At 42.1% G+C, this 122,890-nt stretch overlaps 1 protein-coding gene, 1 long non-coding RNA gene and 1 other non-coding gene across 5 annotated transcripts; 1 reads left to right on the forward strand and 2 right to left on the reverse strand.

Moving 5' to 3' along the window:
• Positions 1-40,585: 40,585 nt before the first annotated feature.
• On the reverse strand, positions 40,586-44,459 carry HEY1 (hes related family bHLH transcription factor with YRPW motif 1). Of its 3 annotated transcripts, none has more exons than XM_008000947.3 (5): positions 44,160-44,459; positions 43,809-43,884; positions 43,589-43,684; positions 43,244-43,325; positions 40,586-42,360 (listed from the first exon to the last, which is right to left on the reverse strand). In XM_008000947.3, the coding sequence occupies exons 1-5, from the start codon at positions 44,246-44,248 to the stop codon at positions 41,777-41,779; spliced, it is 927 nt and encodes a 308-aa protein (XP_007999138.1). In that variant the 5' UTR covers positions 44,249-44,459; the 3' UTR covers positions 40,586-41,776. The 3 variants fall into 3 exon arrangements, with proteins under 3 accessions (XP_007999138.1, XP_007999139.1, XP_007999140.1); XM_008000948.3 differs by having other exon boundaries at positions 43,601-43,684; positions 44,160-44,455; XM_008000949.3 differs by lacking the exons at positions 43,244-43,325; positions 43,589-43,684; positions 43,809-43,884; positions 44,160-44,459 and adding an exon at positions 42,797-43,237.
• Positions 44,460-44,708: 249 nt separating this feature from the next.
• On the forward strand, positions 44,709-76,567 carry LOC140712319 (uncharacterized). The gene is made up of 4 exons (XR_012093850.1): positions 44,709-44,785; positions 52,721-52,785; positions 55,386-55,512; positions 76,212-76,567. It is a non-coding gene; the product is annotated as an uncharacterized lncRNA (long non-coding RNA).
• On the reverse strand, positions 73,865-73,928 carry LOC119624952 (U7 small nuclear RNA). The gene has a single exon (XR_005241112.1). It is a non-coding gene; the product is annotated as a U7 small nuclear RNA (small nuclear RNA).
• Positions 76,568-122,890: the final 46,323 nt, after the last annotated feature.

The following is a 122,890-nucleotide window of genomic DNA, read 5'->3' on the forward strand; positions in this document are numbered from 1 at the left end:
TGAGCACGGATGCAATAGTCCAAGAGGTGGTGGCTGGTGCTCTTTTATCCTTGACCCGTGATCTAGAATATTTGGCTTACAGCATAGAGAGGAGATTCCCAGCACAATAAAATAGCCCGGGAGGGAACATTATTATAGGTTCCCTTTTCAACTCAAATACTTTAGGATTGACTGACAACCTAAGAAATATTCACCACTTTTTCATTTTCAGATCAAACATAACTGTCTTCAGAGTGTAAATCCTCTGAAGCCTGCCCTTCTTCCATCCAGTCCCTTGGGTGGCAGGTATTAAGTGACTACTCCATGTTCTCCATAGGGAGGCAGGATGCCTCGGCAGCAGAGCACACTATTGTCAGTACCCAGAGGCTCCAGGAAGCCACCCTCATCTTAAAATAAAAGAATCGAGATTGAGCTTGGAAAGACAAAATGTAAAATCAGTGCCTGGAAAAATAGGTCAAGTCACCTTAAGAGTCAGAATACCTCCATGAATATGTCAGTCATCTGCAGTGTTGAGTGGGGACGTAGCACAGCCCGTCAACCAGCCACAAGACTATGGTAATGACCTTCCAGCACATGAAGGGGAAAGGGTGACTGCACTGAGCACTTGGCTCCTGTGGTTCCAACAGCATGCAGACCTATGAGGCAATAGGTGCATCCAGCTGATTATAGTTCAAGGGCATAAAACATGCAGATTATTTAACTTACCAAGCAACCGCTAATGATAATTGGGACCTCCTGTAGGCCCCCAGAGGGAGCGTGCACCAGCCAAGAGCCAAGAGCACTGCTTGAGTTTCCTCAGTGGTTCTGGATCTTAAAAATGGGCTTGGTTGCTCAGTTTACAAATGAGCTCAGTTACTGTAAGTCTGCCCTTCAGAGACTAAACCTGCTGAGAGAACAAATGAATAAAATTAAGCCTCTGAGCCCGCAAGATTGAGGGTTTGACTCTGAGCCATGGAAAGTCCCTCTAGGCAATGCCTTTCTGTAAGCAGCTGGAGAGATATCCTACAGATCTTTCCTGAACTCTGAGCCACCCTGCCATGGCTCTTTGGTGAAACCTGCTCCTACTCTTTCTGACATAGACTAACACAAATGAAACCAGCTTTTTGAATTGGGGGGAAAAACTTCCATACTTCAGAGAATAATACAAAACAATAAATAACTGCTAAACTGCAAGGTTCGTGGGGAGGACAGCAGGAGCAGCTGAGAAAGGGTTGATGGAAGCGATGGCTTGAGTGGGCCTTGTAGGTCTACATGGGTGGACAACTGATTCAGCACACTCCAGATAGGGATGGAACAGGGAGACCCAGAAAGAAGGTGAGACGACTTCACAGAGACCGTTCAGGTTTTGATGTGCTGGAACACGATATCGGAGATTAAAGGACTGAGCAGATCTTGCAGTATCTGAAATGCCAGCCTGTTGCAAGTTCATGAAGCAGAAATGGATCTCAGAACACTGACCTGGTAATAGCGCATGGGCTGCTAAGACAGGAGAGGGACTAGAATGGGGGGAACCACTAATAATCAATGCAGGTGTGTGACAAAAAGGACTATTGCATTTATATTAAATTTCCTGAGGCCTGTCAAATTCTTCTCTTATTATGCTTCCAATATAAGTTCTTGGAATAGTGAGGGCAGTATATTCAGTGTGAGAAATACAGCTATAGGGGTTGGGGACATTGATGCTAGGTCCAGGGAGCATTAAACAGTAGAAGAGTGTTGCTGTTACACAAATAATCACCAACCTTGCACTCTAGTGTGAGAGCTCAGCTTGTCCAGAGAACGAAGTTTTATCTTTAGATTTGCAGAATGGAGATTTCTGTAATGTTTTTAAAGGCCATCCCGCGGAGTTATCTGGCTTCCCTAGAACCACAAGAAAAAGACTGTCACTGGTAAAGTGGACTCTTCTGCACACTTTGTTTTATTCCTAAATGGGCCAGTCAAGTCCAGGGTTGAGGCAGCCTTAGAAACTTTTCGGGGTCAGCATTCAGGCATCAACAAAGTCGTTCTGATTTAGAGAACTGATGAGATAAGAATCAGCTACATTCATGATTTCCCAAACTTGGCCAATTTAGAGTAAATACATGCAAACAGTCTTGTAATCGTGATTCCAAATTTTCTGATTATGCCAGGAATAAAAATCTGCAGAATTTCAAAGACTTACCGTTTCTGACACTTTCGAAATAATGTAAGATCTTTTTCAACTTAAACTAACTTTGGACAACCATTGTCAGACACTTCTGCATTTAGGTAAACAATGCCAGTTCACCTCTAAGTAAAACAGTGACCTATTTTTAGAGACCAAGGGTTTCAGTGTTTTACCATTCCGGAAATAAACATCATCATCATTCCTTCTATTTCAATGAGCACAGCTGTCTGGGTGGGGATGTAAACATCCCCTGGCCATGTTGTGAATCCAAACACAACAATGTCAGGCTGGTGTGTGAGAACCAGGAAATGAAGCTGACTACAAATTGCACAAGCTCCCATCTATTCTCATTATCTCATCTAAATGAAGCAAGACCTACAAGATAGACAACATGCTTAGGTCTTTTTGCGAAGTTAGCCCTTTTCACTCCTGGTTGTTAAATGTTCATTTTTAAAAGAAAACAATTATTTAAAGAAAGAAGTTAGCCCTTTAACTAATTCCTACTTCTATTGGAAGTGCAAAATCCCTGATGGAACTCTATATTAATCATATTTTTTTTTGAGACAGAGTCTTGCTCTGTGGCCCAGGCTGGAATGCAGTGGTTCAGTCTTGGCTAACTGCAACCTCCATCTCCTAGGTTCAAGCAATTCTCCTGCCTCAGCCTCTCAAGTAGCTGAGGTTACAGGCATGTACCACCAGGCCCAGGTAGTTTTTGTATTTTTAGTAGAGACGGGGTTTTGCCATGTTGGCCAGGCTGTTCTCGAACTCCTGGCCTCAAGTGACCTGCCCACCTCGGCCTCCCAAAGTGCTAGGATTACAGGTGTGAGCCACTGTACCTGGCCAATATTTTTTATTTTCTATATTTTATAATATTTTCACATTTTGGAGGGTCCAGTTGGTCAGGGAGAGACTGCCCTCCCATGACCAACTTATTTCCAAGATAATAAACTAGCCTTACTATACACCCTTCATATGCAAACAGTGTCCTGAGTCCATACCCCACAGCCACCTCCTTTATTTACCCAACAACCACCTCCTTGACCTCACATATCAAGTCAATATTTCCTCTGCCCAAAATCCACCCAAAGCCAGGTACCGGACAACTAAGGATAGCCCCATTCCTAAAACCCACTGGAGTATCAGAAGTAGCCAATCCTGAACTGTTTCTCCCAGCTGCCCTACCTTTCCTGCAGAAAACACAATAGAGGCTCTGGCTTGTGCTTCACCCTCACTCCTTTCTGTCTCCTGACCAACACTCCTGTGTCTGAGTCCACCTGGACTACGTGACACAAATACCACAGGTTGGGTGGAATAAACAACAAACACGCATTTCTGACAGTTCTGGAGGCTGGGAAATTCAAGGTCAAGATGCAGATCTACTGTCTGGGGAGGACCCACTCCCTAGTTTGCAGATGGACATCTTCCTGCTGTATCTTCACACAGTAGAGAAAGAGGGGGAAAAAAAGAGAAAAGAAGCAAGCTCTCTCTTGTCTCTTGTTATAAGGGCACTAAACCCACCATGAGGGCTCTACTCTCAGGACCAGATTATCTCCCAAAGGCCAAATACCTTTCCAAATACCTTCACCTTGGAGATCAGAGTTTCACCATATGAATTTGGGGGAAGACACAGACATTCAGCCCGTAGCATCATGTGGCTCTGCATGGTATGGTGTGCCCCTTCCTTGAACCCCTTCTTTAGGAAATGTAAGTAATGAAAATCTTTCAATGTTAGCCTCTGATGAGTATCATCACTCAATCACCTCTATTATAAATTTAAATCCCGCAGGTACAATCACTGATGCAAACTCCCATTCACTGGTGCTTCTGAACATGATACTAAATACGAATGTGCAAAGTCTCCATTCTTTCCATGTCCATCCTCCAGTGAGCCTGGACCGGGCTGTGAACAATTGGGTTGACATGACATCTGACAGGGGAAAAAAGATTTTCTCAGTTATACAAGGGTGTCAGAAAAGCCTTATCTCACAAGGAACCAATATAATTATGCCTGGCTTTCCTTTTGTGCTAAGAAAAAAAGGGAGGTTCCTCACATACGGCAGAGCTCTCCTAACTTCTCACACCCAGGATGTAGGCCCAGGCCCTCCTTACCCCCTGCCTGGGCCACTATGGTGGCCTCTGAACTGACCTCCCTGACCCTCACATAGGGACAATCATTGATGGTCTGCAGGCCAAGTCCAGTCCACAAATGTCTCTTATTTGGCCATCTTAGTATGGGTTGTTTGTTTGTTTTATACGAAGCTAACTTTATTGATGGAAATGTTATGTGTTCCAACAAAAAGCTCCCATAACCTGGACTCTGTAATCTCCTGTAGAACAAACATAAAAAGTTTAAGGTACATTGGTTGGGTTGGACAACGCCACCCAAAAAATAAAAGAGGAAAAAGAATCCTTTGCTTCTCTGCTATGGAAAGAGATAGTGAGACCAGATGTCCAAAACCAGATGTCCAACACCAGATGTCTTCTGCACTGGATCAGAAGAAAGGGAAAGCCAGAGGAGTAAAGCAGGGGTGAGGGGGTTACTTGAATGAAGAGTAGGGTATTACCATAGTCCCTGATATGGTTTGGATCTGTGTCCCCCTCCCCACCAAATCTCATGTCGAATTGTAATACAATGTTGGAGGTGGGGCGTGGTGGGAGGTGATTGAATCATGGGAACAGATTTCCCTTTTTGGTACTCTTCTTGTGATAGAATTCTCACAAGATCTGATTGTTTAAAAAGCACGTGGCACCTCCCACCTCACTCTCTTCCCCCTGCTCTGGCCATGTAAAACATGGCTGCTTCCAGAAGGCTTTGCCTTCCACCATGATTGTAAGTTTCCTGAGGCCTCCTGAGAAGCAGAAGCCTGTGCAGCCTGCACAACCATGAGTCAGTTAAACCTCTTTTCTTTATAAATTACCCAGTTTCAGGTATTTCTTCATAGCAGTGAGAGAATGGACCAATACAGTCCCAAACTGGAAAAATGCTGAAGGCTATGTCTAAGGGGGTTATAGTTTCTAATTTGAGATAAAAATTTTAAGAGAATTTTCTGAATCACACCACTCCCTCACACTGTATAGTATAATAATGGTACCTTAAAATTATAATTATACAGTGTGCTAATATAAAACTACTCCTAATATTCATCTTCAGCTGTTCAAAGAAATCAAGCATCAGTCATTCCTTATAAGCAATGTAATGTTACGGTTCTTATCACTTTGTCTAACTGAAATCCTAATGCACAAAAGGCAGCTAAAGCCAAATTAAAGAAAGAAAAGGAGAATTGGCAATGAATTGGAGGGAGGCATAGGAATCAATCACAACTCATGACAACACTTAATTACTTCCCACGAATGGTACCTTATATAACATCATTATGTTTAAACTCATTTAAACCACCATTTAACAATCAAGAGATTTCACATGAAAATCTAGGTTTCCAGCTTCTTTTAAAATTTGAAATTTTTGGTGACAGTGGCCTGTTTTCCTACATGGCAGCCACCAGCTAGAGCTGAGGCAAGGTTGCCTCTCAGCTAGGGCATAACTTCTCCAGCCTCCCATGAGCCCTCCACTGAGGTTCTGGACACTGAGGGCAAATGTCAGTGGCCTTTTAAACTTGTGCTTGCTCAGTTGATTAGCTTGTAATCTAGGCACTTTTTCTACCCTCAATTGCGTCATGCAATGGTGAAGAACAAAGGGCTCTGGAGCCAGGCACTCCCTGGATTCAAACCCTCGGCTACCATTCTGATCACAGGTTTGACCTCAGCCAGCTTCACTCATCTCCCTGTGCCTCAAAACCTCATTGTTAAAGGACAATACCAAGCTTGTGGAATGGTTGTGAGGAAAAAAGATTTAGAAGCACTTAGAATAGTGTCTGGCACAAAGTAAGGGTACAATTATTGTTAACTTCTAAAATCCATGTCTTTATTCAAAACAGGGTGAGGGGATGGATTGAGAGGGCCATGTGTTTTAAGAAAACTGAGACAGAGAGAGAATGTTTCTTTGTAGAATAAAGAAAATTCACTCACACATGTTTAATAAGCAAACCACCAGCGAGCTTCAGTCAGTCACTGCCTGTCTGGAAGCTCCAGACAAGCCTATATGATGGAGTACAGCTCTAGGCTCTCCCATCCCTGGTCTAATATGGGAATGCCTTTCAGGTTAACTTTTCTAGAGCAAAGCTCCACTTATTTCCCTCAAAACCTTTAAAGGGACCAGCCTCCTTAGCATCAAGGTACTTTATAATCAGTATTTACTTTATACTTCTTACGTTCTTACCAAATAAACTACCAAACACCTCCCCAGATGAACCACTAAACCTCCCCCAAAGAACCACAAAACACCTCCCTAGAGGAACCAGCAAACCTCCCCAAAGAACCACCTCCCAGAGGAACCACCAAACACTTGCCCAGAGGAACCACCAAACACCTCCCCAGAGGAACCACCAAACATCCCCCAAGGAACCACCAAACACCGGCCTAGAGGAACCACCGAACCTCCCCAAGGAACCACCAAACTTCCCCCAAGGAACCACCAAACATCTCCCCAGAAGAACCACCAAACACATCCCCAGAGGAACCACCAAACCTCCCCAAAGGAACCACCAAACACTTTGAAGAGGACCTAACCCCCAGAGGGACTACCAAACACCGCCCCCCTGAGGAACCACCAAGCCTCCCCCAAGGAACCACCAAACACTTCCTCAGGGAAACCACCAAACACCTGCAAGAGGATCCACTAAACCTCCCCAGGGAACCACCAAATACCTCTCCAGAGTAACCACCAGACGCTTCTTCAGAGGAACCACCAAAACCTCTCCAGGGGAATCACCAGACACTTCTCCAGAGGAATCACCAGACACCTCTCCAGAGGAAACACTAAATACCTCTCCAGAGGAACCACCAGACACCTCTCCAGAGGACCCACCAAACCTCCACAAGGAACCACCAAACAGTTTCCCAGAAGAATCACCCAAGACTTCCAAGAGGACCCACTAAACCTCCCCAAGAAACCACAAAAAACCTCCCCAGAGGAACCACCAAACATCTCCCAGAGGAACCACCAAACACCTTTCCAGAGGAGCCACCAAACACCTTTCAAGAGGAACCACCAAACACCTCTCCAGAAAAACCACCAAACACCTCCCCAGAGGAACCATCAAACCTCTCCAGAGAAACCACCAAACACCTACCCAAAGAGCCACCAAACACTCCCCCAGAGGAACAATCAAATATCTCCCACACCTACAGCACTCACTGCTACCTCTGGACCCAGTACCTGCTATTATTTCTTGGCATGCCCTTCCTGCCCCATGCACAGCTTTGTCATATCCAATCCATCATTTGAGGTTTAGCACAAATGACAATTCTTATGAAAACTTAATCTCTACAGTTGAAAATAAGCTCTCCCTTGAAATTCCCCTAATGTATTAGGTCATTCTTGCATTTCTATGAGACTGGGTAATTTATAAGAAAAGAGGTTTAATTGGCTCACAGTTCTGCAGACTGTACAGGAAACATGGTGCTGGCATCTGCTTCTGGGGAGGCCTCAAAAGCTTACAATCATGGCAGATGGTGAAGCAGGGGACAGCATCTCATATGGGACAGTGGGAGCCAGATCTCGTGAGAACTCACTATCATGAAGACAGCACTAAGCCATGAGGGATCCACCCCCATGACCAAAACATCTCCCACCAGGCCCCACCTCCAGCATTGGGGATTACAATTCAATATGAGATTTGGACAAGGACAAATATCCAAACTATATCATTCTGCCCCTGGCACTTAGCAAATCTTATATCCTTCTCACATTGCAAAATACAATCATGCCTTCCCAACAGTTGCCCAAAGTCTTAACTCATTATAACATTAACTCAAAAATCCAAACTCTCATCTGAGACAGGTTTCTTCTACCTGCAACCCTGTAAAATCAAAAACAAGTTAGTTATTTCCAAGATACAATGGAGGTACAGGCATTGGGTAAATATTCCTGTTTCAAAAGGGAGAAATCAGCCAGAAGATAGGGGTTACAGGCCCCATGAAAGTTCAAAACCTGGTAGAGTAGCCATTACATCTTAAAACTCCAAAATAATCTCCTCTGACTCCATATCCTGCATCCAGTGCACACTGGTGCAAGGGTGAGTTCCCAGGGCCTTGGGCCATACCACCCATTTGGCTTTGCAGGGTGCAGCCCCCACAGCTGCTCTCATGTGTTGGAGTTGAGTGCCTGTGGCTTTTCCAGGCACAGCCAGCAAGCTGCCAGTAGATCTACCATTCTGGGGTCTGGAAGACAGTGGCCCCCTTCCCACAGCTCCACTAGGCAATGCCCCAATGGAGACCCTGTGTGTGGGCTCCAACTCTACATACCCCTCAGCACTGCCCTAGTAGAGGTTCTCTGTAAGGGCTCTGCCCCCGCAGCAGGCTTCTGCTTCAACATCCGGGCTTTCTCACACATCCTCTGAAATCTTGTGGAGGCTGACAACCCTTCACTCTTGTGCTCTATGCACCAACAGGTTTAACATCATGTGGAAGCTGCCAAACTGTATGGCTTATGTTCTCCAAAGTGGCAGCTCAAGCTGTACCTGGCCCCCATTGAGCCCCAGCTGGAGCTGGAGTGGCTGGGATGTGGGAGTCAGTGTCCCAAGGATGCATAGGGCAGTGGATCACTGGGCCTGGCCCATGAAACTATTCTTCCCTCCCAGGCCTCTGGGGCTACAATGGGAGGGACTGCTGAGAATATTTCTGAAACACCTTCGAGGCCTTTTGGGACATTGTCTTGGATATTAACATTTGGCTCCCTTTTAGTTATGCACATTTCTAGCAAGTGGTTGCTCCTTAGCCTGCTTAAATTCCTTTCCTGAAGAAGCTTTGTTTTTCTCTGTCACATGCCCATCCTGAAATTTTTCAAACTTTTATGTTCTGCATCCCTTGTGAGTATAAATTCCAACTATAAGTCATTTCTTTGCTCCTACTTTGAACATAGGCTGTTAGAAGCAGCCAGGTCACATCTTGAATGCTTTGATGCTTAGAACTTTCTTCTGCCAGATACCCTAAATCATCACCCTTTAGTTCAAACTTCCATAGATCCTTAGGGCATGGACACAATGCAGCCACACTCTTTGCTAAGGCATAAGATGTGGCCACATCTTACATCTTACCTTTGCTCTGGCTCCCAATAAGTTCCTCATTTCCATCAGAGACCTTGGTAGCCTGGACTTCACTGTCCATATCACTATCAGCATTTTGGTCACAATCATTTAACCAGTCTCTAAGAAGTTCCAAACTTCTTAGAGAAGTTTAGATAAGTTCCTTATCTTCATGTCTTCTTCTGAGCCCTCCAAACTTTTCCAGTCTCTGCCCATTACTCAGTTCCAAAGCTGCTTCCACATTTTCAGATATCTTTATGGCAATGCCTCACTCTTTGGTACCAATTTTCTGTGTTAGGCCATTCTTGCACTGCTATAAAGAAGTGTCTGAAAATAGGTAATTTATAAGAAAAGAGGGTTAATTGGTTCATAGTTCTGCAAGCTGCACAGGAAGCATGGTACTGGCATCTACTTCTGAAGAGGCCTCAGGAAGCTTACATTCATGGCAGAAGTCAAAGAGGGAGCCAGGATCTCATATGGTAGAGCAAAAGCAAGAGAGAGAGTGGGGCGGGGGAGGTGCCACACACTTTTAAACAACCAGATCTCATGAGAACTCACTATCATGAAGATAGCACCAAGCCATAAGGGATCCCATGACCCAAATACCTCTCACCAAGCCCCATCTCTAGCATTGGGGATTACAATTCAACATGAGATATGGAGTTGGGCACAGTGGCTCATGCCTGTAATTCCAGCACTTTGGGATGCCAAGGTGCACGGACCACCTGAACTCAGGAGTTCAAGACAAGCCAGGGTAACATGGCAAAACCCCATCTCCACAAAAAAAAAAAAAAAAATTAGCCAGGCACTATGGCATGTGCCTATAGTTCCAGTTATTCAGGAGGCTGAAGCAGGAGGATGGCTTGAGCCTGGGAGATGGATGTTGCAGTAAGCCAAGATCACAATCACTGCACTCTAGCCTGGGAGACAGAGTGAAACCTTGTCTCAAAAAAAAAAATAAAAAAAATCAACATGAGATTTGGGCAAGGACGAATATCCAAACTATATCACCTAGCATCTTCTCTTATAGCATATCACACTTTCTTCATTGAATTACACTTATGTGTGTATGTATCTTCTTTTTTCAGTAAACTGTAAAATTCTTAAGAAGACTAATTTTTTAAATTTCCCTATGTATTAATCACAGTAAAATGCATTTAACCTAGATAAATTAAGAGAATAGAGAAATACCACTTTTCTTTCCTTTTTAAAGTATCTTTTCAAGATATATTCTGGGTTTTGGTAAAGCACAGAATCAAGTTAACAGTTAGAGACAGTTTCTCCCAACTTCCCAGAAAAGTAGCAGGAGGTGAGTCATGGGGGTGGAGGTGAAGAAGCCAGTGGAGGGTAGGGAAGAAAGGAAAGCATAGCATATTGAAGATGGGGGCCACATGCAAGTGACCGCCAGAATAGGGAGGCATTTTCAAGTTCTTCAAGACCAGTGGAACTGGATGTAGAAACATGTTCCCTGGCCCACAAATGCAAAACCACTTAAAACAGAATAAACCTGCCCATCTGAAAGAAGGTAGGAAGATTTCAATCCCTCCTGCTCTCTAACATCAGGTCATAAATGCAAGTCTGAGAAAATAGCACTGCCATTATGAGATATCTTTTAAACAGAATACTATGTACACCTCTATACGAGATAATTTTGAAGTCTCTATAAAATTAGTGTTTGTCCAGGAAAATTTAATTACTGATATTAACACAGGAAAAGTAACAACATAAAAAGAATGGAACGATAACTGTGGAATAAATTAAGAAAGCTCTCCATAAAATAATGCCATCCTCTTAAAAGCAAGTGCAATGCAAATATAGCAAAAAGTTGAGATTTTCAAGATTATGAATTTCCCCCTCTTGTGCTGATTTGTATTTCCTAATTTTTCTAGGACTGCTTTTGTAATAATATAAAAGTAAATACTATTATTAATTTTAAGGTTTTAAAATACAAAATAAAATGATATGAGATATCATTTTGTCCATTAGAATGGCAGAATACATCTTTTTACTACCAATAATTCTTCTTTTTTTTTCTTAAGTCAGAGTCTCGCTCTGTTGCCAGGCTGGACTGCAGTGGCGTGATCTCGGCTCATCGCAACCTCCGCCTCCTGGGTTCAGGCAATTCTCCTGCCTCAGCGTCCAGAGTGGCTGGGACTACAGGCACACGCCACCACACCCAGCTAATTTTTGTATTTTTAGTAGAGACAGGGTTTCACTATGTTGGCCAGGATGGTCTCGATTCCTTGACCTCGTGATCCACCCGCCTCGGCCTCCCAAAGTGCTGGGATTACCACCGCACCCAGCCTACTACCAATATACCTAATATAAAGTCTTACTATATAGCGAATAATGTGCTAAGTTATTTATCATTGCCTCATTTAGTCCTGTCAACTCGTTTACAGCTGAGAAACTGAGGTTCACAATTAAATAACTTGCTTCGGTTCTACAGCTACGAGATGGTAGAGGCCGTCCCACTCATACGTCTCAGGTTCCATTGCTCCAACTGTGACCATTAGGTATACTGTCTCCTCTCCTGCAGATGGTGCTAGGAGACATTATCACATGCAGTGGCTGGAAGAGTAAACTAGTACAATCTTTTTAAAAAGCAATTGTGCAAGACATGTCAAGGGTTTTAAAAATATTCACATTATTTGCAAATAATATCTCTAAGAATATATGCTGAGAAAATAACCTGAGATGTACTCCAAAATGTATGAACAGGATGTTCACAGCATCATTATATATTCTAGTTAGAAAAGTGAAAAATCAAGTCAAAGAAGGAAAATGGTTAAATAAATTATACTGTTTCTATTTAAAATGGTTTTCAATGACATGGCAAAATCTTACGTAAAATAAGTATGATATGAAAGTATATTTCATATGGCTGGGGGCAGTGACTCATGCCTATAATTCCAGCACTTTGGGAGGCCAAGATGGGTGGATCACTTGAGGTCAGGAGTTTGAGACTAGCCTGGGCAACTTGACATGAAACGCCATCTCTACTGAAAATACAAAAATTAGCTGGGTGTGGTGGCACGCACCCTGTAGTATCAGCTACTCAGAAGGCTGAGGCATGAAAATCACTTGAGCCCAGGAGGCAGAGGTTGCAGTGAGCTGAGATCATACCACTGCACTCCAGCCTGTGTGACAAAGCGAGACTCTATCTCAAAAAAAAAAAGTATATTTCATATAAATCTGTTTTATAAAAATATAAAAACCTGTTTACAACACATGCATAGTAAAAGCACTGGGAGAAATAAACACACAGTTGTTACTCAGTGTTATTTATTGTGATGAGATTACAGATCTTTTAAAAAATTACTTCAATGCTTTTCATATTTATTATGAACACATTATTTTCATCATCTTAAAAAATACATTTACTTATACATGATTCATTCTTCAAAAGCCTGATTTCTACTCAGCTTTCTAGATTGCACCTGTTGCATCAAAAACACCTTTATTTATTTTAGTTTAGTTTAGTTTAGTTTAGCTTATTTATTTGTCTTGAGACGGAGTCTCGCTGTGTCACCCAGGCTGGAGTGCAGTGGTGTGATCTGGGCTCACTGTAGCCTCTGCCTCCCAGGTTCAAGCGATTCTCCTGCCTCAGTCTCCTGAGTAGCTGGGATTACAGGAGACTGCCACCATGCCTGGCTAATTTTTTGTAATTTTTTTTTTTTTTTTTTGGTAGAGACCTGGTTTCACCATGTTGGCCAGAAAAACACCTTTATTTAAAAGGAGTGTTTTCACATTTTTAGTTTAATTGCTAGAACATATAAGTAAATTTTAAAATGTTTCTATGAACAATCTTAATGTTAGTAATGTAACATAATAAATTTAACTCGCACAGAGCCCAAACAGTTAAAACGTAATTAGTATTAGGAATAATATTAGAAATTGTTTTATTTGCAGCAAACATCTGTTTATCTTGAATCCAACCCACTGGAAAACTAAGATAAACATAATTATTCCATGCTGCACAATTGAAGGGTAATTACTGTTCATAATGAGGACTCTAAGGCATTGCAAGACCCTGAAATGCCTTCTAAGCCACCAAAGAAAGATTGCATTCCATTTAGCATAGCTTCCTTGCTAAGATTGTTTTATTGTGCTGAATTCTCTGGAAATTGGCTAACCTACATTTGGCAGGTATAGTTAGTTTCAGTATGCTAAAATTGTCTATTAATCAGGATGCGCTATTCCCTGATGCTTTTGAGTTAACTATATAGTCATCAGAATTGTTCAGAAAGTGGGGGGTATAAAACGCCTCTAGGCTTCCTCGCTCTGAGCTTACCCTTTCAATGTGGGGGCTGGGAGTTACAGAACAGAATTCATGAGACTGGTAAGAAGAGAAAGAAATCCTGCAAGACTGGGAGCGATGGCTCACACCTATAATTCCAGCAGGGAAGGAGGTGGAGGCGGGCAGATCAATGAGCCCAGAAGTTCCAGACCAGCCTGGGTTATGTGGCAAAACTCCATCTCCACTAAATATACAAAAAAAAAAAGAAAGAAAGAAAGAAAAGAAATTAGCTGGGCCTGGTGGCGCGCACCTGTAGTCCCAGCTACTTGGGAAGCTGAGGTGGGAAGATCGCTTGAGCCCATGAGGCAGAGGTTGCAATGAGCCGAAATCACACCACTGCACTCCAGCCTGAGCGACAGAGTGGGACCCTGTCTCAAAAAAAAAGAAAAGAAATCCGGCAGACTGCTCAAGAGTACCTGAGAAAGGCCCAGTCTACAGATAAGTCAGGTTGGGTCTTTCCATGAGCGAAGAATATGAAGGGAAACCAGCACACCTGCTGCTGAAGAAAGGTTGGAAGTCAGAAGAATGTTGGTAAGCCCTAAGTGCAGCGGGAGTCCTGCCGTGGGAGCTGCAGGATGCTCTCTGCAGAGGTCAATGGCAGCAGGAACTATTCTTGGTGGAAATGCAAGGCACCCTCACCCTGAGAAACAAAAGACAGGACCACAGGGGTTTCAGGTTTCAGGTCAGCACCCTGTGCAGGGATCACTCACGTTGTCCTTCTTAAGAGTTCCTTTGGGTTTCCTGAAATCACATGGTTGCTACTTGGGAGGGGATTCAGAAGAAAGAGTTGAGCTGACCAACACACAGAGAAGCTGCAAGCAGGTGGGTGTTCACCTCTGTCTGAAGTCCAAGAGCCATAAGGGGAAAAGGCAAGGTAGTCAGCATTGCAACTGGCTTGTGCATTTCTAGATCTACCCATGGGCAGACTATGACTGAGCTGTTAGGCCAGTACTTATCCTGGGAGATAACTGTTGGACTAAGAAATCTGAGACTAAAGACAATGTATCCATTTGTGCTGTGCTGTCCACTAGAGGAGCCACTAGCCACGTGTGGCTATTCAAATTTAAAATAATTAAAATCAAAACTCAGTTCCTCAGTTACTCCAGCAACATTTCAAGTGCTCCATAGTCACATGTAGCTAGTGGCTACATATCAGACAGTGCAAATATGGAACATTTCCATCATTGCAGGAAGCTTTATTGAACTTGTATTCAAGTCAACATTGATATATGATAGAGCGGAATACCAGAGCCTCATTAATTTTAAGAGAAGAGACAAAACTCAAAGAACTTTGTGCTTATACCTGGCTGCTTTGAGCCAAGTGTACCTCACAGTGTACCAGTTTATCCTCCTCTTGCTGGGGGTGCCTCAGCAGGAAGTTCAAGAAGCATTACGTTTATGTTTATGGGTTAGCACCCGGACCATGGTAGCAGGCATCTCCCTTGTAGCCTGCTTATCACTTTCATGAACCAGAGAAGTAAGATTTTGAGCTAAAGACTATTCTCGTGGGTTCCTTCTTTTTTATATAATTTTATTTTTTGGTTTTTATTTGTATGGGTACATTTTAGGTGTATATATTTATGGAGCATGTGAGATATTCTGATACAGGCATACAATGCATAATGATCACATCAGGGTAAATATGAGGTATCCATCACCTCAAATATTTATTATTTATTTGTGTTATAAACATTCCAGTTATACTTTTAGTTATTTTTAAATGTACAGTAAGTTATTGTTGACTGTAGTCACCCTATGGTGCTAGCAAATACTAGATCTTATTCATTCTGTCCAACTATATTTTTATATCCATTAGCCATTTCCACCATCCCCACCCCTTTCCACCCTTCCCTGACTCTGGTAACATCCTTCTAACTCTAGTCTCAATGAGTTCAATTGTTTTCATGTTTAGGTCCCACAAATGAGTGAGAATATGCAAAGTTTGTCTTTCTGTGCCTGTTATTTCACTTGACATAATGTCCTCCAGTTCCATCCATGTCGTTACAAATGACAGGATCTCATTCTTTTTCATGACTGAATAGTGCTCCATTGTGTATATGTACCACATTTTCTTTATCCATTCATCTGTTGATGGACACTTAGGTTGTTTCCTAATCTTGGCTATTGTGAACAGTGCAGCAACAAACGTGGGAGTGCAGAATACCTCAACATAGGGATTTCATTTCCTTTGGATAAATATCCAGGAGTGGAATTGCTGGTTGGGCTCTTTCTGTTTCTAAGCAACTTCTTGCCCACAGGTAATACTCAGCTACTCTCAGAAGGAGAAAAGTAAGTGAAATTTTTTTTCTACCCCAGGTCTTCAAGACCCATTTGTCTCAAATCTCCCCATTCTTTGGCTGGGCCAAACCAAAAGGCAGAGAATCATAGGCAGCCTTACCCAGTTCCCCCCAGTTTGAAGCTATGTCAACTCTACTCAGAAAGGGGCAAATGTTTGTGACTCATAGAGCTCTTTCCAGAGTAATTTTAGCATTTATTAGTCATTGTGTGCTCTAGAATACACGAGTGTCTCTAAGGACCTCCTGCTTCCTGCAGCCGCTGCTTTAACCTCCACCCCACCTTGGTGAGGTTCATGCTGCTCGGGAAGAATGCTCTCTAACCCAACAATTGACTATATCTCAAGCACAATAAGTTGATCTTTAAAAAAAAAAATAGGGCTGAAAGTCAAACCTTGTACAATAATTCAGACATTTTATAGTGTTGTTCTGATTACATACAATTCCCACAAGAAGGGAAGTACCTTTAAAATAAGGACTATTCAATACTAGTACAGGATTTCCTCTTGTTGTTGATAATTTCCTCCCAACAGAAGACACAACGCAGTCCAAAGCAAATTCAAAGGAGTTATCCAGAGACAACGCGGCATCTACGTTCTGCAGGGAACATTGTTCAATCTAATTGATGTTTTCCTTGCAAAGCAATAGAGTGAGTAGGACTATTTTTATCCAGAACAGAATAGGTTCCCCCTAAACTTTTGATTCCCCCACCCCCAATAGTCAGAATCACAGCTTGTGCCTTTCCAAAGTCAAAGTTTCCATGAAATAAGTCATAAACAATAGGACAACTTAAATGCCAAACTATGTTCTCACTCAGCAGGCAAACCGTTACTAGCTATCACGTTTTGAATTGTGGAAATTCTGGAGCAATCATTACATTTTCAATGGATTCTATCTTATCAGCAGAGATGGTACATAGAAAAGAATTCTCAGCTTTCATGAAGTTAAAATAAGTTCCTCTTTGCTAGAACGGTGATGCAATATTCACTAATCAGTATAAGTTACCTGTACAGGCAGATGATTTTCAGTTATATATGACTGAGTTCTCCAAGCGGACAATAAACCTTGACTCTTATATATACAACGGCAGTTACTCAGTAAGCACGTTTTGGCAGAACATTTTTTCAATTTCCTCCTTTCAGTCAGAGAGGCGCAATTCAACCTTTACAATTTGGCCTGCTTTTCTGGACATAAACTAAGGTTACCCTTGTTCCAATTGCTTAAGCATACCCAATGAAGAAGGTGGTTTCTACTTGGGAATGAATTGGGCAAAAGCTATGATTATGCAAAATAAAAATGCCTAGAAGGGAGAAAATGTAACAAATTCATAATAGGAAACATCTAAGAGCTCAGCTATCACATGGATTTTTTAGAATTTTAACATGAGAACTCCTTAAAGTGGAAGGATAGCCCAGAGCTTCCACCAGTCAGCATAGGCCACAGCTCAGTTACAGACATTCAGTAAACGTTTTTGAATGAATGGATGTATGATCACATTAGTTTTTACAGTAATATTATATGTTTTCCAGGTCATACCAGCAGTCTTGTGGTGAAAATAAATTTGCAATAAGAGGAACAAAACACTATTTCTTTGGCTTCATTTGCTCCCACTACCATGTAAATAGCAGTTAAGAAGGTGGGCTGAAGATTGAGACATACAGGTTAGAATTCCAGCTCCAGTACTTACTAGGTGTGTGCTAGTTCTAGGCAACTTACTTGCTTTCTCTGGTTTCCTCATTTGTAGACCAGCTACAGTAACAGAACCTACCTCATTGTTCAGGGAAGGTTAAAGGAGATGAGGGATACAGCGAGCTAACCCAATGCCTGGCCCGTGGCAATCATATACTGTTATGAACGATTACATTATGATACGGTATAGATTATTAAACTGTCATCATCACGATGTTGTTGTGCCAGTTGTGGTCGTTACATTCAAGCCTGATTTTTCTGGGTCAGTTTCTTTTAGTGGCCCAGGGATGGCTCACGTGTTCCTCTAGCCTCAAGATGATGTTTTTCTTCCCTCCTGCTTAGCAGCTGCTACCGAGCTGCTTGTGTCACCTCAAAGCTCCAGAGACACCACAGGGGTGTCTTGTCCTCCCTGAATCCTTTCCAGATCCTCTGTGCTCAAAAGACTCCATTCTCAGGATCTAGGCTATTCCATTCTCCACCCAGCTCTGAGAGTGACCTGTGGAGAAAATACCTTTCCTCTCAGATCACATTAGGTTGTGGTTCAGCCTGGGGTTTGCAGCGCCATACGGTCCTAGTAAAATGCCTTTTACATTTTCTGGGCCTTCTTTGTTGGAGGCCCTGGCATGCATCCCTGGGGACTGAGCTGGAAGAGAATCCAAACAACAGGCACTGGTTGTATTCTAAACAACGCCTCATTTTCCAAGGCTGCTTGTCCTTGTTTTTCTCAGTTCCCTCTCCTCTTGAGTGCTTTCCGGAAGGTGCCTGAGTCCTTTCCATAAATCGGCTACTTCCCCTGCCTGCATGCTTGGGCAGAGCCAGCTGGGGTTATCTGACTGAGGTCTCTTGTCCCCACCCGACCCTGCAGCAGAAATGAAGAGCAATTCCTCAAGCCGGAAACTTTGGGTTAACGTATTATTAAAATACTATGTGATAAAATGCCAAAAAGCTAGCCTAGATCCCTGCACAAGATTTAGAGGGTTTTAGCAGGTGAAAGATCCAAGCCTCCATCCATTACCACGTTTATCCAAGGGGACCTCTCCCCCAAATTCACCCGAGTTCCCCACGTAACAGTTCTTCAAACTTCTCATTCCCCAATTTTTTGTCCCAGGGTACCTTGCCAGATGGGACTTCCAGCCTTGACTACATACTGTGTATATGTCATTATAATTCCTGTACCCTAAGAATGGAAGGGATTTTTCAGTAAAAAAAAAAAAAAAAGCTTTTTGTGGAAGTTTGAACAAAGCCCACTCAGGATAGATCCAGGTTTTCTAGGCCTTGAAATTTGGGGGTCCATATAAAATGCAGAAAAATGATTTTTTTCTTGATTTTTTTTTTTTTTTTTTTTTTTTTTTTTTTTTTTAGCCTCTCTCTGTTGCCAGGCTGGAGTGCAGTGGCTCGACCTCAGCTCACTGCAATATCCCCCTCCCGGGTTCAAGTGATTCCTCTGCCTCACCCTGCCAAGTAGCTGGGACTACAGGCACACACCACCACGCCTGGCTAATTTTTTGTATTTTAGTAGAAACAGGGTTTCACCATGTTAGCCAGGATGGTGTCAATCTCCTGACCTCGTGATGCACCTGCCTCAGCCTCCCAAAGTTCTGGGATTATAGACGTGAGCCACCATTTTATTTTAAGTTCCGGGATACATGTGCAGGATGTGCAGGTTTGTTACATAGGTAAACATGTGCCATGGTGGTGTGTTTGCTGCACCTATCAACCCATCACCTATGTATTAAGCCCCATATACTTTAGCTGTTTATCCTGATGCTTTTCTCCCCCAAACTGCCAAGAAGAAATAATTTATTTTTACAAATTGTACAAAAATATATGACCAGTGGGCACATTGCCAGGGCCCTCCCAGGCTTCAGAAGGGGTCTGTGCAAGTGGGGGGCCCTGGAGCCCCACTGTACACCTGCTTCTGATTTTACCCGTGTTCCTGATGGCCACATTCCCCTGATGCATTACATACTTGCAGCAAGCACAGTGTAAATACAAACAGAAATGACTCAGAACTTCAGTTGATTGTTTTAAAGCTGCAGATAGCCTGTAACTAGCGGGGAAATGCACCACTTAAGCTTCATTAACCCTGATGACAGTATGGGAGGCTGACCACAAACACACAAAGGTAAAATGTGTCCTTTAAACTTGATTTAGCCCAATGTTCTTAATTGTCTGGTAGTCTGGGGCTTTTCTTTGTGTTTGTTAGTTTTAAATTTAGTTTCTTTGCTGTTACATATGGTGAGAAACGACCTTTTTTATCTTGTTGCGTTGAGCATTTTTGGAGGTTCCCCCCACCCTGGAGGGGAGGAGTTGAGTATTGTTTCGTTTTGTTTTGTTTTGTTCCTAAACTCCACAAATAATAGAAGAAATAATATTGTTTGTATTGGGTGCACCTGCTTCCCTAAACCAGAGTGAGGTGTTTTGTGTGTGTGTGTGTGTGTGTGTGTGTGTGTGTGTGTTTTCTCTCCTCCCCCACTCTCCTTTTATCTTGGCTGCCTGAGCTTTGTTGTTTGGTGGGAATTTAAGTGGCTCCTGCTTTCTTAGGGAACTTCCTATCCCAGGGAATTCAGAAATTCTCCCCAGGGGCCCCCAGAAACGGTATTGTTTTATTGCCTCCACCCCACCCCCTTTCCACATAAACCACATAAACATGCACCCAAACACACGAGATGTTTTTAAAGGAGCAAAAGAAATGTAATCTTGCAAAGGTTTCCTGGGAATATGTGCATTTATGAGTGTGCATTTGTAATTGGAGGTGCTTTGACACCCATATGTGCATGTTACTTCAGGAGAAATGGAAGTCTGTGTGGTTTTCTGTAAGCATTTTCTTTAGTCTTGAATACAACAAAAGTAAATGCTATAATTTCTTCTCTTGCTCCTTTTGCTTTTCTCCAACTTACAAGACAGCCCCAGGTGATTGGCTCCTGGACCCTCCTTCTTTGACCCACACCCATCTTCCCCCAGAGTGAGGCCGTAGGCCCTGGTTTGGGGTCACTGGACAGAACCACCATAAAGCCCACCACAGAGACTGCGCTGGGTGCATAATGCAGGGAGAAAGGCGGTCAGCCCGTCCAGCCCCATTTAGTGAGTCTGGGTAGCCAGATTCATGCCCTGCTTCATCTTTGTGAAGATGAGGCTTGTGGGACAGAGCCTCACACATAGGGCATGCTCAACAAATATTTGTAGCAGGAATGTTGAATGATGGGACTTTGAGCAAGTCACTTTGTGGCTCTGCCTCTGATTTTCTTCCCAATAAATGAAACAGATGATCTCCTGAATTCTTTCTAACACTACCATGATTGCTGTGTCCAAAATGGATTTTCATTTACCCTTTTATGTTGGTTATCAGTAGCAACATGTAACAAGTAGAAACATGTAACAGGCACAGTCGTTCACGCCTGTAATCCCAGCACTTTGGGAGGCGGAGACAGAAGGATCACTTGAGTCCAGGAGTTCAAGACCAGTCTGGACAACAAAGGGAGATCCTGTCTCTAAAAGAAAAAAAAAAAGAAGAAGGAAAAGAAGGAGGGAGATGGGGAGGAGGAGGAGAAGGAGAGGAGGAGGAGAAGAGGAAGCAGAGAAAAGAAGAAGGAGCAGAAGAAGAAGAAGGAGGAAGAGGAGGGGAATAGTATCTTAAACAAGATGAAATTCCTTCTCATGTAAAAGAAGTCCAAAGGCAGGCTATTTTGGGGGGGCTCCAAGGTGTCATCGGGGACATGGGAGGCCACCTTTCAGCAATGCCATCCTCAGGCCATGATAGATGCAATCCACCATGCCAGCCACAATGTTCTCCTAGATTAGCAGAGAAAGCAAGCCTGGGAAGACAAGCAGGTCCCCTTTGCAGCTGAGCTCAATTAAGTGCTGTCCTAGAAGTCCTACTTAATATGTTGCTTATATCTCATTGACCGGAATTTAGTCACTTGGCCAGACCTACCTGCAGGAAAGTATACATATTCTTTTAACTGGGCATATTGCCCCAAATAAAAGCCAGGGTCCTTTTACTAAGGAAGAAAAGGAGAAAAGATATTGGTGTCAAATAGCAATCTTGCCACACTTGTTCATCATTGTTTGGCCTAGTTTGCAATTTGAGGCAACTGTTCTAGCACTTTCCCCTCCTTTGCAATCTTAAATAAAGGTTTCTCAAATCCTGATGGCATTCACACTAGTCCCTGCAAAAATGAGAGAAGAAGAAATACAAAGATAATGCAGTGTATTTAAAATGCTAACCTTACAACTTATGGCTTGAAGAACTGCTCTTTGTAATAATTATATCATTTTCTCTCTCTCTCTCGTGAAAATTTACTTTTTTGTAAAAATTATGTTCATGGCAAGTTGCACTTTATTAATTTCCCTACTTTGAAAAATAAGGCTGTAAACTCTACATCAATAGAGTCACCTGAAAAAAAATTAAATTAAATTAAATTAAAAACCTAGTCCTTTAATTCAAAAGTCTAGGAGCATCACCTTGGATCATTTCCTTAGTTCTCTTCCCAGCCTTCATCTCCTGAGAAAGGAAGGTTGAGGAGGGGAGACTTTAAAATCTTTTGGCAGGCGTGTCTGTGCCCTATCAATAATAACAGAGAAATAGAAAACAGAGGTGTGGTTAATTTAGGAAGAAAATATATCTTCTTAGCTTTTGATATCAAGGGCACAACTTAAAGAGTGGTATCTTCAAGATACCAGAAATGAGGGTCAGATTCCTGAACTCTGCCTGCCTACATTCAAATACCACCCCAGAATGTATCAGCTGAGGGATCTTGAACAAGTGACTTAACGTCTTTAAGCCTAATGTTTAAAATCTATAAAATGGGACTAATAATAGAATATCTCTTAAAAGATTAGTGGATTAAATTAGAAAATATATATAAAGAGCTTTTCTATATACATATAGAAAATATATATAAAGAGTCATGGTGCCTGACACATAGAATCTAGTAAATAATATCACCAATTATAGGATTTGATTCAGCTAGAATAACTAAAAAGCCAAAATGATTCAATGGCTTAAACACATAAATGTTTCTTTTTCTCTTGTGCAATAAAACGCCAGAGGCAATCAGTCCAGACTAGAGCAGTGCTGGGGACGTCAGATATCCAGATATTTCTCTCTCGGCTCCACCATCCTTAGCTCATTGCCTCATGATCCAGCGTAGTTCTGGAGCTTCAGTCAACACACCCACATGCAAGAAGCAGAAAGGGCATTAAAGCGCCCCTCTGCCTCCAATTTCAAAAACCCTGCACAGCACTTCTGATGACAGCTAACCAGGTAGAATTTAGTTCCATAATCATACCTAAAATGAAGCGGAGGTTTCAAAGACAGGGTGCATTGCTGCCCTATATAAAATATTGAGTTTCTCTCACTTAAAAAGGAGAGAATGAGCATTATAGTAGGCATACAATGATCTTTGCTACAGATGTCATTGTTGTTGATATTGTTATTATTACAGAATATGGGAGTCTAGAAAAGGAGAGCGGATCAGAGCCAAAGAGTCTGAAGGTCACCAATGTAGCAGGTGACAATTAAAATTATGTAAGCAATAAGTCCTAGTGATATATTATGCAACATGATGCCTATGGTTAACAACATTTTCTAAGAGGGTAGAATTTATGTTAGGTGTTCTTGTCATAAAATAAAGAGGGCAGGAGAAAACATTTGGAGGTAACAGCTATGCTTTTGGCAAGGAAGGGAAGAAGAAAGAGAAGAAATGAAAAGAGTACAAAATACTTATCAGTAAATAGATTTCATCGACTTTGGAGGTCTTACAAACCCCAAGTCCTCAGAAAATTAATTTTTCAGTCTAGTGATAAAACAAAGCATACACACTTGAAGTGGTTGATTAGCCAAGTCACACATCCCTGTTTCCAGCTAATTGACTGTATTAGTCTGTTCTCACACTGCTAATGAAGACATACCTGAGACTGGATAATTATAAAGGAAAGATGTTTAATTGACTCACAGTTCCACATGGCTAGAGAGACCTCACAGTCATGGTGGAAGGCAAGGGGTAGCAAGTTACATCCTACATGGTGGCAGGGAAGACAGAATTTGTGCAGGGGAGCTCCTCTTTGTAAATCCATCAGATCTCGTGAGACTTACTCACTATCACAAGAACAGCATGGGAAAGACCTGCTCCATGATTCAATTAGCTCCCACCGGGTCCCTCCCATGACACGTGGGAATTGTGGGAGGTACAATTCAAGATGAGATTTGGGTGGGGACACAGCCAAACCATATCAGTGACCAAGAGAATTATCCAGAACATAAGGGAGACAAGAACACAAAACAGAGAGAAGTTACTGGGCTGGAGGAGACAAGAAACGAGGTAAGGCTTCTAGGCTGGATTTTGCAGAACCCAGGCAGCTGCAAAATTATTAGGCATTGGACTAATCCCATATGACTCTTTCTTTAGCCATTTTACTAGTTAACCAAGCTCTCATTCTAATGGCCTTTCTCTCCAGCAAGTGCTCAGTTGCACACAGCCAGCTTCACCCCTGTGTTTCCTTCACAGCTGTGAACCACCCTTCCCTGGGAAGATGTCTAGAAATGCCTAGAGATGGGCAAGAGGACAGTGTCCCAGCTGACTGAGTCGGTGACCAGATTTCATTGTCTTTGGAAAGGAGTCAAGCTGCAACTCCACAGAAAAATAACAGGGAGGTCAACTCAGAGGAAATAACAGTGAAAATCAGTGAGGACCAGAGTTTATCTCCTACCCATTCTCTTTAATTGCTGGACAGAATCTGCTGCTTTTAATATAAGCTTCCTGGGGAAAGAAGGAAAGGGCCAAAGGCCCTGCTTGGCTGTACTCAGGATCAGCATGAAAACAAACCTCATTTTCAGCAACCGGCTTCTCCCTGGTTGCATGAACACTTTGTTCGACACTACTCTCCTTCTTTCATTTTCCTAAAGCAGCAGTTGCCAACCTTGGCTGCACATTAAAAAATCACCTGGGAGATTTTTAACAATACTGATGCCACTTCCAGAGCTTTATATTTAATGGGCCTGCTGTGTGAACTGGCCCTCGAGATTATCCAAATTTCCCTAGGTGATTCTAATATGCAGCCAGTTGAGAGCTACTGTCCTGAAGCATTATTAACAGGACATTTTTGTATAGTTAGGGTTACAACGGTATAATTATGGCAGAAGGTGAAAAACAACTTCAAAATCAATTTTAAATATTTGTGCCCTTAAAAAAATCCCTCTGGGCATAGTAGCTCACACCTATAATCCCAGCAGTTTGGGAGGCCAAGATGGGACGATCACTTGAGCCCAGGAGTTCAAGACCAGCCTGGGCAACATAATGAGACCTCTGTCGCTAAAACAATTTAAAAATGATAATATAAATAAATAAATAGAAATCCTGTAGTCTGTCCTCTCCTTTGAGAAAGTCTTCCTAAAGAGAGATTAACAGCAACTGCAGCTTAATTTTGTCCCCATAGGCTGTTCTCCTCCCCTCAAGGTCATTTTCCTCCCCTCTCTGTCCTCCTGCCCCCATCTCTGGTATTTCTAGTATATAGAATTCTGTCATAATATGGTAAGTGATGCCCCAAAAACTGCAGGAGCAAATTATTGTGAGGTCAATGAAATGACCCACATGAACGTCTGTAGTTGGCCAGCCAGGAACCTGAAAAGCATTCCATCTGGTGGTAGTTTCACTGTCCAGCTAAAACATCAATAGGAACATTCTGGATGCTCTGGCCTGCTAGGAATTCCAGTACTACAGCAGGGATTCCAGGGTCTCTGGGTCGGTGGTAACCCTTCCTTCCACCAGCTCTGGAGAGAGTGGACAGGAGAGCACAGGGAACCCTCTGCCTCCCAATATCCCACAATGAGGAGCCTCCATTCCCTGACCTTTTGTCCGTGCTCCAGTTCCCTACTCCCCTACTTCCCTACCCACCACTTTACCCCGCCCACTTGCAGAAGAGAGTTTTTGGTAAGCCTAAGCAAAACTGAGAGGCAAGCCTGCATACCTTAAACACATTATCCCTATTTAACTTCACAAACACTCCATGAAGAAGGCTCTGTTCGGATCCTATTTCTCAAAATACTTAAGTATATTGAGGCTTAAAAAACTTAAGTAACATGCCCAGTGTTTTAGCTGGTAACCTGGAATTAAACCAAATTTAATCCCAGACACTTCTTCATAATAAAAGGGTTTCAGGCTTATGGCCATCTAGATCAGGGACACTAAAGCTTTTGGATGGCATATTCCATAGGGCAATTTGGAAAAACTATCTCTACATTGTAAGAACCATTTGACAAAATGTAATATTCACTCATGATAAAAAAAAAAAACCTCTCAACAAAAAAGTGTAGAAGGAACTTAACATAATATAGACAATATATGAAAAGCCCACATCTAACATCATAATCAATGAGGAAAAACTGATAGATTTTCCACTAGGATGTGGTATAAGGATACCCACTCTTCCCACTTTTGTTTTCTTTTTTTTTCATTCCCACAAATGTTCATAGCAGCTTTGGTGGTAATAGCCAAAAATTAGAAGCAATGTAAATGTCCATCAATATGTGGCATGTTAATACAATGGCATTACTCAGCAATACAAAGGAACAAACTACTTGTATACTCAAGTGGATGAATGAATCTCAAAACCAAAGAAGCTAGATGTTGTGTGTGTGTGTACACACGCATCAGATGATAATTCTATTTATATGAAATTCTAGAACAGACAAAACTTACACTATCATGACAAAGTGAAAGCTGATGAAGTCAGTGGCTGTCTGGGGCTAAAGGTGGGAAAGTGTTGCCGCGAAAAGTCATGAGGAAACTGCTTGGGGGTGATGCAAATATTCTAGATCTGGACTGTGATAGCAGTTATTTTTCTGGGTGTAGGGATTTGTCAGAACTCATTGATACGTATATTTTAAATGGGTGTAATTTATTGTATGGAAATTATACTCAATAAAATTTATTTGAAAGAAGAAACAATAAATAGATCTTATAAACAATGAGATCAGCCGGTGCGGTGGCTCACGCCTGCAATCCCAGCACTTTGGGAGGCCGAGGCAGGTGGATTGCCTGAAGTCCGGAGTTCGAGACCAGCCTGGCCCAACATGGTGAAACCCCATCTCTACTAAAAATACAAAAATTAGCCAAGCATGATAGCTGGCGCCTGTAATCCCATCTACTCAGGAAGCTGAGGCAGGAGAATTGCTTGAACCTGGGAGGCAGAGGTTGCAGTGAGACAAGATCATGCCATTGCACTCCAGCCTGGACAACAAGAGCTAAACTCCATCTCAAAATAGATAAATAAATAAATAAGATATATTTTCCATACTAAAGTAAACTAATGTGTTTCTTGTATTTCTTTTAAAAATACTTTTTATCATGTTATTCTACACTAGTCTTGGCTGAGGTTTTTTTTTAATTAGTATTTTGCATTACATAGCACAGAGCTATGAGAAAAGTAGGATGTTCTCCTGAATGATATTAATTTATTGGCATTAAAGAGATCCTTTTTCTTATGATTCTTTTTATGTGGGGCATTGTTTTTTGTTTTTTGGTTTTAGACAGGGTCTCACTCGATCACCCAGGCTGGAGTGCAGTAGCTCAATCTCCTTCACTTCAGCCTCAGCCCCTTGGGCTCAAGCGATCCTCCCACCTCAGCTTCCCAAGTAGGTGGGACTACAGGTGTGCACCACCACGCCCAGCTAATTTTTGTATTTTTTGTAGAGATGGGGTTTGCTATATTGCCCAGGCTGGTCTCAAACTTCTAGACTCAAGTGATACTCCCACCTTGGCCTCCCAAAGCACTGGGATTACAGGCATGAGCAGGAGGATCACTTTAATGCCAGGAGTTCAAGGCTAGCCTGAGCAGCATAGTGAGACCCTAGTCTCTACAAAATAATGACAATAAAAATAAAGCCTGCAACAAAGCTTAAGTCCTCAGACTTTATTGGGAAAGTCAATGCCAGGGTTGCAAAAGTGAAGGAAAAATAAATGTGTCCTTGAAGGAAAAAAGGTGGCACATTGCCCAGAAGGCCATAGTTTCAGAAGAAAGCATTACATATTGTTCACAGTCAATAAGGAGGTCTTCCAAGCAGATCATAAGAAACGCTTGCTGCTCAACACAGTATGACGTAGATGGAAATGAATGGAATTTATCTGTGGTTCTTTCCATTTTCCTGACTCTCATTACTCTAAGTGTGTCTGTGGAGCATTAAACTCCCATGTTTTTAGTTGTGTTATTAGGTGCTGGGAAAGCCCTATCTCAATTCCCACGGCACAATACTTTGTGAGTCTAGACATGACAAGAAGAACTACAGCCATTGTGGGTCCCATCAAGTCAGGCTTGGGCCCCTGAGCTGCTGAAGTTCCTTTGGTACTTTTACCACTTCTATTCAACATAGTACTAAAAGAATGAACTAGAGCAATTAGGCATGAAAAAGAAATTAAAGACATCCACATTGGAAAGGAAGAAGTAAAATTATCTCTTTGCGGAAGATGTGATCATATATGTAGAAAACCCTAAAGATTCAACCAAAAAACTGTTAGAACTAATAAATTCAGTGAAGTTGCAGGATACAAAATCAACATAAAAAAATACACAAAATTGTGTTTATATACACAAACAATGAGCTATCCAAAAAGGTAATTAAGAAAGCAATCTTGTTTACAGTGCAACCAAAACAAGTAAAAAGTAAAATGCTTATGAATAAACTTAACTAAAGAAGTAAAAGACCTGCATACTGAAAATTAAAATCAATTGATGAGGAAATTAAAGAAGATACAGATAAATGGAAAGACATTGCATGTTCCCATGGATTAGAAGAATTAATTTTTGGCTAAGCATGGTGGCACACACCTGTAATCCCAGCACTTTGGGAGGCGAAGGCAGGCGAATGGCTTAAGTCCCGGAGTTCAAGACCAACCTGGGCAACATGGTGACTCCTCATCTCTACGAAAAATACAAAAATTAGCCAGGCATGGTGACATGTGTCTGTAGTCCCAGCTACTCAGGAAGCTGAGGTGGGAGGATTGTTTGAGACTAGGAGATCAAGGCTGCAGTGAGTCAAAATTGTGCCACTGCACTCCAGCCTAGGTGATAGTGTGAGACCCTCTTTCCAAAGAAAAATGAAAAAATAATATTGTTAAAATATCCATATTACCCAAAGTGATCTACAGATTCAGTGTAATCTCTATCAAAATCCCAATGGCATTCTTTACAGAAAAAACAATCCTAAAATTCATATGGAACCACCAAAGATTACAAATAGCTAAAACAATCTTGAGCAAGAAGAACAAAGCTGGAGACATCAGATTTCCTGATTTCAAAATATATTACAAAGGTACAGTAGTTAAAACAGGATGGTACTAGCAAAAAAAGAAGACAGAAGAAGAAGCAGCAGGAGGAGCAGGAGGAAGAAGAAGAAGAGGAGGAAGAAAAGAAGAAGAAGAAGAAGAAGAAGAAGAAGAAGAAGAAGAAGAAGAAGAAGAAGAAGAAGAAGAAGAAGAAGAAGAAGAAGAAGGAGAAGAAGAAAAAGGAAAAGAAGAAGCATCAGCTGCCAGACATATAAACAAATGGAACATATAGAGTCCAGGAATATAGAGTCCAGGAATAAATCCATGCATCTCCAGCCAACTATTCTTCATCATGGCTGCCAAGAACACACAATGGAGAAAGAATAGTCTCTTCAACAAATTATAGTGAGAAAACTGGATATCCACATGCACAAGAATGAAATTGGGCTCTTATTTCACACCATCCACAGAAATAAACTCAAAATGGATCAAAAAGTTATATGTGAAACCTGAAATTATAAAGTTCTAGAAAAAACATAGGGGAAAAGCTTCTTGACACTGGTGTGGGCAATGATTTAATATGACACCAAAGTGCAGGCAACAAAAGCAAAAATAGTCAAGTTGGATTGAATCAAACTAAAAAACCTTCTGCTCAGCAAAGGAAACAATCAAAACAATGAAGGAGCCACCTACTAAATGGGAGAAAGTATTTGCAAACTATACATCTGACAAGGAGTTAATACCCAAAATACATAAGGAACTCAAGCAACTCTGTAGCAAGAAAACAACCTGGTTTTAAAATGACCAAAGGTCTTGAAAAGACATTTCTCAAAAGAAGACATACAAATGGCTGACAGGTATATGGAAAAAAAGCTCATTATCACCAATCATCAGGGAAATATAAATTAAAACTATAATGCGTTAGCTCCTCACACCTGTTAAGATGGATATTATAAAATATACAAAAAATAACAAATGTTGGTGAGGTTGTGAAGAAAACAGAACCCTTGCACAATGTTGGTGGGGATATAAATTAGTACAGCCATTATGGAGAACAATACGGAGGTTCCTCAAAAAATTAAAAATAAAAACTACCATACCATCCAACAATCTCACTACCAGGTATATATCCAAAGGAAATAAAATCAGAATCTCAAAGAGATGTCTGCAATCCATGTTCACTGCAACATTACTCACAATAGCCAAGATATGGAATCAACCTAAGTGTTCATCAATGGCTGAATGGATTATATATATATACATATATATATATAAATATGAATATCATTCAGCCTTTTTAAAAAAAGAAGATTTTGTCATTTGCAACACATGAATGAATCTGCAGGACATCATACTAAGTGAAATACACCAAACACAGACAGACAAACACTGCATGATCTCACTTATATGTGGAATCTAAAATAGTCTAACTTACAGAAACAGAGTAGGATAGTGGTTTTCAGGGGTTGAGGAAGTGGGAGAAATGGGGAGATATTGATCAATGGGTACAAAGTTTCAGTTATGCAGGATGAATAAGTTTTGGAGACCTAATGCACAGCATCATGGCTGTAGTTAATAATACTCCATTATATGTTTGAAATTCACTAAGACGGTAGATTTTAAGTGTTCTCAGCACACACACACACACAAAGGTAACCATGTGAGGTGACGGACATGTTTATTAGGTTGATAGTGATAATCATTTCACAATGTATACATACATTGAAAACATCAGGTTATATACCTTAAATATATACAGTTTCTGTTTGTCAGTTATACCCTGATAAAGCTAAAAATAAAACAAAATAAAATTGACATTTAAAATATTTTCCAAAGTTTAAATAGTGGCCAAAAATGCAATTTTTAGGGTTTAATGTTGACATCTAATAAAATGTTAAAGGCATCCAGTGAAAACTAAATATCATAATGATTTGATAACAGCCATTATTCTTTTTGAAAGTACAAACACAGGTTCCTCTTGAAATGTTACATCATTTTTTTCTCTTTGAATTCCTACTGCCATTTCATGTTCCTACTAAGTTTTATCCTATTAACACATTTTTATGCTTGAAAATATTTTCTTGATCACAAATTATAGTTCTCTCTGATACAGATTTGTATATAAATTCAATTTTTTAGTTTTTATTTCTTGAGACCATAAAGTTCTAAGTGATTGATGGAAGGAAGGAAAGGAAGGAAGGAAAGAAGGAAGGAAGGAAGGAAGGTTGGTTCTGGATTGAGTTATTACAACTATTATTATACAATTAATAAAATAATATTTTGAGAACTTTATTATTGAGAGTAAAATGTTATTGAGTGTGCATCTCTTCTTATTAAAGTGAATAGGCTCCCTCTCGAGTAGTTCATGTATAAATAAATAAATATTTCCAATAGTCATGTTTAGGTGATCCATAATCAAAATTATTAGTAATGTTCTAGTAGCTGACAATTTAGGATGATCTTCATTGTGACAAAGGCAAAGAATTGGAAGCTACCTAATTTTCAAAAATATTTGTTACACAGTCACTAGTCAGTTTCTTTCTCAATTTCTGGGAAATAATGTTAAAAAATTTTTTTTACCAAGTCTTATTAAAGGAACTCTTAGTTATACCACTTTCTCTTCTACCTAGAAGACCTAAAGAATGAGTGTTGAGATTAACTGAAAAGAATTGCTTCAGTTTACCTACATAGAAGGAGAAAAAATAATTCATTTAGGCATTCATAATTCTTTTTTCTTTTCACTTTAATTTTTATTTTAAGTTCTGGGGTACATGTGCAGGATGCACAGGTTTGTTACATAGGTAAACGTGTGCCATGGTGGTTTGCTGCACCTATCAACCCATCACATAGGTAAGACCTGCATGCATTAGCTATTTTTCCTTATGTTCTTCCTCCCGCAATGCCACACCCAACAGACCCCAGTGTGTGTTGTTCCCCTCTGGCATTCGCATTTCTGACTGAGGCTGTCTTTGCTTTGTTCTTACTGACTCTAGAAAAGGATAGAGTCTTGGACATTTTGAAAATAGAAGAGATGAGGTTATTAAATGATCATCGCTATCATTCCCACCACCCCCTCTTCGATATTTCTAAATTTAGAACATTTGAATACCTTGTTTTCTAACCCATGTTTCATCCATAACAAAAATATGTGTAAAACGGGCATAAACAGGAAGCCAATGGTGAGATTATAGTTTCTCAATGATCATTAAGGAAGATTTTCCTGAAACCAAGTTTTAGAATTGTCCCTTTGGCATCCTGTAAGTTTCTGAGTCTGCAGATTTGGGATGGGGGAAGGGTATGGCTTCCCACCACTTTTATAATTAAGGGGAAAGGTTGCTTGCAAGCATAGCAGTGGAGAGGCTGAACTGGCAAGTCAAGAACTGCATACATGTGGTAATTCAACATCTGGAGATTGATACCTTTAAAACATCTGTATCTGTATATACATCACCCTTGGAAAGCCTTAGTTAGAAACTCTAGTGAAGCCCATTCACAACATTCAGGGTGGACCAAACTCTGCTTCAATATCCTGTATCTCAGGGAACTCATCTTCTCGCCAAGAAGTTTGTTTCACTTTCAGGCTACTGTAATCATTGGAAAATATCACAGGAGCCTCTTACCAAGTGAAAAATCAATCAAATGATAAGTTAAACTTGAGTGTTAAATTTTTTTAAAGTGCGGACTTTATATTTGCCATTAAATTCTAGCTTTGCTTCATAACTGTTGGAAGATTTTGGATGAATGTCATCATCTTGCATAATCTCAGTTTATTCATCTGTAAACAGAAATGATAACACTGACCTTTCAGAGTAACCATTCTTAAAGATTACAGATAATGTGTGAAAAGCCCCCAGCACAATGCGGGACGTGATGCAAACACTAAATAAAGAATTATTGTCACTTAACTAATTCCTGAGCCTTCTAACTGTCCCATCATGCAGCTCACATTTCTAGTACTGTTCCAGGAAATGGTAAAACGCTTAGTCAAACGCCTCACAGCAGTGCAGATACACTATTCTGCAGTATCCTCCGATAGTCCAGCACAGTAAGCCTTCTCCAAAGGAATGGAGTTTGTAAGGCATGGCTTGTTCTTTGTGAACTCTTGTTAGCTGCTAGTTTTCATAACTTTTATTTATTATTTATTTGTTTGTTTGTTTTTGAGATAGGGTTTTGCTCTGTCACCCAGGCTGGAGTACAGTGGCGTGGTCATAACTCACTGCAGCCTTGAACCCTTGGGCTCAAGGGATCCTCCTGTTTCGGCCTCCCCAGTAACTGGGACTACAGGTGCATGCCACCATATCCAGCTACTAGTTTTTTTGTTTTTTGTTTTTTATTGTGGGGGTTGGTAGAGACAGGGTCTCACTATGTTGCCCAGGCTAATCTGAAACTCCTGAGCTCAAGCAATCCTGCCACCTTGGCGTCCCAAAGTATTTGGATTACAGGCATGAGCCATCATGCCTGGGCATCACTTTTTTTTAATACATGCTCCAGGTGACCATGTTTATAATTCATCTTAAAACTTTGCCCTGTATTAACATTAAACTCATTGGTTAATAGTATAAAAAATTCACCTTCTCTTTCAAAAATTCATTCTTCCATTCATTCCAAATTCATCCCTTCCATGTTTCACTATTCCCCAAAATTATCAACATGGATATGACAATCCTGTGCACAAGCTTCTTCCATTTGCTTGGGTGTCATTTATTGGACTAAACATGTGCTTCTCCACTGAGTGAGGAATGAGAAATAGTGGGACTTTTGAGGGTTGTTTTATTTTTACAATAACTGCTTTCAACCATATTCTGACAAATCTCCCTTTGCTTTCTCTTAATCATGCCTTGGACAGACCAAAGAATTTCCTTGTCATTTTCCACAAACAAAATTCAGTCTATTTAAAAATGTCAATCTCCTCTCTCATTTAAAACTTTCCCCATCTTGTCATCAGCTAAAATGTGGGAGGAGGACTTGGGGGTCGGGGGCAGTGGGAAGGGACATTGTCTACCCTTCAGCTCCTCTTCCTCCTCCTCCAGCACCTTGGAGGGTCTGGGTGGGGATTCATGTTCCAGGCCAGTTCTGAGTCTAGTATTCCTCCACGCCTTCCCTTCCCAATGTTAACTACGCTGGCATTGAGGATGGGAGAAGAGAGAAGAGGGAAGGAAACATCTTCCCACATAAGTTGGGGGAGGCTGCCAGGAACCCGCGTTCTCACTTTGGCTCTGTTCTTCATCTGCTGCAGGAGGCCTCTGCTGATGTGATGCTTTTAAAGTGGGTGATGTGCGTGGTATTTTAGGGGAGATGTTCAGTTTCATCCTAATCCCCTGCATTTCCAAGAACCACACCCTGCGAAGAGAAGGAGGTAGCTGTTTCCCTTCAGCTCTGACAGCAGCTCAAGCTTCAAATCCACTTTCTATAAATCCTGGAGCCTCATGCAGCCACTGCAATCCCTCATAAAACTTTCAACTCACCTACTCCGTGCAGGCAGGGGAGAAGCTAGGCCACTCCTCATCATGACCATGATCTCCTTTCTCATCCCTTTCCCCATCTTCTTATGTGAGCTGGGATGAGGTTCAGCTATGGGGGCTATTGTTGAACATGGAAAGGATAGTTTAGGCTCCTATTAAAACACCCTGTCAGAAATATTGGGTCCCAAGTGGATTTGGGTTCCTTAGAATGTGAGGTACTTACCGCTTCTGTGCACTCAGCTTATTACCGGACAACAGAAAAAGCTGTACTCAAAATCCTGTTACAAACCCATGGCTGCTTGATGGCCAGAACCACGGTCAGAATTACAGGCCCCTCCCCATCTCAACCCCACGGGTCTCTGCCCTGTGTGAGGATGTGGGTCTCCACCTGAGAACCTCTGGCCTCTGTTTTCATAAGACCCTCTCTTTACATACGGAAACGAATAATTTTCTAGTCGCCCTTCGGCCTCCAACTTACCACAGACTGTATGTTAGTTTCTTTAATTTCTTCACGTTTAGTCTAAACGCTTCATCTGTGTTGCTGTCCTATAAACCCTGAGTGGTATGTACTCTGTTGTTGTAATAGAACTTCTGTCTTCTCTCCATTTTTATGAATACAGTTCACTGGGTGAGATGGCTCACGCCTGTAATTCCAGCACTTTGGGAGGCCGGGGCAGGTGGATCACCTGAGGTCAGGAGTTCAAGACTAGCCTGGCCAACATGACAAAACCCCGTCTCTACTAAAAATACAAAAATTAGCTGAGCGTGGTGGCACATGCCTGTAATCCCAGCTACTCAGGAAGCTGCAGCAGGAGAATTGTTTGAATCTGGGAGGCGGAAGTTCCAGTGAGCTGAGATCGTGCCATTGCACTCCAGCCTGGGCAACAGAACAACTGTCTCAAAAAATAAAATAAATAAAAATAAATAAAATAAATAAAAATACAGTTGCTGTGCTCCCCCACCCCCATCTCAAAGGTTGTACTAAAATGGGGGAAGATCAAAAACACAGACACCCTAACTGGAGAGAATGTGGAAATGAAGATAAGTTGAAAGCCTGTGTCGTCAGAGAGTGGGGGCTTTTGTGGGGAATATAAGAAAGGTGGTTGGATGCAGTGACTCACACCTGTAATTCTAGCACTTTGGGAGGCTGAGGTGGGCGGATTGCCTGAGTTCAGGGGTTCAAGACCACTCTGGGCAACACAGTGAAACCTTGTCTCTACTAAAAATACAAAAATTAGCCAGGCGTGGTGGTGGGTGCCTGTAGTCCCAGCTACTCAGAAGGCTGAGGCAGGAGAATTGCTTGAACCCGGGAGGCAGAGAGCGAGACTCCACCTCCAAAAAAAGAAAAAAAAAGAAAGGTGACCAATATCCCTACATTCCCACTAGGCACACAGTGGGAATAAATAAGTAAATAAATAAATAAGGAAATAGACTTGAAGAAAGATGTTTGAGTTTGCTTTTTTTTAAAGCAGAATTTTGGCTGGGCACGCTGGCTCACACCTGTAATCCCAACACTTTAGGAAGCCAAGGTGGGAGGATCGCTCGAGTCCAGAAGTTTGAGACTAGCCTGGGCAGCGTACCAAAACCCTGTCTCTATCTAAAAATAAAAATAAATAAAATTAAAATAAACAAATAAAAGCAGAATTTTATAATAGCGAAGAGGAAGTATTGAAGTGAAACATAAAATTACCTTCCCTGGGAGTAATGAAGGTGGGGGCTGGAGGATAAAGACTTGCCTGTCTGGATCTCTTCTGCTCTGCTTTTTTTTTTTTTTTTTTTTTTTTTATGACAGAGTTTCGCTCAGGCTGGAGTGCAATGGTGCAATCTTGGCTCACCACAACATCTGCCTCCCAGGTTCAAGCAATTCTCCAGTCAGCCTCCGAGTAGCTGGGATTATAAGCATGTGCTACCACGCTTGGCTAATTTTGTTTTTTTGTTTGTTTGCTTTGTTTTGTTGTTTTACTAGAGATGGATTTTTCCATGTTGGTCAGGCTGGTCTCAAACTCCCGGCCTCAGCTGATCCACCGCCTCTGCCTCCCAAAAGTACTGGGATTACAGGCATGAGCCACCATGCCCGGCTGCTCTGCTTCTTAGTGGAGACTAAGGGGGTGGGTAGGATTCATTCACTCATTCAGCAAATACTTACTGAGAGCCTCTAATGTGCTAGACAATTTTAAGTGACAGAACTGTAGAAGTGAACAAACCAGGCAAAAACAGACAATAAACAAATAGTCAATGAAATATTTATTCTGTCAGATCATGCTGGGTACGGTGGAGATAAACAAAAGAAGAAAGGCAGGTGGGAGAGGCGAATGTGGGGATGAGAGAGTGAGAGTGGGATGATTGCTTCAAATAGAGTTGTAAGGAAAGACCTGGTGGAAAGGTGACCTTTGAGCAGAGCCCCAAGTAGAGTAGAGATTACAGATAGGTTAGCAGACCACTGGGGAAAAAGCATTCCAGGCAGAGGGAATGGCCAATGCAAAGGCCTGGAGATGCAAACATGTAGAGCACGTTCCCACAACAGCAGACAGCAAGTGTGGCTGGAGCAGTGAGGAGGGGTGAGTGGTAGGAAATGAGGTCAAAGAGGATGACCAAAGTCTCAGATATGTCATTCTTTAATTTCATGATTCAATGCTGCATTTATGGAACATTCCTAAGCACCAGATACAAAACCATGCTCGGGGGAGGTATTTTAAAAAAACAAACAAAACTAAAAGTAGCTACAGAAACTGTTTAGGTATCAACTCTATCAGAGGTAACCGCCAGTCTCTTTCTGGCTAAAATACAACGTTTTCAAGTCTCTTCTGCTACGTCAAGCCATAGATAACCTACCAGCAATCTATGATTAAAAGTTTTCCAATTTACACATCGTCTTTTAACTTGACAGTAACAAAAAATATCACCATAGGAGTAAATTCAATGGGAAATTTTACAGCCAAACTATAAAGAAGCATAATGTGGCAGGGGGTTAACGCAAAATCCAGAAACCTGTCTGTGTTCCTCAGACCCATTTCTTAGGGACATTTGTTTACCGTGAATTTTGCTGGGATTTACAGGCCCTGGGGAACAGTTCTGTGGCAAGTGCCTGTCAATACCTACAGACAGCTCAAAAAGAAAGGCCTGGGTTTCTTTTTCCTTGGCTTTCTTCTCGCCTCTCCCCACCCCCACCCCAGAGCAGAACACTGAAGGATCTGAGAGAAAAGCCCTGCAGCTCATCAAGATCAAGGCAGGCATTATATTTCAAGTTGAAGTTCAAAACAGCTTGCTTTTTGCTGAGACGTCTTACTTCCTGAAATCAGATGGCGCCTTTTAGTGCTTCAGTGTGCTGAGTCACAAATGAGCTACACACTCGCTCTTTCATTTCAGGCTGCCAGGCTGAGAACTCGTCTTCTTCCTTGGTAAAGGGAATGCAAGGACCCAGTCGAGAACACCTTTGGAAGAGGTTTCTGTGAAGCAGAAACCTTTCTCCTTGCTTTATTTTACCTTGAGGAAATTGCACACCCCAGAAGTAATTTTTTTTAAAAGTCTGTACATAATCTTTACATGGTATCACCTACAGCTGCCTAATGACTACAGTGTTGATTTTATTTTAGCTTATGTTTACCCATTTATTGTAGTGTATTCAAACATGGATGACAAAGATATTAGAAAATTCTAGCCCTCCAGAGAGTCATTCAGTTTAGAGCCCTGGAAGCTGAGAAATAGTTGTTGCCCATGGTTCAGTCTTGCTGGAAGACAGGTTTTGGTGAATTAATGACCCACCAATAAAAATTGGACAATTTCACATAAAAAATTCAAATTTGGAGATGCCCTTGGAAACTTGAGAGATCTGCTAACGCTGGACTAAAATTTCTGCATAAGAACAATTGGCGAGACCCTTCAGCCAGACTTGGAGACAGAATGGGTGCTAGGAGCATGTGATGTCCTCCCTGGGTCATCACTCACCTGATACCACTGCATTCCTCCCCAGTAGTGCCTGTCCCTGTCACATGCACCTGGGACCCTCACCCGGTCCAGCCACTTTATTTGACAGATGAGGAAAGTGGGGTTCAGAGAATCATAATGACTTGTCCAGTGTCACCCAATTAGATAAAAGTAGGAGCCAAGATTCTGGTCCCCTTTCCAAGATGCTCTCATTCCCTGGGACTCCAGTTGTAAATGAAATTCAGCCACATTTGAAGCAGTATCTCAGATGATATTAGCTCTGAAGTGATTTTAATTATAAATCATCACTAGAAACTAATGAAGGCATCAAAGCTATGATACTGGTATAGATGGGAAGGACTGGGGAAAAGTATAACTAGGAGATAAAACATTTCCTGAGGGATTTCAAATTTAAGTAATCTATATTTAAAATATCATGATTTTTGTGAGTCACAGAGTAGAGCAATGAAAACCTGGATAAAAATCACATCCTAATTTAACTAGACTGAATAAATTGGAAACAATTATTTCTTGGATTTTTAGAGGCTTTTTTAAATACAAGAATTCTGCCCATCTATCTACTTCATCATATTAATTCATGGTAATACATTAAATGAAAATAAATCAGTAATTATTGAGGCCTTTCAGGATTCTTTATAACCAATTATTTATTTTCCTTATAAGGTAAACTTATGCATTCTCTGAAAAAAATCTTGTTTACACTGGTGGTTGTATTATAAATGTACATGTAATACAAAAAATACGCTGGCCCTGATAACCCTGGTGTTATTTTTTCCTTGTTGCATCAATTCCAAATAGAAATGTCAGTTTTCCTAGATTAATTTTTCTATACACTATTGGTACGTAGTCATACTCCATCCTGCTTCCTAGGAAGCTCACACTTCACCTGCACCATCCTCAGATACTTTTCACCTTGAAAGGGCTTGAAAAGAAACCAGAATATTTCCATGGAAAAGTATGTGATCTGGAAATGATCTGCCAGGCCTCCCGCTAAAAGAAAAAAGTACTAACCAGATATAGCTATCATTGATGAGACAAGTGGAACATGCTACATGTTTTACAGTCCCACAGCTCTTTCAGCATAGCCAGCAAACAAGAGGCTTCACTTCTTACCACATTAGCAGCCATCTAAACCTATGTAACAGTAAGAGATAGTCGAAGTACAATGCTGTTCAGTAATGCTGTAATGTCATTGGAAATTGTGGTTGCTAAAATTAAACTGACACTTGGCAGAAATTAGCATAACACTTTCCATCACAGCCTTATGACAGAAAGAGTGTCTGCGTGGCACAGGCAATGCTGAGAGCAGAGCTGTGCATCACCAGAGGGATCAACATCTGAGGCCATGCAGAGAAAGCTTTGAAGGGATTGGAAACCCACAATCACAAAAATGCCACAGTCTCCCATCCCTTCACAGGGACACAGAAGTCGATGCTCAAATTCAAAGTCCAAACTTCTCTTTGCCTTTTGACTGTGTTTTTTTCACCAGATGGGAGGAGGAGCTCCATGTTTGGGCAAAGAAAAGGAAGGCTTTATTTTATCATCTGCCAGCATGAGTTTTCTCCTTCTCCTCCCCACCGCCCTCAGGATCAAGGCGAACTCCTTAGGAACACTCCTTAATTGGCAGAGGGCTACTTTTAAGGCAATGGGAAGACACTCCTCTCCCCTGGGGCCCAGAATATGTCCTCCATGCTGGCAGTGTTTTATTCTATCCTAAAGCATATGTCAGCTTCCTCACTACACAGCTCAGGAGTCCAGTGCAACTAAAGAGTTAAATTCCTTGGAAATAAGACCAGTGAAGACTCCTGGAGCTGTGCAGGTGCAGAATTACAGCCTGCCACTGCTCGTCAGACCACAGATTCCCAAGACTCTGCACAGGGTCTCAGGGATAGCAACATTTAGGTCTTCTTGTTTTGCCATTTAAAAAAATAAATAAAAGAAAGAAATTTCCATCTTCTCGCATAGAAATGAGCACGCAGTAGGTACTCTGAGTAAATATTTGTCAAATAGTCAACACGGTTTTACAATATTTCACCCAAGCTCCTTTCCACCCCTGTAAATCTCAGTCTGATTTCAGCTTTCCTAATCCACAGATGGCCAGTTTAGGGCCAGATCATCTGACATAAGAGCAAAAGGGCTATGTCCTCTTGTGGGAGGCAGGGCAAAGCTCTGCATTGTAATGAAGTCACCTTATTCAATGGCACGAATTCACACAGTTTAGAAGTCCAAGAATAATGAAACTGGTAAACATACAAACCAATCAGGCAAAATGAAAACCAAGGAAAGTTTATCTTTTCTTAGCCAAGAGGGGGAAAGGCCAAGGTATGTAAGACATACACCACAGAATACTTTGTTCTTTCTTTTTTATTTAGTCACGACACATCAGTACAACAGAGGTCAAACCCAGTTCAGTGGAGGTCGTTTAACTACACCTGCTAAAAGAATAAACCTGAAAAATGATATTTTATAGCCCAAATCAAATTAAATAAATCAAACAGAAGGAGGCAGGAAAGCCCTTTTAAATACCTTGGCAACCACAGTTCCATGCACCAAAAGGAAAACTCACATAAAAATTTCCAGTTAAAAGAAAACATGGCAGTTCCAGGAAAATTAGGTTATGCATTTAACAGGTTCCACTGTACTACTCAATTGACCACTTGCACACCATGATCACTTATCCATGTTAACATTTGTGAATTTGAGATCCGTGTGATTAAAAATTCATTGCATTGCTGGGGCTGGTAAATGCAGGCGTATTCTATTCAATTACCTTCAGTTTCCTTTCCACCAACACTCCAAATGAGACCTAATCTATCAGTGGCTCTCTCCTAACTAAATCAGAACTGCCAGTCCTGGCAGACACCAGCAGCTGGTCAGATGGATTCAGGGCCATGAATAGTTTGTACATTCAAACTATTCTGCTACCTTTCTGCTATAGGAAGCAGAGAATTTACTAGTCTTCTTTCTTGGATAAAGCTGATCATCTGATTTGTCAACGCTTTGTTCAGAAATATAAAATTCAATACAGTTCCCCTCCCCCCAAAAGAATATTATTTATACAACACCTTAATCTGTCAAAATATTAACAAACAGAATCATGTTAACATTAAGCATAGTGGTTTGGAAAATTAATTCTAAAAACAGACCATAACTATACAAGGAGAAAAACAGACCAAAAATACTAAATGTTAAGATTCCCCAAATTTTGGGGCAAAAACGGAATCATTCTGGTTTACAAAGTAAATTAGGCACAGTACAAACCTATCACGAAATGTTGGCTTATACTCACTATTTCAATTTAATGTCTTGAACAAAATTTAACAACTAGTTTGTAAAAACTGCTAATACATGACATGATGAAAAAAACATTAAAAAAGAAAAAAGTAAACCAACAAACCTTTAGTCTTTAAAAAGAAATTTATCTGAAAGTGTACCTTTTTCCTTTTTACTTTTACTGACGACTTTAAGGTGATGTTGGCAACAGTCCAGCCCAGCTGGGATTTTAAACTTTCCCCTCCCTCATTCTACATCAGTTCTTTAAAAAGCTCCAATCTCCGTCCCCCAAGGTCTATAGGGCTTGCCAAGGTTTGCAGCCTGCGTGGGTGCTGAAGGGCTCAATGCATTGGGAGACAGTAAGTGGAAGGAGCCGAAAGAGAAGGGGAAGGCCGACAGGGAGGCCACTGAGGAGAGCAGAGGCGGCGACAGTTTGGAGGCGGAGGTGACCACAGGGAGCACCGGTCCGAGGCTGCCGCTAGGGGGCGCTCGCAAAGCAGGCGCCTCCGGATGTGCTGAGCCCAGCCTGCCCTGGTGGTGCGGTTCCGTGGGTGAGGCCGTGGTGGCCGCGTTGCCGTGGCCGTTCTGGGGCAGTAACAGCGGGTGAGCGATGTGCGGGTGATGTCCAAAGGCGGTCCCCCAGGGAATGTGTCCGAGGCCCGCGTGGGCGCCGCTCGCGGCTTCCCGCTGGGAGGCGTAGTTGTTGAGATGTGAGACCAGTCGAACTCGAAGCGGGTCAGAGGCATCTAGTCCTTCAATGATGCTCAGATAACGGGCAACTTCTGCCAGGCATTCCCGAAATCCCAAACTCCGATAGTCCATAGCAAGGGCGTGCGCATCAAAGTAGCCTAAGGAAAAGAACAAAAGAAAAATCTCAGGGCTTTGCCCGTTTCCCGCATTTCTTCAGTCCCAGAGACAGCCCTTCCTGGCAGATACCTGCATCCCGTAAAACACGACAGTCAAGGGTTCTTTCGAAAGTCTAAATATTTTGGAGTCGACCAAAATCTTTGCATTAATCAACATAGGCAGAATGTGTTTGCTAATGCAAGTTCAAAGCCCAATTAGAAGCTGCAGAGCAGAAATTGGAATTATACCCTACCAGCAGATGAAACTATGCTCATTCCTTTAATGTTTTCCCTCAACAACAACAAAAAATACATCAAGGACAGAGAAACCACAGAGCAGTGAAATTCATTAGACACACAGATGTAAGCTATCATCGTGGAGCTTTTAGGCACTTGGACCTCAGTAAAGCATTTTCCTGCTGGAGACAGACACACAGACCTTGGTCTCCTGTTAGGTTTCCTCTACTTAACCGCAATACATTTCTTTCCTCAAGAGGCACGTGGCAGCGCATTTTTTTTTTTAATCCCATATACCAAAATAAGACCACATATTGTTTTTAAATGCTTTTTCTCAAAATAGCAATGGACAAATGTGAGAGCTACCTGATCTGAATCAGGGCTGTCACAACTTCTGAAGACCTCACAAATAATAGGTATTTTCCAAAAGATGCACTAGTTCAATCTGCAGAGAGTTGGGGTGGTGAATTCACTGGAGAAGATTCTATGTGCATTTGAAAATGTACTGACAGGGAACTGCACACACCACACACTGTTCTCTCCCCACCCCCAAAGAAAAATCAGGCAGCTACTGCACCAATCCTGGCCTTCAGTCGCTGCTCACTCTCTACCAACCACTCAGAGCCCCCACTAGGTCTAGGAGATGTACCTTTCCCTCCTGCCGTATGCAGCATTTTCAGGTGATCCACAGTCATCTGCAGGATCTCGGCTTTTTCTAGCTTAGCAGATCCCTAAAGATGAGAATGGCAAAAAGATTGATTTGGCACAAGTTCCTTTGGGGAACAACTTAAAATATGCAAACATACATACAAAGATATATGCTTTGTAAAGCGTAAAGTATGGACTAAAGAAAAATCAGTTGTCTTCACAAAATACGCTGGCATCTGTACGAATTCATCTAGGCACAAGCAACACAGCTATTTTCCAAGGCGGATGAGATTAATGGAGGGAAGATTCAGAAGGTGCGGACAGCGACGCTGAGAGCTTTACCTACTTGTTCCATTACCTGCTTCTCAAAAGCACTGGGTACTAGCCTTCTCAGCTCAGACAAACTGTTATTGATCCGGTCTCGTCGGCGCTTCTCAATTATCTGCAGAAGGCAAGCAAAACAAAGAAAGGTATTACCATTACGACTGTAAATTTCAAATACAAAAAAAGGTGGTTATTTCCATTAATTAATAACAAAAATAAAACGAGATTGTAAAGAGACTCACTCCTCTCCGTCTTTTTCTGGCCAAAATCTGGGAAGACGTAGTTGGGGACATGGAACCTAGAGCTGAACTCAAGTTTCTGAAAAGAGAAAAAGCACAAACAAAAACTGAAATCGCCGTTAAACGAGGAGAGGTGACCTGAGAGGTCGCCCCCCACACCCTCCCCGCACTCAGACTTTTTTGCCACTTGGGCTGGAAGGCGCCCAGGGGTTCCCTGGCCGCGGGCTGCCGCCAGCCCGCGACGCGCGGAGGTCAGCGCAGAGCACCGGCGCGCCAAGAGTCCCCGCCCGCTGTCACCGCGGCGGGCCTGCGCTCGCCTCCCGCTCTGGCTCCGCTCCGCCGCCGCCAGCTCACCCATTCTCGTCCGCACTCTCCTTCTCCACCTCGATGGTCTCGTCCAGCTCGCTGTCCGAGGAGCTGTACTCGGGGTGAGCTCGCTTCATGCTGGCTGCCCGGAGGATGCAGGGGAGGGTCGGCGCGGCAGGCAGGGAGGAGTTAACTACAGCGGCACGTCTCCGCGCTCGGCTGCTCGCGTTCAGCACACACTGATCCCGCTCACGCTTTGCCTCTGGTTAAAACTCAACCATCCTTTCCCACGCTGAGCCCCTTCCCAGGGCACTGGGGAGGGCGGGGGAGCGGGGAAGGCGGGCGAGGGGGCGGAGAGGCGGGGCGGCAGCTCCAGGGCAACAGCCGCCCCCCAGCCAATCCGGTTTCTTCGCCGCTGACTGGCAGCCGCTCCGGGGAGGGGCGGGAGCGAGGCCGAGGGCGCGAGCGGACCGCGCCCCCGCCCTCCGCGCCCTCCCCTGCCCGGCGGCGGTGCGTCGGCTCCGCGGGGGCTCTGCCCGGCCTGCACTCAGGGGAAGGAGGAGGTGCGGGAGGCCGGGCCGGGACACAAGCCCGCCGGCGGCCGCGGCCCCTCCCCGCCCCGCGCGCCCCGATTGGCCTGGCCGCGCGCCAGGGCCGCGCCTGCAGCGCCTCCGGTGAGCCGCACGCGCCGCGGGCCGTGGGAAAGTGCCGGCGCCGCGGCCGCCAGCCAATCCGGGCGGCCGGCGACGGCGACGGCGGCGGCCGCGCTGGCGGCGGCGGCGGCGCTGGGCGTCCGCATGAATGGAGAAGAATGGGCAGGCGGGGAGCCCGGCCGCGCGAGGGCGCGCCGGCGGGGGCTGGGTGGCCGCGGGCCGGGCCCCCAGTGTGAACCTGTAATCGGAGCCTGGGCGCCGGCCGGCCTCGGAAGCCGCCGCCTAGCGCCACCGTAAATCTCGCCCGCGTGGCCGCCAGTTCCCGGCGGCTGGAGGCGCGCGCTGTTGGCGGGGCTGTGCCGGGTGCACCTGGTCAGGCCGCGCGCCTGCGGCTCCGCGGATCCCGCGGGGAGAGGGGGCGCCGGGCGCGTCCACAGTGGCCACCAGTCCAGGGGCGGTCACATGGAGGAGCAAGCTGTGGGCTCAGGGAACGCTCTTTTTGGATTTCTGGGACCGAGGCCGCACATGCAGCCAGACTCGTTTCCGCAGGGGCTTCCCAGCCGCGGGATGGAATGAATACCCCTGTGCATCTCATTTCCGGGGAAGTGGAGCACTTGTTTTCTCGGCTGACTTTGGGGGGGAAAAAAAAACCAATGGTCCCTGGGGATAATCATTATGCTTGGGTTTTTTGTTGTCTCTGTGCACACACACACACACACACCCGGCGTTGGCGGCCAGATCCTCTCAGCGGGCGACAGGGTGGCGGTGCTGGCGTTTGCGTCTGAGGCTGGCCTTGCTGAGGGAATGCACGTCTCTGGCCCCAGACACACACCTCTGGCTTCGGTGGCTTGACGTGGCGTGTACTGGCTGCTACGTGAAGTCCCCCCCGAGTCCACCAAGAAGACAGATTTTTTTTAAATACAGTTGTAAATCTCGAAACTGATTTCTGATTCCAGAAACAGAATGGTTGTTTTAAATTGGAAAATCCGGCCTTCTGTCCCTTACAAACGTGCAGAGCAATTCGCATTCGTCTCAGATCCACTCTGGAGGTTGTAGTCCTGTCTGTGAGGGAAAGCTTAGTACCTACCGGTGAGGATAACAAAAGGCTTTTCTCTTTGCAAAATGCTTCCTGGTTTCTAGACTTCCTTATTGATCTCAATGCCATCTTTCTTTTCTTTTCTTTTCTTTCTCTCTCTCTCTCTCTCTCTTTCTCTCTTTCTCTGTTCCATTTTCTGAGATAGAGTCTCGCTCTGTCTCCCAGGCTGGAGTGCAGTGCTGCGATCTCGGCTCACTGCAAGCGATTCAAGCGATTCTCCTGCCTCAGCCTCCCCAGAAGCTGGGATTACAGACGCGCGCCACCATGCTCAGCTAATTGTTTTTGGTAATTTTAGTAGAGACGAGGTTTCACCATGTTGGCCAGGCTGGTCTCAAACTCCTGACCACAGGTGATCCGCCTGCCTTGGCCTCCCAAAGTACTGGGATTACAGGCGTGAGCCACAGCACCCGGCCTCAATGCCATGTTAACACACCCTGGATGTGCTAGGGCCTGAAAATACAAAGGTGACCCAAAAGTCATCCAGCCTGCACTCCTAGAACTCATATCCTAGAGAGAAGACAGAGAATACACAATAAAATAGTTATGGATGCTCCAATGCTTGGAAGCACTCCTTGGTAAGGAAAAACAAGGGGGTGAGGATTCTTTATGAGGTCTGGGAAGGCCTGTTCTGTGTTTGGAAGGGGACTTAAGATCAAGAAGAGGTGAACTAGGTGGTTCAGTAATAACCATGAAGGAAGGGGTGGAGACCCCTCCCATGAGTGGTAGGATCAGAGGAGAGAGTTACACTGAGGGCATCAGGCCCAATTTTCTCCCATGTGCTATGTAGAGGGGATTTACCCCTGGAGGCTTTGAGCAAAGAACGACTTTTAACGTCTTTGCTACCCTGAATGCAAGGTACCGCCTGCAAATTGACCCATTCTGAAGCTTAAATGGGACTGCCCAGGCCTGGCCCCTCAAGAAAAGGAGCTTTTACCATTTGAGGGTGGGGAAGTGGGCAAGTGTTGCCTTTTATAATTCATCTGTCCTGAAGAATCACCCTTTTTTATTCACTCAAAGGCCCATTTTCTTGCCTGGTTTGTAGAGTCTGGGTTCAGTTACTTAACTTACCGTTCTGCAGGCTGCTTTTATCTGCATTCCCTTGCCGAAGAGATACTCCAGATGTCCTGGAAGAGAGAGACACTACTCCAGATTTAGGAATTCACTCGCAAGGCCAGGCCCAGGTGGAGGCCTCCCCAGAGGAAAAGTGGTAGAACCTCCAGGAAGAAACAGCTCATCCTCAAACTCCAGCTGCAGCATTTCTCTGTGAACGAGGCTTAGGGTGGTCAGCTTGTTGGAAGGGGTGCAAGCAGTAGCTGTGTGTGAGACTGCCCTGGAGGAAACGCCAAATTGTCAATTATTCATTCATGAGAGCTTTGGCCACTGTGGAGGTCCCTACTTGGATACCCTTCATGAGGCCCTGCCTCTGTCAGTTTGCTGGCGGGTGCAGGTGATCTCAGTTGAACAGGCATGGGCCATGGTGCTCAGGAGGACCAAAGGCTACACCTGCAGCTCTGAGAAAGAAGGGGCTGCCTCTCTCTCTAACCTCTTAGTCTAATTGCTGTATCCATTCTGAGGCAAAGGTCTTTGTCAAAACAACTTTAGGTAAAGCCAGCCAGTGGCTAGCTGAAACCTTTAGGGCTTGCTTGCTTATGTACTTGCTTGACAAACTTGTATAAAGCCCCTAGTCTGTGCTGGGCACTGAGCCAGGCCTAGAGCAATCAGGCTGAAAAGCCACAATCTCTATCAAGCTGCTCACAAATTCTTAGCTACATGACATTTAAGCCTCAATAATCTTATCTGTAAAATGGTGATATTGGCTGGGCACAGTGGCTCACGCCTGTAATCCCAGTACTTTGGGAGGCCGAGGTGGTTGAATCACGAGGTCAGGAGTTCAAGACCAGCCTGACCAATATGGTGAAATTTAGTAGATATTTTTATCTACTAAAAATACAAAAATTAGCCGGGCATGGTGGCGCACACCTGTAATCCCAGCTACTCGGGAGGCTGAGGTAGGGGAGTTGCTTGAACCTGGGAGGCGGAGGTTGCAGTGAGCCAAGATCACACCACTGCACTCCAGCCTGGGCAACAGAACGAGACTCCATCACACACACACACAAAAAATGGTGATATCAATAATAGTTACTTTTCAGTGTCACAAATTAAATATGACCAATTATATGAGGCACTTTACAACAATGCTTGGCCACTAGTTAGCACCCAATAAACAATATCTGTTATTATTGGCTTTTAATATACCTGCTCTGCACATGAGCATATAAACTCTGAGCACTAAGTTACTTCTATGTTTTCTTCTAATACTCTTTGTTACGCATCTAATGAGGTTGAAAGGCAGTATAAATAATTATGTACCAATTGGATATATTAAAAGAGTCTCTAGAAAGTAATATCCTTTTAACATCAGGAGAAGGAAACAGTGCTTCTTGTTAACAGCACTAGATTATTTTGAGTAACATAAGCATCTGCTATTCATTGTTAGTGAAAGTTGTGCTTTTTGAATCTAAGAAACATCTCCTGAGCATGTAGTGCTATAAATACATGTATAAGTGAGGAGTGCACTCATGGTGTTCAGAGGTGGCTCCTTCATGAGAACACAAGGAATTTTGACTAAGTGCCAGTTTTCCTTTGTTCCTGATGCTTGCTGCTTTCTCTAGATGCAGCATCTCAAATACCAGATTGCTCTGTGGCATGTCATGCTATGCAAAACTGCACTTCCACTATTAGCTTTCCTAATTGAGGTCAGATGTGAGGTGCCTTGGTGTTTGCCTTGAAGGAATTGTTTAATTGGAACCCTAACAGGCAGTGGTATGGTACAGTGGAAAAAGGGATTTCAAGTCACCTGCCTGGGTTCAAGTCACTCTTTATTAGCTGTGTGACCTTGAGCTTGTCACCACACCTTTACCCTCTGAACCTCAGTTTCCTCATCCATAAAATAATAGCTCAGCGTTCATTTTGTTTTTCAAAAGATAAAATGAGACAAAGCATTTTTTCAAGTGCCAAACAAATGTTATGCCTTATGCTGTTAAGTTATGGCGATGATGATGATGATAAGAATACGGGATGCTTCTTCCTGAGCCTTACTGGACCATCAAGCCTGGAACTCCTAGCCTTCTCCCGTGAGCCTTCCTGAGCCTCTTGTGCCCACCAGTGAATTCCTTCACAATGAGCAACTCCATCTTTTAAATATATATATATATATATATTTAAAATACCAACATACATTTCACAGAACATTAATTTCTCAAGATGCTTTGTAAATAAAAGAATCTGTTTCCAAATACATCTGGAAAACTACCTGTAAGATCTCAGGGCACATTACAGCATGAAAAGCTCAGAGACATTCTTAGTAAAGAAGCCTTATTTACATTTGTATAACCCAGCACTTCCCAAACTCGCCACTTACAGCATCTTTTTTTTTTTTTTTTTTCATATAATGTGCTAATATTCCATTGAAATGGCATATCAAGGAACACACTTTGGGAAGTTGTCATAGTATAAGGGTGGATGCATTTTGCTTTTGGTTAAAGACGACTGACCCACAAACATTTAATCACAAGTGAAAACCAACTTAATACAAATTATTACTAAGTCAAGTGCTGAAATGTAACTTTTGCTGAGTAATTTCTCATCACCCATTCCCCTCCCATCCCCTAACCCTTCTGAGTCTCCTATGTCTATCATTCCACACTCTGTGTCCATGTGTACACATTATTTAGCTCCCACTTATAAGTGAGAGCAAGCATCTGACTTTCTATTTCTGAAAGTTCTTTGCTGATTAATCAAAGAGACCAATTACTTAAAAGTAATTTGTAATACCTTTTAAATACTTGTAATAACAAACACCTTCATAGCACTTCATGGCACCATATACCAGAAACGGTTTTAAGAACTTTACATATAACTGATTGAATTCTCACAGCAACCCAGCAAAAGGGAGGTATTATTTTCTCCAGTTTTAGAAAAGGAAACCTACGCAAAAGAAAGTAAGAGATTTGCCCAAAGTTGTGTCTGAATCTCTGCCCTTGGTTTGATTCCATGACACCCTCTTTTCCTCAAAGAATAATTTACAGTGTATTCTTTTCTCAATTAAAATGATACAAACATTAACATACAGCATACTTTTCTCAATTAAACTAATTAAAATAGTAATTTGCAGAATATTTTCATACTTTAAATAATTTAACTAGTTTTTATTTTTACACGTCCAAGACAGCTCTAGATATACATGAGATAAATCTTACGGTGTCACAAAAGCAAGCTGGGGAATATCACTCTCTGGACCTTGTACCAAGTTACATTTAGTGGAAGTAAAGGCTTATTTCCTAGGTAGTCTGGATGCTGAGATAATACTGCAACAGTTGGGGTATACGACTTCTTTGGATTTGGTTTTCAAGTATTTCATAATTTACTACTTTTTATGTTCTTAGATATTTATTATAAATAAATCCAAAATGATTTTAAATTATTAAAGTTTAAAGTATATGCCTTTGGCACCACTGGGAAAAACAAAACAAAACAAAAAAAAAAAAACTTCAAAGTATAGCAGGAAGTTCCATGTGAGCCCCAAACTGGAATTCACAGAATCTACATCTTTGAAACTAGAGGGCTGTTAATCCACTAAGTGATCTGTTTACCTGAACTGATACACATTGGAGTTTTGGTTTTATGTTGAAAAGGTTTTTGTGTTGTTGTTGTTAATATTTTTACCTTTTGATTCAGGAGCACAGGGCAGAAAGGAGGGAGAAAACAATTGAGGGAACAGATTTTTTTCCCTTTTCTTTAAAGTGTATAAATTTAAGGGGTACAACTGCAATTCTGTTCCATGGCTATATTGTGTGGTGGTGAAGTCTTGACTTTTAGTGTATCCATCACTCAAGTAATGTATATTGTACCCAGTAAGTAGTTTCTCATCACGCATCCCCCTTCCGTTCCCCTACTCTTCTGAGCCTCCTATGTCTATCATTCCACACCCTTTGTCCATGTGTACACATTATTTAGCTCCCATTTATAAGTGAGAACACGCATCTGACTTTCTGAGTTGTTTCACTTAAAGAGAATGGCCTCCAGTTCCATCCTTATTGCTGCAAAAGACATGATTTCATTTTTTATGGATGAATAGTATTTCACTGTGTATATATACCACATTTTTTAATTCAGTCATCCATTGATGGACACTTAGGTTGATTCCATATTTTTGCTATTGTAAATAGTGCTGTGATAAATATATGTGTGCAGGTATCCTTTTGATATAATGATTTCTTTTCCTGAATATATACCTAATAGTGGGATTGCTGGATCAAATGGTCGTTACTTTTTAGTTCTTTGTGCAACCTCCATAGAGTTTTCCATAGTTGTACTAACTTACATTCCCACCAACAGCATATGAGTTCTCTTTTCTTTATATCCTCACCAACATCTGTTATTTTTTGACTTTTTAATAATAGCCATTCTGACTAGTGTAAGATGATATCTCATTGTGGCTTCAATTTGCATTTCTTTGATCATTAGTTATGTTGAGCATTATTTCATATGCCTGTTGTGCATTTGGATGTCTTCTTTGAAAAATGTTTATCCATGTCCCTTGCCTGCTTTTGAATAGGGTTATTTGTTTCTTGTTGTTGTTGTTGTTGAGTTCCATGTAAATTCTGGATATTAGTTCCTTGTTGGACGCATAGTTTGCAAATATTTTATCTTGAGAGGATGTTTTGAGTCACATTAGAGAAAAGGCTTAGGACCAAAAGCCAAAGGAGTTATTTATACGGGAGATAATTCTAGTAAAAAATAGCAATAATAATAATGTTACATCAGCACCCAGGTGACAGTCTGCTGCAGAGAACTGGGACAGGTTAATTCTGTGCCACCACCCCATGCCCCCCACACACATGTGTATACACACTGCCAAATGGCACTCTGAGGGTACATGATGATGACTGGACTTAGCTACAGAGGCAGCGCACAGGCCTTCAAGTTGAAGATGTCATTGACAAACAGCATTGAACATCAATGAGGCATTACCCAGGAGGGGCTGAAAACTTAGAAAGGGGCCAAAGTCCTATAGTCTGGCAGGAAGGGTTAAGAATCTTTGGAATTTAGGCATTAATGTGACCTCATCTGTAGTCAAAGGCTAGTGGGGCCAGGTAGCATTCTAGTTACAAGATATGAAAGAAGTGAAACATGTTTAGATATCATTCCTGAATTGTGTTACCCCAAAATTAATGTGTTGAAGCACTAACCCCCAGTGTAATAGTATTTGGAGTTGGGGCCTTTGGGAGATAATTAGGTTTAGATGAGGCCATGAGGCTGGGGTCTTTACAGTGGGACTAGTGCCCTTATAAGAAGAGACACCAGAGAGTTAATTCATTCTCTTCTGGTACCATCTTTCCGTCCCTCTCCCTCTCTCTTCCTTTACCTCTCTCTCTCCCTCTCTGACCCATGTGAAGACACAGTGAGAAGGCAGCCATCTGCAAGCTAGAAGGAGAGCCCTCACCAGAACCTGGCCATGCTGGAACCTTCATCTTGGACCTCCAGCCTCCAGATCTATGAGAAAATAAATTTCTATTGTTTCAACCACACAGTCTATAGTATTTTGTTATGGCAGCCTGAGCTAAGACAGTTCCTACTTCAAAACTTGTATAAAATCTTAATGTGTCTTCGTAAGTAGGCATTTTTGTTACAGATAAGTGTTCTGGTTCCCAGCTTTTAGAATGTATTCTATTTTACTTGCCAGTAACTGAAGGAGCAAAATAAAAAATACAAATTTTTGCCACTTAAAAAGCCCTATTTTTAGAGCAATATATACATTTCTATTTTTCAATGACTTTTCTTTTTCAAATCCATTATAGATGACAAGTTAAAGAAGTAAGACAAGTTTCTTTCCAAGTAAATGACAAAGAGCTTGGTATTTCTGGTGAGTATCACCATTTAAGAGAAGCTTGCATTTTCAGTCTGTAATTTTCTTTCCTGTTCTTGTCCTTTTTGAGCTTCTTGTCAAATGACAGTGAAAGGTCACTGTTTGTCTCTGCTGGAAATTCCCACTGTGAAAAACCGGCCCTACCGACCCTATCACCAATGCCCAATACAAGTAAGCCTAGGACCCCTTTAGGCTTTCAACCCATCTACCTCTCAAGCCAGATCCCCAGAGTTCATTGTTCCTGGGGTTTCCTTTCACGAGCCTTGCAACTGTCCCTCTGTGAACAACTTTCCCAAGTGCAATGGGCTGCATGCTCATCTTCCCTCAGAGTACACGCTGAAGACCACAATTCACTTCCTTGAATCTCAGTAGACTGTGTGTTTGAATCACCTTTTCTTTTACCCCCTAAAAACACTATAAAAATACTTCCATAATTTAGCTGTTTGGGTTTTACGTTTGTAACACTGTATTTAGTAATTATAACACATAGTATATAGAATAAAAGTAATGTATTTTTCCACTGAGGAAAGAAAGTAATAGAGACAGAAAGATGAGTTGGTAGAATTTTTCAAATACATGCCATAATCTCTCTCTCTTTTTTTGGGAGCCGGGATGGGGGAGAGGGTTTCCCTCTGTTGCCCAGGCCACACTGCAGTAGTGCAATCATAGCTCACTATAAACTCAAACTGCTGGGCTCAAGTAATCCTCCCACCTCAGCCTCCAGAGTAGCTAGGACGACAGGTGCATGTCACCATGCCCAGCCAATATTTTTAAATTTTTGTGAAGCAGTGATCTTTCCATGTGGCCCAGGCAGGTCAAACTCTTGGTCTCAAGTGATCCACCAGCCTCAGCCTCCCAAAATGCTGGAATTACAGGTATGAGCCACCACACCTGGCCTAATTTTTAAAAAGCAAGATATATTCCGTTTTGAAGACAGCTCAATATGTCTTTGCTTATATGTGCCATCACATGTTATTGTCTCAGTCCATGTTCATTAGCACAATAATATTTAAAGTGCCTTTGAAAAGATTTATCAAAAATACTGAACCATCAAGCATAGTTTTCTGAGAATTCACAGCTCTGAGTTAAAAGTTTTTGTTCTCTGTAAAATGTATGTAAAATAATTTTGATACCCAGTTTTAAGAGTTGGTTTAATATTTTTTGGTGTTAAAAAAGCTGAAAATGTTAATAGGTATTCCTTAAATTGGTCACTAACCGAAATTTTACTCTGTTATCAGTCCATGTTAAACTTTTTTAGTACTTAATTCAAACCACTTTTGTTTCTTCTAAAATTTTTTGTTTAAAACACAGACTTATCTTACTGTCCTGGTACTATTTATTGCCCATTTGCAACACTTTCTGAGCTTTTTTTAATTTTCCTTGAAATTTGACTAGAATTGATTTAATTTCACGTGTACACACAAAAACACATGATCTTGCTTTATGGTTGCTAATGTTTTAAACATGGGCAATATATTGGAGACTGTAAATACTCTGCCTTCTTGAATTAGACACTCTTGGGCCCACATGTATACACATATCACAAACCTTAGAGAACACTGAACAAGAGTACATTATAGTATCATCTTCTTCAGCATTTTCTCTCTGATTCTCCATCTTGATCTCCAGGAATAATTTTTATATTGCTTCTTTCATGTGTTTACTCATGGAATCTGGTCTCTGGGGCCAACATTTTTTAGTGCAAGACAGAGAGTAAGCATATGTTCGTAGGCTGGGCACGGTGGCTCATGCCTGTAATCCCAGCACTTTGGGAGGCCGAGGCGGGCAGATCACAAGGTCAGGAGTTCGAGACCAGCCTGGCCAATATGGTGAAATCCCATCTCTACTTAAAAATACATATATACAAAAGTTAGCTGGGCCTGGTGGTGTGTACCTGTAGTCCCAGCTACTCAGGAGGCTGAGGCAGGAGAATCGCTTGAATCCAGGAGGTGGAGGTTGCAGTGAGCCGAGATTGCGCCACTGCACTCCAGCCTGGGTGACAGAGTGAGACTCCATCTTAAAAAAAAGAATATGTTCACAGATGATGACTGAAGAAAGAATTGTGCAGGATTAGACACTTCAGTACAATGGACCAAGAGCACTTTGTTGACATTTTTCCCATTACCTTTATTTATAGCATTCATGGAGTTCAGAGAGAAAGCAGGAGAGGGTTGTGGTAGTCTGTGCCATATACTTGAGGAGAAGGGAGCCTCATAAGAAAACAGGGCAGGAGTGGGATGGCCCGCTGGAAAGTGATTATGAAGCCCATGAGGACAAAGAATGTGAAATGGAATAAGACGATCTAGTTAGGTTTATAAACAGAAGGAGGAGACTTTGAATGTTCATCATACATAGTTGAGGTGATATAAAAAGAATACCCACATAGAGGGAAAAAGTCCTGGAGTTGGGAATCTGCTAGGAATGAACCTGGATTAAGCCTATGGCTTCAGGAATGGAAAGAATAAGGGAAAGGAATTATGAAAACATATTGAGCAATACTTGGCATACTATTGGATGGAGAAAATACTGCCCTGATAGGTAGTGAGTCAAAAATCATTCCCAGTTTTCTTGCTCTAAAACTGGTTCTCAACTTGTAGCAGCCATCAGAATCACCTGGAGGAGGAGACGCTGCTGCTGGTGGTGGCCCAGAGACCACACATTGAGAACCACTGCTCTAGAAAACCATTTGTCTTTGCTGATGGAGAAACCTGGCTCTAATAGAAAGCAACTGAGGAGGAAAGGAGTTGCTTGGCTTCAAGGCTATCCATCAAAAGATCACGATGAGTTATACAGTATTCAGCGATGTATCTCTGAATTCAGCCAACCTCTTTTACATAAGAACTTTGCAATTTCCTAATTAATTCAGGATATATGTTAAATTCCTAAATTGAGCTATATGAATTTTTAGGTGGTTTTGTTGTTGATGGTAATGGTTTGATGTTTAAGACAGTTGCTTCTTATCTTGAGAAACCATGAACTCTCAAAATGTTTCCCAAGGGAAGGGCTCGAGAGAGAAGAAAGGAAGCCATTATTTCCCCTATGTCAAAATGAAATGCTCAGACCTCTGAAACCTAAATAAATGAACAAATAAAAGACAAAAGCATAGATGAGATCAGCCTTCAAATCTACAAAGGCAAAATAATCAAAACTAAGGTATAAATTACAATGGTGATAAAAGAATTTAAGAATATATAAAAATTATTTTAACAGAGAAACTCTGTTCCTCCAGGGCCTGTACTTCAAAATTTTGTAATGCACAATGATCCATCCCCAAAAATTGAATATATATTCAGACCCTAGAACTGCAATATTTAAACCAGTGGTTCTCAACTATTAGTGAGCATTAGAATTACATGAAGAGTTTAATAATAAACACAGATTTGGGGGTCCCCCTCCCCCTTAGAGTGTGTGAATCAGATCTGGGTGGACTCAGGAATTTGTAGTTCACACAATTCCCAGATGATGCTGATGCTGGATATTTGGGACCATACTTTAGGAATTGCTGTTTTTGCTCTATGATTCACAACTTGGTCACATACTAGAATTATCTGGGGAGCTTGCTTTTTAAATTTCAATTCATAGGCCACACCTCAAAACAATTAAAATCATAATCTCTTGGGGTGTGAACCCAGGCATCAGTAGTTTTTGAAGTTCTCAAGTGTCTCCCATGTGCAGCCAAAGTGGAAAATTTCTACTTATATTAGTAGTTGTCAAATTTCAGCACACATTACCTGAAAGACTATTAAAACACAGATTCCTGGGCCCGTCTCATGGAGTTTCTGATTCTGTAAGTCTGGGTTGGGCCCAAGAATTTGCATTTCAACCAAGTTCCCAGATGATGCAGTCAGTCCTGGGATCATACTTGGAGAACCACTGGTAAGACCAACTTCAACCCTGGCTGTATTTGGAATCTACTGGAGAGCTGGCAAAAAAAAAAAAAAAAAAAAAAAAAAAAAAAAAAAATACTGCAGTTGGCTCCATTCTCAAAAACAAAAGAAAACTAGATTGGGATATAATTAGTTTGGGTTGGGGTCTGGCATAAATATGTTTTTAAAACTTGCCAGGTGAGTCTAATATGCAGCCGAGACCTGGAATCACTGCAAAACCAAGCAAGGTTTTGCAGTAAATGTATCACCTGTCATGTTTGCTTGTCATCTGAATTTAAAATGACCTATTCTAACCAGAATATATTTTAACCGCTATATGCAGTATCTTTATTGAAAAAATATACTACATTGAAATCAATGTAAGATCATGATGTTCATTTCTGAATTTAAGAAACAGGGCCAGGCACAGTGGCTCACGTCTGTAATCCCAGCTACTCAGGAGGCTGAGGAAGGAGGATCGCTTTAGTCCAAGGATTCAAGGTTATGGTGAGCTATGATTGTACTACTGCACTCCAGCCTGGGCAACAGAGCAAGACCTATCTCAGAAAGGAAAGGAAGGGAAAGGGAAGGAAAGGAAAAGACTAGGTTAAGCCAGGAGGGGATTCTGCCCACTCCTTCTATTGCTATAAATGCAACATACTGTCTGAATTTTTTTAATGTTACATGGTAACCCACCCCTTTGGTGATCTGCAGCCAATCATGTAAACAGAAACATTATAACTGTTATTATAAAAGCAGTTTCCTTTAAATGAGAAACTACACTTATATCTAAATAAACTTGAAATCTGATCAAACACCCTGGCCCCAAGAAAATTACTCTGGGTTTGGACAACACAACCTAGAGTAACGTTTTACTACCACTTGATGTTTCTGAATATACAGGGTCATTTTAAATCACATAATATGGAAATAACTTGTCTGCTACAGACAGTAAAAGCTGAGATTTGGGAATGGAGTTGGCGTGTGGATGGGGAGAGTATCAAAAGGAGTCGTCTTTTAACTGGGGCTTATTCCGACAGCTCCATGATACCAGTTAGATACATATTTGTAAATAGTTACTTTCTACTTCAATTTTCACAGAAAATAGTGATACTATTGTGTTTTGGCAGCTGATTTAATAAGTTACCATTCATGACCCTGCTAGAATATACTATGCAAGGTCCACTTCTTGTGCCTCAGAAATTTAGCACTGGAAAAGAGCTTAGAGCTCATTGAATCTCCTAATTTTATAGTTTAGGACTGACTTTACACCCACTAGAGTGGCTATAACCAAAAAGACAAACAATAGCAAATATTGGTGGGAAGCTGGAGAAAAACTAAAACCTCACAGTTGGGAATTTATTGCCAATTTGGAGCAGTTTGGCAGTTTCCTTAGAAGCTAAACATAAATTTACCATCAACTGAGCAATTCTGCTCCTAAGTTATCTATTTACCCAAGAGAAATGAAAACATGTTCACACAAAGACCTGCATGTAAATGTTCATAGCAGCATTATTCATAGTGGCCAAAAGGTGGAAACAATTCAAATGCCCATCAACTGATGAATGGATAAACAAAATGTGTTTATACCCAGCAATAAAAAGGGAAAACTGAGGATACATGCCACAACCTGGATGAACCTTGAAAACATGCTGAAAGAAACCAGACACAAACGATGACATATATGATTCCATTTATATGAAATGTCTAAAACAGGCAAATCCGAAAATAAATTAGTGGTTGCTTAGAACTAGGGAATGGGAGAGGTTAGCGTTATGGGGTGGATTAATAGCAAAGGGGATGGGTTTGGGGGATTTGAGGACGAAAATGTTCTAAAATTGGTGATGGTTGCACTATCTGTAAATATGCTAAAACCCGTTGAATCATACACTTCTAAAAATATTTTTATTTTTATTTATGTATTTATTTATTTTTGAGACGGAGTCTCACTCTGTCACCAGGCTGGAGTGCAGTGGCGCAATCTCAGCTCACTGCAACCTCCACCTCCCGGGTTCAAGCAACTCTCCTGCCTCAGCCTGCCGAATAGCTGGAATTACACATGCGCACCATCACGCCCGGCTAATTTTTGTATTTTAGTAGAGACGGGGTTTCACGATATTGGTCAGGCTGGTCTCAAACTCCTGACCTCAAGTGATCCGCCTGCCTTGGCCTCCCAAAGTGCTGGGATTGCAGGCGTGGGCCACCAGGCCCAGCCGAATCATACACTTTAAATAGGTAAATTGCGTGGCATGTGAATTCTAAATAAAGCTGTTATAAAATTAAAAAAAAAATTATCGGAGTGTAGCGTCCTGGGAAACTTCAGACGCAAATTTCCATCAGCCTATCTGTGAAATCACCTTGGCCGAGGCGACCGCTAGGCGCATGCGCACGGGGCAGCCACCAGCTAGTTAGGGTGAACCCAGGTTAGACGCGCCCAGGCTAGAAGCGCCCGGCTCTTGGCCCTCGCTGTTCTGCCCGCTGTCGCCGCTGTTTGGCGCCCCGCAACGGCCCCCTCTCAGCAGGACGCGGAAAGGGCAGGGTCCATGTCTCTTGCATATACTATAAAGAAAGCGCGTTCCCCGCGGCGCCCCGACAGCCCTTAGGCAGACGTCCCGCAGAGTCCCAAGTCCCCACGGTGGGCCCGCGGGCTCCTGAGCTGTCCAGTCCCCTAAACTATCACAAGGAGGATATTTGATGACCGTCTTTCTTCCCTCGCTCTCTCCCAACAAAGGGTAACTGACCTCTCGCGTGACCTGGCCAGCGCTGAGGTTCCCTAAACATGCTTTCCCCTTATTGTGTGCAGACCCCCACAGGGCGGAGGCCAGCGGCGCGACCCACTGGACGGACGCGGCCCGAAGCCCTGGGCGCCCGGACCTGGCGGGCCCTCCCTGGGCAGGCGGGTGGCGCGTCGCCCGCGGCCGATCCGGGCGGGGGAGGGGGGCGCTGTAATTGCGGCGCAGCTCGGGTTCCCACGCTCCTATTGTTGGCGACTTTGTTTCCAATTCCCATCACGTGTGCTAATTAGTTAGAGCTGCTGGCTGGCTGGGAGGCGTGTGGCTGGCCTAAAAGCAGAAAGATCACTTCCTGTAGGGAGCCGGACAGGCTGAATACTACTGGGGCTTCTTTCTCTCTCCTCCTCCTCTGCGCCTCCTTCTCGGCCTCCCAGGAGGGTGGGAGAGGGAAGGGAAGGGAAGGGAAGGGGAAGAAATGCTGATTGCCGAACAAATGCCACTGAATTGCAATAGCAACCAAAAAGCCGGGGTTAGGGGGTGGGTTGGGGAATGGAAGGGGGAGAGTAAGAGCGGGGAATAGTGGAAGAAACAGGATTAAATGAGAAATTCACATTAGATCTCTAATGCTTTACAAAATGCCGTTCACAATTTTGATCAGTTAATCTCGTCAAGATTGGGTTAATGGAGGAATTTTTTTCATTTCCTCCATTCATGTTCAGTTTTTAAAAATCTGTGTTTACCCTCTGAATAAAGCAAGCACAGGCATCATTGTACACTATGAAAAGAGGAAAAAAGTGAAGCAAGTCATGATTTTTGAGTCAGTGACTTGCCTCTGGACCTAAGCTTCTGAGTTCTATTTATTTTGGCACTACACTTTTAGAAGGGGTGCAGTGAGGTGTCAGAGACTAACGGAGGATGGTAGAAGTTTGAAAAATATACATGGGCCCATTACAAGAAAATGGTGCTATGTTTTTTGGCTTATTGTTGGGTTGCAAGATTTAGGAATGCTCTGATTCTCCTTATGGAAGTCTCTACTGTGAAAATACCATAATATCCATACTTCCCTATAAATGAGAGGAAAGTGGGCATTTGTAAGAACTCACCTTATATGTGGTAGCAATAAGGGAGGAGATTTTGTCCTTTCTTTTGGAAAGTGGTGGAGGAATGAGGTCAAGAGTAACTCCATTCAACACACATTTAGCAAGGATGCTTTGAGCATCTCCTGTGTGCTAGGCACTGGGCTAGGGCTAGAGGCAGAGAGATAAAACATCCAGAACCTATCCTTAAGTAGCTTACAAATCTATTTGAGGAGACAGATATGTATGTAGAGCAACAATTAAGGATGACTCAGAAATGGAGGTCTGTACTTGAGACTATGAGGCCAGAGAAGGGCCACGGACCCAGGCAGGGGAATTTGGGAAAATTTTCTGGAGAAGGGATGATTCATTTATCTGACACTTACATGACAAGTAACAATTGTCCAAGAGAAGAAGGGAGGAAAGGGTATTCCAAAAAAAGAAGTAGCAGGGTGTACAAAAGGCCTCCAGGTCAGTGACGGAGTATGAGGCACTCTGCAAGCAGGTGTGCCCAGTGGCAGCACAGGGCTCCAGGGGTAGGCGTGGATGAGCCAGAGAGACAGGAACCATGAAAAGTCTTGTTGAGGAGTTTGGACTTTATCCTAATAGACCTAAAGCAAAGGAGCAAAATAATTAAATTTGTCTTTTAGAAAGATGACTTGGGCAGCAATTTAGAGACGGGATTGAAGGGTCTCAGGCTAGGGCAGGGAGAGGAGATTGGGGACGAACACAATGATCTAGCAATAAGAGATATTATAAGAGACTGAAATGAAGAATGAGGTCAGCCCCATTCAAGAGACACTTCGAAGGTGGAACTGACAGAGCATGGGGACCAACTTCACTTTGGCAGTAAGCAACTGGAAAAAATGCGAGATGACTCCAGGTTTCCAAGTTGTACACGTAGATGCATGATGGGGGCATTCACTGGGATAAGCAACCTGGAGGACAAAGAATAGGCTTGACATGGAGTGAAATGATGAGTTTAGTTCGGGCCATGTTGTGGTAGAAGTGACTGGAAGGTATCCAAATAGGGATATCCAAGAGGCATGTAGATATATGTATATGCAGCTCAAATGGGAAGGGGTGGGACCAGAGATGGAATCAGTAGCAATGAGAGACAGGAAGGCCGTGTAATTTGCCTGTCCCTTACCAAGCACCTGTGTGACCACCGCTTTGCAAATGCAGTAAGTCCTCACTTAACATAATCAATAGGTTCTTGGAAGCTGTGACTTCAAGTAAAACGCATAAAGAAGCCAATTTTACCATTGGCTAATTGATATAAGCAAGAGTTAAGTTCCCACAGCATGTTTCTGGTTACAAAAACATCAACAAACTTCTAAATAAGGACCCAAGGTACTTGTAATAGTAAATATCGAATAAATGTGAGCTATACATACATCTAAGAAAGATTAATATTATTGGCAATAAGGGAGAAAAAATAAAAAGAAAGACAGGGTTTCACCATGTTGGCCAGGCTGGTCTCAAACTCCTGACTTCAAGTGATCTGCCCGCCTCAGCCTCCCAAAGTGCTGGAATTACAGGCCTGAGCCACTGCACCCGGCCTAGATATACTTTTAAAACTAAGTGTTCAATACTAGAAAAATAAATAATTAAATATAGTGAAATACCACAAAACCATTAAAAATTTTTACAAAAAAAATGGATAGAAACATGGGAAATACTTATAAAGTTAAATGAAACAAAATTCAGAATACAAAATTGTATCTATACTTTGATTACAACTATGTCAAATATAGTCTATAAATGCAATTTTAAAACCTGAAAGAAAATATTCTAAAATATTTATAGCAGATATTTCTGATTCCCCAGTATTATTTATTATATAAGTGATTTATAAATATATGAAAGGCAAAAGAGGGAGAAATAATCTTCCAGTAAACAATTTTAAAGACTTTGAAGTTTCCTCCTCCATTCGAATCTCTGTGTCTTTTTGCTTTTCTTCTGTGGGAAAAAGGAAGCAGGGGATCTTAGCTTCAGGAAGTGATGTCAAACATCTTAGCCAATTCTAAGTGCTAGGAAGACAAATTAAGACCTTCTCTTTAATTGGATGTAATCGGTTAAACAAGGCCACCTGTGGCTGAGATGGAGCCAAGTCCTAGGGAGCCCCAGAGACGGCAGCTTTGGTGTTAAGCAGCCCTAAAGGTCAGCACCACCCTCTGGGATGGGCTTTTGATTCTATATCAAGTTACAGGACTGTGCTAAAAGAAACATTCTAATCAAAACCTGAGCATGCGATTGGGTTTAGAAAGTGTTGATAAAAAGAAGAACGGTATAGAATTTTACCTTAAGGATTTATTTATTTAAAAACAATCAGCAACCTAGCTAGCAAAGAGTGCCTCCTGTGAGGCAGATATTAAGCATTTCACATATAATTAACTTGCTAATAAACCCGTGAAATAGATTCTACTGTTATCACAATCATCTTCACTTTGCAGATGAGGGAACTAAGGTACAGAGCTAGATTAAGCAATTGATTCAATGTCACACAGCTTATACAGGTAAAGCTGAGACTTGAACCCAGACAGTTTGACTCCATCATCTGTGTTCCTAACCACTACACTATGTTGCTTCTCAAGATCTAATATTATTCTTTGCTAGGTAATTGTGAATTCCAAACACATCTTAAATTAAACCTTGCATTTGGAGCAAATGTTTGCAGTGCATTACGATCTCCTCATTGTAGCATAATAATTGTACAAGCAGCATTTGGGAAGTGGGAAGGTCCAGGAAAGACTGAATTACCAAAGCTGAAATTACCAAATGACAACAAATGTCACAGGCACTTTACACATTCAGTATTTCATCTGAGCTTCCAGCATAAGGTTGAGAAGATTTTGTAAGGAGTAATTGAGCATTCCCTTGGAAGCAGAAAACTGTTCACACATGGCTTTTTCACAGTGTGGCAGGACTGTCTTTGCCACATCTAGGATAGAACCCGGGTTGGCAATGGAAGAAGACTCCTAAAAGAGTGGATAGCCCATATTCTTTTTAGCCAAGAATTATGTCCTCAGAAATTCTCCAAAGGTCCAAGTACCCTTTGAACTCCTATATGAAGTGAAAACAAACATCATGATGCAAGTCTGAAAATAAGCTCATCATCTTCTCCCCAAACCAATTCTTCATTCCAGATTCCTTTACTCAGTAAATGGCACTTCCATTACCTAGTTGTCTAAGCTACCAGACATTGTGATTGCCTCTCCCAATATCCATCCTCCCCCAAGTCATGATTGTAAGTCCACCATGGTAATGTCATCTTACTTGCTAGTGATTGGTTGAGGTGGGCAGCTCCAAGTCTGTCTAGCCAATGAAGCACGAGGAGAGACTTGCCCCAGACTTCTCAGAAAAAAGAGGCTAATTTCTCCCCCCATTCTATCTGAACAACATCAAAAAATGTCACTGGGGGTGGCCACAAATTGATTTGATGGAAAAACCAGCCTTAGGATGAAGCCAATGCTAGGGATGGCAGAGTAGAGACAAGGAATGTTGGGCTGATGAACCCATAAGCCCTGAAGCTGGTCCCAGTGGTAAATCTGTTATTGGAGATAATATATTTTCTTTGTTTTTGCCAGCACAAGAAAGGGTTTCAATTTTTTTTGCAACAGAAAGCACCCTCACTGATATATTTTGCACATTCAAATAATCATCAAGTCCAGTTGTGTTAGTTCGTTTTTCACACTGCTATAAAGAATACTACCTGAGACTGGATAATTATAAAGGAAAGAGGTTTAATTGACTCACAGTTCCACAGGTTTAACAGGAAGCACGGCTAGACGGCCTCAGGAAACTTACCATCATGGCGGAAGGCGAAGGGGCACCTTCTCCACCAGGAAGCAGGAGGGAGTGAAGAGCAAGTATGGGGGAACTGCCCTTTATAAAACCATCAGATCTTGTGAGACTTATTCACTATCACAAGACCAGCATGGGGAAAACCACCCCCATGATCCAGTCAACTCCCACTAGGTTCCTCTCTTGACACGTGGGGATTATGGCGATTACAATTCAAGATGAGATTTGGGTGGGGACACAGAACCAAACCATATTACCAGTCTACTCTCCTTCCTAAGTATTTTGAAACCTATACACCTCTGTCCGTCCCCATTACTAATAATGATCCTGATCAGGCTACCAATGAGGTCTCTCATCTGAATTACTCCAAAGTCTCCTAACTAATTCCAAAATGCCTTCATTCATTTCAGTAGGCCTGAAGACAAAGTAAGAAAAAACATGGGCCAGATGTGGTGGCTCATGCCTGTAATCCCAGCACTTTGGGAGGATGAGGCAGGTGGATCACCTGAGGTCAGGAATTCAAGACCAGCCTAGCCAACATGGTGAAATCCCATCTCTACTAAAAATACAAAATGAGCCGGGCATTGGTGGCACATGCCTGTAATCCCAGCTACGTAGGAGGCTGAGGCAGGAGAATCGCTTGAACCTGGGAGGCAGAGGTTGCAGTGAGCCAAGATCACACCATCGTACTCCAGCCTGGGCAATAAGAGTGAAACTTCGTCTAAAAAGAGAGAGAGAGAGAAAGAATATGGAAGGATGATGCTATGACAAGCACAAGATTTCCTTTTCTAGTCATAGGGCAAAATTTGAGTGACACCATGCCTCAGTTCATCCTAAAAGACACAAACCTCCACTCTCAGCTCCTCTGACCTAATGGATCGTCTCCTGAGTGGGCTTTTGGAACCACCTCAAGGTGGTCATATCACTTCATTCATATCCTCATCTCTGAAACATCCTTTGCACTGGTTGCTTGCTGCCTTGGCAGTAATCCCAAATGACAGCAACTTCAGTTGAGTCCAAGTTATTCCCATCAGTCTCTGGACCAACCTTTATGGTGTGGCTTCACTTGGATACACTGGGGCCATCTTTGTAGAAAATGCAGCTATTTCCATCCGTCCTGATTTCAGTTAGACTCTACAAGTACTTGGTGATTGTCTACTCTGCTGTGAATGTGCCAGACCTTAAAAAGGGCAGACAGTGAGTGTATCCTGTTATCTGTACCCCAGTATTTAACACATAGTTAAATACCCAATATTTAACACATAGTTTTAGTGGTACTCAAAGCTATTTGTTAATGAGAGTTCCCTTTGCCCCACATCCTTGCTAGCATTTTTTATTTTTATTTTTATTTTGAGACACAGTCTCACTGTGTTGCCCAGGCTCTAGTGCAGTGGTGCCATCATGGCTCAGTGCAACCTCTGCCTCCCAAGTTCAAGCAATTCTCGGCAATTTTTATTTTTTGTCTTTTTGATATTATTTTTTTTAACTGGAGGGAGATGATATCTCATTTTGGTTTTGATTTGCATTTCCATGATGGTTAGTGATGAGCATTTTTTCATATCTGTTGGCCATTTGTATGTCTTCTTGTGATACTGGTTCAGATCATTTGCCCATTTTTAAATCAAATTATTTAGTTTTTTGCTACTGATTTGTTTGAGTTCCTTATATGTTCTGGTTATTAAACTGTGATTGGACAGTTTGCAAATATTTTCTCCCTTTTTTTTTTTTTTTTCCGAGACAGGCCTCACTCTGTCACCCAAGCTGGAGTGCAGTAGTACAATCATAGTTCACTGCAGCCTCAAACTACCAAGTAGCTAAAACCACAGTCATGCACCATCACGCCTGGCTAATTTTTATTTTTGTAAAGATGGGGTCTCATTATGTTGCCTACACTGGTCTTGAACTCCTAGCCTCAATCAATCCTCCCACTTCAGCCTCCCAAAGCACCAGGATTACAGACATAAGCCACCTTGGCCAGCAATCTTTCATTCTTTAGGTTTCATTCTTTAGGTTTCTTAAAGAATAAAGAAAATCTCTTTACTCTTTTGATTGTTTCTTTGTTGCATAGAACCCTGTTAGCTTGATATAAGCCCATTTGTATATTTTTTAATACACTGTTGATGGGAATGTAAATTAGTGCAGCCACAATGGAAAACAGTAGGGAAGTTCCTCAAAAAACTGAAAATACACCTGCCATATGATCCTGCAATCCCACTGAGATACATATATGTGTGTGTGTCTGTGTGTGTGTGTATAATATAAATGAAAAATATATATAAAATACGTATATATATTATATAAAAGAAAAGAGATCAGGTCAAAGAGGTATCTGCACTCCCATGTTTACTGCAGCACTATTCACAGTAGCTAAGATATGGAACCAACTTACGTGTCCATCAATGAATGAATGGATAAAGAAAATGTGTATCTATATACACATCGATATGTATATATACAATAAAATACTATTCAGTCATAAAAAATAATGGAATTCTATCATTTGCAGCAGCATGAATGAACATGCAGGACATTATAAAAAGTGAAATAAGCCAAGCACGGAAAGACAAATATTGCGTGTTCTCACTCATATGTGGGAGCTAAAAATGTTGATGTCATAGAGGTAGAGAGTAGAATGATAAAGGGGGGGTTGGGGTATACAGAGGTTGTTTATGGGTAAAAACATGCAGTTAGATTGAAAGAATAAGTTCTAGTGTTCCATAGCACAATAGGCTAACTCTAGTTAGCAATAATTTACTGTGTATTTCAAAATAGCTAAAAGTGAACATTTGGAATGTTTCCAACACAAATAAATAATAAGTGTTTTAGATGATGGATATCCCAATTACCCTGATTTGAACATTACACATTGTATGCATGTATCAAAATATTACAAGTACCCTTAAAATATGTACAACTACTAGGTATCAATTTAAATAATTGTTAAACGAGTCAAAGAAAGATATATTGGTGAATATGTGTTAGTCAGTACTCCAGCAACACATAATCTATTGAAGAGATAAACATGAATATAGTTTACCACAAGGCTCAATGGTGTATAAAATGCAAAACAAAAACATGTACTGATGCTTATTAAACTCAAGTCCCTCTTCTAAGGACTTTATATGTATTCCTCTCTTATCTGCAGTTTTGCCTTCCATGATTTCAGTTACCAGTAGTCAACTGTGGTCTAAAAATATTAATTGAAAAATTTCAGAAATAAACACAAGTTTGAAATTGCAAACTCTTCTGAGTAGCATGATGAAATCTCATGCTATCCTGCTCCATTGCATCCAGGATATGAGTCATCCCTTTGTCCAGCTTATCCACATGCGACCCGCCTGTTAGTCACTTCATCAGATCAAAACAACATAGTACAATATGTATAGGGTTCAGTACTATCCAAGGTTTCAGGCATCCACTGGGGGTTTTGGAACATATCACTCACAGATTAGAGGGGACTACTGTATTAATTTATTAAATCCTCACAACGACTCTTGAAATACGTACTAGTATTATCTATATTTTTCAGAATAAACTGATGCTCAAAGAGGTTAAATATGTTGCCCAGGATTGCACAGCTGGTGGTGTGAAGAAGCAGATGAATTTGAAAATGCAGGAGGAAGATATTTATTTAATGAAGGATCTGAGAAAGCATCACATCATGGAAAAATGGGTTTTGAGCTAGACCTTCAGGATGAAGTAGGTATTCAACGTGCTAAGGGGTGGGTGGCATATTAGATTGAGTAAGACATAGAAGTGGATTTTCAGGGAAAAACAAATAGTCACATGTGGCTGTTGTGTATGCCTACACCCTGGGTATAGGGTGGGAATTAAGTGAGTGGATATGATGGAAATTACGACTGGGCAGATGGTCATTAGCTCAATTGTGGAGGGTCTCTAGTGGCCCGCCCAGCTTCCAATCCCTCCTATATCCTCATAGATGTTCTGTAATCTTCCATCCCTAATCAGCCTGGGTACTTCTGGTGAAGTTAACCCTATACCCAGGGGCAGAGTAGCTCCTGATTTGCTTAAGCCAATCAACATTTTCCATTCCCCTGGCCACAAGATGGGTTTGAGGTTGGGCCTGCGACCCAGCCCTATCCAATCAAGTGAATGTCCTTGATCCAATCAAGGACTCTTGCCCAGCATTCTGGGACAGAACTCTCTCTCTCTTTTTCTCTCTCCCTTTGAAAGTGTGGAAATGTGTAGTCTACAAGCTATGGCCTCCTTGCAAGTACAGGGCCAGCCCCAGCCAGACTCAGTACAGAAAGAATCTGGCACCTGAGGAAGCATGGCAGGGAGACACAAAGAAACTTAGTCCCTGGTCACGTCATTGAGCCACTGGATTGAACCATACTGTAGCTAGTTCTCCCATCTCTGGACCTTCCTGTCACATGAACCTAGAAAGTATCTTTTTTTTTTTTCTTTTGTTTTTCTTTTTCTTTTTTTTGAGACAGGGTCTCACTTTGTTGTCCAGGTTGGAGTACAGTGGCACGATCATGGCTCACTGCAACCTCCACTTTCCAGGCTCAAGCGATCCTCCCACCTCAGTCTCCCAGCTAGCTGGAACTACAGGCACATGCCACCTTGCCCAGCTAATTTTTCAATTTTTTTGTAGAGACAGGGTTCTACCTAGTTGCCTAGGCTGGCCTCAAACTCCTGAGCTCAAGTGATCTGTGTGCCTCAGCCTCCTGAAGTGCTGGGATTACAAGCACGAGTCACCATGCCCAGAAAGTAAATTTTCTATTTAAGCAGCGTGAGTCAGGTTTTCTGTTACTTGCAATATAAAGTCTTCAATAGTAGGATGTGTGTGGGTTTTTTATTTGTTTGTTTTTTGAGACAGAGTCTCACTCTGACACCCAGGCTGGAGTGCAGTGGCACAATCTCAGCTCACTGCAACCTCTGCCTTCCAACTTCAAACAATTCTGGCACCTCAGCCTTTCAGGTAGCTGGGATTACAAGTGCGCCTCACCATGCCCAGCTAATTTTTATATTTTTAGTACAGACAGGGTTTCACCATGTTGGCCAGGCTGGTCTCGAACTCCTGCCCTCAAGTGATCCGCCCGCCTAGGCCTCCCAAAGTGCTGGGATTACAGGTGTGAGCCACTGTGCCTGGCCAGGATGTGTGGTTTTAAATCATTGTTCTGGTAAGTGGTTTAAAAAGCTTACTCCCTGGCCACATGGAGGGTAAATTGGTTGGCAAATCCCAAAGCAAGGGGATGGCTGGAAACCACTGCAATATGCCCAGTGAGAATCAGTGCAGGCAAGAGTTAAAGAGTTGACAGTAGACAGAGAAGATTTGAAAGAAGAAGCATTTGTGCAAAACTTGTTTAAAACAGGTTGTTAAATTTATCTGGGATTGAAAGCTTCATTTGTTCTTCTATTTAATCCCACTGGAATAAAGGATTATTTGGGGGGAAAAAAAAAAAAAAAGCTTCTAAGATTGTATCAGGTACCTGAAGTCTGTTACTACTCTCATCCCTAAGAGAAAGGAAAAGCGGCCATCTAGGGTGGCTCACGCCTGTAGTCCCAGATACTCGGAGGCTGAGGCAGGAGAATCACTTGAACCTGGGAGGCGGAGGCTGCAGTGAGTCCAGATCACACCATTGCACTCCAGCCTGGGTGACAGAGCTAGACTCCATCCCCAAAAAAAAAGGAAAAGAGAATTACCTCCATTAGTTATTGCTCATTCATTCATTATATCCCATATTCCATACTAAATAGTTCATCTTTCCAGGTATTTCTGTCCTTCACATGTTTACAGCCTGATATCATATCCCTCAAAGTCATCAAGTAACTCAGTTCCACCTACTTAGCTCCTTTAAATCTTTCTTCATATATCAGATCCTTTCATTCCTCTGCACATAAGAACTTATACTCACATATATTCCATCCATTCTATTTCACAGCTCTTTAGTGGCAATGGCCCAGTGTGTACAATCTGTTCCATGTGTCCAGACTCGGCAGGAAATAGGGAGCGGGAGAACAGGCAGTGAAATTCTGTAGGTCAAACAGAAGGCTAGGATGGATGCCATTATTGTATTGTGCTTGGAGTGAGAGGACCAGGTTTGCAGCCTATCTGTGCTCAGCTGCATGACTTGGGACAAGCCACTTGACCTTTTGAACCTTGGTATCTTCAGTTATAAAACACAAATGATTTTTAGCCCATAAGGGGCTCGAGTCTATCTTATATTCTTCCTTCATCCCCTCTCCTTTATTCCCTGAGGAGAATGAGGGTTGGCAAGGATGAATCAAGGGCTTGTTCCTGGGCCAACTGGTGAGTAGTGTGGTCTCATCCTCTAAGGAATTATAATCTCTTTGAATTGCAAATCCCTCATGGCTAGTAACTCTGGATAGGTCCTGGGCTACTCCAACCTAGGAGCTATTCTGCTCTGATAAAGTAAAATAAGCCAGGCCTGCTGTAGGCTTAGAAAGAATCGCCTTTTCCTCTCCTTTGCTTATCTCATATTTTCTTGAACCAGCCTCTCCTTGGAAAAACTCAGGGCAGAAAAACTGAGGGCTGAGAATTAAGTAAAGCTTGGTGGCAGGCAAGTGAAGCTTGGGGCCTACTTACCACATTGCTGCCTCTGCTCTGTCACGAGGAGCCCTACAAGCAGTCCAGCCTGGATTCCGGGCATGCCCCTGGGTTCAGGGGCAAAAGACTTTGCCTTGGCTTCAGCACATGTCGCTGGGGACAGAGGCAAGGCACTATGGCACTTCACGCTTTCAGCTTCTCCTAATCTTTTTCCACCTCAATAGAACTAATCCTAATAGCACCCTCTTATAGGATTGTTATGACAATGTAATGAGATCATCTAAGTGAAAACTATTCAAAAATGGAAAGTAATCGTCTTGAATTTTAAATTCTTCCTATTTTAGTTTCTTCATCTGTTAAATGTAGCTTTTAAAAACTGAAAAACAAACATACTCGTGAGTCTTTTGAGGGATTGCAAGAGGAAAAAAAACGCAATCCAGGAGGGGCGCGGTGCTCATGCCTGTAATCCCAGGACTTTGGGAAGCCAAGATGAGTGGATCACCTGAGGTCAGGAGTTCAAGACCATCCTGGCCAACATGGTGAAAACCCATCTCTACTAAAAATACAAAAATTAGCCAGGCGTGGTGGCATGTGCCTGTAGTCCCAGCTACTCAGGGGCTGAGGCAGGAGAATCACATGAACCGAGGAGGCAGAGGTTGCAGTGAGCCCAGATTGTGCCATTGCAATCCACCCTGGGAGTCAGAGCAAGATTCTGTTTCAAGAAAAAAAAAAAGGCAATTTATAGTCATGGAAATTATTTCATTTTAACTTTATTAACAGTTTTGGCACTGAAATCCTCTATAAAGTGAATATATGGTTAGCCCTCTTATAGGTCTTATGCCTATTAATGATCTTGTAAATCTGCAGAAAATAGGGCCACCCATTTACTATAATCTCTCATTGAGAAGATATAGTTGGTTTTACTCTTAACACTGCACCACTGTTTCAGTTTAGATTCCTGGTAATTACATAAGTCCTAGCAGTAAGAAGCCTCTTCTGATTCACAGTGACCCTACCCCATAAGCAAGATCTGTCAGTCTATTCTATAGTTCACATGTATTGTATTGTGCACAATTGCTGACCCTCATGTAATTCACAAGTAGAAAGCATGGCCCGGCCCTGTAGGAGCTATACTCCAGGCAGCAGGCATTGATCTTATAGATACAAACAGATATATATTTCATCCAATCTCCTACATATGTTCCAAACATCATGTCTTCCCTAACATAAAGAACTAGACATATTGGGGCTTTAAATAAGGTCTAATTTCCTGAAAGCACAGCCAGCATATCAGGGGGAAAAAACAAAAACAAAAAAACTTCAAGAGTGGAAATGCCGTTAAAAAAATCTGGGAGTTTTTCTATCTTTAAGGCAGTAGATGAATGGGTGCCTAAAGATAATTATACCAGACTGGAAGTAAAAATCAGTCAAATAACCGCACGACTAAGAGCAGATCTCGCCAAAGCCTCAGCATTATCATAATGCAGGTGTTACTGCACCCCATCTTCCTTCCTCAAGGGGTGCCTTTGCTGAGCCCTGATGCTATGAAAGGGCTGAGTCTTTCTCTCTTCAATCTCTGCGCCTCTAGTTGGAGGATTCCAGGGGATTCCGTGTCAGAGCCCACACCAGAGGCTGGAAACAAAGAGGTTGGACATGCATTTGCCCATTGCCCTGGACACCCTGATGCTGGGGAGCTGGCACCATCTGGGAGGAGAATCACAGTGTCAGAGGACAGCATAGACCTTCTGCATCCTGTCACCTGCCCTCATGCTGCATAAAGAGAAAGCTGCCAGGCACAGGCCTCCCAGGAAGAGATTGACTCCAATATATCTGTCATTTGTCCCATATCTGCTTTTTAAGTACGCAGACTAAGCCAGACTCTCATGACTAAGTATGTACACTGGTGAACAAAAAGACTTCCCAGGTCCCAGAACAAAGATGAGGATGAATCCTTCCATTTGGGTTTAAGTTTCTCACCAAAAGAGATCCAGTTCTCCTGTTTCCTCACTAGTGGATCTTAAGGGCATCTCTGCCTTGACAACCCTAACACTAATATCTAACACTCAAAACATTCCTTTTTCTCAGCATAATGTTACTGGTAAAATAAATTTTTTATATATTAGCCCTGCCCTTCTTACATGGGGGTGCAGTGGGCTTCCTCCAGCTAGTTTGAGGCCACTAGCCTCAAACACTTTCTGTTCACTCTCTGAATAACCCAAGGAAATGGCCACTACAAATTCTTTGGATTCAGCTTCTGCCTGACAGAGGGAGGTAAGAGTAGTGGTCGGGGTGCGGGAGTTTCACTTTCTCAATGCCCGAACCTCAGTTAGCACTTTAGAGGACAGAGGGAAGATTCTGAAATTTTCTGTGTAGGAATTCAAAATGATTACTTGACCAAATTTGCATTTCTGAGACAAGCATTTGTAATCACCCCTAAATAAATTATAAATTTCATTCTGTCACAGAGTCTGAATCAATGAGATTTTGACGGATTTCTATTTTGTGGGTGGAGACGGGGAAGATGCCTTGAGGCTGAGGGACTTGCAGGAGGTGACTCTGCTCACGCAGACTCTTGACCTTTCACCAAGGATGGCTTGGGCGTGCCGGGTTAACAGGCTCCTAAACCTGCCTGGAGCAGTACAAAAACAAACATCAACATTCTCTGCACAGGCTGAAGCTCTGAAATGTTGCAGCAACCCACATTACAGAATGCAATTTCAATTCCAATTAACCATATCACTACATCATTCTAAAGTCACCTGGGGCAGTGTATTGCAAATTGACAGCCACTGCCCACTCAGTTTAACAGGCAATGACCAGTGTTTTCTAAAAATAAGAAAAAGAGTATAATAGAAAACATTAGAGTACTTTGCACATTATGAAGTATTGTTTTATGAAATACTTAGTTCAGGCAGGTAAGTAGGTGATGCATCATTACTGTGGGCTGGATCATAATATGCAATGCATTTTTACTATGCTCTTGGTCAGAGTAGACAAACAATGGCTAAAGTGTGCTCTCATCATTTAGTCCTCCCTTTCTTTCTTTTTTATTTTTTTTCAGTGGGTCTTTACAGCAAAAACTGGAAAGCCTGCTAGACAAATTCTGCAAGAGTTGTTAACACTTTTTTTTTTTAACTCTTCTTTTTCAGTGCTGCCAAATAAACAGTGTGCTTCATTATCATTCCCTTGTATTCATATTCCCCAGAGATACCAAATAGCCTCTGCATACCCATCAGGGTTTTACCTGCCTTGAAGGAGTGATTGCAACACATATATTACTTTTTAGGATGGGAACAGCATGGGTAAAATGAGAGTCACTCATGAAAATTCCACACATTTTGCAGAACTTAACAAACTGATCACACACACCTTTTCTTTTTCTGGTCAAGGTCATAAGTTGTTTTCAGGATTTGGTCTGAGATTCATCAGAGTCCCATGCATCGTGACACCTTCTATTGCTAGGCTTCTAAAACCCTGTGTATTTGCACAGGTCCTCTGTGGACAGTGAGCTGGACTGACCTCACAACCCTCCAGAATGTTCAGTGGCTGAGAATGACCCACTCCCAGCAAATTTCTGCAGCCAAGGGGTTAATCCTCCCTGAGCTGAAGCCTGACATGGTGTGAACCACAACCTCCCCCTCACAGCTGTTTTAGCATTTCATGTGCCTGACAAGAAGCATTTATGTCTGGCCTAAACCTCACCTGTTGCAACGTGACTCCATTCATTCACTCTGTCACCAGAGTGACGGTCACCAGATATTTGTGGAGCCCCTGCAATGGGCTTGTCATTGCACGAGGTGCTGCAGAGCTCACAGTTCCGCCACAGAGACAACACACTCATAAATCACAATGCCAGGCCACATGTGCGGCAAAGGCCATGAGGCTCTAGGTGTGCAGAGAGGGGACAAAGAGGGTTGGCCTTAGAAGGTCTGGTGTGGCTCACAGAAAGGCTGGTTATGACTTGCAGTCATGTAAGTGCAGATGAAGAATAGTTGATATCTTCCTCCTATGGTTAATTCTCCCCAAACTTCTCTTTTGACTCTTGATGAAACATTCTCAATGAATTTTTCTTTTTATATCCAACTGTTAGTCCTTCCAGCAATTTTATCATCAAAGTCTGTTAATTTTCTATCTCTTCTTGCTGTCGGGTGAATGTTGTGTCGTTTGTTAAAATCCTAAACCCCAAGTACAATGGTATGAAGATGTGGGGCCTTTAAGAGGTGATCAGGTCATGAAGGTGGAGCCCTCACAAGTTCATTTAGTGCCATTATAAAAAGACCCCCAAGAGACCCTCGCCTCTTCTCCCATGTGAGGATACAGAAAAAAAGACAGTGTCGATGAACCAGGAAGGAGGGTCCTCACCAGACACTGAATCTGCCAGCACTTTGATCTTGAACTTCCCAGCCTCAGAACTGGGAAAAATAAATTTCTATTGTTTATGAGTTATCCAGGTTATGGTGTTTTGTTATAGCAGCCCAAATGGACCAGGACTCTCCCTGTATAATGTAAGTTCTATGAAAGTAAGGACTTTGTCTATTTTGTTCCTTGCTCTACTTTCAGCATCTAGTACAGTGCCTGGCAATAAATATTTGTTCAACAAATGTATGAGCCCACTTTCTATGGGCTTCATTAGGCTGAGATGGGGATGGGGGCTAATGTTTAAAATGGGTTCCTATTACAAATAATGAAACCAACATCTCAAGCTCTCCTTCCTACCCATTGTTGTAGGACCTCCATCCCCTCCAGGTCTCTCCTGCTTGTTTCTGAGCATTCCTGGAGATGTTTTCAGTGTGCACAGGAACAAGTGCTGAAGATGTGGCTACCACACTGGAAATCTCAACAAGCTGAGGAGGTTCTGTGTTCTCTAAAGCCCTCTGTGCATCACAGCCATGGCTGTAAGCCATGAAGAAAGGGAAAGAACACCTCCTTCTCGCCTTGTATAATCTCTTCTCACACAGGCACCAAAGCACTATGACGCTGTGCTTTGTAGTTGGAGGTTTTGTATTGAAAATACTTCCCATATTTACTTACAGGTCTTATTTCCTCTGGATCCAGACATGAGTACAGGAAGAGCTCATCTGAGGACAAGGAGCAGTATTCAGTCTCTCTCCTTCCTCCCTGCTGGTCATCAAGACATTCAGATTAGCTGAACTTAATAGGCCAGCTCTGCCTTAGGGTGAGGGACTCCCATGAGGCTATTCAGCGCCCTCTGCAAAGGAGTCTACTCTCTTAGCCCACTAACCATTACCAGGCTGTCTAGATTCCAGCAGTGACCATGTTCAATCTTGAGCTTGAGAGCCACTACAAAATCCTTTCTTATAGATAGAACTTTGGATTGGCATAGAAATGTGGCATGTACCTGACCAAGCCTGTGTATATGTCACTGGTATTTTATGTCATATTCTAGAGCTTGCATGTGTCCAGGAAGTCTAGTGAATTCGACCATGAATCCAGACATGGCCAGTGGCTACATCCTGTGGGAAGACACTGTGCTTCTCTCTGACCCATGAACACTCTGCTAGTCAAGCTCTCTGTCACAAAGACAACTTGAAGAGACAGTGTGGACCTCAGAGAAGATACCATCATCACTCTTACCAATACAACTGTAGTGAATAGGACCCCTATTATTCCTTAGATCAAAAGGACAGCTCATTCAACAGTGTCTTCAAGGCATGCCAGCAATTTGCATAGGATGTTCATAATCGCACTTTGATTATCTAGTGCTTTGTGGATGTGTTGTATATTATAGAAATCCATTTGCAACATGGAGGCAAATTTTCTCTTTTGTTTGTTCGTTTGTTTATCTGAAAATCAACAAATGGTTATGGAATACCTACTATGTGCCAGGGACTTCTGGTCACAGCCTCAAACAAAAGAGATTTTTCTGTATTCTATTCTTCTGTAGCTTACCATAAGTAAGAGCATTACATAGGTAAGAAAACAGTTAAATAATAAGATAATTTCACAGAATCATAACTTTGGGCCTGGTGTGGTGGCTCATGCTTGTAATCCCAGCACTTTGGGAGACCAAAATGGGAGGATCACTTGAGCCCGGGAGTTCAAGACAAGCCCTAGCAACACAGTGAGACCACTCCCCCCAGCCCTGAAAAAAATGGAAAAATTAGCCAAGAATGGTGGTGCACACCTGTAGGAGGCTAAGGTGGGAGGATTGCTTGAGCCTGGGAGGTGAAGGTTATGAGCCCAGGAGGTGAAGATGAAGGTTATTGCTTTAGCCCTGGTGGTGAAGCTAAGATGGTACCACTGCACTCCAGTCTGGGCAACAGAGCAAGACCCTGTCTCAAAAAATAAAATAAAATAAAAGCTAAATTTTATGAATAATAAATAAATTCTATGGAAAGAATTATGCAGAGCAGTCTGACACAAAAGGTGACTGGGATTTGCTGGCCTATGTCATTCACATCCCCTTGTCCCTTGCAGTTTCTAGAGTACATGTCAGAAGGTGAAATGCTTGTTTCCCCATCCTCCCTTACTGCTAAGGGAGTAGCAACCTGACATGAATCCATGGCTCCAAACAAAATACCCTGAGGAATACTTTCCTGCCCAATAAAATGCAGAGCCAGAGCCACATAAAAAAGACTTTGATCCTTTAAACTCTCCCTTCTCCTTGTTTGAAACAAAGACATGATGCCCAGAGGCACAGCAGCTATCTTGCAATCATGGAGTGATCATCACATGGAAGAATGTCATGATGTTAATGACTACCACAGAGTAGGAAGCAAGAAGGAGCCTGCATCCCTGCTGTCACCATCGAGCCCTGCAGAGCCTTCACCTAACTACCCTGGACATCTTCATCTGTGTGAGACAAATAAAGCTCCATCCATTTAGGCCTTTGTTAAGTTTGTTCTTATTTGGAGCCAAACACTTTACTAACTACTAGAGAGACGTACAGTTGTGGGTCAGAAGCCAATTTAGGCCAGTCATAGTGCTTCACGCCTGTAATCCCAGCACTTTGGGGGTCTGAGGTGGGCAGATCATGAGGTCAGGAGTTCGAGACCAGCCTGGCCAACATAGTGAAACCCCACCTCTACTAAAAATACAAAAATTAGCTGGGCATGGTGGCACATGCCTGTAATCCCAGCTACTCAGGAGGCTGAGGCAGAAGAATAGCTTGAACCTGGGAGGCGGAGGTTGCAGTGAGCCGAGACCACGCCATTGCACTCCAGCCTGGGTGACACAGCGAGCCTCTATCTCAAGAAAAAAAAGCTAAAGCTAGTTTAACCATGTGGTTATGGAAGTCTTCTCTGAGGAGACGACATTTTAGTTGAGACCTAAATGATAAAAAGGAGCCAGCCATGTAAAGATCTGGGGAAAAGAATTCCAGGCAGAAAGAATAGCAAGTGCAAAGGCCCTTAGACAGAAATAGGTCAGCCATGTTCAAGGAACAGAGAAGATGTGCCTGAAGCACCATGAATGAGGGGGATTTCAACCATGGTGGAGGCCCTAGAGGGTGGGGGCTAGACCTTGGGTAACCCTCTACGCCTACCCAAAACTCCGAATTTTATTTTAATACCAAGGAGCAGATTTGAGATAGATGGATTTGAGATATGTTTTGGCAGTAAACCCTTCAACAGGACTCACTGATGGAGCAAATGTAGAATAAGGGAAATACAGGTGACTCCTAGATCTTTGTTCTGAACAGCTATGTGGAAGATGGAGCCATTGCATGAGTGGGGAAGAATGTAGGAGGTCCGGGTTGGGAAAAGGGAGGGAATGCTGAACCAATTGTATTTTATGTGACATTTGAGATGCCCATTACAATTGCAAGTGGCAGTGTCATATAGGAAGCTGGATACATGAATCTGAAGCTCCAGGGAGAAATGAGGGCTAGAGACAAACATTTGGAACTATCCACATACTGATGCCATTTAAGTCACGGGTCTGGATGTGATTTCCTGGCCGGAGAATATAGAGAAAGAAGTTGAGGCCAAGTGCAGTGGCTCACGCCTATAATCCCAGCACTTTGGGAGGCTGAGTGGGGAGGACTGCTTGAAGCCAGGAGCTGGAGACCAGTCTGGGCAACACAGTGAGATGCTATCTGTACAAAAAAATAAAAATAATTAGCTGGGTGTGGTGGTGCATACTGTGGTCCCAGCTACTCGGGAAAGTGAGACCGGAGGAGAGCTTGAGCCCAGGACTTCAAGGCTGCAATGAGCCATGATCATACCACTACCTTTCAGCCCAGGAGACAGAGCAAGAACCTGTCTCAAAAAAAAAAAAAAAAAAAAAAAAAAAAAAAAAAAAAAAAAAAAAAAAAAAAGTTGAGGCCTGTGATACTTCAACATTTAGACTTAGAATGGAGGTGACAGAACCAGCAAAGGGGACAAAGAAGGAGCATCCAGAGAAGTGAAACAAAATCAGGGAGCTTTGAGAAGAAGCTTTAACAAAGAGGGAGTGATTGGCTCTGTTGAATGATGCTACAAGGTTGAAAAAAAATGAAACAGGGAAGAGCTGTTGGATTGAACTTGTTGGGTGTGTTTGGTTATCTTGCTAAGAGCAGTTTCAGAAGAGAGGAGAAGCAGAAGTCTCATTTTTGTGGGATCAAGACCAAATGGGAGATGAGGAAAGGAAGTACAGACATCTCTTCAGTACAGAGTAATTTTGCTGTGAAGGGAAGCAAGAAAAATGGGGCAGCAGCTGCAGGGTGTTTGGGTTAATAGAGGATTTGGGAAGAGTTTTTAGTTAGAGGACAGATCCCACAGCACTTGTCTACACAGTAATATAAGTTGTGCAGAGTGAAGCGGAGGGTTTGATATTTATTGAGCTCCTACTGCATATTAGACACTTTACAAATTCCCATTAATTCCTCTCAACAAGCCTGAGAGGTGGGAATTTTTATCCTCTTTATAGAAATGAAGGAGGCAATATAATATATTGGTTAGTACTTCAGGTTTGAGTACAACAAAGTCAGAGCTCACTGCTTGTTAATTGTGTGAGCTTGACCAGTTACTTAACTCTCTTTGCCTCACTTTCTTCATCTGAAAACTGGGAATAAAAACAGTACTTACCTCACATGATTGTTGTGAGGATTAAATAAAATAATCCATCTAAAACAGGTAGCGCAAGGCCTCACATATAGTAATTGCTCAATAAATATTAGTTCTTTTTAGAGATGAGGAAAGAGAACGTCAGAGATTATGTCCATTTATTTAACAAATATGTTGAGCTTCTACTTTTTGCTAAGTACTGTGTGAGGCCTGAGAGTACAGCAATGAAAAAATAAATATCCTTGTCTTCATAGAACTTAGAATCCATAATAATCATGGTCATGGTAATAACAATAAGAGTAAAACCAACAATACTAACATGTACTGACTATGTGCCAGAACACAAAGGTTTAATCGTTTTGAGCAACAAAAGCAGAATCTGTGTTGCTCCATTTTGTCTTTTTATTATGTCATCCTTCCCAGGGGTATCATTTTGCAAGCAGAAGGAAACCCAAGTCTAACGAAATAATCCTCTTGTATGAGGATGTATGATTGAAAGGAAAACATTAGAGTTGATGAATAACCTCTCTTGCTTTCTCCACTATTTCCCCAAGATCGTATGGGAAACAGATTTTAGGGATTAGTTTTCTCTACTTCCTGACTTGTTTCCCCTTCCCTGGTTTCTTCCCAGGTTGTTTAATTAATTAAGGACACAAATGTGGCTGGCACCATGTTACATACTGTGTGCTATCAAAAATAAGTGTTGTGGGCTGAACTGTGACACCACCCCCAGCAACTTCATCTGCTAAAGCCCTAACCTCCTAGTACCTCAGAATGTGACTGTATTTGGGAAAAAAGAGGTCTGGTTTTTTTGTTTTGTTTTGTTTTTGTTTTTGTTTTTGTTTTTTTTGATTCAGAGTCTTGCTCTGTTGCCCAAGCTGGAGTACAGCAGCGCAATCTTGGCTTATTACAACCTTCGCCTCCCGGGTTCAAGCGATTCTCCTGCCTCACCCTCCTGAGTAGCTGGGACTACAGGCATGTGCCACCATGCCCAGATAATTTTTGTATTTTCAGTAGAGATGAGGTTTCACCATGCTGGCCAGGCTGTTCTTGAACTCCTAACCTCGTGATCTGCCCAGGTCAGCCTCCCAAAGTGCTGGGATTACAGGCATAAGCCACCGACCCTGGCCAAAAAGAGTCTTTTAAAAGATAGTTAAGTAAGGCCGGGCGTGTGGCTCACCCCTGCATTCCCAGCACTTTGGGAGGCTGATGCGGCGGATCACCTGAAGTCAGGAGTTCGAGACCACCCTGGCCAACATGGGGAAACCCTGTCTCTACTAAAAATACAAAAATTAGCTGGGCATGGTGGCAGGTGCCTGTAATCTCAGCTACTTGGGAGGCTGAGGCAGGAGAATCACTTGAACTCGGGAGGCGGAGGTTGCAGTGAGCCGAGATCAGACCACTGCACTCCACTCTGGGTGACAGTGCCAGACTCTGTCTCAAAAAAAAAAAAAAAAAGTTTAGTGAAAACGAGGTCATACGGGTGTGCCCTGATCTGTTCTGACTGTGTGCTTATAAGAAGAGGAGATTGGGACACAGACAAACACAAAGGGAAGACGATGTGAAGACATAGGGAGAAGACGGCCATCTGTAGCCAAGGAGAGAGGCCGCGGGAGAAAACAGCCCTGACAACACCTTAATCTCGGATTTGTAGCCTCCAGAACTGTGAAAAATTGATTTTTGCCACCCAGCCTGTGATCCTTTGTGATGACCACTCTAGCACACTACTATACAAGTAAAACAGACCCTTGGCCTGCGAGATGTCACAGGGATGTGAAGGACATGGGACACGCTCATGGCTAACTGCCTAGCAAGACAGGGCAAATACAGCACCACGTGAGAAGCACTAAGGTTAAATTCCTGGAGTACCAGGGATAAAGAGACCAGTCACGTCCGTGGAGGTGGACAGTCAGGAGAGATCTGAGAAAGAAGCCGATTGTAAACTGGGATGAGAATGACTCACTGGGACCTACTGGGTATCAGATGTGAGATAAGGGCATTCCAGAGAGATGGAATGAATCCTCTTTTCTTTTTGTTCATTATTAGTTCACTCTCTTTGCACCTCCTCTTATGTATTAACCTTACCAGAATCTAATCAAATTATCGTTCTGTTATCATTTCGTTATTAAGGAGCAAAAGCATCATTATCCCTATTTTTCAGATGAGGAGGCTAGGGGACAGAGAGGCAGGTAACTTGTCCAAGGCTGTACATCTAGCAAGATGGACAGCAGGGTGCACGCCTGGGTGGTTCTCCCGCATTGATCCTGTAACTGAGACCAAGTGTGGTCAAGCAGCAGGTGGACATAGATTGAGGCAGTGTGGAGCAAGCGGTGCACAAGAAGCAAGTGCAGCTCCTTTTTCAAGACACACAGGTGGAATTGAAAGGACAGAAGTAGGACAGCAGCCTGCGAAGAAAGGGAAAGCAAAGGAAGTTGTTTTTATCTTTGAACGGGGGGAGATTAGAAATTGTAAGTGAAGGTCGGGCGCGGTGACTCACGCCTGTAATACCAGCACTTCAGGAGGCCAAGGCGGGTGGATCATGAGGTCAGAAGTTCAAAACCAACCTGGCCAAGATGGTGAAATCCAGTCCCTACTAAAAATACAAAAATTAGCCATGGTGGCTAATTTTAGGGTGTGGTGGCGGGCACCTGTAATCCCAGCTACTCGGGAGGCTCAGGCAGGGAATTGCTTGAACCTGGGAGGCAGAAGTTGCAGTGAGCCAAGATTGCGCCACTGCACTCTGGCATGGGTGACAGAGCGAAACTCCGTAAGAAGAAAGAAAGGAAGAAAGGAAGAAAGAAGGGAGGGAAGGAAGGAAGGAAGGAAGGAAGGAAGGAAGGAAGGAAGGAAGGAAGGAAGGAAGGGAGGGAAAGAAAGGAAAGAAAGGAAAAAGAAAGAAAAAGAAAGAAAGAAAGAAAGAAAGAAAGAAAGAAAGAAAGAAAGAAAGAAAGAAAGAAAGAAAGAAAGAAAGAAATTAATTTTAAGTAGGTCAAAGGGAGGAAGGAGGAAAATAGTGAAGATAGTAAAGAAGATAGTTGGCAAAGAAAGGTCATGAAGGAGAGCAGAGGCCTAGGATTTAGTGCCTGCTCAGGGCAGGGAGAGTTTGGGGCGGTGAGGTCAGCGTTGGAAAAATGCGGGATGCCTTGGGATGTGAAAGTGTAGGAGGGCTAAAGGGAAGAGATTAGGAGATGCAGGTGCCGCAGGACTGAAGGTCACTGGCCCTGTTTTCTTGTTTGTTTGTTTTGTTTTGTTTTACTTTTTTTCTTTTTCCTTCTTTCTTTTTTTCTTTATGTTTCTTTCTGTGACATGCAATGTAAGTGGAGGTGGCGGAGTAGGAGATCTGATGGTAGGTGTGAAGTTTGGGGATTTGGAGAGATAGGACAAGAAAATGACAGCAGAAGAGTCACCACCTTCACGCAGCACAATTCTGTCCAGGAAAGCTCCACAGCAGAGGTGGGGGGTAGAGAAGGCAGCCAGTCATGGGAATCATTGGGGGCTGGGTGTGGGGCAAAGTCAAGGAGAGCAGAAAACCAAGAGTAAGGAGAGATGTTGAAGGAACTGAGCGGGAGAACCAGGCTAGGGATGTGAATAGAATAAGAAAGTGAAGGCTTAGGAGAAACAGGGAGGGTTTCTAGGACTGAGAAGGATCTCATTCCAATAGCCATTGTCAGTTCCTTACTAGAGCTTTCCTTTGTATCTTTTTGTATAGATTTTTAAAAATATTTATATGTTTTTTATAGATGTGGTCATGATCTGTTGCCCAGGCTGGAGTGCAGTGGCTATTCACAGGTGAGATCATAAATCACTGTAACCTGGGCTCCTGGGTTTGAGTGATCCTCCTGCTTCAGCCTCCTGAGTAGGTAGAACTAGGGGCACATGGCACTGTGCCTGGCTAATTTTTTTTTTTTTTTTTTTTTTTGAGACAGGATCTCACTCTGTTGCCCAGGCTCCCATTTTAAATATTTATTTATTTTTATTTGAGACAGAGTCTCCTTCTGTCACCCAGGCTGAAGCGCAGTGGAAAGACCACTGTTCGTCCCAGCCTTGACCTCCCAGGCTCAATTAATCCTCCCACTTCAGCCTCCCGAGTAGCTGAGACGACAGGCACACACCACCACCACAGCCAGCTAACTTTTGTACTTTTCGTAGAGACAGAGTTTTGCCATGATGCCCAGGCTGTTCTCAAACTCCTGGGCTCAAGCAATCCACGCTCCTCGGTCCCTCAATGTGCCAAGATTACAGGCATGAACCACCACACCTGGCCTCAGATACTTTAAATAAAGACTTCTAAGCAAATGAAGCATGAGCAGAATTTTGTTCTGTGGCAACGTTCATGATCAGCCTATGAGAAGACATCATGAACAAGGCATGACTAGGTGGGAATGTACCTTTTTACCCAAACATCAGAAATTACGTGGTCAATATGTAAGTTCTTCTTGGGAGGCCACATTTATTTCTTGGAGTCTTCTTGGGAGGCCACATCTCTTCCAGGGATGCAGCTGTTATCCCCAATATTTTTTTATCTTCTCTTGGCACTTTCCTTCACATCTCCTCAGTTGTGCCATATCATTTTTCCTTTCTTTTCTTTTCTGTTTCTTTTCTTTTCTTTCCTTCTTTTTTTTTTTTTTTGACAGAGTCTCACTCCGTCACCCAGGATGGAGTGCAGTGGCATGATCTCAGCTTACTACAACCTCCACCTCTCAGGCTCAGGTGATCTTCCCACCTCAGCCTCCCGAATAACTGGTACTACAGACCCGTGCCACCATACCCTGCTAACATTTGAATTTTTAGCAGAGGATAGGTTTTTGCCATGTTGGCCAGGCTGGTCTCAAACTTCTGGCCTCAAGTGATCCACCCACCTCGGCGTCTTAAAGTGCTGGGGTTACAGGCGTGAGCTGCCACACCCAGCCAGCCTACCATTATTCTTTCTGTGTGGATTTGAAGTTGACGGATTTGATTTTTGGAAAAAAAAAAAAAACAAAAAAACCAGTAAGCATTGTTTGATTCGGCTGAAGTTTTTCCTTTAACAGAAAGCAATGGGGAAATGATTCCCTATTTAATAAATGGTGCTGGGAGAACTGGCTAGCCATATGCAGAAAATTGAAACTGGACCCCTTCCTTCCTACACCTTATACAAAAATTAACTCAAGATGGATTAAAGACTTAAATGTAAAACCCAAAACTATAAAAACCCTAAAGGAAAATCTAGGCAATACCATTCAGGACATACGCATGGGCTAAGGTTTCATGACGAAATTGCCAAAAGCAATTGCAACAAAAGCAAAAATTGACAAATGGGATCTAATTAAACTAAAGAACTTCTGCACAGCAAAAGAAAGTATCATCAGAGCAAACAGGCAACCTACAGAGTGGGAAAAAATGTTTGCAATCTATCCATCTGACAAAAGATCTAGTATCCAGAACCTACAAGGAACTTAAACAAATTTACAAGAAAAAAAAATAAAATTAAAAAGTGGGCAAAGGACATGAACAGACACTTCTCAAAAGAAGACATTCATGTGACCAAGAAACATATGGAAAAAAAAGCTCAACACCCCTGATCATTAGAGAAATGCAAATCAAAACCACAATGGGATGCCATCTCACACCAGTCAGAATGGCAATTATTAAAAAGTCAAGAAACACTGCTGGGTGCGGTGGCTCATGTCTAAAATTCCAGCACTTTGGTAGGCTGAGGTGAGTGGATCACTTGAGGCCAGGAGTTCGAGACCAGCCTGGCCAATGTGGCAAAATCCTGTCTCTACCAAAAATATAAAAATTAGCCAGGCATGGTGGTGCACGCCTATAATCCCAGCTACTCAGGAGGATGAGGCAGGAGAGTCACTTGAACCTGGGAGGCAGAGGTTGCAGTGAGCCAAGATTGTGCAACTGTACTCCAGGCTGGGTGACACAGCAAGACTCTGTCTCAAAACAAAACAAAACAAAAAAACCTCAAGAAGTCAAGAAACAAGAGATGCTGGTGAGGTTCCAGAGAAATAGGAATGCTTTTACACTGTTGGTGAGAATGTAAATTAATTCAGTCATTGTGGAAGACCATATGGTGATTCCTCAAAGATCTAGAACCAGAAATATCATTTGACCCAGAAATGCCATTACTGGGTACAGACCCAAAGGAATATAAATCATTCTATTACAAAGATACATGCACACATATGTTCATTTGCAGCACTATTCACAATAGCAAAAACATGGAATCAGCCCAAATGCCCATCAGGGATAAGGTGAATAAAAAAAGCGTGGTACATATACACCATGAAATACTATGCAGCCATAAAAAGGAACAAGATCACATCCTTTGAAGAGACGTAGATGAAGCTAGACACCATAATCCTCAGCAAACTAACACAGGAACAGTAAACCAAACACCACATGTTCTCACTTATAAGTGGGAGCTGAACAATGAGAATACATGGACATAAGGAGGGGAACAACACACACTGGGGCCTGTTGGGCAGTAGGGTAGGGGAAGGGAAAGCATTAGGTAAAATAGTTAATGCATGCTGGGCTTAATACCTAGGTGATGGGTTGATAACTGCAGCAAACCACTGTGGCACTTGTTTACCTATGTAACAAACCTTGGCATCCTGCACATGTACCCTGGAACTTAAAGTAAAAAAAGTTTAGAAAGCATCATTTGATAAATGAAGTAGTTGACCAAACTGAGTAATGTATTTTTGGCCAAGAATAAAATGACAAGGCTGGGTGCAGTGGCTCACACCTGTAATCCTAGCATTTTGGGAGGCCAAGGCGGGAGGATCACTTGATGCCAGGAGTTCGAGACCAGGCTAGCTAACCTGGTGAAACCCCATCTCTACTGAAAATACAAAAATTATCTAGGCATGGTGGTGGGTGCCTGTGATCACAGCTGCTCAGGAGGCTGAGGCAGGAGAATCGCTGTAGCCTGAGAGGTGGCGGTTGCGGTAAGCAGAGATCAGGACACTGCACTCCAGCCTGGGTGACAGAGTGAGACTCTCTCTCTCTCAAAAAAAAAAAAAAAAAAAAGGAAACCTAATCCCAATTTAATAAATTTTCTTCACAGAAAAATACACATGGCCAAATAAAACAAAATTAAAACATCATCTTTGATATTGAGTTAGAGGAAAAATCAAATTTTCTTAATTGTATTCAATTTATTTTCACTCAAGATGTTATTTTTACTAGGATGCTTAATGTGTAAGGGAGGTAATAAATGTCAGTAGGTAATAAATCTGAGATAAATTTACCAAAAAAAAGTTTATCTTCTAAAAAGAAGCTGCTCCTTAGTATAGTCTAGAGAGGGTCCCAGTGAAGGAGTCAGCAATCCTAACAAATCCAGGAGTCTGGCCTCACCCTGTCATTAAGCCACCATGGGTTTCCAGGCAGGTGTCACAATCAACCCAGCCCCTGAAAGTTCCTGCCCAGCTCTCAACACATGTAATAGTTTCTTACTCTCTCTTACCTGTGCTGCAAAATTCCCTTTCTAAGCACTTCAGTGAGCATCTTTAGTCCCTGTATTAGTTCATTTTCATACTGCCAGGAAGAAACATCCAAGACTGGGTAATTTATAAAGAAAAAGAGATTTAATGGACTCACAGTTCCACATGGCTGGGGAGGTCTCACAATCATAGCTGAAGGTGAAGGAGGAGCAAAGGCACTTCTTATATGGTGGCAGGCAAGAAAGCATGTGCAGGAGAACTGCTCTTTATAAAACCATCAGCTCTCATGAGACTTATTCACTGTCTCAAGAACAGCATGGGAAAAACCGCCCCCCGATTCAATTACCTCCCACTGGGTCCCTCCCATGACATGTGGTGATTATGGCAACTATGATTCAAGATGAGATTTGGGTGGGGACACAGCCAAACCATATCGGTCCCTAATTTCATTATGGAACTGAAATATGTCATTTATTTCTACGTAATGAAATACCTTAAAAGTTATTTACTTTAGTTATCCTTCACCCATTAAATCATGAGAAAAGATAATAAATGATAAATGTGGTTCACTGTTATCAAATAAATTATCTTCCTAGCTAGTTTGTTTTATTTGCTCAATTCAAAATTTGAACAGTATAATCAGTATATATTTTTGGTATTTATATGAAATTAGTACTTCATAAATATGAATCATGCTATTAACTGGGTATACTGTGATGTTCTCTAATCACTGTCATTCGCATACTACAAAATTCTTATCTTCAATAGTCAAAGGATTGAAGAAAATTTTGGAGAGTGTACTGCACATACCATATTACAGCTTGATCTTTAAACACGTGTAAGAAAAGCTGTCTACAGGAAAACATTTCCACCTCCATCAAGCTAACAAATTCCAGGAGAAACTCATTTTAAAAACCCCATGGTGTAGAAAGAAGATTATGAGATTGCTTTACTTCAAACAGAATGAAGACGTTTAAAAAAAGTTTTCAAATTTGGGCATCTTTCACCCCTCACCCCCACATTCACCTGGATTACCTCTTTTTTCTATGAAAATAGGGGGAAAAATAAGTTTTAATTTAAATATGCAAAAGCAAAAAGATAATGTAATAAGGGTTATAACTGCTATTTATAAAGCATTTGAGATAATAAATGATGTGGATCTCTTAGGAAAGCAATGAAATAGTGCATCATTTTGCTATGTCTCTTTGGTCAGTGTTTTTAATACTTGGGTTTTAAGGGGGTTGGCTCTGACAGTGGCTGTTCAATGTGTAAAGCTCCTTAACACCAGTCCCATAACAGACCACACTTCCTGGAAGAGGTAAAGCTATTTAAGAATATGCGTCTTGCAGAGGGATTCATGGAACCTGTCTTCTGAAATGATATCCAGCTTTAACCATGGTAGTTTCTTCTGGAGGCATAAAACCATGATTTTCTTCTTTCTCAGTAATTCATGCTAAACCAAGAAGTCATTTGGGAGTAGAAAAAGTCAAGAGTGTTTATGGTTTTGTTCAGATGAGGAATCAACCATCAGGAAAATGAAGAGAATTTACAGCAAACTGATTTTTAATACTTTTCTGGTGGACTTCCCTTGTACAGTCTGATTTCCCACTATTTTCCCCCAAGTAAATGCTTGTGCTCTGGGCATGCTGATCTGTCCACAGCAGTTCTCAAAGTGTGAGTTTCCAGACCAGGTGCACCAGCATCACTAGGGAGCTTGCCAGAATGCAACTCATCACACTTCATACCAGACCTGCTAAATCAGAAAGTCTGCTGTGGAGCTCAGGGACATGTATGTTATTAACACGTTCTCTGAATGAGTCTGATGCACACTGAAGCTGGAGAACCACTGGTCTGCGGCATGTGGCCTGTCTTGTTCTCAGTTCATTCATTTTCTCCTTTCTTTTAATGACTTTTCTTCAGCCCTAAGCATCTAACTAAACATCATCCCCCTCAAATCTGGTCTCGCTATTTCACCAAACTTCGACAACTCTTTACTTGAAATCATGTTTATTTATCACCTACATACCACAATTAAATGTTACCTAGGTCTGCAGTGATTTAAGATCATACATGTCTTACATTGTTCTCTAAGTTATTTCTATCCTGTGTTTGTTTCATCACTTCAACTCAAATGAAGTCCTCTTGAAGGCAAGACCTATGTCTTATAGATAGCCCCCAACTTACAATGGTTCAACTTAACATTTTTCAACTTTACAATGGTACAAAAGGAATATACATTCAGTAGAAAGCAGTGTGATTCTCTTTCTCAATGCTGGGCAGTGAGCCACAGCTGCCAGGCAGCTACAGGATCACAAGGGTAAACAACTGATACTCTACAGTGCACTGTGCTGCCAGATGATTTTGCCCAACTATGGGCTAATGGAAGTGTTCTGAGCATGTTTAAGGTAGGCTTGGCTAAGCTATAATGTTCACTAGGGTAGGTATATTAAATGCATTCTTTTTGTTTTTGTTTTTTGGTTTTTGGTTTTTTTTGAGACGGAGTCTTGCTCTGTCGCCCAGGCTGGAGTCAGTGGTGTGATCTCGGCTCACTGCAACCTCCACCTCCCGGGTTCAAGCGATTCTCCTGCCTCAGCCTCCTGAGTAGCTGGGATTACAGGCATGCGCCACCACACCCAGCTAATTTTTGTATTTTTAGCAGAGATGGGGTTTCACCGTATTGGCCAGGCTGGTCTTGAACTCCTGACCTCAGGTGATCTGCCCCCCTAGGCCTCCCAAAGTGTTGGGATTACAGGCGTGAACTACCGTGCCCGGTGCCTAAATGCATTTTCATCTCACAATATTTTCATCTTACAGTGGACTTTTCAGGACATAACTTCGTTGTAAATTGAGAGGCATCTATACATTGTTTTACTTCCCATAGTGTGTATTAGTGCTTAAGCTACATAAGTACTAAGAAAATGCCCACATTTTTGTTGCTTTTGTTCCCTCTCCTAAATGCTTCTTTCTTCTTTCCACCAACTTCCATGTATCCAAATTCCACCTATTTTTCAAGTTTCAACTCAAATAGCAATTTCTCTGATCTGGCTTATTCTCTATAAAGAAATATTTTTCTTGCTTGGAAAAACCATAGAATGTAATGGTATCTTTTCGTTTTTCTGCTTCATACTACAGTCATTTGTACATGTATTATCTCTCTCATCACTGAAAATGGAAATAATTGTTCTAACCCATTGCTTTTTTTTTTAAAGGAAGAAAATAATTTTAGCATGCCTCAGGGTATGGGCGTATAATTAGTTTATTTTCCCTAATATTTATACCTCTGATTTTTTGTAATTCGTCTATTTACACAGGAAGTAACTCTCACGTTTCAGAGAGATAGTCTTTTTCCTAGGTACACTGAGGGTCTGGAACAGGATCTGTGTGCTGGAGACAATTGTTCCAATTTGTGTGGTCTAATGAGTGGTCTCAGAAGATTAGACATGAAGTAACGGGAATCTGCAGGAAATCGAGCCGCAAGGAAACCAGGGCAACTTTAAGTCACATTGGTAAAAAGGAAGAGCCTCACCTCAGGGTAAGGACCAGTAGCAGAAGGCTTAATTGTTACCATGTCGCGGTGTGAACCCACTGGTGCGGCTGCCTGGGCTAATGGGAACCTGATGTAGCCAGCTTCCCGAAACACAGCAGTCCCGACTTCAAACACTGCAGCCCAGTCTTTAGGAGGGAGCAGACTGGATTCACAGTCACAGGTTTATTTCTTCTCCAACAAAGGAGATACCTCCCCGCCTCCACCCCATCAGCTACAACGGGCTGCACCAGGACCCAAGCAGGACTCTGAAACCACCCCTCCTGTTTTGCCCACTTAATACTTAATTCTAACCTCCCACTCCGTATTCTGCATAAAAGTGTTCCGGACTTAGCAACCTCCAAGAGCCCCTGGCTTTCTGCGCTTGCAGACTCAGGAGTGAGAGAAAACTCACAGGTCATTTGCCAGCATATCCCACTTGGCCATCTGGGAATGCATCCCAGGTCTACATATGTGTGTCATGAAAGCAGGTATTGAGAATTCATCATGGATAAGCATGGACAATGCCAGGACGGAGGGTCCATGGGTGAGCCAAAACCTTCCAGGTCTGGCTCTCCTGTTCCTACCTGCATCTTTCACTTCTGTTTTACCACCAGCTCTTGACAAGAAAATGCCAAAGTAGCAGGCAATGAAACCCTCAGCTTATGTGCCTGGTAAAGGGTTTCCAGTCCCTGGTATTTGAGGTCAGCTCGAGGCCTGGGGCAGGCCAGCATCGCCCCAGGGCTCCTCTCTGAAAAGGAGGGGTATTCTGGAACTTAGAGCTTCCTGAGCTCTTATTCCTACTCCAATCCCCGGAGACAGCCCCGGTGTTTTTCCTCTGCTGAGATTTCTCAAGTTCCCTTTTTTACATCCCTTATCGACATGTAAACTCCACACTAGGGTGAAAAGGTAGGTGTTTAAGATAGACGGCAACAGCTGGGATCAACTGCCTCTTAAAAGGCTGTCTTGATGAAATGCATCTCTTTATATTTGGGGCATTTGTAAGCAGAATGGGAATGAAACTTGAGAAGATTATGTGATAAGCAGACCATATCCTGTCAAGAGCGGGAGTGTTTCTCTAATAACACAAAGATGAGCTTCTAGATAGCCCACCAGATAGCCAGCCGTCTTCCGCCCAGCGTCTCCCATCATAAATCTTCATTCTTACTCAGGTTTTCTGTAGATTTTTGAGGATAGAGCTCATTTCCCGGGGGAGACGGGCCTAAGGAAAGATCTGGAATTCCTCCAGTTAAAAAAAAAAAAACAAACCCTATTCTGCTTAATCAACATTTACTCCATCAGAATCAATATCCTGCAGAGGGTGGTTTACATTGTTCTCAAGTCTGTTTGCAGGTGGCTGGGCAAAGATATAGTTCCTGACCTGGATTTTCTGAAAAGGAAAAGAAAATATTCCTCAGAATAGGAAAAAAAAAAAAAAAAGTCAATCGAACTCCACTTTTTACAAATAAGCTTCCTTTTGCGAGATATTCTGCCTAGGTTTGCACTCCTAATAAATTTCAGTAAGCTGATATAGTTCAAGAACATCTTTTTTCCCAGAGGTCCCTGTTATTTTTCATTAGCAGGGCTCAATCATTTACCAAGCATCTGTTAAGTTATTGGTCCTCTTGGAATCTTCATTTCTTTATCTCTGATAATAGTTCCCGACCTGTAGTTTCTAAATGAAATAGTATGTATAAAATTACCTAGCCTGCGTTGGACACTCAAGAATAAGTTTCTCACCTCTTTCTTGATTTATCCATTGAGTGGATAAGAGGAGAATGGGTTTTGGAAGTTGAACTAGGTTCAAGTTCTTGCTCCTTTACTTTTCACAGGCTGCCTCTAAGGCAAAACCCTTAGCCTAGTATGTTCCCTGAACTCCAGTCTCCTCATCTGTAAAAGTAGGATAATGATAGTTTTCTTCATTTCAGAGAGGGCTAAAGAGAACGAAATGAGCGAATATAAACTTTGTAGGAGGCATTTGAAACCGTAAAGCACATAAAACTTGTTAGTTATAATTATTAATACTCTTCACAATGGAATAAAATGCATCAAATACTATTATACATAACCACAAATATACTTAAGAAATCAAATACTATCATACTTAACCACAAATATGCTTAAGAAGTTAAAAATCAATTGTTTCTTAATTCATAGAAACCAATTATGATGCATCTTGTTCTAGTTTTGCTAGATTCTTTAAGATTTTGACTCTTTTGAAGGAAGGCTTTTGTAGAGGGGCTGCACCAACTGAAATGCTCAAAGTACGTACTCTTTGAGCTACAAGGAAGAAACCCAGAAAATAAAGGTCTCTTGAAGTCAAATATATGGATACTCAAATAATTTAAGAAAGTCCGAGTAGACTTATTGTGTTCATGATGCTCATCTTTCCGTTTGAGCTCCCCGGGCTTCCTGAGCAGGATCACGCGCCCTGGGACCCAGTGTAGGTGGAACAGCTGGGGATCCTCCCAGTCTCCTGATGTCATAGCTTATCAGTGTTGACGGACAGAGCACACAAGGCCTTTCCTGCCTTGCTGACCAAACAGAAGACACACTTCTCTGTTTCCACCGTGCTCTTTTCTTCTTGCAAAGGAAAGAGCAACTTTGTTTATGACACTGAAATATATAGGAAGCAATGGATGCATTAATGTCACTGGGGAAATTCCATCCCTGAATGTCAGTGTGACCTAATTGCATTACCTACCTAGTTCTTGGGAACTCCAAATTCCAAGGCAGGCAACTGTTGATCATCTGCAGAAGAAACACCATAGATCTTATGAAAATCGTAAACACTCAGGACCCTCCTTTTTGTTTATTTTAACTGGAAGAGTAGGAAGTTGGAACCATCTGTGAATTAGAGAATGTATATATTAGATAAAGCAACTACACATGCTACAAATGGAACACACGCGCGCGCACACACACACACACACACCACAATCCATTGGTTGTAAATTTGAAATAAATAAGTTAATCTTATGTAAATTTTGGTTTGGGGTTGACCGTTTCACAGATTTCCAAATATATATATGTGACAAGGTTTTAGTGGAATCTCGTTTTTGCTAATTTACATCTCAAAAGTAAAGGTAAGCATAACCCTGAAGAAGTCTGAATTCACTTCCATATAATTAATAGATAAAAATCAATAAATTCATTTGTTGTTTCTTCCATAAATATTCTGCGAGTGCTGGGCGGTAGTGGCACATGCCTGTAATCCCAATTATTCAGGAGGCTGAGGCAGGAGAATCGTTTGAGCCTGGGAGGCAGAGGTTGGGGTGAGCAGAGATGGCACCACTGTGCTCCAGTCTGGAAAACAGAGTGAGAATCTGTCTCTAAAAAAAAAAAAAAAAAAAAAAAAAAGACTTTAAAGGCTCAGCTCAAGCTTCCTTCCTTTAGGAAAATCTTGCCCCTGACTGCCAACAGTCAGGTGTCCCTCCACTCTGTTCTTCCAAAAGCTGTGCACAGCTCTAACCCTTGATTGCACACTGGACTCTAACAGCTTACTTGTGTGTTTCCTCTCACCAGAGGGGCTCCATCAATGTTTGTTGAATGAATGGATGAATGCATCAGTGGAAGGAAGGAGTCAATCTGTCTGGGTTGAACCGGGACTTCTCCACTTCCTAGCTGTGTGCTCTTGGGCAAAATACTTGATCTCCCTGTGAATCTGAAAAACAGTAGTAATATTTATACACACCTCATAAGGCTGTTGCCATGATTAACTAAGTCAAAACACATAAATCCATTAGAACAGTGCCTGGAAAATAGCAGGTGTTCAATAAATGTTAGCAATTGTTATTCTTATCTGACCTTATCTCTCTTCATGGCTCTACACACAGTCTAGAGCCCAAGCAGGGTTACTTCCCTTCTTGGCCTCTGCCACAATTTCCCCTGCCTACTTCTCCTCTCCACCCCCACGCCCATGCTTTCACACATGGTATGAGAACCTGGACAGCCTTACCATTTCTTTTCTTCCTAGCAAACTTTTCTTGTATTCTTAAAGGCTCAGCTCAGGTGCAGTGAGTCACGACTATAATCCCAGCACTTTAGGAAGCAGCGGTGGGTGGATCATTTGAGGTCAGGAGTTCAAGACCAGGCTGGCCAACATGATGAACTCTGTCTCTACTAAAAATACAAAAATTAGCTGGGCGGTAGTGGCACATGCCTGTAATCCCAATTATTCAGGAGGCTGAGGCAGGAGAATCGTTTGAGCCTGGGAGGCAGAGGTTGGGGTGAGCAGAGATGGCACCACTGTGCTCCAGTCTGGAAAACAGAGTGAGAATCTGTCTCTAAAAAAAAAAAAAAATAGTTTAAAGGCTCAGCTCAAGCTCCCTTCCTCTAGGAAAATCTTGCCCCTGACTGCCAACAGTCAGGTGTCCCTCCACTCTGCTCTTCCAAAAGCTGTGCACCGCTCTAACCCTCGATTGCACACTGGACTCTAAGGGTTTATTTGTGTGTTTCCTCTCACCAGAGGGGCTCCATCAATGTTTGTTGAATGAATGGATGAATGCGTCAGTGGAAGAAAGGAAAGAAGGGAAGGAGTGTCCCTGGAACAATCTAATTGGGATACTGAATTTTAATGTGTGGAGCAGGCAGTGAAGAACTCTGAGCCCAGTGATTATTTCCGCTTCCTAAGGCTACTGCTCTCTGCTATTGGCCTGAAGACATAAGGGCAGACAGAGATTCATTTAGAAACACAGAGCAGATAACTTACTTATGACTTTACAACCCATGAGCTCTGACCACACCAGAGGCCTGCAAGCACCCTTAAGATAGCATCTGCAGGCCAGGCGCAGAGGCTCACATCTGTAATCCCAACACTTAGGGAGGCTGAGGCTGCAGTGAGCTATGACTGTGCCACTACACTCCAGTCTAGGCAATAAAGCAAGACCCTGTCTCGAAAAAAAAAAAAAAAAATAGCATATGTACCAAACCTCTGTCTTTAAGCATGTGAATACCTGCATTTCTCAAGAGGGATGTTTATCCATTGTTTTAAGAAAGTTAAGTCTAGAAAGTTCGTAGCTTCCCTTAGTAGTATTTGCTTCAGGATACTACTCAGCAGAAATGACCTTTCTTAAGCTGCAAATCAAGTCCATGATTACTGTCTTCAAAATTGGTTCATTCTTTCAATCTCTGGTTCACCAAAAGCATTACATTTGATGAACTATTTGCATTTCCAACCAAAAAAAAATGAATGTTAACTTTCCAATACCAAACACCCCAGACACATTAACATTTACCAAACACACATGCACTGAGGGGTTGGGGGTAGGAGGGGGAATGTTATGTTTGGATATCATTTGGATCACAGTGCTGAAAAAAAATCACAGACGGACTCATTCACTGAGATCTCTGAAAGGGGTAGGTGTAATATTCATCAGGCAAAACTTTGAACTAGTAAGAGCTTTTAATTTCCCCAATCTGAATAGAAACAAGCATTAGAAAAACAAAGTATAGTTTTTCAAGTTTCAAAAACCATATCTCCATATCCTTGTCTTATTTTCGCTCTCATCTTTCTTAAGTCTTCTGCATAAGACCTACTTTGGGTGTATATTGAGCAATCCCCCTATCTCCATGTCTGGTTGCCAGGGTGAGCCACTTTCATTTTAAGAAATAAGGCTTTCTGATGGCTGTCCTCAAAATAGGTTCACATTTTTATGCACTAATTCATTCAGTAATTATTTATCGGCCGAAGACAAATATTCTATGAACAAAGGGGATAAAATAGGGAGCAAAATCTGCCCTCTGCCCTGGGAAAGTTTTGACTAGTTTATGAAACTACTTGAGGGGGATGATTTGCATATGTGTACCTAACTTTTTTTGTTTGTTTATTTGTTTTGAGACGGAGTTTCACTCTGTCACCCAGGTTGGAGTGCAGTGGCACAATCTTGGCTCACTGCAAGCTCCGCCTCCTGGGTTCACGCCATTCTCCTGCCTCAGCCTCCTGAGTAGCTGGGACTACAGGCACCTGCCACCACGCCCAGCTAATTTTTTTTATATTTTTAGTAGAGACGGGGTTTCTCTGTGTTAGCCAGGATGGTCTCGATCTCCTGACCTCGTGATCTGCCTGCCTCGGCCTCCCAAAGTGTTGGGGTTACAGGCGTGAGCCACTGTGCCTGGCCATGTATACCTAACTTTAACTGACAAGTATATTTTGAAAATATTCCACCAGAATTGATTATTTTATAAAATTTAATTTTTTACAAAATGACATAGTCATATCCCCTGACATACTATCTGGATACTATAGGCACTTGGTAAAACTTCATTCCTTTTTTTGTTTCTACCTTTGAAAATCAAATTGTGTTTAAGATGCATTTACGGTCTTGATATTTCTGGTAAAGCATCAAATCCCACTGCACGGAGGAGCTGACTAATGGAGAATTTAAGAGCATAGTCTTTGGAGGTAGACCGATCTGGCTTTCAATGCTGGTTCTCTCTGGCACTTAGTAAAAAAGTAATCCTCAGGAAGGAGCTAAAGCTCTTAAGTTCCTCATCTGAAGAATGGGATAGATAGTACACATTTCATTGTGTTGTCAGAATTGCTTGAGATAAAGTATGTAAATGAGTCCTGCATCAGTGGTAGCTACTTTTTTTCTTTTCTTTTCTTTTCTTTTTTTTGAGACAAGGTCTCACTCTGTCATCTAGGCTGGAATGTAGTGGCACAATCACAGCTCACCGCAGCTTCAGCCTCCTCAGACTCAAGTGATCCTCCCACCTTAGCCTCCTGAGTAGCTGGGACTACAGGTGCACACCACCATGCCCAGCTAACTTTTGTTTTGTTTTGTTTTTGTAGAGATAGGGTTTTACCATGTTGCCCAGGCTGATCTTGAACTCCTGGCCTCAAGCAATCAGCCACCTCAGTCTCCCATGGTGCTGGGATTACAGGCGTGAGCCACTGTGCCCAGCCAGTAGCTGCTATTTAATTATTATTATTTTTTTTTTGAGACGGAGTCTCCATCTGTCACCCAGGCTGGAGTGCAGTGGCGCAATCTCGGCACACTGCAAGCTCCGCCTCCCGGGTTCACACCATTCTCCTGCCTCAGCCTCCCAAGTAGCTGGGACTACAGGCACCTGCCACCACGCCCGGCTAATTTTTTTTTGTATTTTTAGTAGAGACGGGGTTTCACCATGTAAGCCAGGATGGTCTCGATCTCCTGACCTTGTGATCCGCCCACTTCAGCCTCCCAAAGTGCTGGGATCATAGGCGTAAGCCACAGTGTCCGGCCACCAGTAGCTACTATGTAATGTAAATAATCACCACACCCAACTTCCCAATTCATCTGCTTTGGGAAATCAACTTATCAACACTGGATTTTCTTTTCTTTTCTTTTCTTTTCTTTTTTTTTTTTTTTTTTTGAGATAGAGTTTCCACTCTTGTTGCCCAGGCTAGAGTGCAAGGGCACAATCTTGTTTCACCGCAACCTCTGTCTCCCAGGTTCAAGCAATTCTCATGCCTCAGCCTCCCAAGTAGCTGGAATTACAGGTGCGTGCCACCACACCCAGCAAATTTTGTGTTTTTAGTAGATACAGGGTTTCACCATGTTGACCAGGCCGGTCTTGAACTCCTGACCTTGTGATCCACCTGCCTTGGCCTCCCAAAGTGCTGGGATTACAGGCGTGAGCCACCGTGCCTGGCCTAATTTTTGTATTTTTTTGTGGAGACAGGATTTTGCCATGTCACCTAGGCTGGTCTTGAACTCCTGAGCTCAAGCAGTCTGCCTGCTTTGGCCTCCTAAAGTGCTGGGATTACAGGCATGAGCCACTGCCCTGGCCTAACACTGGATTTGTTTAAGGCAAAACATGCCCATAATTTGCATCCAAACATCAACTCCAGAAAGGGAAACTATGGGATTCTGGCATCTTTGTTATTGATGACAACCATCTTTCCCCTAAGAACCTTCCCTACCCTGGCAGAAAGGGGTTTGTACTCCCAGGCCAGTGTACACTCTTCCCATGTGATGGATGCAAATCTTGTTCTATATCTACCCACCTTTCTTATCCAAGAGGTTTTTCAAGCCTGAACCCTGTAAACTCTTTAAGGTTCTCATTTATGCTCCTTCTTTTCGTTAATACATCCTCTCAGAGCACCACTTTGGGACTACGAATTCTGGGACAGAGGTATTAACAGAATAGATCCATCCAAGGGAGAGCCATACTCTAGCTGCAGCGTAACCATGTCAAGCAGTGACCCTGTGGGCACACCCTGCCTGCTCATGTGTGTCCTCTCCTAGTTACTGTTTACGTTGAGTTACATGAGTCAAGCAGCCAGGCTCCATGTGGCAAAGTATACAGTAGACAGCACATTGTACTTTGCAGAGCCTGTGATTGAGGGAAACCAATGCTCCCTCTTAAAATTACCTTTGCAAAATATTTAATATAAAACAGTAGTTCTTAAGTCTGGAAGAGTCTTGGCATCTTGAAAATCAGCAGATCTGTTTAACAGAATACATAGGGCTCTCTTCCTGGGGCTGGAGGAAATATACACATTTTTTACATATAAATTTTTCATCCCATTTCAGACGACTCAAACTCTGCAGTTTTTCTTTCTTTCTTTTTTTTTTTTTTTTTTTTTTTTTTTTTTTTTTTTTTTTTTTTGAGATCGAATTTCACTCTTGTTGCCCAGGCTGGAGTGCAGTGGTGCAATCTCGGCTCACCACAACCTCCACCTCCCAGGTTCAAGTGATTCTCCTGCCTCAGCCTTCCTGAGTAGCTGGGATTACAGGCATGTGCCACCACACCCGGGTAATTTTGTATTTTTAGTGGAGATGGGGTTTCTCCATGTTGGTCAGGCTGGTCTCGAACTCCTAACCTCAGATGATACACCCACCTTGTCCTCCCAAAGTGCTGAGATTACAGGCATGAGCCACCGCGCCTGGCCCTTCCTGCAGTTTTTCCGCACACTCTTTTGGATATCCATCTAATCTAAGAGAATCTAAACCAGCACCTAAATTCTCATCCAGACTCTAATGTTCTCTTTTTTTAAGTCATGAGAAATCCAATGAAGTGGTGAGCTCCTAAGAATTCAAACATTGAGTCAGATCCCACAGTGTGGACTCTGTCTCTGCTCTGGGTGTTTCTGTCTGTTATGGGGGCATGATCATTCCTCCTACTGGGAACATCCTGGCAGGTTTCCTCAGGCCCAGGCATTGTACAAAACTCCAGAAGCTGCTCAGTCCGACAAAAGCAGCGCTATGCGGAAAGCCGCTGGGATAGTGACAACATGGGACCTTCAGTGGGCAGTTGTTTGAGGTCATTTTCTCATCAGTAGCAGCAGGCTCAGAATGGATGTGCAATGCCAACCAGGAGATTAGGGAGCACCGAGCAGCCTCAGGGGTTGTTTTCTGCCTGGTTCAGGAGAAGCTGCTGTAGGAATTTTTGCCGCCAGCCTCTTGTTGAGTGACAGGAAGAGAAAAAAGGATCATTTGAAGGCTCCCTGATTCAAATGGCGTATACAGAATGCCAGGCCCTGGCTGCCCTGGAGAAAGTCACTCTGGTGCCAGCTTAGGGAACAAATGTGTTCCCACTGTCTCCTGGAAAGGCTTTCCCCACCCCTGCTGAGGGGGTGGATTTCAAAGCAGCTGACTTCTTGCCCTTTTTAATAGGACTGCAAGTGTTCCCATTTTAATTCTAAAACTTTCTCCCAATTTTCCACTCCTCTAAGGCCTCCCCAAGAAAAGCTGGTATTCTGGGTCACTGAAATGGCGTCAGGTTATTAAGCAGAGAAAGGGGATTAGAGGAACAGTTCCTAGCAGCAGCAGCGAACACAGTTATGGTATTGAGAGCTTGCATTGCATGTTAATAAAATGCTATAAAACATCAAACCCTAAAGGTAGCAGTGAAAGCCACGTAAATCTCTTCCAAAGTTTGCCTTCTGCAGCTGTGGATCTAAAAGTTCCGTGCCTTTCCTATACTTTGATAATCACGCGTTTCCTCCTTTAGAGACACACGCAGCCTCGCTCCCAAACCACAGTGTGTTTTAAATGCTGACCACCCTATCTTTCCCTGGCACCATGGAGCCTTTCAGTCTAAAACCCCAGAGTCTGCAAAGTCTGGCCAGTATGCTGGGGAGAGGTAGTAGAGTAATTAAGTTAGCTGTTAGCTGCTGTGAGTGGACTTCGGTATTTCATCGCAGCTGCCTGCCTCTGTCTCCCCAGCCGCCCTCCCACATCTTCCTATGAGACCGGCTGTGTGTGTGAAGGAGGTGCTGTTTCCCACAGCTCTGATCTAATTCAGCTGAAATTCAATCTCCGTGTGACCAACCTCAGCCAGCGCTCTCCCACCCGCCGCCGGCCTCCCCTCTGTAGGCTGTGTGTGCTGCCCATTTACACCATCAATCCCACAGCCTCCCCTCCACCAGTCCCTGGGTATAGACTTACGGTGTCAGCGGGCCAGCCTTGGGGGCTCGCCTGCTGCCCGGATGCTCACCCCTCATCCCCAGTGCTCCAAGGGGAGACACTCTATACCTGCCACTCGGAGGCCTGAATGGGGCCTGTGAGTTATCGCAGGAGAAAGGGCAGTGGAGCCAGCTGAGGCTGAGAACCCAAAACAGATGTCAAAGACATCAGGCCATGTTTTCCATGGATCTTCAGTGCCCAGAAAGATTTATGACCTCTTTTAACCCCCTTTTAACGTGGGTTGAACTGGGCTTGTTTTATAGCGGGGAAACAAGTCTGGCAGTCATTCAGAAAGTCACCAGAGCGACAGGGTCTGCCCTGGGTCTGTGGACCCTTGCTTCCTTTCTTTGTCATCCCTCTCTTAAGCTCCATCCCTTAGCCTCTGTGTTTGGTGGGGACATTTCATCACAGACTCATCACAGCTCTCCATCCCCTGACAGCCCAAAGCTGCTTGTGGCTTTGACCCTAAATGGTATTCAATTTGGGTTTGCATCTTCATACTGAACAAGGAAATAATAAGTATCTTTTAGAAGAGCGGAGATTGCAGAAGGCCAGCACTGGCCAGTGATTCAGGGCCCTGGCTTTTTTTTTTTTTTTTTTTTTTGGTCTAATTGTTACCTAATCATGTTATCCTGGATCAGGCGCACTCTCTTTTGACCAAGAAAGCTTTGAACTTTGCTTTGCACTTCCTGCAAGAGGAGGATTTCTACCTCGGGGCAGGGAGGCACAGGAAGGCAGAGGTTTGTGGGTGCCTTTTACAAGCCCTATGAAGCAAAAGGGAAGGGGTTTACAAAGGTGTCATAATTAGAAATGATGTGTCAGGGCAGGCAAGCACCACTCGAGTGTGACCCTGCCGGTCTCCTCCCAGGCTGCCGCAGGAACACGGGAAATTCAGCATGGCTTCAGCACGGGCACTCAAGCCATTTTTCAATGCAAAGCATCCCAGTCTTCCAACCTTCCATTCGTTTTACTGCACATTGGCAAGTGACAGGCAGGGTCACACCTTCATACTTTTTTTTTTTTTTAAGAGAATTATAATTTGCATGAAGAGATTCCTTTTTGCTAACAACCCACCCGCTTGCTTATCTTGATCTACAGATAAAAACAGGCCAGTGGAGCTGGAAAGTGTTTCCCGCACCTCCCTCAGACTCCCAGACACTCAATTTGCATTCAGTCTCAGAGAGAGTTTAGAGCCTGCTGTGTCTCCTTTTTTGGACAGTGGGTAGTTATGACCAGAATTAAAAGGAGAAAAGTCTCCAGCACTTAAAAAAATCAAGTAACTTTTTTTATGAACTTCTGCTAACAGTTAGGCTGTGTCACGGAGGGAGGTGTCCTGGGAAGGAGGCTCACTCCTCCCTAGGGAAGAGGAAGCTTCCCGCAGCCAACCTCAGAAATAATCTTCCTGAGTCCTGAGAAAACTGCCCCAAATGTTAACACATCAATCTTAAGGAAACGAGCCTGGCTTTTACCAACTTAATTTCATATAATTATTTCAGAGTTTAAGTCTTTACAAGAAAGAGGGAGTAGAGGGAAAGGATCAGAAAATTAAAGGGGATGAACAGAAGAGGAATGAGATTCCTTTGTTTTGAAGATTCCCATTTCTCTCCTGATGTGCAGGGCATCTTCGTCTGTGCTTTCGTCTCTCAGGAGCAAATGCACAGCACACTCGACAGCATGTGGAGAGGCCTGGAAGGCACTGATTTCGGCTCAAGTCCATTTTTAAGGGACACTTTAATAAAGCTTCCTTTTGTGTATTGGATCTTAGAACACCAAATGTACAGTGAAATGAGGTCAGAAGACCTGCATGCCAGTCCTGACTCCTGACCACTAAGTTATAATGTAGTTGGCACAAGTCATTAAGCTTCAGGGAGTTTGTTACATCTCTAAAATGGAGGTCACGTGACCTCCCCTGTCCACCTCTGGGGGGTTATATATAGAAAATAGGAAAACACTTTGAAAAGTTAAAAATGCTGCTATACAATCAAAAGTTATTATTCTTACAATAATAAAGTTTATTAAGAGCATTCTGTAAGTACATTTTTAAATTTAATTTTTTTAAACATAGAAACAAGTTCTCACTATGTTGCCCAAGCTGGTCTCAACCTCCTGAGCTCAAGCGATCCTCCTGCCTTGACCTCTCAAAGAGCTGGGACTACAGGCATGATCCATGATGCCCAGTCTGTAAGCAGTTTATTACCAGTATTCACATAAGAGTCAGCAGCATAGAATTCGTTAAAGAAAAAGCTGGGACACCGTCTAGTCCAATCAGTTTTAAACACATCCATTTAAAATGTAAATGACAAAGCCCCATCCTCCAGAAATATTGATTCCATAGGTATAGGTAAGCCCAGAAATCTGGATTTTAGATCACCACCTTGGGATATTCAGAGATGGAATCCAACAACCTGACTTTGAGAAACGTTGTTTTGCAAAACGAGGACATTTCTCATTCTCCTACTCCCTGGCCATATCCTTCCTCCCACTGGGGCTGGGTGTGAGAATAGAGCACATTACTTTCACATCTCTTCATTAATATTTCAGAATCTACAACATGAAGGACTGGAAAAAAACAAAGCAGAATGGGGGATTATGTCGATGGGTTTGGTTTCCCTCTAATGATGAGAAAAAATGCATGTCTGCTCGGAGCAGATGATAAATTGATCCAGAAAATGTTGCACAAGTGTTCTTTGCTAAGCTTCAGGGTCAAAGTCAACAATATAAAAGAAAATATACCTCCATTTAGTTGAAAAGGACTTACATTCAAGGCACTGCACAACAGGGCTGGTGTGGGTTACACTCTGTCAAATGGCCCTGTTCATTTATTCAGCTTTCCACAGAACTTTGCCAAGGAGGACAATGAGGGAGAGAGAGAGATTTAGCTGTTGTGGTTGCAGTTTGTTTTTGCACCTGGTGGGTTTTTTGTTTTGTTTTGTTTTAATGTCAGCATTTAATGACAATAGTTTGAGAATACCATAACATTTTTAAAGATAATGAAATCATTTGTATGTGAAGTTGGGATAATGAAATGACGGGTCTCTCATAAAAGGAATCTCCTTTTAGTAACCATGGCCTATACTTGCATTAAGTGAAAAAAAAAAAAAAAATGAACTGAGGAAGAACTTTCTAGAAAAATAGATAGCTCCTAGAAATCTGGGAGCTTTTCATCATTATTAAACTCATCTGTCTTGCAACTTTCTATTCCTAAAATGAGCAAAAAATTTAACAAAAGCAGTCTCTGGAAAACCAAAACAGAGAACTCATAACATATTCCATTTACTCATAGGAAACTCTCAGGCACCTCCTCACACCTCTTTATACACAGTTCTGATGCACATCTGCATGGACACGTGTGTAAGTGTGTGTCTATGTTGGTCTTCTATGCTCACAGTAAACATTGAACATTAGAAAATTAGGGTAGAAGAATTTCTGAAAATAGGTACATTGATAACCAGAGTGATAGGTCAATGGACTGATGAAAAGCAGAGAGATGAGAGTCTATTTAAAGTTTTCAAAATAACTTCAGAATCAGAAAATTTTGGACCCTTTATATGCTCCAAAAGACCCCCAAGGCCCTATTGCATTGCAGCAGAGTAACAAAATCTTGTTCACTGTCATGATCCCAAGGCATCAAGAAAAAAATTAAATTTTGCCCTATTTTCTCTGTTTAAGAAGGTACTAAATAATGTATTTCGGAAAGATTTTCATCAAAATGTTTAAAATTAAAAGGTGCCCATGCTGAAAGAGACAAATCCTTATGTTTTGAGAATTCTCATTTACTCAAAAATCTTTTTTCCCAAAGTTTCTGAATAAGCAAAGTTTGTCTAAGGAGTAAAGATTGAGAGAGAAGAGGAGGGGGAGGCGGAAGGGGACGAACAGCTGTTTTGAGTTAAGAAGCATGTTAATGACAGCACAGGAGTCAGAAAGATGCTCGGGTTCGCCTGCTGGTCTAAGAGGCAATGTATTAAACTGTCTAATAAAAACAATTGTTCTAGGCCTGTGATAATGGACATGAGGAGAAAGATTCAGAAGACAGCATTGACAAATGAAGTATCTGTGGCATAAAACCATCCTCCCCTGCACCCTCAGTCCAAGGCTGTTATCAGAAGTAGGTGACACTGCACAGGCACGGGGTGACAAGGGGCATGCTGGAAATGGCCCAGTCTAACTCACTCACATTTTGGCTTCACAGGGAGTGTTTTCTGAGAGGGTCGATCACCTGAACTGCAGATGGGCCAGGGCAGGAACAAGAGGGGAGAAAAGGGGATGCTTTCAACGGAAAGATTAATGATAAACACGAAATAGCGTGATGACTGTGAAGGTTTCAGGCACCGGAGACACTAAGAAAAAAGAAAACAGAAAGTCGTTTTATCTTTACAGTGGTTCCTATAAAGGGGTCAGCAGGTCGTGGTAGAAACTATCAGTTAATTATCTCTAGGTCAGCAGCATGCCTCTAGTCGGAGAGCCCAGCCCTCTTGCAAGGAGACCGTGAGCTCATTGATGCCGAAAGGCCAGGGGTGGTGGAAGGAATCTTCCCACTCACCTTCCTGAGCAAGGGACAGAAGCTGCACCAAGCCCCTCATCCTGCTCACCTCTCTCTCCTGCACCTATATCACATAGACACTGAAAACGTTCCCCAAACCTGCCACTGACTAGGGAACTCTGTCTGAATAGAAATGGAACTGAGACTAAAGTGTCCCTATTTTAGAAATGGAGAGATACACTAGGAACACAATCAGGATCAAAAACTGCTGTCTCCAGAGCCTAACCCTGACCTTGACTTCAGCCCTCACCTTCTCCCCGGCCACTTGACAAGACGTAGTCACATTTAGGACATTGAAAACATGTAAACCCTTCAAAAAATTTTTTAAATTCTATGTTATGTCATCTAATTGGTGCTGTAGATAAGACATATAAATACACATGCATTATTATGTTTTTTAAAAAAGGCAGAAATCCTAGGTATCAACAACTCCCTATACATAAATGACTCCTAAATCCAGCTCTTTCCTCAGCCCTGAACTTGGATTTCCAACTGCCTGCTGGAAACATCCACCTGGCTATCCCATAACTTGTAAACGATTTGTTTGCGAACAAATTTACTTTCTTGCAGATGCAGGTCTGTTGTCACCTTTTCTGTTTGGCAAGTTATTGAGATGAAGTAAGACTAACAGGATGAATAGTCACAAACGCATCTGTCCCATCTCACAACAGAGGTAAAGACGTGTATTGACTGGTTCTTAAGGACATGTAAAAGATTTAGAAGCTGATTCAAGAATGTGTGCGTCATGGTCTTACATATCAGCAATTCTGAATCATGAGTAGTTGAGGTAAATTGTATTAAGTCAGCAGAAGCACAGAACAGGCATTAACAATAGTTTTTATCACTGTTATGATCACTTAGGTATGCAGCCCCAGGAGTTTCCCTTGACAGAAGTACACTCTGAGAAAAGTTTGGCATTGGGTGCCCATATCCCCATTGCTGGCCCTTTGCTCCAAGCGTAGAAACCTGCCCACTCAGATCCCATCCCAAAAATGGTCCTACCCATATTGTCTTTTCTCATAGACTCACAGAAAGTTGAACCTAAAAAAAGACATTAGAGATCTTCTAGTTCGCCCCTTTATGTTCAGATGAGGTCATGGAGATGGAAAGAAGGGCTATCCCCATCGGTCACAGAAATCCAGTGGTACAGCTGTAACTAGAACCAAGATCATCTGTGGTGTTCCTCTTTCCTTTCTGCTTTCACAACTATAATGAAGAAAAATTAATACCTTTCCCAGAGATATTTACATTTTAACAGTGTTCAAAGAATCAAGCTAACCTAGCAATAAGAGCAGAGCATTAGGGATCAACTGCAAAACAGAGCAGGTGTTTATACACAAGCTACCTATGAGACTGAGTATTCTCAAATACATTCAACATCACAGAGGTCTGACATGTTTACAAAGCTTCCTTGTCTCTGAAACTTCTTTCAATATTAATGCCTTCATAACTGGAAAGGAAAACACCTGAAGTGATTACATTGTATTACTTACTGTACAGTGTGCATGTCATAACCACATTCGTCATGGTAATGTAGGGCTTTCTCTTATATGTGCAGTAATCTGCAGTATTTCCCTTGAAGAAAATTGAGGCTAATAAGAAATTCTCATTCCTTTTCTAGTTGTTCTTGGTATTTTGTTACCAATTTAGTGATGGCTCAACTATAAGTTTGAGCAGGAGGAAGGACTAAAGGTGTGGAGCAAGGTCATGGACACGGGCTTGGGTCCAAATGTCTGTGTTTACTCTCTTTGATGATTGTCAAGTCATTTCCCCTGGGTATCTTAATTCAATTGCAAGAGAACCAACATGTCTAGTCCCAGGCATTGCTTCTGTAACACTATCTCACTTCCTTATCACTTCCCCATCCTTCCCTCTTTCAAGACTGGAAATAGCTTTGTCATTTCCATTTACCTTCACCTCTATCTTCCCCACTTCCTTCCCATTTATCTTAGCAAGATAAACACAAAAGAAAATATATTCAGAAGACATACTTGACCTAGCATGTCATAGGTGTGCAATAAGCATGTTGAGATTAATCCCATAATTGGTATCCCTTCCTCGGTGCCTATGGATAGATGCCCTGGAGAAACTGGCTTAGTATTCATGAAAAATACACACATAAGTTGTACATGATACAGATTGAAATATTACTTAAATGCCAACAAGGTGAAGATTATGATACTAAATAAGATTTTTGACATTTTTCATTGAGTTTTCCAGGGCTTCTTACAAGGAAGCTACAGGAATTTTTCCACAAAGGATCCATCCACCACTATGAAATCCAAGTCCTGTTCCATGTCCTCAAAAATCTTGAGCTGTTTTGCAGTCTATTCCATCATACATTTATGTTTGTTTTAATATAAAATTTCCCCAAAATGTCTTGTAAAATGGATGCTTCAAGAAGATGCACCGTGTTTATCCTATGACTTTCAAAAGCCCCTCTAATACCACTGCATACTCCAGCTTGAGAAATGAAACTTAACCATCAAAGGAACCATGAAAAGAGTCATGCTCTTTGAAGGCCAGGGTCCCAGTTTTATTTTAAGTCTTTCTTTTTCTTTCTATCAGTTATAAAATCTGACAAGTGTTTCGGCTGAATAAGTATACTCAACTTGTTTTTTCTTTTCTTTTTTGTTTTTCCGAGACAGGGTCTCACTCTGTCACCCAGGCTGGAGTGTAGTGGTTCGACCTTGGCTCACTGCAACCTCCACCTCCCAGGTTCAAGCAATTCTCTTGTCTCAGCCTCCCGAGTAGCTGGGATTACAGGCACCCGCCACCATGCTCGGCTAATTTTTGTATTTTCAGTAGAGAAGGAGTTTCGCCATGTTGGCCAGGCTGATCTTGAACTCTTGACCTCAGGTGATCCACCCGCCTAGGCCTCCCAAAGTGCTGGCATTACAGGTGTGAGCCACTGCACCCAGCCAGTATACTGAACTTCTGAGGTGCTCTCCAGTCCGTATGTCATTGTTAAAATCTATTTTTGTCCACAGCTCTGTTAAAGGGATAGACCAGACCTTGTTAATTCTATGTGCCAGCAATTTCCCAGGGTTGGGCCTGACCCAGGCTGATCAAATCAGACACTCCTGAGAATTTAGAATTGGAACCCAGGGGTTACCTGGTTTGGGGCCCCAGAGCTGAGAGGTCACACAGAGCCAGGGCTGGAGCAGTCTTTTTATGTCTAGAACTTTCTGAAGCAGAACAAGTCAGTCCAGAGAGAAAAAGAGAATTAAGCAAAATTGCTTTAAAAAGAAAGGAAGCAATAAGAAGTAAGTTAATAATATATTTTTCTAGCAAAGGATGGGAAGATTGGGAATAAATTTTTAAAAAATCTAGTCAAAATGGGATTAAATTAGAAATAACAAAAGAGTATATTAAAAACTACCAAATTTATAAATTAAACAGTAATGCTTATAGATAATTCACAGATCAAAGAAAAAAATCATAAGATAAATTCTGTATTTTGAAGTAGATGAAAATGAAAACAGCATATCAAAATGTATGAGATGCAGCCGAAACAGTGCTGTGAAGGAAATTTATAGCATTAAGTGCTTACATGAGAAAAACAGAAAAAGGGCCGGGCGCAGTGGCTCACGCCTGTAATCCCAGCACTTTGGGAGGCCGAGACGGGCGGATCACGAGGTCAGGAGATCGAGACCATCCTGGCTAACACGGTGAAACCCTGTCTCTACTAAAAATACAAAAAAAAATTAGCTGAACGACGTGGCGGGCGCCTGTAGTCCCAGCTACTCGAGAGTTGGGAGGCTGAGGCAGGAGAACGGCTGAACCCGGGAGGCGGAGCTTGCAGTGAGCCGAGATCGCGCCACTGCACTCCAGCCTGGGCGACAGAGCGAAACTCCGTCTCTAAAAAAAAAAAAAAGAAAAACAGAAAAAGTCTCAGAAATTATCTAAACTTTTACCTTAAGATATTTGAAAAAGAAGAACAAATAAACCCAAGTCATGCAGAGGACATTATAATAAAGGCAATGGCAGAAATCAATGAAGTCAAAAACACAAAAACAATAGAGAAAATAAAATCAAAAGCTAGGCCAGGCATGGTTGCTCACACCTGTACTCCCAGCACTTTGGGAGCCCAAGGCAGGTGGATCACCTGAGGTCAGGAGTTCGAGACCAGCCTGGCCAACATGGCAAAACCCCATCGCTACTTAAAAAAAAAAAAAAAAAATTAGCTGGGCGTGGTGGTGCACACCTGTAATCCCAGCTACTCAGGAGGTTGAGGCACGCGAATTGCTTGAACCCAGGAGGCAGAGGTCACAGTGAGTCAAGATAGCACCACTGCACTCCAACCTGGGCAACAGAGTTAGACTTTGTCTCAAAAAAAAAAAAAAAAAATCAAAAGCTAGTTCTTTGAAATGATTGATTAAATTGAGAAACCTTTCATGAAACTAAACAGGGAAAAGAAAAGAGATGACAAAAATTACCAGTGTCAAGAATGAAAGTATGAGCAGACTCTGCAGACATTAAAAGGTAATCATGGAATATTATGAAAAATATTATGCATATAAATTTCACAGCTTCAGTGAAATAGACAAAGTCCTTGAAAGACACAAACTATCACAGTTCACTGAAGAAGAAATAGTTAATGTAAAAAGTTCTATATCTGTTAAAGAAACAGAATTAATATTTAAAAATTTTCCCCAAAATAAAACCCCAGGTCCAGATGGCTCCACTAGTAATTCTACCAAATATCTAAGAAAGAAATTATAACCATTGTATACAAACAATGAACTTTTTAGAAAATAAAAAGGAAGATGACATTTAGAACTATTTTATGAGTTTAGAATTACCCTGACACTGAAATAGGACAGATATTACACATAGAAAATGTTACAGATTAATATTCTCATAAGCATAGACACAAATATCTGTAACAAAATATTAGCAAATGGAATCCAGCAATGTATAAAGAGGATAATGCATCATGACCAAATGTGATTTTTCTTAGGAATGCAAAGTTGTTTTGACATTTGAAAATCAGTCAATATAATTTACTATATTAACAAATCAAAAAAGAAAAATGACAATCATCCCTTGACAAAATTCCATACTTATTTCTGATTAAAAAAAGAAAATCACAAGAAACTATGAATAGAAAGGACCTTCCTCAACCTGATGAAAGATGTCTACAAAAAAATCAAAAGTTAACGATATATTTAATGGTGAAAGACTGAATGTGTTTCTCTGAAGGTTTAGAACAGTAGAAGGATGTCTTTTCTTACCACTTCTAGTCATATTGTACTGTAGGTTTTAGCCAACAAAATAAGACAAAAAAAAAAAAAAAAAAGGCATGCAGACTGTAAAGGAAGAAGTAAAACTGTTGTTATTTGCACATGACATGATTGTGTTGTCTAGATTCCCAAGGACTCTACAGAAATGTTATAAAATAAATAATAAAAGAGCTGATAAGTGAGTATAGTAAGATAATATATTAAAAATCAATTGCATATTTTTATATACTAGCAAAAAATTGGCATAATCCTTGAAATAATAAATTGAAAAGGCTGGGCACAGGGGCTCATGCCTGTAGTCCCAACACCTTAGGAGGCCAAGGCAGGAGGATCACTTGAGAATATGAGACCAGTCCAGGCAACATAATGAGACTCCCTCTGGATGGATAGATGATTGATTGATTGATTGATAGATAGATAGATAGATAGATAGATAGATAGATAGATAAAGCTGGACTTCATTAAAATTAAAAGCCTCTTCTCTGAGAAAGGCACTGTCAAGAAAATGAGAAGACAAGTCACAGACTAGAAGAAAATATTTATGAAACGCTAATAAAACACTGTTATCTAAAACGTATAAATAACTCTTAAAATTCAATGATTTTAAAAACTTGATTTAAAATGGACAAAATACCTGGACACCTCACCAAAGAAGATATAAACAGGTGGCAAATAAGCATATGAAAAAATGCTCAACACCCTATATCATTATGAAATTACAAATTAAAACAACAACAAGATACCACTACACATTTTTTAGAATGGCCAAAATCCAAAACATTGACGACATCAAATGCTGGTGAGGATGTGGAGCAACAGGAACTCTCATTCACTGTTGGTAGGAATACAAGATGGTACAGCCAATTGAAAAGATAGTTTGGCAGTTCCTTACAAAACTTACAAACTCTTACCATATTATTTTGGCAATTGTGCTCCCAAATGAGTTGAAAACCTATGTCTAAGCCAAAACTTATATAAGAATGTTTATAACAGATTTATTTATAACTGCCCAAACTTGAAAGTAACCAAGATGTTCTTCAGTAGGTAAGTGGGTGGACTGTGGTATATTCTGACCATGAAATATTATGAAATGCTAAAAAGAAATGAGCTATTAAACCATGAAAATACATGGAGGAAACTTAAATGCATGTTACCAAGTGAAAGCCAGTCAGAAAATGCTATAAGTTGTATGATTCTGACTATAAGATATTCTGGAAAAGGCAAAACTATGGAGACAGTAAAACAATCAACGGTTGCCAGGAATTAAGGAGGAGGGAGGGATGAATAGGCAGGACACAGAGGATCTTTAGGGAAGTGAAACTATTTTGTGTAATTCTACAGTGGCAAATACATATCATTATACATGCATCAAAATCCACAGAATGTACAACAAGAGTGAATCCTGATAAACTATGGATTTTGTGTGGTGGTAATGTGTCACTGTAAGCTCATGGATTTTATCATTACCATTCTGGTGTGAGAATTTGAAAGTAGTGTAGCTGTGTGTATGTGGGAGCAGGGGATACATAAGAAATCTCTATACCTTCTGCTCAATTTTGCTGTGAATGTAAAACTGTGCTAAATCATAACATCTATTAAAAAATCACAAAGTGAAAATGTTTTCTTACCATTTATAGTAGTGTAAAAAATAAAATATTTAGGGATAAATACAATAAGTGCAATATTTGTATTCTGAAAACTATAAAACATACCCAAGATAAAGTAAAGTCCTGGTACCATGGCTCTTGCCTGTAAGTCTAGCACTTTGGGAGGCTGAGGCAGGTGGATCACCTGAAGTCAGGAGTTCGAGACCAGCCTGACCAACATGATGAAACCCCGTCTCTACTAAAAATACAAAATTTAGCCGGGTATGGTGGCACACACCTGTACTCCCAGCTACTCATGAGGCTGAGACAGTATAATAGCTTGAACCCAGGAGGCAGAGGTTGCAGTGAGCTGAGATTGTGCCATTGCACTCCAGCCTGGGTGACAGAGTGAGACTCCATCTCAAAAAAAAAAAAAAAAAGAGAAAGTGGAGAGCTAAATTAATCAAGGTATGTCCCCTTTCTGAACTGGGTGATTATTAAAGCATCAATTGTCCCCTAATGATCTACAGGTTCAGATCAGTTATTCCAGTTAAAATCTTGGCAGGCTTTTGGTAAAAATTGACAAATAGATTCTAAAATTTATATGGAAATGGAAAGGTCCTATGATGGCCAGAACAACATTTAAAAAGAAGAGCAAATTTAGGGGACTTAAACTACTTGATTTCAAGACTTACCATAAATCTACAGTAATCAAGACAGTATGGTACTGGTGTAAGGACAGACATATAGATGCTTAGAATAGAAAGAAAACCCAGAAACAGACTTACATATGTATGGGCAATTAATTACTGACAAAGCATAAGAATAATTCAATGGGAATAAAAGTAGACTTTTCAACAAATGGTGCAAAAACAACTGTATATACATATGGGAAAGAATGAACCTCAATCCAAAACTCCTGCTATACACAAAAGATTAACTAGAAATTGTTCGTAATCAAATCAAAATATAAAGTCTAAAACTATAAAATGTCTAGGAGAAAACCTTAATAACCTTGGGATAAGCAAAGATTTCTGAGGACACAAAAAGCACCATAAAAAAATGATACAATTTTCTTCACTAAGATTTAAAATGGGAAATAAATTCAGGGGCGGAGCAAGATGGCCGAATAGGAACAGCTCCAGTCTCCAACTCCCAGCGCGAGCGACACAGAAGACCGGCGATTTCTGCATTTTCAACTGAGGTACTGGGTTCATCTCACTGGGGAGTGCCAGACGATCGGTGCTGGTCAGCTGCTGCAGCCCAACCAGCGAGAGCTGAAGCAGGGCGAGGCATTGCCTCACCTGGAAAGCGCAAGGGGGAAGGGAATCCCTTTTCCTAGCCAGGGGAACTGAGACACACAACACCTGGAAAATCGGGTAACTCCCACCCCAATACTGCGCTTTAAGCAGACAGGCACACCAGGAGATCATATCCCACACCTGGCCGGGAGTGTCCCACACCCACGGAGCCTCCCTCATTGCTAGCACAGCAGTCTGTGATCTACCGGCAAGGCAGCAGCGAGGCCGGGGGAGGGGCGCCCGCCATTGCTGAGGCTTAAGTAGGTAAACAAAGCTGCTGGGAAGCTCGAACTGGGTGGAGCTCACAGCAGCTCAAGGAAACCTGCCTGTCTCTGTAGACTCCACCTCTGGGGACAGGGCACAGTAAATAATAACAAACGCAGCAGCTCTGCAGATGCAAACGACTCTGTCTGACAGCTTTGAAGAGAGCAGTGGATCTCCCAACACGGAGGTTGAGATCTGAGAAGGGACAGACTCCCTGCTCAAGTGGGTCCCTGACCCCTGAGTAGCCTAACTGGGAGACATCCCCCACTAGGGGCAGTCTGACACCCCACACCTCACAGGGTGGAGTACACCCCTGAGAGGAAGATTCCAAAGCAAGAATCAGACAGGTACACTCGCTGTTCAGAAATATTCTATCTTCTGCAGCCTCGGCTGCTGATACCCAGGCAAACAGGGTCTGGAGTGGACCTCAAGCAATCTCCTACAGCTACAACCTACAGCTGAGGATCCTGACTGTTAGAAGGAAAGCTATCAAACAGGAAGGACACCTACACCAAAACCCCATCAATACATCACCATCATCAAAGACCAGAGGCAGATAAAACCACAAAGATGGGGAAAAAGCAGGGCAGAAAAGCTGGAAATTCAAAAAATAAGAGCGCATCTCCCCCGGCAAAGGAGCGCAGCTCATCGCCAGCAACGGATCAAAGCTGGACAGAGAATGACTTCGACGAGATGAGAGAAGAAGGCTTCAGTCCATCAAATTTCTCAGAGCTAAAGGAGGAATTACGTACCCAGCGCAAAGAAACTAAAAATCTTGACAAAAAAGTGGAAGAATTGATGGCTAGAGTAATTAATGCAGAGAAGCTCACAAACGAAATGAAAGAGACGAAAACCATGGCAAGAGAAATACGTGACAAATGCACAAGCTTCAGTAACCGTCTCGATCAACTGGAAGAAAGAATGTCAGCGATGGAGGATCAAATGAATGAAATGAAGCGAGAAGAGAAACCAAAAGAAAAAAGAAGAAAAAGAAATGAACAAAGCCTGCAAGAAGTATGGGATTATGTAAAAAGACCAAATCTACGTCTGATTGGGGTGCCTGAAAGTGAGGGGGAAAATGGACCCAAGTTGGAAAACACTCTTCAGGATATCATCCAGGAGAACTTCCCCAACCTAGTAGGGCAGGCCAACATTCAAATCCAGGAAATACAGAGAACGCCACAAAGATACTCCTCGAGAAGAGCAACTCCAAGACACATAATTGCCAGATTCACCAAAGTTGAAATGAAGGAAAAAATCTTAAGGGCAGCCAGAGAGAAAGGTCGGGTTACCCACAAAGGGAAGCCCATCAGACTAACAGCAGATCTCTCGGCAGAAACTCTTCAAGCCAGAAGAGAGTGGGGGCCAATATTCAACATTCTTAAAGAAAAGAATTTTAAACCCAGAATTTTATATCCAGCCAAACTAAGTTTCATAAGTGAAGGAGAAATAAAATCCTTTACAGATAAGCAAATGCTTAGAGATTTTGTCACCACTAGGCCTGCCTTACAAGAGACCCTGAAGGAAGCACTAAACATGGAAAGGAACAACCGGTACCAGCCATTGCAAAAACATGCCAAAATGTAAAGACCATCAAGGCTAGGAAGAAACTGCATCAACTAACGAGCAAAATAACCAGTTAATATCATAATGGCAGGATCAAGTTCACACATAACAATCTCAACCTTAAATGTAAATGGACTAAATGCTCCCATTAAAAGACACAGACTGGCAAACTGGATAAAGAGTCAAGACCCATCAGTCTGCTGTATTCAGGAGACCCATCTCACACGCAGAGACATACATAGGCTCAAAATAAAGGGATGGAGGAAGATTTACCAAGCAAATGGAGAACAAAAAAAAGCGGGGGTTGCAATACTAGTCTCTGATAAAACAGACTTTAAACCATCAAAGATCAAAAGAGACAAAGAAGGCCATTACATAATGGTAAAGGGATCAATTCAACAGGAAGAGCTAACTATCCTAAATATATATGCACCCAATACAGGAGCACCCAGATTCATAAAGCAAGTCCTTAGAGACTTACAAAGAGACTTAGACTCCCATACAATAATAATGGGAGACTTCAACACTCCACTGTCAACATTAGACAGATCAACGAGACAGAAAGTTAACAAGGATATCCAGGAATTGAACTCATCTCTGCAGCAAGCAGACCTAATAGACATCTATAGAACTCTCCACCCCAAATCAACAGAATATACATTCTTCTCAGCACCACATCGTACTTACTCCAAAATTGACCACGTAATTGGAAGTAAAGCACTCCTCAGCAAATGTACAAGAACAGAAATTATAACAAACTGTCTCTCAGACCACAGTGCAATCAAATTAGAACTCAGGACTAAGAAACTCAATCAAAACCGCTCAACTACATGGAAACTGAACAACCTGCTCCTGAATGACTACTGGGTACATCACGAAATGAAGGCAGAAATAAAGATGTTCTTTGAAACCAATGAGAACAAAGATACAACATACCAGAATCTCTGGGACACATTTAAAGCAGTGTGTAGAGGGAAATTTATAGCACTAAATGCCCACAAGAGAAAGCAGGAAAGATCTAAAATTGACATTCTAACATCGCAATTAAAAGAACTAGAGAAGCAAGAGCAAACACATTCGAAAGCTAGCAGAAGGCAAGAAATAACTAAGATCAGAGCAGAACTGAAGGAGATAGAGACACAAAAAACCCTCCAAAAAATCAATGAATCCAGGAGTTGGTTTTTTGAAAAGATCAACAAAATTGACAGACCACTAGCAAGACTAATAAAGAAGAAAAGAGAGAAGAATCAAATCGACGCAATTAAAAATGATAAAGGGGATATCACCACCGACCCCACAGAAATACAAGCTACCATCAGAGAATACTATAAACACCTCTACGCAAAAAAACTGGAAAATCTAGAAGAAATGGATAATTTCCTGGACACTTACACTCTTCCAAGACTAAACCAGGAAGAAGTTGAATCCCTGAATAGACCAATAGTAGGCTCTGAAATTGAGGCAATAATTAATAGCCTACCAACCAAAAAAAGTCCAGGACCAGATGGATTCACAGCTGAATTCTACCAGAGGTACAAGGAGGAGCTGGTACCATTCCTTCTGAAACTATTCCAATCAATAGAAAAAGAGGGAATCCTCCCTAACTCATTTTATGAGGCCAACATCATCCTGATACCAAAGCCTGGCAGAGACACAACAAAAAAAGAGAATTTTAGACCAATATCCCTGATGAACATCGATGCAAAAATCCTCAATAAAATACTGGCAAACCGGATTCAGCAGCACATCAAAAAGCTTATCCACCATGATCAAGTGGGCTTCATCCCTGGGATGCAAGGCTGGTTCAACATTCGCAAATCAATAAACATAATCCAGCATATAAACAGAACCAAAGACAAGAACCACATCATTATCTCAATAGATGCAGAAAAGGCTTTTGACAAAATTCAACAGCCCTTCATGCTAAAAACACTCAATAAATTCGGTATTGATGGAACGTACCTCAAAATCATAAGAGCTATTTATGACAAACCCACAGCCAATATCATACTGAATGGGCAAAAACTGGAAAAATTCCCTTTGAAAACTGGCACAAGACAGGGATGCCCTCTCTCACCACTCCTATTCAACATAGTGTTGGAAGTTCTGGCCAGGGCAATCAGGCAAGAGAAAGAAATCAAGGGGATTCAGTTAGGAAAAGAAGAAGTCAAATTGTCCCTGTTTGCAGACGACATGATTGTATATTTAGAAAACCCCATTGTCTCAGCCCCAAATCTCCTTAAGCTGATCAGCAACTTCAGCAAAGTCTCAGGATACAAAATTAATGTGCAAAAATCACAAGCATTCTTATACACCAGTGACAGTCAAACAGAGAGCCAAATCAAGAATGAACTTCCATTCACAATTGCTTCAAAGAGAATAAAATACCTAGGAATCCAACTTACAAGGGATGTAAAGGACCTCTTCAAGGAGAACTACAAACCACTGCTCAGTGAAATCAAAGAGGACACAAACAAATGGAAGAATATACCATGCTCATGGATAGGAAGAATCAATATCGTGAAAATGGCCATACTGCCCAAGGTAATTTATAGATTCAATGCCATCCCCATCAAGCTACCAATGAGCTTCTTCACAGAATTGGAAAAAACTGCTTTAAAGTTCATATGGAACCAAAAAAGAGCCCGCATCTCCAAGACAATCCTAAGTCAGAAGAACAAAGCTGGAGGCATCACGCTACCTGACTTCAAACTATACTACAAGGCTACAGTAACCAAAACAGCATGGTACTGGTACCAAAACAGAGATATAGACCAATGGAACAGAACAGAGTCCTCAGAAATAATACCACACATCTACAGCCATCTGATCTTTGACAAACCTGAGAGAAACAAGAAATGGGGAAAGGATTCCCTATTTAATAAATGGTGCTGGGAAAACTGGCTAGCCATAAGTAGAAAGCTGAAACTGGATCCTTTCCTTACTCCTTATACGAAAATTAATTAAAGATGGATTAGAGACTTAAATGTTAGACCTAATACCATAAAAATCCTAGAGGAAAACCTAGGTAGTACCATTCAGGACATAGGCATGGGCAAAGACTTCATGTCTAAAACACCAAAAGCAACGGCAGCAAAAGCCAAAATTGACAAATGGGATCTCATCAAACTAAAGAGCTTCTGCACAGCAAAAGAAACTACCATCAGAGTGAGCAGGCAACCTACAGAATGGGAGAAAATTTTTGCAATCTACTCATCTGACAAAGGGCTAATATCCAGAACCTACAAAGAACTCAAACAAATTTACAAGAAAAAAACAAACAACCCCATCCAAAAGTGGGCAAAGGTTATGAACAGACATTTCTCAAAAGAAGACATTCATACAGCCAACAGACACATGAAAAAATGCTCATCATCACTGGCCATCAGAGAAATGCAAATCAAAACCACAATGAGATACCATCTCACACCAGTTAGAATGGCAATCATTAAAAAGTCAGGAAACAACAGGTGCTGGAGAGGATGTGGAGAAATAGGAACACTTTTACACTGTTGGTGGGATTGTAAACTAGTTCAACCATTATGGAAAACAGTATGGCGATTCCTCAAGGATCTAGAACTAGATGTACCATATGACCCAGCCATCCCATTACTGGGTATATACCCAAAGGATTATAAATTATGCTGCTATAAGGACACATGCACACGTATGTTTATTGCAGCACTATTCACAATAGCAAAGACTTGGAATCAACCCAAATGTCCATCAGTGACAGATTGGATTAAGAAAATGTGGCACATATACACCATGGAATACTATGCAGCCATAAAAAAGGATGAGTTTGTGTCCTTTGTAGGGACATGGATGCAGCTGGAAACCATCATTCTTAGCAAACTATCACAAGAACAGAAAACCAAACACCGCATGTTCTCACTCGTAGGTGGGAACTGAACAATGAGATCACTTGGACTCGGGAAGGGGAACATCACACACCGGGGCCTATCATGGGGAGGGGGGAGGGGGGAGGGATTGCATTGGGAGTTATACCTGATGTAAATGACGAGTTGATGGGTGCAGCACACCAACATGGCACAAGTATACATATGTAGCAAACCTGCACGTTGTGCACATGTACCCTACAACTTGAAGTTTAATAATAATAAATAAATTTAAAAAAAAAAAAAAAAAAAAAAAAGATTTAAAATGTTTGCTCTTCAAAAGACACCAACAAGAAAATGAATTGACAGGCCAAAGACCAGAAGGAAATATTTGCAATGCATGTATCTAACAAAGGACTGCTATTCAGAACATATAAACACAACTTAATGATAAACAGGCAAGAAACAATGGGCAAAAGGTTTGTACAGATACTTCACAAAAGAAAATAAACAAATGACCGATGAGTACATAAAAAGATGCTCAATATTCTTAGTCATCAGACAATGGAAATTAAAACCACAATGAGAAACCACCACACACCTATTGGAATCACTAAAAATTTAAAAGTTTTATACAACCAAGTGTTGGTGAGGATATAGAGCAACTAGAACAGTCATACATCACTATTGGGAATGTAAAATAGTATAACCACTTGGAAGGCTGGCCATTTCTTACACAGTTAAACATACAGCTACTGTACAACCTAGCAATTATACTTCTAGATGTTTTCCACCCACAGTGAAATATATGTTACACAAATTATTTTACCCAAATGTTCATTTGTTAATAATAGCTAAACACTGGAGACAAGTCAAACATCTACCTTCAGAATAATAAACAAGCTGTGCTATATTCATGCAATGGACTACCATTCATCAATGAGAAGAATGATCTACAGATACATATAGGAACATTGTTGTCTCAAAAACATCATATTAAGTGAACAAATTCACACAAAAACATTATATATGTTATATGTATAAAATTCTAGAAAAGGCGAAACTACTTCATTGTTATAGAAAGCAGTTCAAGGGTTGCTTGGGGCTGGGGTTGGCAGGTAGGGACACACAGGAGTCTTGTAAGGTGATGAAAGTGCTGTGTGTATTAATTATGATGGTAGTTAAACTGATGTATACAAAACATATCAAGCTAAGCATGTGGAATAAGTGCATTTTATTGGATACAAATTATAACTCAATAAGTTTTTTTATAAAATTAATTTGCTAGAGCTAAAATAGAAAGTATTTATGGACAAAAATGGCTTGGAATAAGACTATACAAGGTAGCAAGAGTCAGACCATGAGGGATTTTCATCCCACAGGCATTGTATATTTTGTTTAAAATATGTTTTTAAAAATATATATTCCAAAAAATGACTTGAGCTGTTTATGAAAGACAATTTGGTAATGAGTAGGGAATCTTTTTCTGATCATGACCTGGAATAGGAAGAACATTCTACGTCATGACCCAGTGCACAAATACACACACGTGTAACAGTACTAACCCTTTCCTACATGCAATGAATATGTACATAAATAGTCATAGGAATAGAAATATTTTCTGTTCTATTCTTTTTTAAATGCCGGTGTCAATACTTTAAATTAATTTCATGACCCATTAATCGGTTGTGGCCTTCAGCTTGTAAAACACTATGTTAAAAACCTACCTGACATGACTAAATTTTAGTTAAGCAATTCAATATTAATTTCTAGATAAGATCAAGCTTCAAAACAGAGGTGTTCTAGAAGGAAGAGACTGGGGGAAAAATGAGAGTTAAGAGGATTTGGACATAAACATTGCTATAGACCAAAATTCATGTGTTGAAACCTAATCACCAATGTGATGATATTTGGAGCTGGGATTCTGGGGAGATGATGAGTTCATGAGGGTGGAGCCCTCATAGATAGAATTAGTGGCCTTGTAAAAGACTCCAGGGAAAGCCTTCATTCTTTTGCCATGTGAGGGCACAATGAGAAGATGTCATCTATGAACCAGAAACAGGGCTCTCACCAGACACTGAATCTGCCAGCACCTGGATCTTGAATTTTCTAACCTAAAGAACTGTGAGAAATAAATTTCTGTTACTTATAAGCCACCCAGGCTATGGTAATTTCTTATAGTAGCTCAAATGCACTAAGACAAAACTTGTAGGGATGGTCCTGTTTTCTTGCTTCTAGCTGTATAGAGGAAGATGACTCAGAATCAATAGGCCTTGAGAGTCAGACAGACCTGGGTTCACATTTGGTTATGGCAATGACTGTGTGATTTTAGGCAAGTAATTTGACCTCCTGAGTCTCCGTTTTCTTGTTTGTAAAGTGGGGTTAGCAAAAGTAAATATTTGTCTCAGAGGATTGTGTGAGGATCAAGTAAGATAAAAGGCAGACACTCAGGGCCAAGATGGCTGGCTAGAACCAGCTACAGAGAGGCTCTCATGGAGAGGCTTTCATGGAAAGGAACAAAAGGGGTGAGTAAATATAGCAACTTCAGTGGAAACATCCAGGTACTTGGATTGGGATTAATCAGGGAAACAGCTCAACCCATGTAGAACTGAGAAAAGCAGGGCAGGGCAATGGCTCATCTGGGAGTGACACAGAGCCAAGGGAGCATCCCATTGCCTAGGGAAGTAGTAAGTAAATGTGCAACCCCGGTAAACCATGCTTCTCCCACAGATCTTTGCAACCCTCAGGTCAGGAGGTCCCCTCATGAGCCCATTCCACCAGGACGTTAGGTGTGACACACAGAGCTACATGGAGCAGCTGCTCAGGCATGCACAGAGACCCAGGAGCTTTACATACCCTGGTTCTGGGCTCCCCAGCAAAGGCAACTGCAGCTCAGGCAAGGTGGGAGGTGGGACCTCCATACCCACACCTAGGAAGGGGGCTGAATCCAAGGGCCAAGCAGTGATGGTCTGTGGGCTCCACTTCCATGATGCCTCACAGGATAAGACCCACTGGCTTGGAATTTTAGCCAGCCACTGGCAACAGTGTTGTGCCTAGTTGGGACAGGACAGAGTTCCCTGGGGGAGGGGCAGGTCACCCATCTTTGCTGTTTGAGTGATTCAGCCATTCCAGCCTGTGGGTTTGGAGATTCCAAACCAAACCAACTGGGGACAGAAGGGATCCCCCAGCACAGCACAGCACAGCTTCTCTACCAAAATGTGGCCAGACTGCTTCTTTCAGCAGGTCTCCAATCTGTCCCCACTTACTGGGTGGAACCACCTCCCAACTGAGGCCTCCAGCCACCCCTGCCCCTGTTCTCCAGCCCAATAGATATTTGATTTCTTCCTGGGATGGAGTTCCCAGAGAGAGGAGTGAGTTGCCATCTT

This window comes from Chlorocebus sabaeus, chromosome 8 (assembly GCF_047675955.1).
Source record: "Chlorocebus sabaeus isolate Y175 chromosome 8, mChlSab1.0.hap1, whole genome shotgun sequence".
Taxonomy (NCBI): domain Eukaryota; kingdom Metazoa; phylum Chordata; class Mammalia; order Primates; family Cercopithecidae; genus Chlorocebus; species Chlorocebus sabaeus.

What these genes read in the sequence shown, in the direction of transcription:
- HEY1 (XM_008000947.3), bottom strand. Translation starts at nt 44,248, where the DNA reads ATGAAGCGAGCTCACCCCGAGTACAGCTCCTCGGACAGCGAGCTGGAC. An exon ending in GAGAGTGCGGACGAGAATGG is followed by an intron (nt 43,885 to 44,159) that starts GTGAGCTGGCGG and finishes TTCTCTTTTCAG; the next exon opens with AAACTTGAGTTCAGCTCTAG. An exon ending in GCATACGGCAGGAGGGAAAG is followed by an intron (nt 42,361 to 43,243) that starts GTACATCTCCTA and finishes TCTTTTCCTTAG; the next exon opens with GCTACTTTGATGCGCACGCC.